Genomic DNA, 142,304 nt, shown 5'->3' with positions numbered 1-142,304 from the left:
CCCCAAGATGTAACCTGAGGTTCCTGGGCAGATGCTGGTGTCTTGCATCCCCCTCTGTGGGTTTGTACACAGCCCTCTCTTCCCCTTCCCCTTCCCCTTCCCCTTCCCCTTCCCCTTCCCCTTCCCCTTCCCCTTCCCCTTCCCCTTCCCCTTCCCCTTCCCCTTCCCCTTCCCCTTCCCCTTCCCCTTCCCCTTCCCCTTCCCCTTCCCCTTCCCCTTCCCCTTCCCCTGATTTGTAACTGGGGATCAATTTTGAGTGCTTCTGCAGCACACAAAAAATTGTTCCTGTGTTTTTTCCAGGCCTGCCTTGTGTGTGTGCACAGGAAGGACAATCCTGCCCTGAAATGCTGATGTATGCCACTATTCCTTTAGGATCTGAGTGCTGCCTTCCCGTCCCCTGCACCCTGAGCCGTGTGCTGAGGCTCAGCTTTGGTGGGAGGTGAGGTGTTCCTGCTGTGTCAGGAGGTTTGGGATGCTCAGGGAGCCCCAACCCCACCCCAGCCACAACAATCTGACACACAAACCTAAAACCAGGCCTGGGGAGGACAGATCTCCTGGTCTCTCTCCCCCAGAGGAGATCAGGACTGGAGAAAAGGAGGATCAGGGAGACTCAGCCCCTACAGCTGCCCCAGGGAAACAATTGACAGGATGAGGAAACTGCCTCAAACTGCTCCAGGGAAGGTTCAGGACATCAGGGGGGATTTCTCCATGGAGGGGGGGGGTCAGGCATTGGAAGGGGCTGCCCACGGAGGTGGTGGAGTTGCTATCCCTCAGTGTGTCCTAGGAATGACTGGACATGGCCCTCAGTGTTGTGGTGACAAGGTAAGGATCTGGATTTGGACTTGGACATCAAATCTTGTTTCCACCATTTAAAATTTTAATTTAATTTAATTTAATAACTTATTAAAAATAATTTAATTTAATTTCCACTTTAATAACTCTGTGATTCTGCTCCTAGTTCTGTTCTCTAGTTGTGAAAGAGTGGTAGCTTCAAATACCAGAGGAAGAAAATCTGGCCTGCACATAAAGAGGCAAAGTTCTGTTACTTGAATGGCAAAAGAAAACACACCCTCATATATCTGAAATAATTTTAAATCTGCATCAAAATGGTAGAAGCCTACATACACAGGGATTTTTAATACTGACATTGGGTTTGTTAATTTTAAGGGCCTTGTTGGCTTTGTTTTGTTTTTTCCCACTGTGCATTCTAAATTTTTATTCTTTTATTGCTGGAACAGAAATTAGCAAGGAATACTTGTAATAGGAGCGTAGCAGAAAGGAAACACATTTTTCCAAAAAGATATAGGGAGCTGCTCTGCAGGAAGGATGAGTAGTTTTATCCTTGCTTTACATCAGCATAGTTCTCCAAATTTAGTTTGTTTTTTGTTTGTTTGTTTGTTTGGTGGGTTCTGTTTGGTTGGTTTTTTGTTTCTGTTGTTTTTTTGTTGTTTTGTTTTGCTTGGGTTGTTTGGGGGTTTTTTTCAGTGTGTGATTTTTTTGGGGGGGGGTTTTGCAGTTTTTTGGGGGCTTTTTTAAATTTTTTTTGTGTTTTTTTTTGTTGGTTTGATGTTTGTTTTTTTGTATTTTTGTTTTGGTTTTTGTTCTGTTTTCAAGGTGTTTTGGTTGTTTCTTTCCCCTCAATATCCTAACTGCTTGAACAGGACAGAACTAGAATGAAAACCACCTATTATTTCTATATCAGCCCTACCTGAAGGTCCAAACCAATGTCACAGTAGCACCAGGATGAACCCTTTCACACCCCTGAGCAAAGAGAAATGTGCTGCTCTGGAGTGGTTTTAATCTAGAGAAGTGTTTCTCAGTCCTGTTAGCCCAGCCTGGGTTAGATTACAGTGACTTACTGGTTTTACTGGTTTCACCATGGCTCAGCTCTCCACGTGTGGACAGAAAGATGTTTTCCACTGAGCTCTGGGGTATAGCACAGAGCTGGAGGAGTGCAAACCTGGACAGCTAATGCAGGTAAAGATTTGGGGATGTATCTGCAATTTCCAGAAGACAAGAAAATATAATACAAAATTTATCCCACTCCCCTTAAATCTTCACTCTTTTCAAGTGTGATTTTGGGTTTCACAGAGTGCATGAAGACCTGAACATAGCAAGGACTCCACAGAGGCTTTAGAGTGAGGTTCCTGGTCCTGCCCCTCAGTGGGAAGGAGAAACCCCATGTTGGCACTTGATTTTTCTATTTGGCACTCCTTGGAAGCTTTTTGGCTTTCTTCTTCACCTAGCCAAAAAGCCACAAATGCAAACCAGGGTGGGCCTCGTGCTGTTGGCCATGGCCAGTGCAAAATGAGAGGTGTGCATGCCTCTGTGGGCTGTGTGGACACCAAAAAACACCCCCTGCTCTGCCTTGAGCCATGCCACTAATCTCTGACTTAAGGGCTTTCTGAGTCGTGGAGGTAAAACCAGGCAATTTTCCTGATCTGGAATGATAATCTTCTTTTCCTCCATGCTCCAAAAAAGCTTGATAGGAATGAAGTGGTGAAAGGGTCACATCTTCTCTCCATGTGAATCGTGAGGAGGAGGGGGTTTAGCCCCACGGGGAGCAGCCCAGTGAAAGAAAGCAGGGCACTTGTCCTGACACAATTTGCTTAGCATCCAGAGGTTTAGAAGGAATCCTGCTGGCCTCAGTGCTGGAGCTGTTTACTGGTTTTAGGCTTTACAGCCTATTATTAACTGTAACAGCAGAGAACACCATCTGTCTGCTCCTGAGCTACTCCATCAGTTTGCGAGATGGGGGTTTTGCTTTTTCCAGGGAAAAGGTGTGATTGTCCTGATTTAGTGAAAGATCTTGGTTTAACGTATCTAAAGCAGAAAATTGAACCCTCAAACATTTTTTTTTTTTCCTTTATGGCCTCTTGATATCCTGGGCCCATCTTCTCTTGACCACTTGCTGCTTTTCCTAATCATTTGCAGGCAATATAGGAAATACAAGAAGAAGACAAATAGGATGAAGACAAAATGGGACTTCAAAGATTTTGGGGCAGATCATTAGCTAACATGTCTAGCTTAATAGGTTGCAGTGGCTGTTTCTTTCCCCTGTCATGTGAACTTTAATTTTCTATCTTTTCTCTCTGCAAGTACTAGGACTAGATCTTTCGTTTCTTTTTTTCTGGGGGGTAGGGATTTTTTTGGTTAAATGAACTGTTGTCTACAGCTGGCTAAACTTGGAGGACCTAGAACCTACCAATAGACACCTGACAAAGGAATGGTAGACTGGATACCCTTGGGACCAGCTTTAAGATAAATATCACAGAAACTTGGAACGTTATGAGCAGGTTTTTCTGGTTTGAGTGACGATGGAGCTTTTGTTTCCTCTGGAAAGGATCCACACTGGAGCAGTCCATGAAGCACAGGAGGAAGACTCCCCTGGGAGAAGTTTGTCTCCCATGGGAGATGCCAAAAGGTGGAGCAGGGTAAGAGTGTGAGGAGAAAGGAGTGGCAATGTGTGATGAAGTGACCACAAGCCCCATTCCCATCCCCCTGTGCCACCTGGCAGGGGAGGAAGGTGTTTTTAGGTTTGTTCCTTTTTCTCATTATATATAATCTGTTTGATTCACAATAAATTGAATTAATTCCCCCAATCCGAGCCTGTTTTGACCATGATGGCAATTTGTGATGAATCTTTCCCTGTCCTTAACTCAATCCACTTTTTGTCACTTCGTTTTCCCCCTTTGCTTGAGGAGGCAGAGTACCAGGGGATATTGGTGGGCTCCTGAGAGCCAGTCAGGGTCAGCCCACCATGGGAGGCTCAAATTTCCAGTGAGTTCTTCTTTCAAGGTCAATGCAATTCTCATGCGCACTGAGGGTCTCTTTTGCCCTGCACCAGGATGAGATAGAGAGGGGAGCAGTTTTACAGCTGAGAATTCAGGCCATTCAAATAATTTGAAAATGACTTGCTGGCTTCCTGAAGAAAAATCCCTGAACCCTTTTCTGCAGGGAAGGTGCTGCCCCTTGGGCATATTTGCTCCCTGCTGTGACTGTCAGCACACTGAACACCGTGCACAGCTGCTGTGCTGTCTCACTACAACCCCAGCCACCAGTGTGTGGTGGTGTTGCTTTTGCAAAAAAGCCAAGAGAAACTTCCACCAGTAAGCAAGCGTGGGTTTTTATCCTTGCAAAATGCAGAGCCAAGCAGCACAACGTTGATTTTTTGCACACACACACACTGCCCCCAGCCCTCTTTTTTTTGCTGGCAGTGATGCTGCTGGATTACTCCCCAGCCCTTGTGTTACACTTGAGGGATTTTCCAACCTCTGCTCAGGCAGCAAGGGTGGATGGTGTCCACTCCCAGCCTCAAAATGGGAGTAAAAATCCCTGAGGAAGTGGAGGAAGGAAGGCTCAGGGGCAGCTGCCACCTCTTCAGGTGACAGTGACACCACCACCACCTGCTCCCTGGTGGCTCCTCTCCAGGGTTTGCACTGTGTGGACCTGAATCCAGCTTATCCTTAATTAACAACAAATTAATTATTTTATACTGCAATAATACTTCACTGTTCCCATAGGGGAGTCAGACTGCAATTCATTACCTTCTTAATGCAGTAAACATGAAAATTAAAAGAGACAGCTGATATTGTAATTATTGTGGGCCTGGATAGATGTCTTATATCTATGAAATATGGGGTTTTTATTTTCCTTGAAGAGTTGAAGAGAACTTAGACTTGTTTTGTAATAGTTAAAGGAAACAGAAATAATCCCTCCACACTCTGCATTGGTATGAATGAGAATTGAACAATCTGTGACTTTCCATAGAAAATAAGATGTTTTACTTTTAAAATTTTTTAAATTTTACTTTAAAAATTTTGAGAATCAAAACCAGATTTGAGCCAGCAAGACTGAGTGTTTTTTTAAAGTGATGTTCTTTTGCCTAAGTTGTTTTCCAGAAAGCAAGCAACAAATAAAGAAACCAACCCTCCAACTTTTTACCTGTATTTGTTCCTCTCTCTATGAAGGCTTTTCACTGGCACTGGAAAGGAATGGATTAGTGCTACTTTTTGGTGGGATTATGATCTATAATGAATTAATAACAGCAAAATAAAGTACTCAGGCTGTGTGCTGAAAAAGGCTATCTGCTCTAATGGTTTAGGGAACTGAAGTTCCTCTAGGGAAAGGTGCCCACGAGGTGTTCAGGCAGCCCTGCAAGGTGGGCTGTGAGACCTCAGAGGCAGCTCCCAGCCCAGCTGGGTCCATGGAGGAAGGGGGATGTGGCTGAAGACTCCCTTGGGTGGAAGTGGTACTTCAGAAAGCTCCATCTGGGGCCTCAGAGGCTTCCCAAGTGGAGGAGCAGCAAGTCCTAACCTGCTGGGGTTTTTCAGAGGGGTGATGCCACCAGGGTGTCTGACTGCTGGTGTGATTCCCTTCCCCTGGGAGAGACAGGTTCATTGTTACTCATGGGCAAGCAGCTCCTGAAATGGCTCTTCAGAGCAAAAAACCAGAGAGACACAAGTCTCCATGCTCCAGAGCTGTCTGGATGAGGTGTGATAGCTGGAATGAGCAAGGGCTGTGAGACAAAAAGCATCGAGGACTTTCTGCTCTTTGGCACTGAAGTGTTACCCCTGCGTTCCAGTCAGGTCTGCCTTTCCACTTTTCCCCTGGATAAGCCTCACTGCTGCCTGCCTGCCTGCTTGGAGAGCTCGTGGAAATAAACCTTGAAGAGGCTTCTCAGGCATTAAGGAGCTATCATGGAAGTCACCAACATTACCCCCATTTGATAGGGCACCGTGCATCAGAGCAGGAAAGCTCGGCGTGATTTTCTGCAGCAGAGGCCTGCCATGAAATGGCAGCAGCTTCTCCAGAGGGACCTCACACATTTCAAACATTATTTTCAAGACAGCAATGGTAAAACCATTTGTGCTGCCGTGTGAGGGAAGCTGCAGGCATTGATGCAGCTGCCACCGCTGTCATGCTGCTGGTGGGTCACTGGTGAATGCCACTGCAATGACGGGGTGGGAAGCTCCAGCACATCCAGCTTGCTGAGTCCTTCCAGTGCTTTGGACACCAATGCATTTTACAGGAGCAGATCTCCACTCAGGGGCATAAAGGCCACTGAATCCCAGATTGTGTGAGTGCAAAATGTTTTTTTAGCTCTCCATGCCCACTGCTCTCCTGCAGTTAGAAGAAAGGGCAAATTCGCTGTGTTTGTGGGAAAAGTGTGTTTATCTGGGTCAAGGAGACCACCACTCATTCAAATCCTACTCTGATTTTTTCGTCCATCCAGCATGAGGGTGGCCACATCCATGGCCCCACTGGCAGAGCACAGAGCTGTGGTGTGTGAGCTGTGAATTCATGGATGAATTAAGGGGTGAGCACCCATCTCCTGGAAACAAAAGAAAGCAGCCTCTGTGAGAACAAAACCAGCAGTGTGCTGGTTTCAGCACAAGGGGTAGGTGTGGGAGGGAAGGGAATACTTGACAATGACCTCAAAGCTCAGCCTAGCAAGTGGTCCTATCCAAATTTTCACATTTCTTGCCATCACCATCACTAAAGGCAGGCAAGTCTCTCAGAAAAGACCTCAGGAGATCATCAAGTCCACTTTCTGAGTGTCCAGGTTATTCCCGGTGAATGTTTTCTTTACCTGCTCCCAAATACATCCCCTGACAGAGGCCCCACCTTCTCTCCCAGTGCCTCATTGCTGCAGCATTGCCCAAGCTTCAACACCACAGCTTGAGCTCATCACCCCTCCATTGTGGAGATTTCCTTTCTTTTTCTACCTCTCCTTCTTAAGTATTTTAAATCTCCTTTCATGTTCATCTTGAATCAGTTCACAGTCTTTCTCCAAGTCTGGCACTTCCCAGACTTCTCACTATTCCCACCATGGACTGGAAATTATTTCCAAAATGAGGCACAGCTGGCATGCAGAGAAGGGAATTGCTCTGGGTCTGCTGAACATGAAAACCCTGTCTGCACACTCACAACCTTACCTTTTCTTCCTTGCTTTTCCCACAGCAGCAAGCTACTGCCACCTCCTCCCTGTTTCCTGTGCCCTTCAGGTGGTGGAAAGCCATCTCCACTGCCTGCCTGGTGCTGGGCTAAAGACAGCTCCACCTCTGCTTCAGCACGTCATGCAAAGCAGGCAAAGGTCTGAAACTCCTGATTTTTGTTTTACTTTTTTTTTTTTTTTTTTTTTTTTTTTTTTTTAAGCCAGGTTAAAAAAGGCACGGATTCTGCTCGGCCTAGCCAGTGAGGAAGCTGGGAGCTGGCTGGTGTTCAGGCCTGCCATCCACAGCAAACAGAGCTGGCGTGGTGGGAGCTTCTTGATCTCCAGGATAACTTCCCCTCAGCATTAACCACACCGATTTATCTAGCAGCTGTGACCAGGGAACAGCTCACGCTCTCCAAGGAGCTCACAGGTGGCTTGGAAAATAAAATTACCCTGGCGTGTCTTTTCTGCCTGCATTTTGGCACTTTCATGGGGCTTCCTGAGGGCTGGTTTGTCAATAGGGGCTGGACACGAGCCCAGGGGTGGCCAGGTGGCCAAGAGGCCGATGGCCCCTGGGCTGTGGCAGCCGTGGGGCGGCAGCAGGAGCAGGGCAGTGCCCGTCCCTGTGCTGCCACTGCTGAGGCCACAGCTCGAGTGCCGTGTCCAGCTCTGGGCCCCTCAGCACAGGGAATTGAGGGGCTGCAGCGTGCCCAGAGAAGGGAACGGAGCTGGGAAGGGGCTGGAGCCCCAGCAGGGGCTGAGGGAGCTGGGAAAGGGGCTCAGCCTGGAGAAAAGGAGGCTCAGGGGGAATTTCTGGCTCTGCACAAGTCCCTGCCAGGAGGGGACAGCCGGGGGGGTCGGGCTCTGCTGCCAGGAACAGGGACAGGAGGAGAGGGAACGGCCTCAGGCTGGGCCAGGGGAGGTTTAGATTGGATGTAAGGAAAAATTTCCTCCCAGAAAGGCCTGTGAAGCATTGGAACTGGCTGTCCAGGGAGGTGATGGAGTCACCATCCCTGGAGGGATTGAGAAGTTGTGTAGATGTGGCACCTGGGGACATGGTTTAGTGTTGGGCTTGGGTTGCTGCTGGGTGAATGGTTGGACTCACTGATCTTAAAATTAAATGATTCCCTGAAATTTCTCATGAATTCACATACCTCCTGAATCTAGTGACTGTTAAGTGAGTCCCTGATACTCCAGGAATTGTAATTAAGTACAAAGGAGTTAGCAAGACAGGAATTTCTCCCAGCTGTTGTCTGCATTGAAAGATGCAATTTGGAAGACATATGTTTCAGTGCAGTGACATTATACACCTTGTTTCTCAGTCTAGACAAGCCTTTAGCATTCCCACCACACCACCAGAAATTCCACATTCTGAGGAGAGGAAAAGCCTCAGAAATCTCCTCACCAAAGGAGTTGCAAAACACACTGCCCATGAAAGAGAGTGCTTCTCCTTCATGGCTCACTCAGCAGAACTTTAATATCTACAGCAGAAACAGCTGCTAAAGAGAGAACGTGAGGTTTAGAAATGAGGGTTGCTGGTGCATGCCTGTCCAGTGACTTGGTTTTGCTGGGTTTTTCTTAACCACAAGCATAAGAATATGCATCACAAAGACAAGAGCACAGAAGGGAGAGAAAGGAGAAGAAAGCTGATTCTTTACTCCTCCTGGGGTACAAAAGGGGCTATTTTGATTCTGCAACCTACTGCAGTGCAGTGTTTTCTTCATCTACATGCAGTTGCTCCTGTGTTTTTGTTGCACTTGTAGTTTGCCAACATTTTTTTTTTTTTGGGGGGGTTTAAGTGGAGGGAAAGGTGTGTTCCTATCCCATGCAGTCAGACACTGTGGAAAATATGATAGTTTACAGCGTGGACCCTCTGCCAGTGGGGGAAAAAATAAAATGACAGCATAAACTCTACATTTTAGTCTTTAAAAAAAAAATAAATGTTTCATGCTGGGCTGCGACTCCTCTCTCAAACCCACTTCAAAGCTCTCACTTTGACAACTTTTGCTAAAGTGACCCATCTTTCCTTAATACAGCTGAATTACCCTGATGCAAGAGGACAGGATGCAAGTACCCTGTGCCTGTGCTGGGCCAGAAGACTTAAGCACAAAGATGAAAACAAACAAAACCCAGCGACAGTACTTCTGTGACAGTAACATCAGAAACCACAAGGCGGCTCAGCGCTCGGCAGCTCCAGGACTTGTGAGGTGAAAAATAAAAATAAAAGTCCCCGGTTTTTAGAGTCGAAAGAAAGGTTGTCAGACAGATGCACACTGATTAAGTCCCAGCACTGAGTAATTAAAAGACTCTCTAGCTAAATAATTCTCGTTTTACAGTGAAAAAAATTATATATATATAAAAGGCAGAGGCAAGAGCTTATCTGTTCCAGATAAGTGCAAGATATCGTTCCAGCAGATTGTTGGTAGACTATCCCACCCACACAGAAATTAGATGGGACACATTTTAATGATGCTATATCCTTTCAGCCGTGCTTTCAAAAAGATTACATTTTTTTTCCACTCCAGAGTTATCTGGTAACTTCTGCCTTATGAAAGTTTAGCTGTGTTGTTAGTTGAACCCCTTTGCTCCCTGCTGTGTGCCATGTACCCACCAGGTCACCCTGACACCAGAGCCCTGTGCTCTGGGTACACGCTGCAGGACTGCTATGACAGCTGAGCCCCTTTGGCAAATATCTACTTTAGGATCCCAAAACAATTTTCTCCTGCTCTTTTCACTAAGCCAAGAATACAGCCTGCTTTAAAACAACAAAATCAAACTCTTCCTCTGGAGTGGATAATTAACTTAATTTATTTATTACTTTATTAGTTTATTATTTATTAATAATTTATTTCTGAATGCTTTAGCAAATTCCCATCTGGCCCCAAGGAAGTACCCACCTCATTTATTGCTTAGTAACAAAGTCCCTGGCAGATCTGCTGGACAGAGCAGAATGGTGAAAACACAAACTACACAGGCAAAGGAACAGATCTGTACTTTGTGGCCATGTCCTGGTCCTGCCTGAATATTTTCATTTCTAGATTCTCACTATTCAAAGGCAAGGTGGAGATCAGTTTTGGGCAACCACAGACCAAAGCAGACCACCTGCTTTGCAGACCTTAGAACAAAAAAAAATATAGAGGATGTGTTAATACAGTTTAAGAGGGGACACGGCAGGTGGAGTGACTTGCCAAACATCACCTACCAGGAAAAGATCATCTTAATTAGAAATAAAGAAGGTAACCCAGTGAAGTAAATTTTTGCCACACTCCTTATCACTCTACTGTACAGTTCAAAGACAAAGCCTATGGTTTTTGTCTTGGTTTTGCCAGTGTCAATCAGCAATTGAAGAAGGAACCCTTGGACATGTCTAAAATCAACAAAATGTCCAACAGCTGTAGAAGATAAACCAAAATCTTTAGAGGAACTTTGTTAGAGACCTGAAAATGAGAACTATTCTGCTACAAACAGAAAGAAATTACTTTGATCCATTAAAACAAGGAAACTGATAAAATTCAGACCATTTCCACAGTGAGACACCAAAGACAAAGGACCAAAGGGTAAGGGTGTCATAATTCTAGTCAGGATCCACTGGGGCACCCTCCTGCAGCAGCTGGCACTCATCATTTGTTGCATGGGGCTTGATGATTGATGTCCTCCCCTCTGGAGGTGCTGGGCAGGCCTCCTGTGAACTCCTGAGCTGCCAGATCTGGCTGTGCAGAGGCAACATGCTGGTTCAGACCAGCCACAGCTGCTTCCAGCACGGGAAAGACACCCATCCCAGCCATCCTGCTGCCAGGGCAAGGAGCCCTTTCCTTGCCAGAGAGGCTGGGGAGAGTCACCTGAGCTCCACGGGCACAGGAGCTGGAGGCTCAGGATGAGACAGGGAGGGGATTGAGCTCTGCCAAGGCATTTCCCAATCGGCCTCAGCTGATGCTGTGCAAGAATTTTGGTGCTCGCCCCACGCTGACCTCTTCTCCCTGTGTGGTCTGTGTGACACACTGCCAGATGCAGCACTGCTGTAGTCCTTAGAGCAGTTCAAGGTTATTAAAAGAAAAAAAGAAAATAAGGGGAAGAAAACCTAGCTCTCTCTTCTGAGAGTGGGATGGTGCCCAACAGATACAATGAAAAGAAATTAAATGGTGCTAATTTGTTGATTGCTTACACTGCCATGAACACGGCAGATTAAATAGCAAATTTATAACCTGACTGCACTCCAGCTGAAAAATCACTGAGTTTGGAAGAGAAAAGCCCCATAAGAGTGCTGCTGTGCTACTTGACTGCTTTTTCAATTGTCATGACCCACCTCCCTGCCTATTTTACAAGACATTTCTTTTCCTTTCCTGCTCCAGGTTTAACAGGTGCCTGGTGCAGGAAAAGGAAATGAGGCAAACATGGAGAAGGACAGAGGCAAAAAGGTGGATGGAAGCAGGGCAAAGGGACACAGAAACATTACTTGAACAATGCTCAGACTTGACATTTGCAGGGTTTAATGTGTGACAAAAGCTCAATGTTGGGAGCAAGGGCAGACCCATGGGCCTCAGAAGGAAGGCAATGTTGTTGTAGGAAGCAGAGAGGAAGAGGCCAGTGTTCTGGCTCTCCTAGTTGCTCATCAGGCTGGAGGAAATAAGATTTCCTCATGTTGAAGGCCAGCAGCAGAGAGGACTTGTTCCTCTGGGCACCAGACCAGCTGCTGAGCAGGCCAGGATGGCTCTTTGAGGGCTGCAGGATAAACAGGCAAAGAGAAAGCCTGGAAACCAGAGATGTTGCACCAACAAGGGCACAGCATCACTTTAAAGCTTCCCTTTCATTTTAAAAATATGATTATGGGCTCCTAACACCGCAGGGAATAAAACCAAAATGTGGAAGGGCCTAAATACAACAAAGGGAGTCTGTTGTGGGAACAGACAGCCTCAAATATGGAAGGAAGCTTTTCAGTGAATGTATGTCCCAGTGGGAGAAGTGGTATGAGCACTACTCTTCCTTATCTGCATCAGCAATTCCAGTGATCAAGTGGGAGGGTGGAGAGGAACTCACAATTTCTGCCAGTAAGGATTTGGCTTGCTTGTGGATGGGACAGGAGGACACCAAAATCAATGACTCTTCAAGACCAAACAGTGTTAATTACATGCATGTGTAGGAAGGTGTTGATAATGGCCCGTAGTAGGAAGCAACTCTGAGTTACCCTGCCTAGAGCAGATTGCTAGAGTTGTGATTTTTCTTTGCTTTTCCTCGCCTTCACCCCAGGATAAAAAAATTGAGCAGCTCCTGCCTCTATTCTGGCTCTTGCTCATTTGCTCCTTCCCCTGCAAGCTGGCTCTGCTGAGCAACCTGCAGCACTGGCGATCCCAAAACCACATTTTGTCTCCTCTCTTCATCCTGTTGCTTACAGGAGTGCCAGGTTCTGGCTGACAGGCTGCTCTGCCTGAGTACTTGTGAAGCAGAGAGGCCGTGCCAAGGAATAGGCAGTATGTCTGAAAACTGAGCACACAGATCAGTGTTTGGCCCTAAATAAGGACATAAAATACATTACAATGTGTGAGTGTTAGAACTGATCCAAGTTTTCACATTCTGAAATCCTGAGGGGAATTGCTAATCTAATTTCAAGGGGGAAGAAAAAGCGGGGGAAACGTGTCCTTGTAAAAAGTTAACAATTTCTATGCACCCTGATTAACACCCTGTGCAGGTGAGGGGTGCTCTGCACAAATCATTCTGGGTCTTGATTAGGAGTAAGTGGTGACTCTGGCATTGGGCTGAGACCAAGGCAAGGCCAGGGGCCGTGTTCTGAGTCACCAGCACTGGGTTTTACAGGCTGCTCTCAGAAGCAGCTGTGGGCAGGAGGGCTGTTTGATCTCCTATGATTTTCCCTACCTGGTATGCTGGCAGCCCTGCAAGACAACATTTTGCTAACCTCTTGGAAGACTTTCAGGAATTTCCACAGGAAATAAACAGGAGGCCAAGCCCTGGAGCTGCTCTGCAGCAAAAAATGACAGAGGGGAGTTTGGAGGATTCACATCTGGAATTCAGGGTAGTGCTGGCAGCACGGGCCTGCAGGGGTGAGGTGGCCTCGTCTGCAGGGCTTTGGGCAAACTGCTTCTCCTGTAAAGGTCTGCGTGCCAGTGCTGTCTCTCAGCAGATACTGATGTGGCCACTGGCCCTGGTCTCAGGTGGTGGCTCTGTGGCCACTCTTAACACACACAGAAAGGCTCTGCTGCAGAGCCCTGTCCTTCCCAGTTAGTCACATTGGATTCATGGGAAGGAAAGAATTCCTGGACTTCTAAACACCACAGCTGATCTGCAAGGAGAGTTACTGAGGAGTTTGCTGCTATCCACCAGCTTGCAATCCCCCCAAAAATGGCAGATCTACAAGCATACTAAGCTGAAGGTATCACTGAGGCAGTGAAGACATCATTATGATAGCCTCACTATAAAAAGTTTCATGGAACTCCACAAAGGGTCCTTTGTCCAAAATTGCTTCACTCAGCTGCTTCCTTTTTACAGCCAAAATAGCATGGCTAGACCTCAGGAGGAGGTGCAGGGTGAGGGGTGAGAATTAATTCTCTTGGAGCACAGGACATATTATCAATGAGTCTCCTACCAAAATAAGCCCAGGACATCCAGCACATGATAACATCTTGGACCTAGTGGGGTGTAAGTTTATCCCAGGATATTTTTTCCAGCCACCAGTGCCTACAAAGATGCAAATGGCTCAGAAAGGGCCCCTGCTCTACCTCTAGGGTGGGAAAGTCCCACTGATGGTTAGCAGCAAAGGCAAATGGAAGCCTGATTTAAGTGGGAGGTGAGACAAAACAAGTGCAGTGGTTTTTTGGTTTTTTTTCCTAACATGCTTTCCATGGTGTAGATTTCATCAGAAGGCTTTGAGCAGCCAAGCTGCAGAGGCTGTAAGAACAGATGGAAGGTATCACTCCTGAGCTGGAAGCTGCCATCTCCCATCAAGCAGCAGTGTCCAGTGCTCTGCTCCTCCTCTGCAGCAGAGTTAGCTAAGAATAAAATTCCCACAAAATCTACAGCAGTTGAGGGAGATGCAGACATTTACACACTGAATGTGGCTCTATCATACATGGCAGACAATCTATTCTAACTCCAGCTTAAGAACTGAATAGCATTTTGTGGAAAAAGTAAACAAGTAGGAATAGCAGAGGGGACAGTTAGGTGATCCTGTGCTGATTCATGAGCACCCATGCTTTCATGACTAAGGGGTCAAGACTCCAGAAATCCGAGGCATGGAGGCTTCAGTTTAGACTTCAAGATACCCCAATAACCAGGGTGTAAAGCACAGGTTGCCATGTGTGAGGTGGGGAAAGAGTGGAGCTCTTACTAAACCAGAGAAAGAGGATGGTGTATGGCACAACATTTGTATTTCCATTCCTCATCACCTTCTGTCTAGAGAAAGACTGTACCAGATTTCTCCTTGTCTTCCAGGAAGAAAAGCATGCAAGAATCACACATGTGATAGCATGGAGCCAACCTGGATAAGGAGCAATTTTCTTGTACTCCATCTTTATCCAGACCTTCAGCTGTCTAAAATAGGACACATCTTTCTTTATGGCAAGCCAAGTGTACTGCATAACAAACCAAAGCCAGTGGCAGTTCTAAAAGGCACATTCCAGTCACATCTGTCATTATCTCAAGCCCTTCGTGCCCCATTTTGGGTGCCAAAAAGGACTGCCAGCGAGTAATTACCACACAGCTTCTTTCTCACTCCCCCATCAGTGCAAAAATGAAAAAAACTCCTGGGCTGAGACAAAGTTTAACAGGAAAAGCAAAAGCTGCACACAAGCAAAGCAAGACAAGGAATTCATTCCCTGCTCCCCTTGGGCAGGCAGGTGCTCAGCCATGCCCAGGAAAGCTGGGCTCCATCACAGGTAGCTCGAGAAGACAAAGGCCACCACTCCAAATGTCACCCTCTTCCTTCTGCCCCAGCTCTGTGTGCTGAGCCCAGTCCCGTGTGGTCTGGGACATCCCTGGGGTCAGCTGGGGTCAGCTGTCCTGGCTGTGTCCCCTCCCAGGTCCTTGTGAGGCCTCACTGTGCAAACACTGAGCTGCCACAACCAGCCCTGAGTTACCATCACTGCCTACAGGTCCAAAGCACGGCCACACTCCTGGTACTGTGCAGGAAATTAACTCTGCTCCAGCCAAAAGCAGCACAAAGTGATTGCCATGCACTGGATATCACAGCTGTGCTCTGCTCCAGCTGCCCTTAAATGTGCTCTTTCTGTGGCATTCTGCAGTAAGTGAAATTGCTCGCATTTTTTTCTGGCATAGGGTACTTAGACCTTGCAATTATCCAGGTAAAAGCATCCAAACAGGCCATGAACACAGAGCATGACAACTTTGGGAACTGGTAGCTTTGGGTTACTGAACTACTAAGTAAATGGAAATTTATCTTGATGCCCTGCCTTGGGAGTTCTGGTGGATGAAGTAGGCATTGTTGTGTTGATTAACACGGCCTTTTGTGTCTCTGAGAATTTCCTCATGGCTGAAAGGACTAAAATCTGATTCCTCTGCAGGAGGCTGCCACCCACGTTATGGGAGCAGATCAGAGCATGTCTCTGCACCTCTGCTGCTCTCTTCTTGCTCAGGGTTTTGTTTTTGTCTGTCAGTAAATGTGCTGGGCAGCGAACAGTGCTGGCTGAGACAAAGGTATGTGCCCCGTCCTGTGCCCCTTTTCACAGAAGCAGAAAACCTTTGGTAGCAGAAGAATGGAGGTGAGCAGCACCTCAACACCTGCCCAGCAAAGATGAAGGTGTCAATTCCAGACAACCATTTTACAAATTAGAGACAAGTGTCAGGCAAGAGTAGTGCAGAGGACCAGAGAAGATGTGGTTGGATTGCCTGGATGTTGCAAGTTAAGCACTGTACTGATGCCCTGGAGACCCAGCTGACTTCCCTCATCGTTGTTTTGTACTTGTACTTGTAAAAAACCAGCTGAATCTTCACCACTGTCTACTGCTCAAGAACCCTTTTGCCCTAAATAGACAGTTTCTGATGCCTGTGAAAAGTTCTGCTGAATGTGTTACTTTGACAAGTATTGTGAAACATGATTTCATTACCAATGGCATGTGGTTAGAAAGAAATACCACACAATCTATCCAGCTTAATCTGCAGACACAGTTTGTCAGACAGATGCAACTACTAGATTTGCAGCTGCAGAAGTGAAACCAGAGTTTGGTCAGTCAGTCACTGAAAGAGCTGTGCTGTGCAGTTAGATCTGCACTTGCTGTACAGTGAACCCAAAATTTCAGTGAATTTACAGCTGCTGCAGAGTATGAAAGACAGCACAGTCCAAATGGGGCAGAACAGGAACAAATACAAGAACACACTTTTCCCCTAGTGCTGTTTTATTAGAAATATTTTATTGTAGAAAAAACTACCTAGCAGACTGAGAAATCAGCAAGATTGAGGTTAGAATTGCCATCAAAACTACCTACTCTCTTTGAAGCCATTCCCCCTTGTCCTCTCACTCCAAGCCCTTGTAAATAGTTTCTCTAAATCTTTCTTATTGGATCCTTCAGACACTGAAAGGGGGTCACCCTGAAGCCTCCTCAAGGTTGAACAAGACCAATTCTCTCAGTCTTTCCTCACAGTGGAGCTGCTCCATCCCTCTGGTCATCCTGGTGGTCTCCTCTGGACTGGCACCAACAGGTTGATGTCCTTCCCGTGCTGGGGAAGAGGAAACCCCAAAGGAAACCTGCACATAGAGAGCAAATTAAGGATGCAAATTAAGGTCAAGAATTCCAGGTGGGAATTCTGGGACAAGTCTTCCTTGGCTGTTCTTCACTGCAGTGACAGGATAGTGCTCTTTGAAAGCACCACTTCCACAGCAGTGCCCTCTCACTGGTTCACCACAGCAGCTCTGTCATCCAGGACTGGGCTTGCCTGCAAGGCTGTTGTGTGTCCCATCCTATTACTCACCTTTGTGCAGCCTGCAGGCTTTGCTTGTTCTCTGCTCAGTCAGAGTGGGATGTTGCTGAGGTCAGACTCCTTATTGCACTGCACTCTGCAATGCAGATACCCCCCAGAGCAGTCCCCACCCCTTGTAGCTCTCAGCACACACACACACACACACATCTGCCTCTATCATCAGGAAAATGAAGCAGCAAAATTACCCCATGGCAAGATCTCCAAGACAGGTTTGAAATGCTGCTGTCAGCCAAGGTATGTGGAGGCATCAACTGAGATCTTTTGCTGTAGCCTGCAGACAGCCTTTGCTGTCATGCTGTAATTTACATCAGTTACCTCTGCCAGTTACTGCTTTATTTTTTCATCAGCCCAAATGTCCTTCATCTGAACAAAAATTACATCCCTAACAACAACATAGCAACATGTCAAAATGGGGGCCTCTTCTGTCTTATGAACTTCTTGATGAATTCCACCTCCACTGGTGAGGATGCTCCAGCATGGAAAACCATCACCAGCCAGTCAGAGAAACCACCATGGTTTATCTATCCAGTTCAGCCTTTCCTGAATATTAAAATCAGATTGCTAGACAAGATCTGAGGCCTCATATGCTATCAGTTTCCATTTTAAAGGAGCACTGAATTTCGTTCTGCTGATTCTTGCCTAGTATATTTAGTAGTGCACACCTTTCTCTTCAGTGCTTTTAGTTAGAATTTGTTAAATTCCAGAGTTTACAAATTTGACACTTGCTAGGTACTCTATAGGTGTAAATCAGATTTTCCACTGCTTCTAGGATATCACAACATGTGAGGATCTGACCTTTTAAGCTGAACATATTTGCTTTTCTAGGTCTGTCTGAATAAAAGCAGATAGATTTTTCTTTCCATTTGGGGAATTCTGCCCTCTCCAAACCATTTCTGAAACCACTCCTGGCACAAACAGGAGTATTTCAGATGGTTAAGATATATCTTTTCCCTAACAGCCAAATTAAGATGTGCTATCTGATGAAATGCAAGGCCTGATGCTTGCTACATGAGAACAATACCTATTTTAAATGCCAATTCATAACATCTTTACTATAAATCACTTGGACAACTGCAGTGTCTTGTTTTTGTTCCCGTATAAAGGTCAAAGTGTCATAGTGAACAGAAGTGCTCTACAAATACTAGGAGCTAATATTCTGCATGACTAAATGCTTGACAGAGAAAACACATCACTTACAGCAGACCTGGGCAGAGCAGCAAAGTTTAAAAAAAAATCCAGGATCAGGCTTTCTGATATGCCTTTCTGAGGAAAGAGTGCCTCAAGGGCAGCAGAAGTGACACAAATGGCTTTTTGCCATCATCTTACACTGTACCTTCCCCACAACTTTATCTCAGACCTCATCTTACCTAAAAAGCATGAAGGTTTATGACACTAAAAGCATGTGTGTTTGTGCCTTAGTGCAGCTTTGAACTCCCAAACACTTGCTGCTCTTTAAAAATAATGGTCATACAAATGACAGAACAAAACAAAACAAAAAGGTCCACTTTTGGTCTCACACTTATTTTAATCTTCACAAAATTCATGGTTCAGAAGAGACACAGGGGAAGCCTAACCAGGATTATTGGGGTGTTTGTTGTTTTATGGCACTATTTGGAAGAGTTTTATCAGGAAGGCTGAACACCAAATTGTATTGCAGACAGCTTCCAAGAGCAACTTTTTGTTTTAAGACCATAAAAGGCAAAAATAAACTGCCTTTTTCTGTGTGATCAAAGACCCAGCATAAAAAAGTGTCAGGAGGACCTTAAATGCCAGTTCCTGTACTCCCAATGTGTGTATCTTGGACTTCTTCCAGTGTGGGAGCAAGATGGACTTTTATTTTTATTTTCCTTTTAAATGGGAGAAAGCTGCCAAAATACATAAGGAGAAGGATTAGAGCCAGTTGCTTTTTGTTGGTTCTTTGGTGGGAACACTGCCAGGCAAAGCCGTATGCTGAATTCCCAGGGAATTTCACTCTCAAAAGCCAGCTTCTGGATTCCCCTCATTTGGGAAGCTCTCCCTGAAAGGGATATTCATATCTAGGAATCAGCTCAATGCAGAATTGTTGTACTGGCAAATTGGCTGCTGTCTATTCAAACGCTGCTCTGCATGGAAGCCTTTGCTGGGGTTATTTTTTCCCCCCGCCCCCCCTCCCCGTTAGGTTGGGATGCCTGGTGAGCTGGGCATGTTTAAAAAGCAGGATTGCAGAGCACCCTGGGTAATCCAAAGTGTGCTCTTACAAAAGCAGGAAGAGACCGTTGCTCCTGGTATCAATAGCTGCTAACACTGACTCTCCAGGGTCACTTGCCAAGGCTGAACAATCGGCCACAAACACATTATTTCTGTCTTCTCAGGGCCTGTGACGGTGTTGCAGCTGTTATCCTATAAAGGGACAGAGGGATGCCTCTTGCTACTCATCCAGCCTGTGCCAAACATCCTCCCTGTCCTGTGCCTCCCCTCTGCTCTGTTGGTTGGTCACATCACTGGGGAAGAAAGGAATATTTCTAAAGGAAGATGCAGCTTCCCAGAATCTTCTTGCTTTCCTACGTAAGCAGAGGAAAAGGATGTGAAAAATCAGACAAAAGATGCAATTCTGAGAACTGTTTTGACATGGCAACGGTTTTGTCAACTTGAAAAAAAATAAAAAAATAATCTGGGCAGGAATCACACTTCTTATTTTTCATGTGTCAAGGAGAGATTTCCTTGAGGCTTTCCAACAAAAGGCTGTTCTGTAGAAAAGCTAGACCCATGATTAAAGCATTAGGCAGGGCATCTAGATTTTTCTTCCTCAGAAGATAATTTTTACATATCTATATATCACTTCATGCCCTTATATTTCACTCTGTAAAATGGGTACAATAACATTTATGTGTTACAAATAAATTCTTGGGCTGTTTTGAGACATTCAGAGGCTATAGTGATAAGGGCAACAACAAAAAGTGCCAAGAAATAGCAGTATATATTACAGATACTGCACAGAAAAACTAAGCAACTTGTCAGACATTTCAGTTGGCTTCAGCAGATAGAAGAGAAAGAAAGCAACAGCATACATCATTGGCCAAGCATGAAAACCACATAATCCACCTTTAACCTACAAACTTCTGTGATTTTGAAATAGATTGTTTCTCTGTTCATTAGTACATTAGTAGAGGCATTATTTATCTTTGCAATAGAGTCCAAATGTCCTTATTACTGCTGAACCCTGATGCTGAAATGTAGCTCTTTTAAAGTTAGCAGCAATCATTTGCAATACAGTAAGCAGATGGAGACCCCATCAGAAATCAATGTCCCATTGTAATAGGTCCTGTGTGTCTAGACAGTCAGAGACAGTCCCAGCCTTTGAAAAGATTACAGGCTGAATAGACAAGAGAAACAAAAAATGTGGAGAAGAAGCCAGCAGACCACAAATGAAGTGTTGTGCTCAGGTTCCCAGTGCTGGTCCCTGGTGAAACAGAGATGAGGATATGCCTGGGGGTGCTGTGGCTGAGAGCCTCACACCCCACCTCCCACTCCGGGCACAGAGTAAGGACTGCTGAAGGGCTCCTGCTGCCAGTGAGAATAACAAGGGAAGAAAGATAACAGGATCATCCAGGGATTCAGCAGCGGAGGAGAGCTGACATGATATTTATCTGCTGTCTGCAGGAGAGAATCATATTTCTTTTGCACAGATGGATGTGCACACAATCAGCTCCCGAAGATGCAAAACAAGGGTTTCTGATTTCCACCCAGGCTTACCTAGTGATTACACTAAAGCCAGAGATAACTGTACCTGCATCTGAATAATTTTAATTAGCAAAAATTAATTAACTGCTCGTACATGGCAGTACCTGTAGGTGGAGTGGACTTGCTTAAGGTTAGTTAAGGTCTACTTAGGATTTATCTTCTGTGAAAACAGTTTATGTGACCTCCAAAATGGCCTGAGAATTTCATCCAAACTTGGCAATTAGTTTCCCCATAAGAACTGTGAAAATCTGTGGATTGATAGTGAAGACAGAAACAGTGATAGTATCTCTCCAGCTGTACAACCTTATGCCACTGGATATTGCAGCTTCCATGCAGACCAACACACTAAGAATTTGGGTTTCTTTTGTTCATTGCATAACTAGTTTGCAAATGCATTTATTGTATCTTACTTTAACAGTCCCTTACACACCTTTCTTCTCTTTAACAGCAATAGTATTGAACAGTGGTTAAATCAGATTGGGCTTTTTTAGTTTATATGCTTTGACTGTGAGGGGTTACTTTTGATAGATACTCTCTTTCCTCTTAGCATCTTATCCTGAAGATTTGATAGAAATCTGAAGTCCAGAAACAGTCCTGTCAAAGCAGCTTCTGAAGCAATAAAAATCAGTATTAATCTGAAAACGTATGTCTTGGGCTTACCTCACTGGTTCAGGACTTTTACAGTGTAATCATCATGAATACACACTGAGAAATCTGTCCTTGGTGACAGAGGGACTGGGGCTGGGTTTTGCTACAGCCCCAGATTTTGGCATGCCCAACTCAGGTGTTTGTTGGGACAGGCTGCTCCCTCTGCATATCCTGCCTGTTCCCACCTCTCCTTCCAGTCTGTCCCAAGCCTCCAGAGAGCCAGAACATTGTTGTGAATTCAGAAACCCAACATTTCTGTGGCTAAACTCCCCCAGTCCCTAAGGATTCCTGCCTGCTGCTGGCCAGGTGTGCACCTCACTACCAGCCCATGCCTTGCACCCAAAGGCTCTACCACTGCTCCTTATGCTCAGGGACTGTTTCCCTGAGGTGGTGAGAACAGAGATGTGATACAGCCCAGGCAGATGCTCCTGGCTGAAGTGCTAGCTTCTCCCCCAGGGCTGGAAACACGGCTGGCTAGACAGGAAGAAGTGGCCTCTTGCCTCACTGAGCCGGTGTGTGCCACCAGACAGTGCCAGCTGGCCTCATCCAGGTCAGAGAGGCACCCAGCATTTTGCCCTGGCTGGAAAAGAGGAGCTTAAGACGAGGGGTTCAAGAGGGAAAAGCAGCCAAAAGCCTCCTGGGGATGCACAGCTGCCAGCTCACTGAGTGTGATGGTGTTGGTGGTGCTGAGCAGCAGGAGCATTCCAGTACAAGGAAAAGCCTGTTGTATTTGGGGCAGTACCTGCACATTGCAGCTGCCAGAAGAGTGTGAATGAGTGACACTATCCTTTTCTTCATTGATCTGAGCACAGAAGGCCTTCAGTGATTCAGTTTTCCTATCAAGAGGACATTGGTCTGATGAATCATTGCTGTCTGTTTGCAACATCAAGGGGATGTAGGAGGTACTGCTTTGCATACGTGTGATTGAATCAATAGCTCACATATACACATCTACATCCAACTACAAAAACCACATCAGTGCTTTTGCTGATCACCCAAAACCCACATTTACTGAAAGCTCTGCCTAACAGATTGTACTATATGGACACTGTGATTTCTTTTCTGAGCAAGACACAGAACTATCGACATCTTTTTGCTGATGTGCTGGTCCAGACTGTAGATTAATTGCCCACAATGTTTCAGTCCAAGACTCAAACAAACTTCTTTCATTTTAATACATTTACAGTTTCAACAGCTGAGTTATGTAATATTAATCAAAACTTGGCATAGACACATTAAAAACAGACTATGCCTTTTTTTTTTGAGTGAGGTGGCAATTTACAACTAGACAACAAATGTCTAGCTTCTGGGAGATGAATCTGGAGAAACAAACTAATTTATTGCAAGAATCTTAGTCATAGATGAAGAATCCATTTTCTTGAGCATATAACTTTCTATTTAAAACTGTTCTTTGATCCAGCTGGGTTACACACTAAAGATGAGTTTTCTTAATTAGGAAAGAAGGTATAGCTCTTACAAGTCCATTTTGCACTTTTCTTATTTGTGTCTGTCTCTGTGCATGCAAAACAACCTGTTAACCACCCTGCTTATAAACTCTGTCTGATACTAGGAACCCTTTATGTTATTCTATTCTACATTGCAAATTCTGTTCTCATTGTTGTGCGTGCCTGTGACCTTTTGCCTTCAGATTCAGCTGAAGTCCTCTGGGAGATGACAGAAAGAAAAAAAAAAAACAACAACTTTAACTTGGCTAGATATAACAGTGGAGAGTCATTAAATCTTGGTGACCAGCTATTCAGTTACAGTCCATTTAATCATAGAGCAGCAAAATAATTGGCAATGGCTCAAGGCAAACTAATTATTCCAATCTGAAACTCGGCAGGGTAACAAGTAAACTGTGGATGAGGTGGTGATAGATTTTGCACATCTGACAAGCCTGATCTGTGAGGCTCCTGACAAGGAGAATAATGACAATCCAGGAAGTGTTCTCTCTTCAGTCATGTCAAAAAATGAGAAAGACTGGGAGCAGAAAAACATCTGCTGGAAGAAGAGGAAAAGACCACTTTCAGGAGCAAAAAAGGGAGAAGGATGGGCTCTTTAAAAGCCTCTAATCTAAACCTTAAGGCTGCATGGCCACAGGGGCACAGAGGCAGGCTAATGTGTAGTTTGCTCTTTCTTCTTTTTATTATATTTTTTCCCCCTCTGTATGTCTTGCATCAGCCAAGAAGTAATTAGGCTTGCTGGCAATCACATGCATCCTGGGAAATCCATGTGGCAAGCTCAGAGAGCTCCTGGACCTGCAGCCTGGGGAAGGGATTAGCTGGAGCATTCTGAGCACCAGTGCTGGGAGGCTGGCCCGTGAAATCACAGCCACCAAGGCTGTGGAGTGTCCATGAGACAGAGCCTGAAATCGAAGCAGTGTTGACTCAGCCCATTGGAACTCAAAAGACATTAGGGTGAGTATTTGCAGGTTAGTGAGGGCACAGCCTCTTCCTCTTCGGGAGGTAACAAAACCACTGCTGTCTGGAGAGGCCCTAAAAGGCCACCTTAGGAAAGTAATTATTCACTCCTGGAAGAACACAGGAGTCAACTGGATGTTGTTCTGGTGCTGGGTGGAAATTCAGATGTGCCTCACCAACTTCAGAAATGAGGAGATCTGCCAAAAGTGTTTGAGAGATAGCTTTGAGGTCAGAATTTCCTGGCATGGACGTACAAAAGTATGCCTCCTTCTTTCTGTATGGTAGCACAAAAGCTTTCCAAAATGCAGACAGGGTGTACAAAAGCTTTCTAAAAAACAACAAAGCAACAAAGTGGAAATTATTCACGTGGGAGCTGTGAAGAAGTTATCACATCTTGCTCTGTAAGGCATAACCTGGTGAGTAACTGCAAATACCAGAACTTGCAACAAAATTCTATCCTTAAGAAGTGTTTTTCCACTGACCCTTAAACAGAAGAGCTAATGACAGAAGCCAAAGCTTAAACATTATAAGCAAATAATTCAGAATAAAAATTTCAGTGTTTTGGGAAATAAAACCTCACTCTCTGCACCTACTCCTGTGATCTTTAGTGGAGGCGGACAGGACTGTCAGACGTGCAAGAAAAAGAGAAATAAAATTTAAACTGAAGAGATGAGCTGTGTACAAATGTTTATTAAAGTCACCACTAGAAATGTACAACAGGTTTGAAATTGGACTACTTGTTTCTCATTCATTGTAATTCTTCTGCAGAAACCAGAAGTGATCATAAAAATTACATAAAAATCCAGATTTGAACAGGACTTCAAACTTCCATGGAAAGCAGTGCCTGAGATTAAGGTCTCAATTCTCTGTCAAACTGTCTCTTTAATATTTTCATCAAGAAAAGTCCACCTCTTTCCTGGCTCCCATGGCTAATTACTCTCATGGTGATTTTTTTCCCCCCCCCGAAACTGGGAAAGGCGTCTATAGATATCCAATTTGTGGAGATGATGCTTAAATGAACTTTCTTCCACATTTGTTTGTCATTGCTTCTCAGCATAGGAACCTGGGGGTTGATCTCACCGTGATGACTGATGTCAGAAAAGGGCACTGAGTACTTCTGTCTTTTCTGTGGTCATTCTTAATTAACCTTCCATCCCCATTCAGCAGCACACCTGCAGCTTTGTCGTGCTTCCACTCTGTAACAGAGCTTTTATTTGCTGTGTTTGACATCATTTCCCAATTTGAGCTCTGGCTGAATTTTTCCCTTGCTAACTACATTACTGCATGCAGGAGCACTGTTTCTATATTTCTTTCTGGTAGTCTCACCTTTTCCATCTCTCTCGAATCTCTCTTTTGCATCCTCCAGTAACTCACTGTTTACAGGATGTTTTGCTATTATGGCTGCTCCTTTTTCTGATGAAGAGTGTAGGCCAATTTTGAAACTGAAAATACTCCAGTGCTCCTGAGCTCCTTTGCTCTCCAAGGGGCACAGAAAGGTCGGTGGCTGGTGCAGCATTGTGCTGTTTTCACAGCAAATACTGAGTTAGCTGGAGGATGGACAGCAGCTTGCATGTGCCTTTTGAGTGAGCTGCTGATAATCAGGTGAAGCTGCTTCTGACAAAGGGGTGGCTTTCTTGCACAAAGGCATGAGAAGAATGCCTGTCTGTCCCGTGCAGGATTTTCTGTGAGTCTGTACACCATTTCTCTGATAAGCTGAGACTGAGAAACAAAGAATCAGAGAGGTGCTTCTGAGAGCTGATAATTCATACCTAAGACAGGCCTAAGGCAAATTTGTGGCTGTGGGTAAGCACTTGAGGCTTCAAAACACGCAGGAGAAAAAGATCCTTTCCACAGACAATTAGGGAGGAATAGGATCATGAACTGAGCTACCTGCTGAAGGAACAGAGAAGGCCTTTTAATTGTCCTTTACTCTGTGCAGCGGGCATAGGGACAATGACAGCTGGCTGAACCTTGCCTCCCAAGCACAGCTACAGTCCTGCTGCACTGCCTCCATGACAAAGAAAGAAGCTGAGGACACCAGTACAAGTGATCCTCACCTCTGTTTGACCCTCCCTCCTGTTTCACCGACTTTGATGATGGCAGAGAAAGAGCCTGCAGATAAAATGTGCTCTCAAACCCAGTTTTTCCTCCTGCCAGCAGAACTGTCAATCTGGGTATTACCACCCTCAATTTCCTAAAAAATTGAACCTGAGTAGATTCATTTGAGCAGGAACAATAACAGCTCTTTGTTATTTGTACTGCAGCAACACTGGAGGTTTGGATGGAGCACTCTGACCATTCTCAGCTGGTGAAACCCATGTCCTAGAAAAGCAGTGAGTGGTAGGCTGAGCAGCTGCCCAGCCTGGGTCACACAGGACTCGGAGCTCTAAGATTTCACACACATCACAGTAAATCCAAGTAGTGAGACCTTACCCAGCAGCCTGAATCAAAACCTGGTTCAGACAGATTCCTCCCACCTGCCATTCCTTCTTTTTGACACCTGCATTTTGTTCTGAGAGCAAACTTTGGCTTCTGGTAGCAGAATACTGAGACATGATCACTTAACCTGCCAGCCCTCAGTAATTCTTCAATATTTAACAAACATAATTTCATACTATGTTTTCTACAGTTGTTACTTTTGTTTATCTCAATGGTGTAGTAGCAATTCAATTATTATGTCTGTTAAGTGAAAATAAAATAAAATCATGGATGCTGAAAACAGGCAGGGAGCACAGAGCCTGTGAGAAACTGAGTCACACAAGGTTCTCACTCTGGCCTGAGAAATCATAAGGAGGGATCCAAACAGTCCTTGGAGAAGGACAACAACCTTTGGTGTTGTTTGGATCCTTGTTGTTTACTTGCAAGAAACAGTCAAGGGGTGTAGGACCCAACTGACCACTGATGGTGATGTGTTAGTTTAATGACCAATGAGAGTTTCACCTCTTGGACCTTCTCAGACTTATCTATAAAAAAAGATTTAGAATAATAAAACTTGCTATCTTAAGCAACCCAGCTAAGACAGTCTGTTTTGTACCTTGCTGTTCCTAACACAGAGCAACATAAAATTAAATATTTGAAGCATCATTCAAGAAGGAGTATTATTTGTCTTCTTGGGAATGTTATGCAAGAATGCAACTATGCAGATATCCATTAAATTAATCTTATTGACAAGTAACGTGTTATTTATTTACTAAGAATGTGGCAAATTCTGTCATATTACATATCTGAAAAAGACTATTATTAACCAGCATGGATAACCTCAGTGAAACAGAGTTAAGAAGAGAGAATTAGAATAGTTTGTAAGAGTATAGTCAATAACAATAGAATTAGAATTAATAGAAGCTGTAATTTTTAATGATATGGAAAACAATCACAGAGGAAGACACCTGGATGTCTCATATAACCTAAAAAAAAAATCTACTACCCAAAACCTAAGTAACACTTCAGGAAATCCTTAACAAATTCCTTTATCACAGAATGCATGCCACTGAGGGATGCAAAAGGTTGTTGATCCAGATGTTGCTGTTTTCCCAGCATCAGTAACTGAATTTATAATGATAAATTGGGAACAGGCAAAAATAACTCATCCAATGTCTGCATATATCTTGAGCAATCCATGATTATGAAAGTCAAGAGAAATCCCAAAGCCAGAAAACGTTAGCTCCTTATCTTATTCAAGGCCAAATGGACTTTACTTTTTAAACTTCTCTTATCTATTCTGTTGTTCATATTAGGGAGGCACAAACAGATATTTGAGTATCGCAAATGATGAGGGATGAGCTACATTTATTTCATCCGTAAATATTTTATTCAGATAAATGGCTCAATACTTTTTTTTTTTTCCCTTAAAGGACTATTTTCTGTATTTCTGAAGAAAAATATTCTACCATACGTAACTTCTGTTTAATTAGGAGAATTAGACTCCCTCCTCATGTGCAATTTAATATTCCTGTCATTTCTTTCAGTATTAAAAAGGTTTTGTTAAAAAGAAGAACAGGAAAAAGCCTTACTAAATTAATACTTTTTCTGTTGTGTTTGCACATATTGCTTCCTAGGAAAGAAACTGGCATGAGACACTTTCTGTGAAGACTAGAGCATGTGGGATTAGACACAGACAATCAGCTGTCTTTTGCCATCCTGGAAATGAAAGAGCAAATGGGTTACACTTTACTTCTCATAAGAACTGAAATTATAATTACAAATTCCTTTCTTCTAACAAAGTATTGAAATCAGAGTCAACTTTGCAACTGAATTAATTAAATTTTATATATTCACAATGGGCTTTTTGTATTAGTTTTTCTAAGACATGTAAGCAGCAGTTTTGCACTGAGTATTCATAAGTTGTTGAATGCTGTACATAAACTGTGAAGTCTAACATCAGGAAGCAATACAATTTAGAAATAATATTACTTTAAGACATTTGATTGACATTTTCTCTTTTACCCAAGTCAGCATTCATAATAACCAAACTTCTGGAGAAGAGATATTATTCTAAAAAATGAACTCGAGAAATCAGACTTAAATGAGAAACAAAATGAATCCTCACTTAAAAGCATTATAAGTCAAATTCTTAAATTTCCTATAAGTACCCTGAAGGAGAAAAGTAAGTTAAGCTTCAGGAGAAAGATCACCAAATTTTAGAAATGTGTACATATACTACTATCAAAAGGTTCTTTTATGTTAACAGCAAGCCAAATGGAAGCCTACTAAAATAATCCTGTTTGCACCAACATGTCGAAGCCAAAAAGAGCCTCAACAGGGTCCGAGAGAGAGGTGACGTTTCTGGAGCTTCGATGCCATCTGCTGTCCGGGTAAAACGAGTGCAGTGATCCCGACATCCCCGCAGCACTTTTCCATTCCCATATGGAAAACTGAGCATGGGCTCTCCCCGCAACTGCCGGCTCCTAACAAGGCGACGGCAGAATTAGAAAGAAAACACCCCCAAAAGCTTCTTGGGGCTGGGCAGCTTTCCAGGGAATGGGAAAAAACGGGATAAAAGAAGGATGTAAAGCAGTAAACTGACACCTAGATTCCATGCAAAGAGGGAACAACTATTTCAAGAAAGAGGGAAGTGGGCACCAACTTCGCAGCTTTTGAAAAAGTTTCTCCACCAAGATTGCTTTCAAGACAGTAACCTCTCTGCTTGGGTCCTAAAGTTAGGACAGGAGTCTATCTTTAAACAAGACTGCTTACACTTCAAAGATGAGAGACATGAGAAGAAGCTACAACAAAACTGCAAGTACAGATGGTCTAGGATTTACATCTTAGCTGTAAACGGCAGGAGATTGACAAAACTCCAGGGATAAAAGATTCCAAAAGACTTTATGTCTTTTGAAGGCCCACAAAAGTGAAATTTCTAGTCTATTTTACCCAACTCCAGATTTCTGCTGCGCAAGTTTTGGACTTTCACACCGACAAATTCTGTGACATTTACAAAGCAGTAAGGTTTCTGTGGCACTCCCACTTCAGAGAGCACAGGCAATGTCACTTGCCAGAGAAAAATGAGGCAGTGCAGTGAGTGAGCAGTAAGATTTGGGAATCTCCTACCTGAAGCAGCAATCAGATACTTGAGAAATGCATGTTGAGGCATGGGTTAATTACTTTTCCCAACACAACAGAGTCAATATGTGCATATTTGAAAAAGCAGCACTTATCATATTACAATTAAATTCTTACTGTAGGGATGAGCAACATTGGCTTTTATAATTGTTTTCCTTGGGGAATGTAGACATGAATCTTCCTGCTAAGCCAATTAATCTCCACTGTGGTCAGGGCTGCAGAGTTTCTGCTCTTTTGCAGAGTCCTTTGCCCTGTCTTTTTCCTCCAGCAAGACAGCAAGAGTGTCTTCTGCAACTCTGGAAATCTATGATGAGATCCCAGAATGCCTGAACCATAGCAACCACCTGCAGCAATCATGCATGTGCTGAATAGCTGGGGCTAATATGACTTGGGCTTCCATGCACAGGACACATCCTCTGCCCTATTCTCAGCAGGCAGAAGAGATTTAATGCATCTTAAGTGCCTTGGGTGGCATGTGCACATGGATAAGCATGTAATTCACACGAGCTCTTGTGCTTCAGCTGGAAACATGAAAGCCCCATCCCTTATAAGAAGCAGCACACTGCTGAGGGTGGCATTTATCTGGGTCCTTTGCCTCTCAATGTGAAGTGCTATTGAACATGGACTAGTACTGCTCCACTGCCAGGTTCTTTCTGTTTTCCCCATTTCTTCTGCTCCTTTTTGTAAGTGTGCACATCTATGGAAATAGGGTCCTTTCAGTCTTTTCTCTTACAGCAACCATGCAACAGCAATGAGCAGAAGAAAGAATAATTCGTAAATCCTGATAACTCCTTTAATTTCTCTCCTCAGTGACAGTTAACTTGGACACCATGACCTCTCCATCAGGTCTCACCAAAGTTTGGTTAAAGTCTGCCTGCTTTGTCTGATCTGATGTTTGCCCTTTATGCTCAACTTGAATTACTTTATGCTTAGTTTTTTAAAAGTTCTTACCTCAAGCAAATTATCCCTTTCAGGCCTCTTGCACTTTTCATGATCTTATTTGTATGTGACAATAGTAGCAGAAATGAAGTGCCACTGTAACAATCAATATTTGTAACCTGACATGCAAGTGAATTCTGCATAAATCCTGAAACAGAATTGCTGTTGTTTGGTCCTCTCCTTCATCTCAGAAAACACCATTTAGCCAAGAAAGTATGAAGACAAACCCAGCAATACTGATCAAATTTGATTTTACCCCTCACTGAACCTGTTTTCTGACAAACAATTAGTGAATGACTGTTACTTCTTGTTCTCACTGGCAGTAATTTAATTTCCTCTTTCATTTTAATTAAAAAAAAAATATATTGTGAAGCTAATTTTCAAGTCATTGCGCTTTGCAGAGTCTGCCCAATGGGAGAGGATTGAGCCACATACAGCTAAAATCAAACCCATTAGCTGATCCTTTACTTCAGGCAGGATTAGCAGGCAGGCCTCTTTACCCCCAGTCAGGCATCCTACCTACTTCTCTGAACCACTACTTAAACCTGCAGCTGGAAACTGCAGAAAAAGAAAAGAAGAAAATATTCAGTTGTGAGTAAAGAGGAAAAACCATGCTACTAAATCCCAAGGAAAACAGCCCTCTGTTTTATTCATATTTGATTTCAGTGGTAACCATGGGAAACCAGAGCCAAACCTGGTACCCTCTTGTGTACTGCAATCCCTGACTCCAGCGCAGACAGAGACACAAGAGCTGCAATGGAAAAGGGCATCTCAGCTAAAGGTGGCTCAGTTAGCACTAGAAAAGGCTTTACTTGAGAGGTTCAGTAGAGATCCAGCCCTAAACATGAAATGGCCAGGTGGACTCGAGAGACTCTGCGGCACTGCTCGGTAACAGCACCCTGGGACATGGCGTTTTGCAGGGACCTGGTGTGTGCAGCCTGAGCACACGAGTCCTGGTGATGCGCTGGGTGCCAGAAAAACACGATGTACTAACTGAGGATGTGACACTGCAGTGGGCAATGCAATATGGACCACGGCTCTGGGCTTTAGGAGAGACAGAAGGCCCCTCTGAGTTAACAGACTGACACTACCTACAAGCTGAACTTTTTCCCCCACCAAGGTTGACAGGTAGAGGGAACAATCTGTTCATCTGTTTTACATTTCAGCCTTTCACAACTCTGTAATTATTCCATCTGCCCTAGCTCAATTGTTTGCTGAACCTTGAAATTTGGCTGGTGAGTAGTGCTCAACTGGAATGTGTACTGCAGCCAACTAAGAGTCTGTGCAGATATATCTTAAAGATAGCACCCAGCACGCTTCTCAGCCACCTAATGAATCAAGGCAGTGCTTCCTGGTGAGCCTGCTGCCCCATTAGCATTCAAGCACTTGCTGTGGCAGTTGTGTCCAAATATCTGTGGATGCCTTCCTAAAAAATGGCATTAAGTACATAAAAGGGAAGTACAGAACAGGGATCTGTGTGTGTGCATCCACTTGGGTGTTACGAGTGTCTAAGCACCATTCAGCACCATTCAGCCCAAGTCATGTGAAGTAATCCAAAACATAAGAATAGTCTTGAGTACCAAGAGCCCTCAAAAAAGCCTGGATATTCTGATGATGCCCTTTGCAGAGATGAAGCATTATCCACATAACTCAAAGTTATCTGACAAATAATTAGCATTACTGGCACAAATGGCGATTAGTGCCATCAAGGTACAGGAGGTGAGGAACTGACTCCAGGAAGAGTAGGAAGAACAGGTGCAGAGAGAGGGTCTTAGTTCAGGAATAAGATGTTAGAGAAATCCTCTGGGGTCTTACTGTGAGTTTCCTTTAATGACAGTGTTGCAAAATGTCCAGAATCTTAAGAGTATTGGCTCAAGGCTTACAGGCACTGTCCATGTGGAAAAAGATGTGCCTCTGAAAACTCTAAGTATATAAATGTAAGTAGCATAGACTCCAAACCCTTTGGCGATAATGGGAAGAATTTCTGTGAGATCAGCAGTTGAAAATTGCTGAAAGACACAGCACAGTCTCTTCCAGAGTGTGTAAATGTGTCTTAAATGTATCAACATGTCACTAAGAAGACAGAGCTGTGAGAAAGTCAAGCGGTTCCACAGTGCAGGTGCAAAGCAAGATCCAGAAGCACAAACCACAGTAGTGACATGCTACGTAGGCTCCAGCTCAAGTTCAAGAAAGATTAAATCAATTCAGAACAATTGCAGAGAATGGCAAATAAAATATTCGTGAGAAAGAAGGCAAGACTACAGAAGTTTGGCATATTTAGTCTCACAAAATGCAAGCCAAGAGTAGTACAATTACTTCACATGAATACAAACAAATGCTGAAAACCTGAGTGGCCGTGCTGGCTCAAGACCAAACAGGTTTAAACCGATCACAAACACATTATACAGGAGACAGGAAGACACTGAGTTTCAGGAGAAGCAGTTTTTGACTCATCATAATTAATTGTGAGAGTCGTGTGGAATACAATACTCTGAACCTAACAATACAAAACCAACAACAAAATCCCCGATTCTATTAAGTTTTAAGGTATTTCTAGGAAATGGGGACTCATATTTGATATGCTGGCCCTGTCTTATATTCCTGCATTCTACATTTGAGATAGAGCACAGTGTGTGGGCACAGAACTACAGCGTTCCTGCGACAGTCTGGTTTCTGGTCCCTAGAATTGCTTCTCCTGGGGGAATTCATCCTCCCTGGCACCTGCAGCAAGGGAAAGGCCATTAGAGCCATCTCTGGAGGATGTCAGAGATAACACAGATGTTAGACATACCAACTGAGATTATGGGATTATGCTAGTATGGATGTGCTACTCAGAAATAAGGAAGAACTAGTCAGGGTATAACTGTAATGATCCAGACACAGGAGAGTTGAAGACCCAGGGTGGGGAGCAGGAAGGGGAATAGCCCTGAACCTCATGACAGAAAGCTGTGGCTTACTCAGGGAAGAGGTAGGTGTGAGGAAACTCCTATGGGAGCCAGCTCTTGTGGGTTTCAAGGGCAAAGGAGTTCATAAGAAAAGTCCATGCTGATGCTCAAGGATAAAACACAACAGATATTTTAGGAGGCTGGCTCGGCTAAAAAGAGAATCATGGCAAAGCAATGCCAAAAAAAAACCCCAAAAATAGCAACAACAACTAAAGAAAAAACCTAAACAACAACAACAAAACAAAAGAAAATATGCATAAGCATATTAGGAGTTATGAGAGGTTATGACAGAGATTATATTATTATTTCTGCTGAGGTGTGAAGAGGTGTAATCAGGAAAACCAAAGCTAAGCCAGGGTTCAAGAAGTGCTTCTGCTGCTATCTGAGAAGTAAATCAGGTAAAGAAATTATGACAAATGGGTTGAGTGGTACATTGATGACCGCCTGCAAATGCAGGCCAAAATTAGGTACTTTGTGCCTTCTTACTCTCAGTTTCCACTGATACTGTTCCCAGGTGTTTTAGCTCAAAGGCAGGGGTGGAGGAATTCCAGAAGTAGAGGAGATTCAGCTTAGGGGTCTCCTAGAAAATCTTACTTTATACAATTCCATTGACCCAAGTGGGACTTGTGTGAAGGGAGTTGAGTGAGGTGGCTGATGGCAGCATGAAGCCACTCTCTGCCATTTTTGAAAGGTTGTGGAGCCTGGGGGAGGTCCCTGACCTGATTTTATGTGCATCTAGAAGGCACATAATGATTTTATGATTCCCAGGGTCACTCTGGCTGGGGCAGACAACGCCAGGCACATGAGGTAAGAAGGTTCATTGGGTAATACCTCGTGACTCCCTGGGAGGCTGCAGTGCAAAGTACCACAGGTTTTCTCCACATCTCAGCACTTCTGGCCAGCCCTCTGGGCTCCCTTGATTTCTTCCACAAGGAGATTTTCACAGAATCTTGGAAAAGTTTGGGTTGGAAGAGACCTCTAAGATAATTTAGTTCCACCCCTCCCCTCCATCCCCAAAAGCAGGGGTGCCATCCACTAGATCAGTAGCTCTGGGCTTGAACACTTCCAGGTACAGGGCAATCACAGCTCCTCTGGTCAAGTCTGTGTCAGGGCCTCACTACCCTCTGAATTAAGGTTTTCCTCCAAATATCTGACCTCTTTCAAGTTAAAATTATTTCCCCTTGTTTTATCACTACCTGTCCTCATAAAAAAAGAAATCTCTCTCCAGGTCTCTTGTAGTCTGTTTAGGTACTGGAAAGTGCTCTAAGGTTTCCTTCTCTTCTCCAGGCTGAACAACCTCAACTCTCTCAGCCTGTCCCTCCTTAGCACAGTTACTCCAGCCTTCTCAGCATCTTTGTGGCCTCCTCTGGACCAGCTCTAGGAGGTCCACATGTTTCCTGTGCTGGGGAATCCAGAGCTGGATGCAGCTCTCCAGGTGGAGTCTCAAGAAGGCAAGGTAGAGGGGAAGAATCCCTTCCCTTGACACGTTTCCCCCATTGCTTTTGGTGCAGCCCAGGGTGTAATTGGCTCTCTGAGCTGACAGACCATACCACTGGCTCATGTCCACCTTTTTTTTTCATCAGAAGAACCCCAAACTCCTTCTCCACAGAGCTGCTCTCAATGAATTCTTCTCCCAGTCTCATGTCTGGGATTGCCCCTGGTGCAGCACCTGGCACTTGGACTTGTTGAACCTCATTGGGTTCTTTGGGCCCCATTCTCAAGCTGGTCCAGGAACCCCTGGCTGGCTCCATCCTTCAGGTGTGTCACTGTACCTGCAGCTTGGTGTCAGCTGCAAACCTGCTCTCCCTGTCCCTGTCACTGATGAAGGCACTGAAGAGCCCCAGTCCCAGGACAAGCCCTGAGGGACACCACTCGTCACAGACTCCAGCTGGACATGGAACCATTGACCACAACAACAATCCACCCAGCCAGTTCCCTATCCACTGAACCCTACACCCTTCAGACACAGGTCTCTCCAAAGGCCTTACAGAAATCCAGGTGGATGGCATTGGTCAGTCTTCCCTTGCTGACCATTGCAGTCACTCCATCACAGAGGGCCACCAGATGGGCAGGGACGTTTTTCCCTTAGTGAAGCTAAGCTGGATATCTTAGAACACCTCCTTGTCCTCCATGTGCCCAGAATTGCTTCCATAAGGATCTGGTCCATGATCTTCCCAGGCACAGAGGTGAGGCTCACTGGTCTGTAGCTCCCTGTGCTATCCTTTCTCCCAGTTATGAAAATAGGAGTGATGCTTCCTTTTTTCCAGGCATCACAGAAGTCCCTTGATTGCCATGACTTTTCAGGTATGATGGAGAGTGGCTTGGCAACATCAGCCAATTCCGTCAGGACTCTGGGATCTCTCTCATTGGGCCCCACGGACTTGTGCCTATTTTCTCTCCCATCCAGGGTGCAGGGAGGTGGTCAAGGGTGATCCCCTCTGCTCAGAACCCACCAAGCTTCACTGAGGTACTGTGTGCTGTTTGGGGTCCCAGGCAGAACTGACAAACCAGAAGGGCTCTTGGAGGGGAGAGCCACTGGAACTGAAATGATCACCCTCATTCAGGGTGATCAGAGAAGGGTCTGTGGGGCTGGTTCAATACAGAACAGAATGGTCTGAGACAGCTCACAGTACACCCTTGTGCCTGTGGGGATGAGATCAAGTGGATGGGGCCAGGGTCTTCCCAGTGAAGGACACATGTCTGTGGGGCTGGTTCAATACAGAACAGAATGGTCTGAGACAGCTCACAGTACACCCTTGTGCCTGTGGGGATGAGATCAAGTGGATGGGGCCAGGGTCTTCCCAGTGAAGGACACATGTCTGTGGGGCTGGTTCAATACAGAACAGAATGGTCTGAGACAGCTCACAGTACACCCTTGTGCCTGTGGGGATGAGATCAAGTGGATGGGGCCAGGGTCTTCCCAGTGAAGGACACCCTTTGGCAGGAGGGCAAGAGACAGTGTCTACAGCAGAAACTAGAGAAGCTCAGCATACAGCTAGAAGGGGAAAAAAATTAGAATAATTATGCACTATAACAGGAGCCAGAGGAGGCTGTGGGGTCTTTGAAGGTTTTCAAATTCTGGCTGGACAAAGCTCTGAGCATCAGGGTCTGAATTCATTCTGGAATCCATTCTTCTCCTCCAAGCAAAAGTTTGGGGCAGAAGCTACCCATATCTGTGCCAACTACAAGGCTTTTATGCTCTGTGACCTAGGAGTTGGTATTGTTTTACACAAGGTTTTATGTACACAGAGTAACTACACATCCAAGTGAATTCCTGTTGAATCCAGAGGGCTCACACTCCCCAGCTGTCAGGTTACACATATGTTAGGAAAGCAATGTACTGTAGCAGCTACATTACTCCACAGCAGATGGCCTGTACAAGCTTGAACACCGTGACAAAAGCTTGAGAGCACAGCGCACTGTTCTCTTTTATCTGGAACTCAGTACAGAAAGCAAAGTGTTGGAAAGTGCATGCTGAAAATCTAGTAATGCAAAAATCCATAGTCAGATCTCTGCAGAAAGATCTGTTTTGGTGTTTAATTCCTTATCCCACACTGGAAAAGACTGCTCTGTGTGTGTGGCTGCCCATCTTAGGCCAAATTTGTTTATATGAGTTTCAACTGCATTTTGATTAAATTAAAATACTTTCAGATAACCACAGTGATGACTGCAATATGATTAATGACTCATACAAAAATAAACTGATCTAATTTACTCATAGTAGGCCCAGCTAGAACTGCAGGATTTGATTCACTATTTTTCAGATAAACATTATTCTTGGAATCGATGTTCCAGATTAATTGCTGACGACTCCTGACGTCATTTTCCTAGAAGCTTTTAATAGAGCACTCAGCAATCCATTCTGCAACTGCTCAGTCCCCTCCTGAAGCTGGGAAGACTCACCCTGTGACAACTGTCAATAGCAATGGGCTGCCCTGGCTGGCTGCAGTATTTGCCATTCTAATGCCTCATGCAATTATTGGCCTGGCTTTGGAATATTCAGATGTCTGGCCTTTCCACAGCAGCTCTGCAGAACCACAGGAGGACAGTGTACAGTTTCCATCTCCCATTTGTCCTTGTTATTACAGGACAGGCAGGGACAAAGAAGCTCAAACAGAGCCTAAATATTAGAATAGCTGGCAAAGAGTCTGCACTCTGAAACACTGTAAAGCCCCCTAGAGCTACAGCAGCCCTTCCTGCTAACAGACACAGACACCAGATAACTGTCTTCAGAGGCATTTGTCAACTCCCAATCAGCTTTATTCCCTTCCCTTTCAGCTGTCTGGCACTCCAAAGAAACCAGTGATTAAATAAGGAAACTTTTCAGGGGTAAAAATATTTTTTCATTTCCAGATAAACTCCCTTGAAGCATACAGAATTCAATACCTCCCTCTCCTAGGTGACAAGTCGTTTCTGCACAACACAGATTTAAAGAGTTTGATTCCAGTGCTCATCAATAGTATGTTCAGGGTAATGACACTGCTGGGATAAGCTTCCAGAGTCACTAGCCATGGCTGCTACATGCCTGGAAGATGACCTCTTCTTGGAAATGCTTGTACAAGAAGCACTATGCAGCCTGGTACTCGACTTCAAGGTCCATTTGGCCTTTCTTGGCAAACCTCATTTCCTGCATTTGCAAAATGACACTGACATGATGGCAAGGGAGCCTATAAACAAACAAACAAAAAGCAAACATCCAAACAGATACACGAAGGGGTTAGATTCCAGCTACAAGCTCAGTGCTGTTGTGAAGCTGGACTATGCTCTAGGAATAGTTCCTGGAGGCAGCACCCATTGCAGACACACCCTGGACTGATATTCCCTTTCCCACACCTTGTCCCTCACTTCCTTAATACATGGTATAAAATAAATTAACAGTGATTTCAAATTAGGAAGTGCATGTACTTACTATAGATACTGCTCCTAAATCTCTGTATAAAGGAAATAAAATAAAGGAAAAGGCTTTGCAACTGAATGGGAGCATTTATTATATGTTTAAGGAAAATTTTCAGATTGGAGTCAGCTGAGAAATCTTTTGTGGGTTTCCCCATACTTGGTACTGATTTTACTGATAGAAAATATCTAGATATTCCTAATACAATTACTACACCCACATAATTAGCATAATAAATATATAAGCCTGTCAGGATGATAGTCTAATGCACTTACCACACTGTTATTTTATAGTGAATTCCAAGTATTCTTGGCAGCTGTCTGAGTGTCAATCAGGCTAAAAAAATTAACAACAGAAAAGCAATCACTCTCAAAATAAAAGACCTCAAATGTGAATCCTGCATAAAAGAAATTTTAGTCCCTTTTATCAATAAAGACTGTATTTCATTTTGATCTCATACTAACTTTCCATCAGTCTGTGCAATAACACTGAAATGTAGGTTCTTCTCTGCAGACTCCAGTGCTAACACCCATGATGTCCAAGGGCTGATGGGAACTCTAATGGGAATTTCCATGCTTCTGAGTGTGCTGCTAAAAATGCACCCAGTGATTTCCTTCATCCAAGGCAATACCACTGCTTCAGAGTGAGATGCCTCCAAGTCTGAAGGATCCAGCCCCTTTTGATGACCTTTATTTTTTCAGACCATGAGACATGCAGACATGAGAGATTACAGATAAATCCAAAGAAAAGCAAGATGCAGACCCTCTTCTTCCTGCAGCTGGTAGCTGCTGAAGTGGTTACAACCACCTTGCTGTGTACAGCCACTGCCTCCACGGTCACTGCCAAATACCTCACTGTCTAATTAGCTGATTAACCTGCACAGGTGCTTTTCACTATCGTGACAAACAGTGTGAAGCTGCTTCAGTGTTAGTCCTGCACAATAAATGAGGATTATTGAGGAAACATGGTAGCAGCTTCACAGTGCAAGTAAACCCTCAAATTATTTCTGTACCAAAAAGAAGTAATGCTGCCAACAGGAGGTAGATAAAGCTCTAGAGTGCATATGGAATAAGATTAAGCATGAATTAATGAATTACTGCAAGCTGGAATGTTAGCAGAGGTCAACCTGCTCCAGAGATGTGCTTGCAGTTAGTTCAGCCTTCACAAAAGGTTCACTGGTGTTCTCAACTAACTTGTGGTACAGAGAAAGCCAGTGGGAGATCTGCATGGAGACACGTGGAACAGCCAATTCAACCAGTCAATTCAATGGAAAATCCCACTCCAATGGCAAATAAACACTACAGCCTAGGCTACCTTGCATTAATTCATTTATATTTCATAAAACAGAAAAAAGCCTGCTTTTGAAGCACTTTTCAGGGATAGGTCACTTATTGTGAAGTAAGTGTGAAATGCTACCTTTCATGAAGGGTAAGGGCATGTTACTGCCTGACAGTGATGGTGCTAACTTCCCTCATCTCTCCATTACCAGCTGTTTGATCCCAAGCCCATCCAGGCTGTGCTGCCCTTCTGGAGCTCTTCTATACATTTACCTGTGTAACAATTCTCCCTAACCACCACCACAAGCTCAAAATCTTGCTCTTCCTTCTATAACTTCTGTTATCCAGACTTACAAGCATCTGCCTGGAGTACTCCCCTCTGCATGCCTCCTCCCAGTTCAACACAGCCAAAATAAATTGTTTTCTACACCTTCAGGCCATTTCTGTCACTGTTGTATTGTGTTTGAGGACCCTGCATCCACCTCAAAGGTGTGAAATAGAATGTGCTGCTTTCTTGCAAGCACCATTTCACTCCTTGCGTCCCTAAACAGTTCTTTGGGGTGAAAGTCACCTTCATATCCTTTATCAGCCCTAGAATCTGGGTAGGACTTGTAAAAATTATGGCAATGATAAAAATGGTCTTGATTGCATGATGATAAATGATAAAGCCTTAATTGCATCCAGGCATCTAAGACAGTGGGATGACCCAGGTAACAAAGAGGGTATGTGTAGTTACTGCATGTTAGAGCAGAAGTTGAACTGACTTACCAAGAGCACTGACTCATGTCTTTGCCTCAGTGGTTGCCAATGAAACCCACAGAAACTTTTCCCAAGATAAGCAGACAAACTGCAGTATCATCCAACAGGGACTTCTTTTGTGGCTGGAGAGGCGGCACACACATAACCCGAGATGACAACACGCAGACATGTGCACACAAACATTGTTACAAAAGGTTCTGTAACAATCAGGGTCCTTGAGCCCACAGGTGTGCTCACAGCTGTGAGCAGGTATGGGTGAAGACCAGTTCCTGGGGAATCATGGACAACCAAAAGGAGCTGAGGAAGGCAAAGCCATGGCAGCACAAAGCTGGAGTGAGTGAGCCAGGGAGATCAAGTTACTTGCAAGCAAGGATACAAAAGTAATCATCATATGCAAAGTAATCATCGTATGCATTTGCCACCAAAACATCTTTCTAAGTCTTTGGCTTCGTTTCACATCTCTCTCAAATCAATCCAAGGTTTTTTGTTTTTTTGTTTTTTTTTTTTTGTTTGCATAGGAGAGGTTTGCATGCTCACTGAGTCAGCATATAAACTGTTGTAAATGAAGTTAGCTAACTGTGATACTCCAATCTGCACACAGGGTGATTACTCAAAATACCTCAGACACAGAATAAATAAAACAAAAACCACCAAGCACTGGCTGTCGCGAAGAAGCACTATGAAACTAAATTATGAGAGGACTCTGGGGGAAAATTCCAACCCTCAATTCTGCAACTGCAAAAAAGAACTGGAGAGCCAAGTCCTGCCAGATTTTATGGAGCTGAATGGGCTGAGCTAGAGGAAATACCAAGAATCTGTTTATTTATTATATTCCCCATACAGTGAGCTGTCATAAGTTCCTGAACCACTCAGAGGGAAAAAACAAATCACAGCTTCTTTTTTTTTCCTCATTCTATTTCAAAATTCAAATAAATGCTCAGAAAAAAAACTTCATCCTTAGCCATTCACAGCCTCTGGAGTTGTTTCCCAGTTATTCTGGGGCTTTTACAAGCAGAGCTGAACAGCCACTGTGCAAATGAACCCTTAGCCCTGGGCAGACCTGCTTCACACACTAACCAGCAAACACAGAAGTCAGAATGAGTAGTTTAACACAATCTGAGCAGAAAAGAGTAGCGAAACTGTCACAACCCCCCAGCATGAGGTACTTTAGTTTGCATGTGAAGCTCAGCACTTACATATCTGGACTGCTGAATAAAAAGTTAAAAAAAAAAATTCCTTTTATCTTCAAAGTATCGACTCAGGTTTGGTATCAGGCAATAGTGAAAGTGAACAAGCAGCATATTTTAAGTTGTAACCACCCAAGCAAAAAATAGCAAGTGATATTTTTTCTCTCTCTCTCATATTTTTTTTTTTTTTTTAATGGCTCTCCACACAGAGCAAGCAAGTTATTCTGTGCTGTCAAGAATGCTGGATTCCTACTAGCAACAGTCAGTGGTTTCTTTTTAGTTGCGAAAGCTGCAGGAGGCTCTGGCTGTCTGGCAGCTCTGTGTCAGAGCATGAGCAGGACACTGGCAGAAGCAGCACCTCCAGCCCTGTGTGTACGTGTAGCACATCTCCATTTCCTCACTTCCACAAGGAAAGGGGTCTCCCACTTTCCTTTTGCCTGGCAATGCCGTCTGCTGGCCATGCCGCTGGGAGGAAATGGTGAGGAAGCCAAGCCTAATGCAAAAAATGAGTTAGAAGATGGTTCTTATTACAGACATTAAGCTGACAATATGGCAGGCTAGAAATTCTCCAGCCATTACACAATACTAGGAAATTTGGAGTTTAACTGCAATTAAGTCAGCCTGACATCAGCACACCTTTTTGCAGAAAGACAGCCCTGGGAGATCCCACACCTGCAGATGGAAGAGGCTAGAAGGAAATGCCACACCTGAGGATGGAAGAGGTTACGAGGTGCAGGGGAAATGGTCTCTTTTACCAACACAGCTGGCTCAAATTTGTATTTATTTGTAGCAGCTTCTCTCCTACATTACCTAAGGAGCACCAGGACAAACACAGGTTAATGCCCATCAAATGTACGCATCAACTACTCAAACACTAAACTACAAACTACTAAACTCACTGTGAGCCAGCAGCGTGCACTCAATGTGCTCACAGCCCAGAAAGCCAAATGAATCCTGGACTGCATCCAAAGCAGCATGGGCAGCAGGTCAAAAGAGGCAATTCCACCTCCCTTCTCCTCTTGTCAGACCCTCACCTGCAGTGTTTTATCCAGCTCTGGGGGGGTCTCAATGTAAGAAGGACATGGAACTGTTGGAGCAAGTAGAGGGGAGACCACCAAGTTCCTCAGGAGCATCTTCCCTGTGAAGTCAGGTTGAGAAAGCTGGGGCTGTTCACCCCAGAGAAGAGAAAGTTCCAGTATCTGAAGGAACCTACAAGGAAGCCAGAAAGGGATGCTTTCTTGGGAACTGTAGAGATAGGACAAGGAGGGATAGGTACAAACTGAAAGAGGGGAGATTTAGGTTGGACATAGGGAAGAAATTCTTTACTGTGAGGATGGTGAGACACTGGAAGAGGTCACCTGGGGAGGTTGTGTGTCGCTCTATTGGGAACGGCAAGAAGAAACACACAGACTCTCCTGCGGAGTCAAACTGGAGAATTTTCTCCCAGTTTTTTGCTTCAGATCTTTTTTATAGACAGATATGTGAAAGTACAGAAAAGAAAAAATCTTATTGGTTAGTAAACTAACACATTACCATCGTCGGTCAGTGGGGTTCACCACCCCTCAACCTTCTCTTGCAGGAAAACAAGAAACTGACAAACAGCACCTGCAAGGCTGTTCTCTATCTCTGAGGATTGTTTTAATTCCTCCCCATGATTTCCCAGGCCACTTTCTCAGGCAAGACTGAGAAAGTTATATGGCCTGCTATTCCACAGGCACTGTGCTCCCTGCTTCACAGTTAACATCCATAGTTGTGGATGCCCCAACCCTGGAAGTGTTCAACGACAGGTTGGATAAGGCAACCTTGAGCAGCCTGGTTTAGTGGGAGGCGTCCCTGCCCATGGCAGAGGGGTTGGAACTTGATGGTCTTTTATGCTCTATGACACCAGCACTGGCAGAACTTAGGTGCTTTAACCCACCTTAGTACATTAGGACACATAAGTGTGTACTAATGAACTTACAAGTAGTGTGTCTGTGCCATTCATTTCAAGGACATTGAGGGGCTGCAGCGTGCCCAGAGAAGGGAACGGAGCTGGGAAGGGGCTGGAGCCCCAGCAGGAGCTGAGGGAGCTGGGAAAGGGGCTCAGCCTGGAGCAAAGGAGGTTCAGGGGGCCCTTCTGGCTCTGCACAAGTCCCTGCCAGGAGGGGACAGCCGGGGGGTCGGGCTCTGCTGCCAGGAACAGGGACAGGAGGAGAGGGAACTGCCTCAGGCTGGGCCAGGGGAGGTTTAGATTGGGTATTAGGAAGAACTTCTTCACAGAAGGGATTGGAATTGGATGGATTGGATTGGAATGGGATGCCCAGGGAGGCTGCCGAGTCACTGCCCCGGAGGCGTTCAAGGAAAGACTGGACGCGTCATTCAGTGCCTCGGCCTCATTGACAAGGTGCTGTCCGCGCACCGTCCGGATAGCCTCAGAGGCCTTTCACCCCTCAACCGCTCCATTCTCTCTCTCTCTCTCTCGATATATACATATTTAGATATATAGAAATTTGTATTTCTGGGTCTCTGCCCGCGCCCCTCCTCCCGCTCTCCCCGCCCTCAGGAGTTTCCGCGCCTGCGCCGTGCCGGGCGCCTCAGACCGCGCATGCGCGTCTCCCCCTCCCGCCGAGCCCGACACCGCCTCCCTCCTCCTCCTCCCTTTCCCGGCCTCTTCCCCGCCACCTCTTCCCGGGAAAGGGACGAGGGCGGCCGGAGCGCGGCACGTAACCGCCGCCATGCAGATCACGCTGAAGACGCTGCAGCAGCAAACCTTCCGCATCGACATCGACCCCGAGGAGACGGTGCGGCCATTCCCCGGCTCCCTCCCCATCCCGCCTCCCCCACCCCCGGGACGCGGCCGTGGAGAGGGATGCGGGGATCTGTGCCCTCGCCCCCGGGGAAAGGGAGGGACGGACCCCTCTGGTGAAGGTGGCCGGAGATTCAGGGAGGGGATGGGGGCACGGGGGTGATGCGGTGTCCTCCCGGGACGATTTTGGGGGGTTGGGGGCCGGGGGGAGGGGGTGAGCTCAGCCGGGGGTGATGAGGGACCCCTTTTCCTCGGGATGCTGGGGTAAGAGTGACTTCCCATCGCCGAAGGAAAGGCTGCCGTGGCCAAACCTTCGGCGGAAGGACTTTTTTCCCCCCTTGTTTTTGAGGAGAACGCCCCGGAGGTGGGAGCGGGAATAGCTCTGAGGTGGAAAGGGGAAATAGCCCGGGAGGTGGGAGAGGGGCTAAAAATCTCACGTAGTCTTGGGAAGGAGAGGAGCGCTATAGGAAAGGAAAGTTTTTTCCTTTCGGGGGGCGGGATGCCGTGGGTTAGCAGTCAGTGGGGCACAGATCGCTGCTGGTTTACAATGGGAGCACTGGGAGAGGGGATATGGTGAGACTGCCTCTCTCCCGGGGTGGGGCTGGGGGTGCAGCAGGAGGAAAACGTGGTGGTCCTTCCCATCCTTCTGTGGATTCCCACAAGGGAAACGCTGGGGGAGTTGTGGGGCTTTTCTGCTAGGGCAGGAGCGTGATCTGGAGAGGGGCTGGTGTTTGCTCCCAGGTGCATCGCTATGTGCCCGGGCAGGTGTGTGCTGTGGAGGTGGGAGAGTGCGAGGAGGGTTTATTGTTTGGCCTCACGGGGCGAGCTGCAGTGATTAATCAGTCTGCACTTAGAAGGGGAGGGAGTGCAGGAGAGACTCTGCTGACCTCGGTGGAGCTGGTGTTGGCGTGTGTGGTGGGGTTCACAGCAGCCTCGTTCCCCTTCCCCGCTGCCTTTGGATGTGTGTAATGATGCTGCGAATGAGGAGACATGTTTTGCTTCCAGGTGAATGTTTTCTTCAGGCACACGGGAGCCCGCTGGAAAATCCTCAGGGAAATGCAGCATTCTGAGATGAGAAGGGCCTTAAGTGAGTTGGCAGGGTTGGAAGTTGCCTTGTCACTTGCCTGAGCAGGGATGGTCGATCTGGTAGCCAAGGCCATACACACTTGTGGCCTTGGTTTGAAAGATCTGGGGAGGCTGGAAGCTTCCCTTTCCAGCAGCCTTTCCTGTGGCAGGTGGGCAGTGAAGCTCTAGGAACTATGGAACTATTATCTGCTCTTATAAAGTCTGTTGGTTTACTCTCTTCCACCTTAAGAAAAATAAAAGATGACAGTTGTATGTTGGACTAAGAGCTCACTTGGGTTATTATTGTGACTGAGAGACATGTCAAATGCCTAGGAGAAACATGGGTCAGAAACCTAGAAATATTTAAACCATAAGTCTTTACTGTTACTGAGAAAACTCTCTTTTTTTTTTTTTTTTTTTTCCCTCTCTTCCTCTCTGCATTCAGTAAAATCCTGGGAAGTAAATTCAAGGAGAGGACCGAAGGAATGTTACCAGTCAAAGCCCTCACCAATTTATGAGACAGCAGAATGCAATGACTACAAGTTGGATTGTGGGAAATGAGACTGCACCCTCTGTTTATAAATGTAGCTGCTACAGTAGTTCAAAATTAAAATACTCCTCATGAGCATAACTTCAGGTTTTGGCCAGGAATGGGTGGTAAGACAAAGGAAATCTGGTAGAATTTGAGGAGAACTTTGTTTTAAAAACAGCAGGATAAAGACCTGATGTTATTAGCTGTAGAGGTGAAAAACCTGTTTAAATTTCTGTGGCACACTTTTTAGAAAATTATGAAGAACTTACTCTTGGAAGTATTAAAAATCATATTGACTTAATAAAGAGAAGTTCAGCTTTGAGCCTTCAGTTACAAACTGAGTCAAAAATCAGAAAACGATTTGAAATATGCTGTGTTGAGGAAGTGCCTCACAAGTGTGTGCTTTCAAGTCCTCAGTCAGATTTTTTCGAATACACAAATTTTAGCTATCTGCACTGGTTTCTTAGATTAATTTCCTGAGATCTTGAAATGTGTTTCATGTAGTTTGGGGAACATTACTTTTAGTCTTTGGACCATGTGTATGTTTCTCAGAGGTAGGCTTGTTTACTTGGATTTCTGCCCTGTGCTGTGACAAGGCCAAAAATCACGTAGTTGCGATAGGTACAGGAAACCTGTTGATCCGAAGTTGGGTTCTGTTTCTGTAAAATTGCTTTCATGCTCCTTTTCTCCCCTTACTCTCAGTACCAAATTAATCTGGAGAGACTCGATGTTACTGTGCAAGGTAGCATTCTGACAATATTTGATGCTTGTAGCTGAGAGCTGTTGTTGATAAGAAGGTTTAAACCAACCTCCAATGAGAATTTGAAGCAACACACATCCTAATAACTAACTAGCCTTGCTGCTTAGCTTTTTGCACAAGCAACTGGTGGGGGTTTTTTCCTATTAAATCACACAGGTGAGTTTTAAACTTTCCTTCAATAGTGTGACTCTAGTTTTGGTTTGGTTGTGTTTTAAAACATTAGCAAACTTGAGTATTTTGAGTGAATAAAAACTGTACTTGAAGCTATCTTGCTTGACAAAGCACTGGGTGAAGCCTGTCAGGTACTCTTGACTGACGAAAGAAGATGAAAAGATTTAGCCTCAGGGCCTATTATTGGGGAAAGCCCGTTATCAAATGAAATTTTCGCAAGCCTGGCTGTTTTTCCTGAAGTATTGTGATGTACCCATCAAGCTCCACACAGGGGTGCATATACCTATTGTGGCCATTCTGGTCTTCTGAGCGGGGCCACGCAGGGCTTGAGCGCTCAGACTTAACCAGGGTAAATGAAAGCATGTATCAATCTGCACAAGCTGCTGCTTCTTTTTGTTGGCTCTCTGTGAGAAAGTAAATACGTGAAACATTGTGTTAGGAAGGAATAACAAGCGCTGTCTGACACTGATGCAGGCCTGTGTAGCCACATCTCTTGTCTGAAGTGACAGTGCTGACACTGTAAGCTTCTAAATGTAGCATTTCTGTTGTAGTTATCACTATCTAGATGCTAAGCAGGGTTTTAGAAGTCTTCAACAAACATTCTTAACTCTGAAAGTGAAACACTGGGCAAAAGTTAAGTCTGTCCTGTTCTGTTTTCAGCTCCCCCTGTGCTGTTAGCCCAAAAACCTGGTTGTCAAAATGCAGAGAAGTGCAGGGAATATTCAGGATGTCAGCAGTCTTTTGGCCGCAGTCTCTATGTCACATAATATGGGCTTTCACATTTCACCGTTCCACCACAGCACTTGAACACCCAGGAAAAGCCAGCTTGTTTAACACCATGTCAGCAGAACACTTAGTTGTGGAAGTTTGAGCTTCTGCTGTGTTCTGGTGTGTCCATAGTGTGTGTGTGCTTTATTTAAATGTGTTTATGGAGATTTCTGGATGCTAATGTTACTGTGTCAGAATAATTGATTTTGTAACAGTTCTGGAAGAATCAGAGACTATTGATGAGGGAAATGGTGCGAGCTGACTCCAGGGCTTGTAACTTGTGAGTGAGTATGAATGTACTCTTGATAACCTCCTTCCTACATGTGTTTCAGTGCAGATTAATCTTACAGCAGTTGTGGGTAATAGGATTGTTTTTGTATTTTCCTGAGAGTTTATCATTTTAGTGCTTAGAGGAAAAGTGCTCAGTTCAAAATCCAGAAATACCCTTCTAGGTTAAAGATGTTTTTCTGTTTCAGGTCTTGGCATTTTTCTATAATTGCTCTTTGGGTTGTACAATAAGTATTTTTCTCCACTTCTGGAGAATTGTTTTGTTGTTCTTGCCTCTCTTTAGGATTTTATTGTTATTGGGGGGGGTGTGTGTGCTTGCAGAGGAGGAGGAGGTGTGAATTTGAAGGACTTGCACTTGCTACTTGTGGTTTGATATGTGACTCTGCAAAATTGTAACTTCAGAGATAACTAGAGTAAGAGTAGCTACATTTTTCTTTCATTGTTTTCATGCTTTCTTCATAGACTGTAGCATTTTTGGAGTTATGGTCTGTTACAATTCATATTTGTTTAGTTAAGTCTCTAGAGGCTTTTTGCTACTGCTTTTCTTTGGTGTGTAGTCCTTTTCTGTTTCCTGGTTAGAGTTAGGATTTTCAAGCAAGGAAGTAGTTCTGATTCTTGGCTGAAGAAGGCTAGGTTTTCACACGTTCAGGAATATTTTCCTGACATTCTAGGGAGTGTTTTAAATAGAATTTCCAAAGAAATTTGGGTAGGATGACATATTTTTTAAAAAAAATTAAAAATGGAAAGGATAAGATAGCATAAATTACTTAATACAACTAAAATTATTTTATTCGTATTGGAATATGTTTTTATATGTTGTCCATTTTTCAAATGCCATGGCTGTGCCCATAATTTTTCAACTATTTTATAGAGAATCTTCTTATCCAATTTAGCTGTCAGCAAATAAAAGTTAGCTTTGTACTTTTAATAATTTGGCAGTATTATGTGCTGTATTCCTCAAAATCTAAACTGTCTTGGGCCACCATTCCCAAGGTTGCCAGAACACTGAGAAGTTAAACACAGAGATTGTACACATATATCTAAATATTATTAATGAATATATCTAGATATAGAGATTGTACACACTTAAGGATGGTTCTATATATATTAAGGTCTGTTTTGCAGGTATGACTGGAAAACAAAGGTATCTGTCCTTGATATGGATAACAACAGGCTGGAAGGTGTTCCCTTTGAAGGTTGGTGAAAGTGGAGAGTACATTTTAATTAAAAAGAATTGATATGAGCAGATAATCCAGCTACTGTCTGGAGTCCCATTGCTGCCCTTGTGCATAAATGGCTGTGTTTGCTGACAAACCTTTCGAAAATATATATTATTTTTAATTCCTGAAACACAGAAAAGGGTATCTTTAGGTGTGAGATAGGGGGGTGTAAAGTTAGAGCCCCCTGGCAATGTTTTCTCTCGCCAAGGTTTGTGCCTTTGGTCAAGGTTCCTGTGGGTGGAGTGGACTCGGTGAAACAAATCTCTCAATTTCACAGGATGTGGTGATGTGCAGCCTGTCTTACCTAGAGCCTGTAAGGATAACTGTCCTCTGCATGCTGCCCTGCAGGGAGCACCAAAGGAACGGGAAAAGGAGAGGGAAGGGCTTGCTGTGGCTGTGAGCACACAGAGTGTTGGCTACACACTGACTCTGGTTCTCCTTCTCTTTGTCTTTCCCTGTGTTTTGAGGCAACCCTCCAACTGGCAGGTCAGCTTGCAGTGTTGCAGAAGGGTTTTTTAAGTGTCTTTTTAGAATTGATCAAAGTGGCCTGTCGGTCTTCTTCATACTCAAATAGCTGTGTCACTTTTATACTTGTAAATGGGTTTGTGGGGAATGTGCCTGTTGTGAAAATTGTCTGCCCAAAGCTACAGGAGGATTTTTTGTCCTAATCAACGAGACCATGCAAGAGTCACCACTCAGAGTGTTAGCTTCCTTCCTAAAACAAGCCTTTGTGGCTTCACAGGCAGGAATGTCCATCTTGCTGCTTTTCTTCAAGCTGCAGATAGCTGAAAGCTCTGCTTTAGGTTGAAATTTGTGTTCCTGTGTTAGTTAGTATAAAACTGCATGAATGCAGCTCTTTTAGTCACCTTTTTGCATCAGAAAACTGGCCTCAGTGTCTCCTCTTTCTGACAGGGCTTAGATCAATTTTGAAATGCAGGGCAGAAGTGTGTGGAGGCCTGGAGGCCAGCTTTGAGATCAGAAATTATTTCTGTTGATATCTGGTCAGTGCATAACAACTACTAGACTTAAAAATTTCATTTGTGTGTAGATGAGCTCAATTTTGTGGAGGAAATTAGAAAGGTAGAGGTAATTGCAGAGAAAGTAAATGTCAGGGCTAAATTTGGATTTTTACCTTGACAATTCCAGACTGTTTTTCTTCAGAAGAGGATGCTTCTTTCTTTGTATGCACACTTCAACAACAGTAAATACAGCAAGTAAATAAAGGAGGTTATGAATGCTTTATCCTGTCTGTTTTTAAATGCTGGAGTAATTCTAGATGCCTTGTTTATTTGAGTACAACTGGGTTTTTTTTTCCAGGCACTTACTGAGATTGTAAACCTGGCTGGGTTAACAAGGCTCTTCCTCTCCTGTGGTTCTTCCCAATTACTGTATCTGTTATGCCTTTGAGGCCTGAAGTAGGGCAGTGATCTGTTCATGTAACCACCATGATTGCCTTCTGACTGAATATGAGTGTCCTGTTTAGAAAGATAATATAAGGGAACACTGTGAATGGAGTTTCGTGCCAGAAAAGCCTGCTTTTCTAATTTGTAGAAAGAAGTAGCTGGAACCAAATGCATTCTTACCAGTAAAAGTACTGTAAAGCATTGATTTATGAGCTTAGTAGTTTCTTATCCTCTGTGTGTTTTCAGTAGTAGGCACAATATTTGTCATTAATCAGTTGCTGATCATGGAGTTTGATTAAGGGTAGTAAAACCTGTTGCACTGGTCAGTTTGTTGCTTCATTAGCAGGTTTATTGTCTGATACAGCTGCATTGTCCTCGCCTGACTTTGAGCAGTGTGTATATGGCAGTATAACATGTGGTAAATATTTTTGCAAGGGCAATGGGAGGTGAAAATTCAGGAATATCAAAGCTAAATTCTAAACAAGTTTTCAGACTGTGATGCCCTCTCTCAGGGAGGAGGAAAAGAGCAAAGCCCTTTGGAGTAAAAGCTTTTGTCCATGTCTAGCTATGACTTTTCCCAAAGTCTGGAAGAAACCTGTTAGCCTTCTACAGAAAAATATGAAGAGTGACAGAGAATTATAAGGTAGATTTAAAGAAAAAAAAAACCCTATGTGCAGCATTTATTCTCAAAGAGAAGTAGTTCAGCAGTTGGTAGGTTGGTAGTGAGGGTCTCTCAGACTTGGTCTTGGGATGCATCTCTGCACAGTCCTTTAATTGATTTGATTAGAATTGGAGTAAAAATGAACAGAAGCACGATGACATTGACAAACACGAAGTTTGACATTAGTGCCTGGCTGCCTGTTTGAGGGTCAGACTTTGGTAAGTGGCTCTCGAGTGAGCAGCATTGATTGATTGGAGTTGGGTTCATTAAAAGGTGAAGCCCTGAAGATCACAGATCCTGAAACGTCCAGGGAGAGTAGTGATGCTACTCTGCTTCAGATGTGCTCTCCACCTGTTCCCAAGGGCAATGAATTTCTGCCTTTGGAAAGAGATGCCCGGAGCCTCTGGAAAACTGACTCTGACATGAAACTAAAGAGACCTGCTTAGCTTAGCTCACAAGTTCTGGTAAAATTGTGTAAATGTCTTATGCTAGTAAGCACCAAGGGATGTGGGAATGCTACTCATGCTTGAATTACAACATCAACATAAGAAAAAAATCAGTATTAGTAGTCTGGGAATTAACTTGTGGGGGAAACTACGAGAAGACTTCCAATATCAGAGTAAACTTTGTAGCAGCCTCTTAGTAGAAGTAGCAAACATCTGTGGGTACATCAGATTCCTGATGAGGGTTGTGGGGTGGAAGGTGTGCTTGTGGCTTGATGTCTACAGAAGAGATCCTCTCCCATTTTGTATTCAGTTTCACCCAGCATCTCAAGAAATTCAGCAATTTGTCTTGCCTGTGTAATTATCCATTAAAACCATTGAAAGTACCCTGTTCACATTTTCATTAGGATTTATGAAATGAGGCTTTGAATAAACTGATGATTTTTGCCTCTTCTGTGTTAGCATTTATATGAGGTAGGAGAAACGAAAACTGGTGTGTGGGAGGGAAGAGGGGGAGAGTGTTTGATCCATGGGAACCTCTTCCCTGGACAGAACCCAGTGTGCCCTGCTGGCTTAGCTGGCAAAAAGTGACTGCAAGGAACAACTGCGAAACTCAGCACTGGTGATTTCATGAAACCCATTTTTAGATGCCTGTCTGGGATGCAGCTGATGACTGGTGTTTCTTTGGAAGACCTCAGTTTTTTCAGTTAGGAGTTGATTTGCTCTAGCTCTTTATTAAACAGATTGCATGGCATATAGTCTCAAGGACATTGCCTTCAGTTTCTGAGGGAGTCTAAATTCATAGGGGACAGAAAAAAGTCATCTTGACTTGTAAGTGTGTTGTTTCTGAATCTTTAAGGTAAAGTGTTTGTAGATGAATTGATGCTCATTTTTAAAGGTATTGCCATGAAGTACAGGCTCTGTTTATTGTGCAGTGAAATTTTATTAAGGGCAGAGGAAAAATGGGATTTGGTGAGGACTGAAATACATTTTGAACCCTAATCAGGTTGAATAAAGCTAGGAAGCCTGAAGGTTTGGCTTATGGATCTGTATTTATGAGAAAAATAAATCATAACCTATGGATGATTTCTCAGTTTGACAGATCAATGTGCTGGGTGTGCTTCCCCAAAATTAATTTTCACTTAATAACCAATGGTGGTGCTGAAGTCTAGGTTCTCAGCAACCTAATTTGCTAGAGGCAAAGTTTAGGATGTTGCTTTTTTCAGTTCACTGCACCAGCAGCTGGAAGATGCAGCTGTCTTTTCTGAAAAGCATTGAGAAGGCTTCTCCCTGTCTCTCTCTCTCTCTCTCTCTCTCTCTCTTTCTTTGTTTTTTTAATTCTTCCTTGAAAATGGAACATCTATGGTTTAAATCTAAATGAAGGTGGATCAGACTACTGTCTGACCTACAGGTTGTTGCACCATCATGCATTTTCTTCTCTCAGCAGAATTATGAAGGCATACCTCACTATGCTTTCAGTCACTCCAGTTAAAACTACAAGAGGAAATTCTATGCCACTGGAATGTTACTGCTAAAATTGATGTATCTGATCTTATCTATTCCTTTTCTTTTTATTCTGAAAAATAAGTATTGTATCCTCTGCAAATGATGTGTTTTTGGCCTCTTAGGCTAGGCAGTGATGAAAGCCAGAATAGGCAAGGGCTTTTTATTTTAGCCTGAGTGTTTCTTGAACTTGTCTCTAATAGGAGAATGATGAAGTCTGCAGCTGGCTACATTTTCTTCCAGGTTCAAGCTCTAGTAGTTAAGAGTTGGTTTAAGTCCTTTTGTTTGTTCCTTTGAATAGCTGTGATGCAATCAGTTCATTGTATTCATTAGAGATATGACAGATTCCCTTATCTAAATTACTATCCTTTATAAAGCAGTTAAGCAATGCTCTGAAATGCTCTTGAATCGAATCTGGAAATTATTTGACTATTTGGTGCATTTTCAGTTTTAAAGGAGCAACTTGAATAACATTACAGAATTTTTAATTTGTAATTCAGAGCCCATGGTGTGTTACTGTCAGTCACCATAATATATCTGGTATCTTTGGATGGTAAGAGTTCACAGTAGAGTGAATGTCCATTTAAATGTGAGACCTGTATAAATGATATTTCCTTTGCAAATGGCTGAGCATAGATAGCAAAATAGTGTAAATTGGCTCAGTTACGTTAAGCTTAAATTTCTTTTAGAATTTTGTAAGCTGTCAGCCAGAGAACTTGAAGTCATTTGTGTTCCAATTTAGGATGTAATCTGTTCTTAAACTGATTGATGCATGTGGCAAGAATACAGGCAGAAAATAAAGACCAGCACTGAAAATTTTAACTGCCTGTTTTCCTCCGGATTTCCAGTTTTTCCAAGAATTAAGAAGTTAAAGGTGGCCTCTGTATGGGCAAGCTCTAGCCAAAGATTGTTCTTTAGGGAAAAAACTTGTAGTTTATGTTCAGGAACCACCATGGATCTGTAACCTCATGGTGTTATTTGCATTGATAGCTACTTCATTGAGTCAATAAATGCCAAACTCCTTCACGTGGATCCAGCTACTGCATAGTAATTAGTATAACTCTTTATTCTGTCCTTACCTAGACCACCACAATAATAAAAATTATGCCAGTATTAGTATGCAGAGAGGGTTTTTGGATTGTGGAAGGGGACTGTACAGCTGAAGCACAGTCACTTCAATGTCCAACAAGGATGAAACTGCCTGTGGCTGCCACGTTAGTTCTCCTAGGTGTAACCCTGTGGAACATGGGGCTGCCTGCTCTTGGTGGTCCTCAGCACATGGAAGATGTGAACCTGTTGGAGCTGGTCCAGAGGAGGCCATGGAGATGTTCAGAAAGTGGAGCACCTCTCCTGTGGAGACATGCTGAGAGAGATGGGGTTGTTCAGGCTGGAAAAGAGAGACCTTGGAGAACCTCCCAGTGCCAAATGTGGGCTTATAAGAAAGATGGGGACAGACTTTTTAGCAGGCCTGTTAAGAGTAGATGTAAGCAAGGGATTTTGTACACTGAGGATGGTGAAACACTGGAACAGATTCCCAAAAAAGGTTTTTTTTTTCGTTTCCTTTGGCCCCATGGTGTAAATGGAAGTTTGCCTACATCTGGAGATGAATGCCACCTGCCAGAGGGATGAAAGCATAGTCCTGTTTATTGCAGACTTATGGAAGGGGGAACATTTTGGGAGGTTTTGGAAGAAGGCAGTGCCTCAGGTCACTTGCAGTACATCAGTCACAGCACAGTAATAATAAGGGGAAATCGTACACACAGGTGGTCAGCAAAGGCCAATTAATTGTTGGATCCTCCTACAGTAAATATCTTAACTCCTTTCCATGGATCCAATTATTGTGTAATAAATCAACATGTGTGTTCAGTGTGTCCTGACCTAGACTTTTAGCTGTTCAAACATGAATGTTTGAGATAACACATCTTGGTTTTGTTCCTTGTGGGAATAAGACTGTTGTCTGGAATAAAACAATAGAAAATGAAGAAGACAAAGCAGCTATTGGAAGCTAGTACCTTGATTGATGCAGTGGACATGAAACAAATTTTAATTTTCTCCCACAAAATAGATTATACATGTTAGTGGCATTGGAATACTTGTTACAAATCTATGACAAACATAGTAACTGGGTATAAAAGAAGTAGCCTCCAGTCATTATCTTTGATTGGTAAAAATGCATAAGTGTAGGAATACATAAGGAGAGTATTAAAAAGTAGACATTTGGAAACATAACAGGCTTTTACCATCATTCAAGGGATTAATTTGCTCTAGTGTATGCAGGACTTTAAATGAAGTTATGTGAAGTATTAGTATAATATATATTTAAGTTTAGGAAAAAAATCCTTGGTGGCTTCTCTGTGGTGAAGGAGATTGTTCAGTAGCAACGTGAGTGACTTCCATCCTTAAAATTGGGGAGGAATTAACAAGCTATATTTTTAATTTTCAAGAAAATATGCTTTAAAAATAAACATAAGTCCAAAGATAGGACAGATTGTTGTAAAGTAAGTGCATGAGAATGATGATGCTTTCAGCAAATTCCTGTCAAATTTGACTGTCCTCAGAACTCAGGGGTGGCAGGGAGCTGCTCTTCGTTTTGCTGTGGGAAAGCAACTGCCTGGTTGGAGACTAATTCCAAAGCATTTGGCAGGTGCTGGGATGGCATGTATGATACAAAATACCAAAATCATCCTTTCTTCATCTGCTGGGGAAAAAGACCTGGCTCCCTATTTTAGTTTAGTTCCATAGAGGGATGCAATATGTTGCGTTCTATATCCTTGCAGAGTTTTATGAAAAAGGTTTTTTGAATATTTAGGAAAAAAAAAAACAAACCAGCAAACCCTTTAGAAGGTGGTGTTAGCTTGTAGTAATAAGCTCATAACAGACTGGTTGTCTTTGTTCTGTGTATACAGGGAGAGTCTGCAAGAAAGCAAGAAGAATTGACTGTTTGTGCAGGCAGTTTGTCTTAAAACATGACAGCAGATGTGAATGCTTTTACAGGAGCTTGCTTTACCTCCTCAGAACAGGATTATGGAGACTTTCTGGAGAGCTGGGGGCATTCTTACACATGACAACTAGCAGTGCCACTTGAGCTACTGGTGCTGTAAAAGTGTTGGAAGATGCATCAGTGGTCCATGCAAGCAAGTAAATGTGTAGGCTTAGAATTGCTGTGTGGAGCTCCAGAAACTGTGGTGGAGGGGGAGGAGTTGGAAAGTGTTTATGTAAGATAAGCCTCTGAACATTTTGCACAAGGCTTTGCATATGGGGGCTTCAAGGTTGAATGTCATGGTGATCTTAGCAAAAAAATCCCAGGCATTCCCTGAAAAGTGGTTATGATGATGAAAACCTTCAGCTGTTTATAGCAGGTGTACCTTCTGCATTCCGGGAAAGAACAGGGCAAATGGGTCAAGAGATGAAAACAATTTTTAATTTACTTTTTCGCTGTGTTGTACACTCATACTAATAACTTCTCATGGAAAAAAATAATTACCTAATTTGATTCAGCCCAGGAGACTATTTGTGAAAGGGACATGTTGCTCTGCAAAGTGGTTACAGTGACATACTCAGAAGACTGATAAACTTGACATAATCAAGACATGATTGAAACTACTCTTCACTATTTAAAACTTAAAGTATACTTAATTAGGTTTGTGCTGTGAACTTTGTTTTCATTAAGACTGTTTTTGTGCTTTAGGTGAAGGCACTGAAAGAGAAGATTGAATCAGAAAGGGGGAAAGATGCCTTTCCAGTAGCTGGCCAAAAACTAATTTATGCAGGTAATGGATATTCTGAAGGTAACTTATCTGAACTTGCCTTATTTTATTGTTGTTGTTTGACTTGGATGTGAATGTTCAGTCTTCTAAGAATTCTAAGAACTGAAGTACAGGCAGGATAAGAGCCCCCACAAATGCGAAAACAAACTCAAGGTTGAACGGAACTCTTCATTTTGAACTGGAATTTTTTAGGTTTTAATACATGTGTGTCTGTCAACTTTGGTCTTATAACAGGATGACTTGGGGGTAAACTGGGTGAAGAAGAAATAGCTTTTGTTATAAGAATTCAGGATTTAAGCAGGTAAAAGCTGCTGTTCTGCTTAATTCTTTTCTTGTTCAGTTTATGCTGTGTATAGCTGAAGCATTGCTGTATATACCTCAGAGAATTAAAAAAGAGATTATTTCTTTAGGATTAACAGAAGAAACCCACCACCAAATCCTTGCTCTACAAAGGTACTTTCAGTACTTTAAAGCTCTGTCACTAGAAATGTGTATTATGTACAAGCAAAAAGCAGGCTAGTGTCAGTTAAAAACATGAAATTAACTTTATTTGAGCTTTATTTTACTTCCCTTATTCATTCTGGTGCAAATACAGAAATCCATTTTTTTGTTCTTCATGTCAGAACTTTGGTCCTATTCCAGTACTCCCTCTAGTGTTTTTTTTCCCCTCTAAAACTGAGCTTGAAAGAGGTTTTCGTGGACTTTTTACTTTTGTTATGTACTGCTTTGTAACAAGTATTGTCTTTTTCGCTTGTAATGAATAAAGCCAGTGTTAACAGTGGAGAGATGCTAATGGGAGAGAAGTTGTGAGTCTCTGTTTGTACATCAGACTGTGTCTGATATCAGGCTTTATCTCCCTGGTGCTTCAGTGGGGGGAGTGCACATCAGGAACATGAAGGTGGAAATCTCATGCATAACCAAGGAATGTGAACCAGGCAGAAGGCTTTGTGCAATGTGTGTAACTGCATGGCACTCTTAATATTGTGTTTCTGTGATTGCAAAAATCAAAGATTGCATAAGATTCTGTGACATGACTTGAATGTTTTTTGAAGCCAGAATGCATCTGCAGTATTGAATAATCCTACAAGCAGTAGGAAATATAGGGAATAAGATTGAGAATATAATCTTATCCAAAGACGGATTCTGTCTTTTTCTCTTTTTCTTGGACAAGAGATACGAGGGTATATGATTACATTTTTACTTTTATTAAAATGAGCTTTAGAATTTTCATGGTTTGTTAAAGCAAAGTGATACCCCCAGCTGGCTTTGATTAGAGAGGCAGATCCATTGTGTTGACATCTGTATTAGGGTGAGGTCTAGAAACCCTGAGTGTGGTGTGCTCTGAGAAGACAGGATGTCTGTATATATCCTTCCATAAAGTATATATTTTATATATTACATACACATTTATTAAAGCCTTCCCCAAAGTGCCTATAAAAAGTTGTGAGTAAATCCATGTAGGTTCTGAGTCAGATGCTACAGGTATTGCTATTACTGCCCTACATGTATTACTTCCTTAAATGTTTGACCTGCAGGACTGGTGGAACCAGTCTTTTGTGTTCTGAGTGCCATAAAGTGTCTGTGTTGCTTTATTTCCTTGCAATCCTCAGGATAAGGATGTGTCATTCTAGTTGCAGTCCACTGGAGAGGTTGTGAAATGGAAGCAGTCTGTGGCACATCTTCAGAAAATTAATCAGTTTAAATTGTAAAATACTCCCTGAAAATTCTAACAATCAGTGCTATAAAATTCACTGAAGTACAGACCTGATTTTCTGATTTGTGGCTCTACCTCTAAGTCAGTTTATTCTAAGAAAAGGCAAAAAGTATATGGCTTATAGTGTTCCTAAGTTCTTTCAGAAGTGTTGCAAATCTATTTCACAGTACCATGTCTGCTTATGAAACATCAAAAGTCATAGTATAAAAAATGTTTCTGGGTTTGCCTGTTAGCTTTTTCATACTTCTGTCAAGATGGCAAGTTCTGGAATGATTCTAGCTCTTTCTAATGTTTTAGTCTTGCAAATCGTTGAAGTTGCAAGGTCACACACTTGTTATTGCAGGTAATGCTCTTATCTGAGGAGCAAATGGAAGATAAGTGGAAAGGAGTTTCCCTTTGTGTGTAAGCAGGCATAATACAATACAGACATATTTGGTTAAGCTTTTTGTGTGTTAACACCTCTCCTCTGTATTACATGTGTCTTTGTTAAGGATCCAGTGAAGCTTTTCAGATTTAATGCTTTTTGTTTTAAATGGTTTTAAAGCCTCTTCAGCACTTAGGGCAGCAGCCCTCAAGCTATCCACTACTCTGCACTCACATGAGGAAAATTGTAGCTCTACTGCCAAAGCATAATGGCTAAACTTCTTCTTCTTGGGTTGTTTCATGTTTAAAAATTTGCATAAAACATGTTTTTTATGTGGAAATCCCAAGATCATCTATTGATTCGCTAAATAACTTCTTAATTTCTGCCTGTTTAATTTCCCAGGTAAAATCCTTAATGATGAAACTGCTCTTAAAGAATACAAGATAGATGAGAAGAACTTTGTTGTGGTTATGGTGACAAAAGTGAGTAATTGCTTCTTTTGAATAGGAAACTTCATTAATTTAATTCTGTTTTTTCTTGTGATGTGTGATTGTATATGGCCATCCTTAAAACCAGTGGGATTTCATCATATGCAAGTTCAGGTCCTGTACAAAGCTTGTATGAATAGATAAAAAATACTGCTTCACAGTCTTGGTTTGCCTAGGCTGATTTTTGCTGCTGCTCTGTGCTGAATGTTTGTATCAAATAAAAAAACTGTTAATGGCTGATTTTACTGTTTATTCTTTCTTCTCTCTCTCTGTTTTGGTTTTTTTTTCCTTTTATTATTAAAAGGAAGAAGGCAGCCTAGGTAGTTTGTTGTTAAATCCTCTGTATGGAACTGTTCCAGCCTTGCCATGTTGCTTTTCATAGTTCATGGCTTTTTCTTCTTTCAGACCTAACAGCATAAACCAGTAGAGACAGGATACATCTGGCAGTAAACAAACCTATGGGTTTTGAAAGACTGCAAGGGCAATTTATAGGGAATGGCTGTGACACGTGTTTGAAGTATTTCTTCTCTGAACCACTTGTCAGGCTGCTTCCAGGAATCAAGCCACTGATTTTCCAGGCATTCCAGACCATTGCCATCTGAATAAAACTGGCTTCGTCTGTGCTTTGGAATATGACATTTATTTTGAAGCTGGAGTTCTTCCTCCTGAAAAATAAAACATATATTCCGTTGCCCTTTATTTCTATCTGGTAATATTAAACATAATTAAATGTGGGCTTTTTTAAAGATAACTGTTGTTATCTTTTATCTTTTTTAAAGATAACTGTTGTTGTTTTCCGAATGAACAGCTTTCTAGTCTGTGGTTTGCCACAGAGGCATTTATCAGTACAAGAAAACATGTACAGATGATATGTCAGAGTCCAGTTTTTCATTTTGTTGATAGCAGAAGACTCCAGAGAAGTGGTGCAATTGCCAGTCCTGGAAGTATTCAATAAATGTGTGGCTGTGGCACCTGGGAACAAGTTTAGTGGTGGATGTGTCAGTGCTGAGTTAGATTTAATCTTTTTAGAGGTTTCCTCAACAATTCTGTGATTCTAAATGCAGATCTCCATGAAGAACTGCAAAATTCAGTAGATTCTGATAATAAAGGACCTGTAGTTTCAGTATTTCTTCAGTCTTAAAATCTTTTTGTTAGTCTTGGAGCTCAGTTGCCCTTTCCTGATTCTATTGTGGATAAGACATGCCCAGTCATGTAGGCACAGACTGCTAACTTTGTCTGATGCTCTGACGTTGCATTAAGGGTTTAGGAATCCAGCAGAAAATAACCCCCCTTGCATTCCAACTGTGTCAGTGTTTTTCTTTGAGTGCTTAAAATGTTATTTGCTGTGCCTGTCATGTTGGAAGGTATTCATTCTTAAGCTTACCTCTCCTTGCAGACAAAAGGAGGAAGTAAATGTTTTCTTCTTCAAGCAGGCAATGTCTGAAAGTGGTACACACCTTGAATAAGTAGTTTTGTTAAAGTTCAGCTATTTCTCTTGGAAATGAAAAGATTGGGGTCAACTTTGTCAGCCCTTGGGGCTATTTCTGTGTGGAATTAATATTGTATCCAAGAAAAATTCAAGTTTCCATTAGAGATGTGAACGTTATTTCACTGTTGCATACAAGTATTATTCACTCTAAATATTCTGCTGTAAATTTGGTAGTCCTTCATTCTGCTGTATCCTTGGTGCTTGCTTCAGAACTGAAGTATTTGAGATGTTATTTTAGTGCTCTGAATGCAAATACTGCATAACTAAAACGTGTTGCAGGTGAAGTTTAATTTTTTTTTTTTTTGCATCTTGTTTTTCAGCAAACAGCATTCATAATGAAATGTGATTTCTCTCTTAATCACTTTTTTTCCAGATCTGAGTGGTGGGGAAAGCTTATGCAGTTCTGCAGAGATTTTTTTGGCAGCTCATTTGGTTTCGTCTAGAAAAATGTGCTTTTGTAAAATACAGGATTGTTATCATATTTAGAATATTGTGGTCTGTAAATATTTAGATCTTTGCATTTCACTTTATCCTCACAATGTGAGCTCTCAGGTTTCTAAGTGCTTCACTGATGCTCTTAGTTGCTTGTTTGAACACAGTGAAGGGTGTTAGAGGTTTAACGTCTTGCACCACGTTAATGTTGTGCTTGATGCAGAGGCACCAATATCAAACACAAATGGTCTTAACAGAACTTAGTGGGTTGCCTGTAGAGAGCCATGGATTTATGAGCTTTGTGCTGTGCCTGAAGTCTGTTGTCCTCCTGTAGCCCAAAGCAGCAGCTGGAGCAACTCAGCCGTCAAATGCCACTTCCACTGTTGGCTCAACAACTGCAGCTCCCACAGCAGTTGCTGCACCAATCCCTGTTCCTGCTCCTGTGCCAGCTCCTGTCCCTCCACCACCAGCACCAGATGCAGTGGCTTGTGAGCCTGCACCTGTGAGTGCCCCGATAGAGGAGAAGCCAGAAGAAAAACCACCTGAGGCACCAGCTGCTATCAGTCCATCATCAATTGACAGGTATGAATAAGCCTCCAAGAATGGATTCCTGTTTCTGTTGCTTCTAGTTTTGATTTTAAGTTTTCACTACAGCTTTATCCAATCACACTCTCCAGTCTACGTAATTTTTCTTCATTCTTAACTGGAATTTCAGTCTCTGACTCAAATATAACATTACTTGAGTTGTAAGAATGGACAACTACTCCTTTCTTATGCCTTCTTCCATGGGAAGTGTGGTTTAGGGAACAAACTTGTGGAGGGGAGAGTTAGAAGACACAAGACTTGAGCTCCTGTTACACATTTCAGAGTTGCTATCCTGCAAGTTTCTTTTCAGACTGAGGATATTCACCTGCAGTGGGGAATCTACTGCTCACAAAGCCCTTGAAATCCTAAGAGGAATGTGTCCTGTCCTGCTCACAACCCTCTGATTGTGCTTTGGGTCATGTTGGTCAGATTCAAGCCATAAATTCCTTATTGCTGTACGAGTCCCTTAATTTCTGGAGAGCTTTTTCTTCCAAAATGTAGGATATGGTGACTTAAAGCTACAGGGTTGTTGCTTATTTTTTTCTGAATGTTCCTTGGCCCATCTGCAGGTAATTGTGGGACCTAGGAAAATTTTTCACCTTGATTTTCTACAGTTGAGAAAATCAGGTGGAACTTTGAAGTTTCATCCCTATTGTATGCTGTTGCAATTTTTTGCTTAAGTACTGTATGGGATTAAAATGTTGTTAACTGGAATCTAATGGCCCCTTATGTAAGTGCTACATAACATCAAATCTCCATTTTTCATACTCTGGGTTTTAATTAACTGTGTGTTATTTCTGGGAATACTGGTGTACATAGTATTTTTTTAAGTGATTGTTTTTAAACACCATCAAATACTGATTTGGTCATAATGAAGCAAAACTTGTAATTGCCTAATGTCTTGGAAAAACTCATCACTAATTTCTTGCACTAAATACACAAATTGATGATTTAATTTTGCAATTCTGAGAAATTAGTATCTCTTAGAAATGGAATGCAAATGAAGTTTCATTTAGTAGTCAAATTAACTTAGTTGTTAAAAAATACTAATGAATGGGGTTTTTTCTTATTTTTTTTCCTTGCTCAGTTTGTCCAGTAGGTTCAAAGATCAATCTTTCTTACTGAAACAGTGTTTTTCATGTTTTTCATGTACAGATTGCAGTTTTGCAAAACAGCAGTAAGGGAGCCTCAGTGTACACACTTAACAGGGAGGAACAAAATAATTTAACATATAGATTAATGTTAACACCTACCTTGATTTCAGTGAGTACTGTTTGCTTCTGATTTGCTTTGGAAGTTAAATTACTGAGGCAAGATTTATTGACCCAAGGCCAGGCCAACTGGCGTCCTGCTTTGCCTTTGATCTTTTTTTGATTGTAAATCTTAACTACTGACAGATACTAGTGAAGCATTCTTGTTGGAACAAATTATTTCTTGCATAGATCTTACAGAGATCTCTGTAAGTGCCTTGTTGGATTTTTAGTGGCGTCTTCTGAAAACATTCAGATCAATCCGATGATCTTTCACTTGCTGGTAGGAGTTGCCAGCTCTGGTAGCCTGATTAATGTGAGGCTCCTGCAGCTCCATGTCCTCAAGTCTGTCACATTATCAAGACTGAACATGTATTCCCAAAATATACACACAAGATGTATATAGCTATAAATATATGTCTGGCTGATTAGGTCAGCTCAGGCAGGGAAAATCCCAGCACTCATGCAGGATACATCAGCCACATCCTGTTCCCTTCTGGCTATTCAGGGCAAAGCCCACTGCTGCAAACTGAATATGTACAAAACAGAAATGAAAAATAAGAATTTCTGTTTTGATAGCTGGCCCCTTAGACTCTGCCAAGTTTTTGGTACGAAGGTATGGGGACCTGAGCCCTGCAACCCTGTTCCAGGCCCTGATTCCCATTGCCTTCACATGCACACACACACATACACACACACACCCACACACACACACACACACACACAAAGGGCTCACACAGGAACTGACTGCAGTCCTTGGCCTTCAGACTTTCACAGTGTCTGGTCTCAGCAGTTGCTGGCTCCACAGGTGTCTGGATCCCCCTAACTCACAATTCCCTGTCTCTGTGAACACTTGGAATTCCACATACACATGTGTGTGTAGAATAGAGACACACACACACACACACACACCCCCTGCATTATGAAAAATTTTAAGAAGTAGAATTTAATGAAAAGACAGGATGGATGGATGGTGACATGCAGAGCATGGCCAGGCAAGTGTTTCTTATATATGACTGGCCTTTCTTATCCTCTTTTTGCTCTCTTGACCTGTGCTTTTCTTCTGCATGGTGCCTTAAGCTTTCCTTTCCCTGCCTTTGGTTCTTCCTCTAGATTTCCCCCCAAACACTTTTTCCTGGCACCCCACACTGAGTTGTACCACTCTGTAGGCTGTAATGCCCTTGAAGGAGTCCTGTTGACCCACCCCAGGTGCCATCCCAAGACCAAGGGGCTGATAATTTAATTTTGCAGCCCTGGGAATGGGGCTGGTATTCCTCTGCCTAGTGCTGTGCCTCTGTGTTCCTTGCTGTTCAAGGAGGTGAGCCTTTAATCCTGTAATTTAACAACTTTGATAACTTGAGATGGAGTAATTGCAAATGTTAGCAGTTTATATTTCTGGGAAAGTAGTATACAGAGATTTTAATAAGTGCTTGCCACCTACCTCCTTGGGTCTTCATTGAGGTCAAACTGGTGACTGTGGGGAAGCAGTTAGTGAGACTGCTGTGTGCTTTTAAAAATCCACCTTGTTCTCCCACCCTTTAAAGCATTCAAGCAAGCAGATGGCTAATCCCTGAGCAGATGGGCAAGAGCCAAACTTCTGGGGGGTAGCGGGGGAAGGTTGGCCTTGTGTTAAAAATGCTAGCATTGTAAGTTTGTAAAATCTATTCTCACTGTAGGACCAAAAGAGAGCTCTTTGGAAAGCTTTGTTGGTTTTTCAGAAACAAAAGGTGCTATTAGAGTTACAGCTGCTGCTGTTTAAAAAAAAAAAACAAAACAGGAAGTTTTTCAAAGTTTTGTAATTACCATTGCACTTGTCTTCATCTTACAGTACAACAGGTGATACATCTCGATCAAATCTTTTTGAGGATGCTATAAGTGCACTTGGTAAGTGGAGAGTTTTTTTAATGTAGACATTATTTTGGTGCAGCAGAAACACGATGGATTAGCAGATGTTGACATTTTCTTCTGTATCTGTCATTGCTAAAGTTACAATCAAATTGCTCTTCTCTAAGAACTGAACTTGATATCTTGGAACCAGCTTCAAGAGCTACTTTACTGAACAATATTTCCCTTTACATATTCTTACTGTGTAAAAGGAAGATCCTTGCACTCCTGCTTTTTTCCCCCATTTGCTTTAATTTCTCTCAAACTGTTCACTTTGAAGTAGCTTGAATAGAAGATTAGATCTAAATATGTGTGTGCTTTTCACTTTTGCACCACAGATTGCAGGGCTGATAAAATGGCTGCCTTTATTATTCACTTGTTCCAGCTTTAAAAGTACTTGCTTTTTGACACATTGAGATTAGATAAATTCACCAGATCTGCTGCTGTCTGGGCTGAGAAATGAATGCCTCCATGTATTTACAGTCAACTTACTTTTATTTTGACAATTTAAATAATATTTGTTTCTCAGTGGAATAGACAGAATAAAGACAACAGGAAGGTCTGCCACTCACTTATGCTGATTTGGGGAGCTAGAAAATTATTAGACAAACCCACAGCTCCTTACTCCTGATGAAATTTTTGGGTTGTTTTGGAGTGTAACAAATTCAGGTACAGAAATAAGGAGGAGGTGGGGTTTTTAATTTGTCTTTTGTCTTTAAATATGAGGCTGCAATTTGGTACAAAGAGTAAAACCAAGTTAAGACTTTCACTTAAATTTTTGTGTGGATATATTGGAGGTAGGTGCTGTGATTAAGCAGCTCAGGGTGATTTAGAAGCAGCAGTAACATTTTACATGAATTAGTGGTAGCAACTTGATTTAGTCTCTCCAGCTGCAGCTTAGATCTTAGGTGTGACATACTGTTTTAAATTGTATCATCCAAAATAGCTGATAGATACTGATAGCAGGAGACAAAAACTAAACAAAAACAAAACTAAAGTGGCTGAAGTGAAGGTGCTTCCTTAACTATTCATAATATCTCAGTGGCCAAGATGAGGTCATCACCAACACAAGTGTTTAACAGTGTTATCAGCAAGTTGATTGAAGCTGGTGATCTTGATTCAAATCTCTTCAAAATTGGGGAAAAAAAACCCAAAATATTTCAAGAACATTACCTCACCATCTATTTTATATGAGAGTTCTTTGGTTGGTGTCTGATGGAGTAAAGCTATCAGACAAACCTGACATGTTTGGAAATAAGAGGTATTGAGTGTGATTTAAGTGTTGTCAGCCAAAAATTTTTAAGGGCAATAGATATGAACTCTGTGGTTCTTTTCCTTTAAAAACTGTCCTGAAAGGCATTTGCTTGCACAAATTGATGAAGTATGTTTTCACATTCTAAGTTGGATCCTATACATATTCTAGCTGTTGCTTCTCAATTACACTGTCTGAAATTAATTGACTTTGCTTTGAAAACAGGGATTGGTTTCTATGATTTGCTGTTGTTTTCAGTTACATGCTGAAAAGTGATGTGGCTTTGTGTATTATGTGAGGATCTGCACGTCTTGCAGTCCTTGTGCAACCACATCTTTCACAGGAAGAGCCTAAGATTTCTTGAGGCATAGGATGAGAATTACTGTGGGGAGTATGATGCACTGGATTTGAGCATTAATCCAGCTTTAAAATGTTATTTGAAAGACAAAAGCAAAGAGCAGAATCAATTCAACATTGACCTCAAACATTTCCACTAGCACTAGGGACAGAGAGGCCTGACTCTGTATGATGACATTGCTGGTGTGCAACTTCTGAATTGTTATTCTTGATCTCGTTCCTGCACACTTTGTGAAGCAGGCTGCATGGAGTACATGCACTTACATTTTCAGTAATTCTGTTTTCCTCCTTTGGCTTTTAATTATGCCTTAGGTAGCAGCCTGTGCAGAGCAAGCCAGCCTTTTTGCACCTTTTTCCTGTATCAAATCTCATACTGTTCCAGTCTCTACCTTATTTGCTTATAGCAAAATATAAGCAAAAAATACAAGCCATAATAAGCAAGAATATATTTGCTTATATTGAAAAAGCAATACTCATTGCTTATACTGAAAAAGCAATGTTCAAGTAGTAACTAATTACATTTACAGGTGTTTTGTCTGCTTGGTTACTTTCTTAGGAGTGGTAAGGGTAAACTAGTGGGGTGTAAGGAAGAATGTGAGCAGAAGTAATAAAATCATTGTGTTGGGACAATTATTGGCTTGGCTTTTTTTTGCTCCCCTGAAGATACAAATAGAAGTATGTATCTTTAGAGCAAGGTTTGGTGATTTTTTTATTTCACATCTGAAAAAATGTAGGCAGATGATCTTGTAGGTCTGTATGAAGACATGAAGAGCTTATTTCTTAAACTCAGGTAGGCACTATTACTTTGAAGCCCAAATAATAAATACTCAAATTAGTCAAGGCTTTTAAATCCTTTATTTCTGGATAATGCACAAGTACCCTTGGGCTAGGGCTGTTTTATTGTTTGTTCTTGAGTATACTGCCCTAAGTCATACACCTACTGATTATTTAGAAGCACATGTTAAAAAACAGGCAGTGGGGTTGTATTAATGCTGGCTTGAGTTAAACACCTTCTCCCTAAGGGAATAAAACATAATGTTTTCTTTGGCTCTTTTAATTATGACTTACTTCCCTTAGCAGAGTAGCTCTTGTATTTGTTTCCTCTGTTTTTTAAAAAAATATTATTATTAATCAGTTGGTTTTTTATGACAACTGTTAATTATTTAACTTTCTTGTCACTAACTTGATATTTGCAGAGTCAGTCAGTAGTAGGATTTCACTGAGATCAGGAATCCCTTAATCCAAGGAAGAAGGTATTTTAATGCCTAGGTTTGTTTGCATTTTTTTTTGTCCTCCAGGAAGATAACCTTGAAGACTTGCCCAATTGCAATGTATAATAGAATAGTTATCTTTTTTTTTTTTTTCTTTTTTTTTTTTTTAAATTTATATGCTTGCTGCCTGCTTTTGAGGCAGGAAAATTAAATGGATTATGAAAAGAGATAATAGTCTTCCTTACAGTTACATTAGTGAACAGTTGCCCTTAAGTTGCTCCATATACAATGTATGTACCTTTTGTCTTGATTGATGCAGGTGTGGGACAGTTTTCATCTCTTTTTGCTGTAAGAGGTGGGGGATTTGATGGCATGGATGTCTTGTCCAATGTTAAATTGAGTAAGATAAGAATTAAATGGGATAACTTGGTTTCCTGAACCCCCCACTGAGGTCTTGGATGATGTTCCTAGATAGAACTTCTAAGTCTTCTACGTGATTTGAGTTGGTCCACCTTAAATTGAGTTATTTTGATCATCATCACCGTCACATAGTGATATATAGCAATATATAATATATAATAATCACTAATTGTCATCTGTCTAACAACAGCATAGCAGAAAGTCTTTATTTGGAAAATCCTCAGTGGCTAATAATTTGATAGGCAGATTTCAAATGAATACATTTCCAAATGTAAGCTGCAGGAGACTTCTCTTGATTACATCAGGAATTGAATATTAGCTGTGAGGATGCCCTTGACCTTAAATGAAAACATTGAAGAGAGAACATTATTTCAGTTACAAGTACAGAAGTATCACAAGTACTGCTTTTGTCAGTAGAGGTTTGAATTTTCTTCATTACCTTCCACTATTTCCAATCAAATTCATAATGAAACCACTGAATATTTTTGGAATTAAAGCCACAGAACCATGGCATGTTTAATATGAAGTACTCTTCGCAATGAATGACTGAAATTCAGGTAGAAATTACACTTACCCTTATTTTTTTTTTTTTTGCGTGTGATTATTTTCATCTTATTCCCTTAAAATGGTGTTCCTGTGACTTCTAGTGACTGGACAGTCCTATGAGAACATGGTGACTGAGATCATGTCCATGGGCTACGAGCGGGAGCAGGTGATTGCAGCACTGAGGGCCAGCTACAACAATCCTGACAGAGCGGTGGAATACCTTCTGATGGTGAGCACTTAGCTTACTGCACCTTCTTTTTTTCAGTTTTGGTTTCCCATGTAGTGCCTTTCACTTTGATTTTGGTGTTATTTTGGACATGACTCAGTCACTCAGAGTGACATTTGCCATCTGGAAAGATGGGATCAAAGTTTTGACAGACGTGCTGTGTTACAGAAAACACTGAATAATCCCTAACCACTTCTACCACTTCTTTGCTTTCATTTTTTGTTGATTGATGTGGATATGTCTGTAAAGTATGTCCAATTACAGTGATAGCTTTAACTGCCAATGGTTGGCTCAGTGGTTTTGTTACCTTTGTGACAGCATTAGTTGATTAGTTATACTTTTGTATCTATATTGTTACCCTTAGGTTCCAGTACACTGTTTTTGCTAATAATGCACAGTGTTCTTAATATACTTTCCAAGCAGAAAGTTTTGAGAGGTTTTTTTTTTTTAAACTGTTCTTAACTGGTGTTTTCATTTCAGCAGTGTTTTAGAGAAGAAACAATTTTCATTTGATAAATAAAGCTTGAAGGGTTAAACAAACTTCACTGGCATGAGAGGAAATGGAAGAGTAATTTCACTTTAATGAAAACCCTATGTGTTGTTTTAGGGACTTTTTGGATCGTTTATTGTGGTATACCCTAATCTGACAGGTGAATTGTAACCACCATAGAATGAATCTGTCTGATTTTGTTGCTTAATCAGTATTTCCAGTACATTTAATTTTCACTCTGGCATACCATTTTTTCCCTGATGGGGTTTTTCCTTTTAGCAGATCTGAACTTTATTAAAATCTGGCATCCAGATATCTTGACCTAATCCTTGCAAAATACATGTGTATTGAATTTCTGATTGATTGATAAGAAATCTGATATCTTTACCCTCTAGTTATAAAACTTCAATTTTGTTAATGAAGTTTTCCTTCAGTAGTTACAGCTACAAGTCCCTGGCATGCTTCCTAGTTACATTTATGTTCCCAAATGTACAAAACTTGGTAATCTTCAAATTTTCAAGTGACAACAAATGTTTTGAGTACAATAATGTGAAAAGTTCAATTTCCAACTAGCACTAGGCCAAGCAAAGGTGAATGCAAAAGCTCTCAATTCTGTCATAAATCTGAAAGTTCAGACATTTGTTATCCATGTTGTAAAAATGTTGGGTTTACTGTTCATCTAGTCTGTAAATACACTATGAGTTCAGTGCCTCCCCTAAGTGTGGGGTCTGCTGTGTGTGTGGCAGCATGCAATTCTTGTGCACTCAGCTTCTGTCATTTCCCTCCTCTAGCTTATTTCTGTTCAGGAACTCCAGAAGAGAGATAGAATATCCCTGTGAAGGAGCTGCATGTCACATCTGCCAAGTGCTTTGACTGCTAGGAGCAGTTAATTTCTAGTCCTTCAGTAGGTCCTGTATATAAAATGGGTCCTTCTGTTATGTAAGATGTCCTTCTATGTTTTGTGTTATCCTTCACTGGAAATACCTTTTATTTTTTCTTCCTCTTCTTCCTGCTGGGAAAGGGAGTAGGGAGGAATGGTCTTGCTCTTGGAGATCATATTAGATGGCAGACTTTTTGCTGTCCTTCTAGAAGAATCCTCTTGCTGTAAGTCATCTTTATAACTGTTCTGGATCTTCTGTGGTCTGAAGATGTTCCTTACTTTCCTGCTGCATTAGAAAAAGGTTCTTTTTAGTCACTATTCATCTGTTCTGTTGATGACACTGTTCTTTGACCCTCTCTCTACATTACTTGCCTACAGACTATCACCAGCACTATCTTTTATATAATCTGCAGATTAAGATTAAGACATTTGAGATCTGTAGCAACACTGTCCAGGTTTAAAGAACTTGGGTACAGCAAGGATAAGATTATTATCTCTTTAATTAAAGACAACCCCTGAAGTTTCTACTTGTTTTCCATGGTTCAGATGGCAAGCTCTTCAGTTTTCATGGTTTGGTCATTGAGGATTATAGATGTAATCCTGCGGTTGTAGAAGGGGTTGCAAAAGATGATCTTTATTTTTCTATGCCCCAGACTCATCTTCGGTGGCATTTACATTCAGATCTCTCTTTCAGCCAAGGGTTTCCTAACCTCTAGTTAGGAAGGAGTTTTGTCATCTCTTCAATAACCAGCCTCTTAGTTTGGATATTTTTTGGGAGCATTTTTTTAGAGTGAGTGTAGTAAAATACTGAACACCATTCCTAGAGAGATGGTCAATGTCCTGTGCCTGTCAGTGTTTCAGAGGCATTTGGACAATGCCCTTTACAGGTTTTAACTTTTTGGTCAGCCATGAGTTGGTCAGTCAGTAGGACTTAGATGATCCTTGTAAGTACCTCCCAACTGGAACTACTTTGTTCTGTATTCTGTGCAGAAGTTGGACCTGATGTAATTATTGCCCTGCAGAGAGCACTGTCAGCCAAAATCCACTGTACTGCTCAGTTAAACAGTAAACAATTGTTTCATCCACCATAAGGCAAGAGCAAAAGAAAAAAGTGGCCTTTTTTTGCTGTCCAAGCAGTGTTTGCATTCAGAGTGGCTTGTGCTGTGTGGTTTAATACCATGTTTTATTTTGTTGTGTAGCTGTGTGAACAAGGTCCACACGCCTCACTGGCATTGTCTGATAACAGCTGCACACAGTCTCCATTATTTGGAGAGTGATAATTCAAGCTTGTCTTCGGAAGTTAAGATGATGTTCAAGACGACAAATAATTTCTAAGTAAATTGTTTGAGCTGGTTTACACAGTCCTTCCATTCAAGAGCAAACTTGAAAGTTTAAATAAGCACATGCTGTTTGATCTGGACACAGATTGCAGTGATGACGTACGCCTGTGAATAGGTGAAATCAACTAGTAATTTCATAAGATTAACCCAAGTTGTCACATTATACTTGGATTGCCAGAAATTACTGATTTGATGGAAAAGGTATTTAATCAGTGCTCTGTAAGCCACTGATAAGGGAGAGTTTCCTCAGAATTACACCATTAATGGAATCCTCCTCCCCCTCAGTGGAGGGAGGGATGTGTAGCAAGCTTACTGAGCTGTGTGAAGGTAATGAAGTGTGTGACAGGGAAATCTTGCATTTATTCCCCTGAGTGGCTTAAATATGTACTTGATGACCAGGTGATTTATACCTTGATGTGCTTCTTAATAAACAAGGTAAGGCAAAGAGCATTGCTTGGAGCACTGTCCAATTCTCCCTTTCTAGATGTGTCCTTTATATTAGCTGTATATTTGTCCTTTTTGTTCAGGTGTAATGATGAATATACCATGTGAAGATCATGTTACAGCAGGACTTTTAATCTACATTACCTACCAGTGATTTTTATGGTAGGCTTGACAAACCTCTTCACTGACTGGTTACCCTGTAGTTCTATAATATTTCCACCCACCCAGTTCCTTACGTTTTGTGGTTCCCCAGCACAAGGCTGACCCTTATTTGGGTAACTTGTCTGGGCTGTTCCAAGGGGGTTTGTTGTAATATTCTTTGTGTCTCTCCCAGGAGTAAGCTTGCAGGCTTCAGACAGGCAGATTGAAAGGACAGACTTGGTGCAGGAGTTCAGTGGCAGCAAGGAAGGCAGGGTTAGGGTAGGAAGCTTGAGGGATTTCCATGCAGGAGAAAAGTGGTAGAGTGAGGTATCATGGTTGTGTAACCCAGCTTCTAGTTTATTATAGTATTGTGTTTTAGCTTTGTGCATTTCAGCCATCTGAGCTGTCAGTTCCTATATAAAGTTGCTTGTACATAGAAAATAAAAGGCAAGTTAACTTTTTTTTTCTTTTTTAAACTGCTAAAGCTGGGTGACATACAGACCTTTTCACCTTTAAAATACAGTAAATTACAGCTTTTCACTGGGGAAAGGGGTCCCAAGAGCTGTGTTCTTGTATCTCTTCTCGTTCCTTGCCAGTTGTATGGAATTGTTAATCTTAAGTTAGCATTTTGTGCTGTAATTTGTTGTTGTAATGTCACTTTTGCACAACAATATAACATAGTGTAATGGTATTTAGTTTAACTTTTTTACTCGTATCAAATATATTTAAACAGGATTCAAAGCAAGTACTTTTTATAAGGCAAAGGGTGTTTTAAAGTGATGCAGGGCATGCTTTGCTGCCTCTTTATACAAACCACACATTTTTCCTGCCAGAAAATAAAATCAAACTTTTTCATGGTGTTCTCTGTCAGTTATAAAAGCATAACTCACAGGATCTTGCCTTATGTTTGCAGTGAAAGCATTAAGGGTTTTTTTTTTCCCCTCCGTTTTGAAAGCCAAATAACTGCATGCAGTTGAAACATATCTGTTAGCATTCTGTGGGTAATGATGTGAACTGTGGCTTTAGGGTATACCTGGAGATAATCAGGCTGTGGCTGACCCCCCTCAACCACCAAGCACTGGTGCATCTCAGTCTTCAGCAGTGGCAGCAGCAGTAGCAACTATACCCACGACTACTAGCTCACTAGGAGGTAAGAAAGGCTGTATTTGAGAAGATGTGATGAATAATGTGCACTTAATCAATCTCTTTTTTCAGTCAGTTTTAAGTTCCAGGTGCTCTTGAGCTGTTCAGAGGGAATTGGATAAGAGCTGTTAACATGGAAAGTCCAGGTGTGGTGCTTTCTTGGGACAAGTAGCTTGTTCTGTGTCACACGCAAAGCTTTCCATAAATGCAGTGAGCTTGCACAAGTTCTTTAGTCCAGTATTCTGGATTCTTAAGTGCAAGACCACAATGTGGGGAGGGGTTGTGTTTACTCTGGGTTTCCACTCTCTGACTGACTGGGCACTGCCCACTATGACTATATTAATATATTTGCCACATAGAAGCTGGCACATCGAGGGAGAAACCTGAAATTAGGCCATGAAGTGTAGCACTGGAGAGACCTATAAATGACCTAGGACTCCTCACTCAGCACTGCAGCACTTTGACAGTGGTTGGTGCCTGCTGAAGAGAAGGGTATTTATCATGTATTTATCTCCTTCTTAAAGGGAGATAGACAAACACATGAAAGGAGCCTAATGAAGCGGTAGGAAAGGTCTGTTTTAGGCTGTGGTAGAAATGGTGCTCAAGATACAAGAGACAAGACAGTCAAGATTTGGGTAGATGTGTCTGACTGAGATTAACCAGAGATGAGACATCCAGAGTAAAGTGTTTGAGATAAGGACAAGGCTGTTGGATCTTAAAAGAAGACTGGGTGGAAAGGAAATGCATTGTTTAACCTTAGAATAAGGAAGTTTTGCTTAAAATAGAGTGAAGAAGCAAATTATTCTATTCTTCAGTGAGTGGTGTATTATCCACTTTCATGTCCTTTTTCTATTTACAATTACAGTGCAGGTATGCATTTTAAGATTCTCAGTAACTTTTTAAAAAACATGTTATTTCTCTGGTCTTTTTTTCAGGACATCCACTTGAGTTTTTACGAAATCAGCCTCAGTTCCAGCAGATGAGACAAATTATCCAGCAAAATCCTTCTCTGTTGCCAGCATTGCTACAGCAGATTGGACGGGAAAACCCCCAACTACTGCAGGTGGATCTTAAAACAAGAAAACAACGCTTACTAATTCTGATGTAGGAGAGTCATGTGTTGATGTTGTCTGGGATGATGTGTTACTAGCAGTTACAACATTCTATTGCTGGCTTTTCAGCATTGTTGCTGCATAAAAATATAATACATTGTTGCTGTATATATCTTATTATTAGATATAAATTTGATATATGAGGTGAAGAGGGGGTGAGGAGGCGGAAAGGATCACTGCATTTGAATTGAAACATAAAAATTGCATTTGTTCTGGTTACATTTAACAGGTATTTTCTGTGCACTTTTTACGCATCCCTTTGACTTCTTAATTCTCTGAAAACAAATATTTTTGCATGTCTGTTACTTAAATGTATGTGTTTCTTTTACTGTTCTGTGCATCACAGCAAATAAGCCAGCACCAGGAACATTTTATTCATATGTTGAATGAGCCAGTTCTAGAGTCTCGCCAAGGTTTAAGTGGCAGTGATGATGGTGCCAGCACTGGAGGAATAGGAGATGCTGGGAATGCTCATATGAACTACATTCAAGTAACACCTCAGGAGAAAGAAGCTATAGAAAGGGTGAGCCTTTCTTCTTTGAAATTGTCTTTCTTCTTTCAAATTCCTGTTGCTGTTGGGTGTTGACTCCAGTGCATGTCTAAGACAAACTTTGTTTAGCTCAGTAGTTCTGCATCATATTTGGTATTTTCATAGTTGGCATTTCATAGCTGTTGTAGCCTTGTTTCAAATTATATCTCTTCTTGTTTTATAGCAGTTGAGTCTAAAATATCTGAAATCCGTCGTACTGAGAAGAGGCAGAGCATTTTAAGTGATCAGAGACCATCCTGTGATAATTGAGATATTGGAATGGGTTTCGCTCAGGAATTATTCAGGAAGTAATTCCTCTTACTTCTGCAAAAAGTAGAAGGAAGTAGCAGAAGCCTCAGCCAGTACTGTTCTAGGTCATGCCATGACAGGTTTGCAGGTACAAAGATCTGGCTGCTTAAGCACTGTTTGCAAAGTACTCAGAAAGTAAAAACACTCATAGTTAAGTAGATTAGTTGAAGTCAAAACCCAGTTATTTGTCTGTCCATGACAATTAGTTAATTATTGTTTTCTAAAAGTACTGGTAAGCATGAAAATATACTCAGAGGTGGTGTATTACATTCATAAATACTGTGTAACTGACTAAATATGGATTTACATAGATGGCAGTGCCTCTGAGGTTTTTCTCAGGACAAATTGCAAGACTTTTGTTCTACTGTGGTAGTGGTTTGGCACCCCAAAGACAATGTTTTTTAATCTGGCAAAACAAAAGTTTATGTAAAAATCATTAGAATATACCTATTTGTATATAGGTGTCAGCTCTCTACATCTTGAGGAAATTGGCAATTATTAAAATTAGTCTTATAAAATTATTTGTCCATGTACTTTTCCACATGTCATCTCTAATCTGTCGTATTTCCTTTTAAAGCCATTTAATGCAGTAGAGCTTCATTACCTCTACAACCTATTCTAAAACCCAGCAAAGATCCTAACACGCTTCTTTCTCTTTCCATGAAAGACAAACATCAAAATTCAAGTGTCTTAGTATTGCCAGCTGATGCCTTCATGCTGTTTGTGAGACTGAAATATAAAATCTAAGGATGGCTGGTGAGGGATAATAGGACACAGTTTTTTTCTCACAGTTATTTGAACTGCCCCATACATGAAGTGCCTTGGAGGTGCTGTGAGGATTTTAAGAAAATCTCCAAATAGTGGAGTGTACTTGCCTTTGGCTAAAACGAGAATTCATTTGCTGAGTGCCCCTAAGTGCTGGCTAAACCCTTGGCACAGTAATAAGTTCTTCTCTGGTGTTCTCAAGCCCTGTTGTCACTGTATTCCAGACATTAATTAATTCTTTGACTTCTGAAAACCAGATTGCTCTCAGCTTACTTCTCTTGGCTGCAGCATGTAGCTAATTTTTTAAGATAAACAACTGAAAATATGGCTTAATGTGATGTGCTGGACAAGATCACAGGCTGGGAGCTTTTGTGCCAGGCAATTTTTTGTTAAAAGTGCTTTAAAGCTTTATATAATTGTTTAAAATGAGCTTGTTTGAAGTTCTGTTTTATTTTTTGGTTTTTTTTTTCTGCAGCAGTGCAATGTACCGTTACTTCTTGACAATATTATGACCCAGGTCTCTTTTAGACTTGCTGTGTCACTAAAGAAGTGACAAGTTTTTATGATGCTTCATTAGACTTAATCCAATCATATTTTAAAGTGAGGATCCTCTTTACTAGAGGCAGAGGCAGCACCTCATTTTTTACTTGCTAAAGTCTTCCTTGAAGTAGGCAGCAATAATATTTTCAAGAAGGCAGTAGTTGCTTAAGTGACATCTCAAGACACTAGACATACAAAGAAGCCTGACACGCAAAATGTACTTCCTAAATATGTTTCTTTTCTTCAGTTAAAGGCATTAGGATTTCCTGAAGGACTTGTGATACAGGCATATTTCGCTTGTGAGAAGAATGAAAACCTGGCTGCCAACTTTCTTCTACAGCAGAACTTCGACGAAGACTGAGAGAATTTTCTATTTCACACCTCACACCAGTGCATTACACTAACTCTGTTCACTGGATTGTCTAGGATATTTGGGCTTATATTCATTATGCTTTGGTGTATGGCAAATAGGGGGTGGGTGGAAGGGAGAACATAGGAAACAAAGCAAAGAAAGCAACCAGTCTTAAATGTCTGTTTCTAAATTAGCAGAAAATCGCACAGTGTAAAAAAAAAACAACCATATATATATATACAACCAAAAAATCAGCTTCTGCAGATAATTAGTTCCTTCTATAACCTGTAGGTTAACTTTTTCTAGGTTTAAACTCTTACTGTACTAGTTCCAGAAATGTAGTGTAATGCACTGCTTCATGTTCCTTTCCACTTAGTATTGACAATGGAAGTAGCCTGTGCTACGTAGATTTTACAGTCTGTATTTCATGGCAACACTGGATAGCAGCTTTGTGAAATCTAAAAATCTGAGCAAATGTAATCCTGAATGCCAAAATAGGGGTATTCAGGTTTTTTCTTCAGCTGTGTTAAAGTAGTGCAAGAAACACACTATTTTTGTCTAATGCTGAATTAGAACAGTGTTGGCTTTTTACTTTTTTTCCATTGAAAACCCACTGCAGTTAAAAGTGTCCTGATTATTGCAAAACACCACCCCCTCCTTTGTCCCCCTGAAATGATCTGAGAAACTATATACATACAGAAAAAAAATTATTATCCTGTTTACATATTTTCTCTTTGGGAAAAAAAAAAAATATAGATATCTAATTACTGTTCTCTTAATGTTATCTTGCAGTAAAAGTTTTAAAAGCAATAGATTGCATGTTTGGTTTTGTTATATGCACTCTAGTGAATTGAATATTCTTTTTCTGCCAGCAAACAAAATGCAAGCTTCATTTTTGTCTGCTGCAATGAGACTTTATCAAATCAAATTTCACCTTCCCAACTTTGTTGAACCAGCTTTTATAGTACAGCTCTAAGTGTTCTGTTGCTCTTGAGTAGATTGTAGTGTTCAAGCTATTTCTGTTAAGTAAGGACTTTTGGGGATTTATTCACTTTATAAGGAAGAGAAGTTCAAAACTTGAGATATCAAGGAAACTATCAATTTATTCCAATGTAAAATAAAAAAAAAAAAATTGACACTCGAAACTTTCTATGGAAAATAAACTCTGGTTACAGAGTTTTGAATCTTACTTCTTTGTTTCTACTTACCATTTATTTTGTTTAGTCATCATAAAATGTTAACAATGTTTTTTTTTTTAATACATGTTTATTTTTAGAGGTAATTTTGCCCATCATTGCAATACTAGGAATAAAAACAAATGTAAATTTAATCTAAAGCTGTTCTGTGCAACGTTACCTGAACATAACATGGGGATAGTTTGATTTTTCTACTGTTGTAGTCCAATTACCTGGATTACAAACTTACCTCTACAGTAACCAGGAAAAAATATTATTAGTGGTACAGCCCTGAACTCCTGTACAACTAATGAGATTAATGATTTTAGTGATTTAGTGGTACAACTAAAAAATTATTTTCTGCTGAGTTTGTCTATCAGTGGATTAACTACTTAACTACTACTTAAGCTCAAAGTACAAGTCAAGTGTCTTGAAAAAAAGAGCTAAAAAGACTGAAACATTCGTATTTCGTTTCTTCATTGATTGGCCATAGTCTGTAAAAATATTATCTGCACAAAACAAATGCATTAAAGCCTTCTACTTTTTTTTTTTTTCTATTCTTATACATCTGTGATATTTTTCCAGATAGTGTGTATTTTAATTATTCAGATTCTATTCTTTTAAAATTTCTTAGGTGTATATTGTCTAAGTGATCAGTAGCACAACCCAAATCTATCAGTAGGAGATGTGATACTGCTAAATAGGAAATAAGTCTTTCATAATGTTTTCATTAGAGAAGTTAACATTAATACCTGAATCAGCTAGTGGACTTCATCTAAATAGGATTCTCAGTTTATCTGTGAACTGGGAGAGATGGATTTTGATTTAACACTGCCCACAGAAAGGGGCTGTTTGTTATCTGTAAAAGGACTAGCTGTCAGGTACGTGAAAAACACCAAATTGCTACAAGGACTTCTTGAATGTACTTTTACTACATAGCTAATACCTAACTAAGACAAAAGCTTTTGGTTTGTGGGAGTCTTCTGTACTGATCAAACTGCTATGAGAAATAACCATTCCTTCTCTAGGAGGGTGGAGAGTAAAGCAAGAATGTCTGGGTGTTTCAGTCCACTCCCTCCAATTTTGATTTTGAAATGTTTACTTATTATAAATGTATTTGAATTAAAGTCTGTTGAGCTTGTTCTTTGTAAAAAAAAAAAACCACAAACAACAAAACAAAAGCCAAAAAAAAAAAAAAAAAAAAAAAGCTAGTAGCTTTGTTCATTTGTAACTTTGTACGCTGAGTGACTGAGGGATTTATGGCTGCTGTGTTTGAAGCCTTACTAGTCATGCTGTTCCCGTTTTTTCCAGCAGTGAAACAGTGTTTTTGTGACTTCTGATGAACAACAGGTGTCTGACTTACATGCTAGCAAAAACTGTTACCTGTCCAATAGCGGGATACTTGCCAGGGAGAATCGTGTCTCTCTTTGTAGTAGCTGCCAAAAGGGAAGAATACATGGAATTCATGTGGTGTTGAGGAGGTGTGACCTGAGCAAGCTGCCTAGGTGTGTTGTGCCTCGTTTTCTACCAAGTACTACCGGGAGTTGTCTGCACAGAGTGCTCCTCAGCTTCTCTGCTGCAGATCTCTTAGGGATTTGGGGATCAGTTTCCTCAGGGCTTTCTGAACAGTAGCTGAGAAAATAAAGTATTTCTTCCTAAGTTTTGGTACTGTAGTCCTTACCTTTGTTGTAAAACTTCTGAATATCTGCTTAGACAAAAGCTATTTATGATGCACTTTTAATTGGGATTAAAAAGTTACTCTGAAGTCATATTAATTCTGTAGTTGTCTGTTCTTAAGTCCTCTCTACAGCTGCATTTTAATGCTGTGGTTCATTTACCTCGTCCAGAGATGCCTGATGAATCCAGCTAAAACCCAAGCAATTTGACTGATCAAATGCCCTGTTCTTACCCCACTAACTAAAAAAATAAAAAGTTCTGTTTCTGACAGAACTTTTTGGGAATGCGAGATAATCACTCCTGAAGTCAGACTGTGACTCTGATTTTGGAGTGCTGGGATGAGCTTCACTTCAAGAACATTCATGAATGAATCAGGCAGAGACACAAAGCCAAGTCCTCAAATAATGTATGCAGATCTGTCACCTGTAGTTTCATTGGATATTTCATTTGGTTTTAAGAGTTTTGAAGGCAGCCACACCTTTTTTTTTTTCCCTGATTTCTCTTAAATCCAGCTCTGTGCACAAAACTAAGCTAGAATTTCTGCACTCAAAAATACTCTCCTGTTTAATGGAAACAATAAAGGTGGGAGTGGGGAGAACATCTTTGTCAGTAAAGCTTTTAGTTCTTCTTCCCTGCCTGGTTTGGGATGCCAACACTGTTCAACACACCATCCTTTGAAAGCATTATTCTAACACAGGTATAACCACAACTACGTGGTTATGAAGCCACAATTTACAAAATTTTGTGTATTCACTAAACTATTCAGAAAAGCAGGTTTATTCCACCAGTAATTAGGTGATGTATGGGAAAAATTTAAGTATTCAGTTACCACAAAATACATGACTGATCAGTGCTGCTGATGCCTGTATCTGCAGACTGTAGCTGATACTGCTAATTGTCAAGTGCCAGTTCTGTATTGATACATTTCTTCATAGAATATAAGACCTGTGAGGAGAGGAAAAGGTTGTGAAACTTCTTGGGTTTCTGTGTGGACTCAATTTCTTTCCTCCTGTGCAAGAGAAATAAATGTTAAAGACAGACAATTTAACTCCAGTTCTACTCAAAGCACATTTTCATGAAGACACCAGCATCTATGGCATTTTCTGTCCAAACTGCAATGAAACTAATAAAGACAAATACATGCTCTTCAATAATGGTGGTAGTCTGGAATAACTAATAGTGGTACTCTGAAGATCTTCCCTCCACTCCATCCCTTTGCTTTGGCATTTTCCTTTGTGAGCTCTTACAAAGCATTATCTGCTGTGTGCTTCCATTTGCTGGAAGTCTAGTGCTAAAAACAGTCCTTTAGATTTTGTGTCGTGTGTGCCTCATGCAGTTATGCCTCAGAGACCAGGAATGCAAAGTGTCTTTCAAAATAGGTATCTCTCTATTTTTATATGCTCCACACATAAACGTGAATACTCGCCGGTGCTGAGGCCAAGGAGCAACATCCTTGAAATTCTTGTTGCCTGAGATAAGAGATTTTAGATGTGATAGACTAGGAGTAACCAGATACACCAGCAGGCAGCTGTTTGACATCCCAGGGGAAGGGTTGGTTGCTGTCCTTGTAATGTGAAACATTTGACTCTAAATGTGCAGCAGCCAAAGATGAAAAAAACAAGGCAGTGTCTCCCACGTGGCTGTGTGGCTAAGCCTGTAGAATTGTACAAAGTCTCGTCAAAGTCAGACATGTATTTTTAATCATATCTTTGAATTAAGCTCGTTTCTTCCCACTCCCTTGTTTTTACTCTAAATCTCTTTTTTTTTCCCCACTTTCTGTTCATTATTGAAGAAAGCATGCCAGCTGCAAAGGGTGCACTACCAGCTTCTGTTGGAGGATGGAAGAATGGGATTTCAGAATAGGAAAAGGGGCAGGAAATAGTCTTCAGGGTGGGATATGAAGCAGGATGATAAAAGTGATGAACCCCTGGGGCAGATATCTCCCTAGGGAGGTTGAGGTGAGGTGTCTGGAGCTGGAATTGGTGGTTTGAAAAGAAATGCATGGCAGGGTTACAAGAGTAAGGAAGGAATGGAGCGGCAGGGCCAAATGGGGAGTCAGAATGAGCAAACCTTTGGCGGGACTCTAGATGTATAACTAAGAGATGGATGGAGCATTTGGGAACAGAACTAGTATTTATCCATGAGGACACTCCAAAGACAAAGAAATTACTTGTTTTCTTTTAGCTTGCCCAGTAGCTTTTTGTGTAGTGCTGTGCTTCTAAAACCAGTTCTGAGGGAGATGATGACGAGGTTACAAAAGGAGGGCAGTAAAAAGAGACAGAAAGAGACAAACAAAAGTTTGTACCTTGGCATATTCCATACAGACACGGTACAGCACTCTGGGGTGGTCTGACTGCACTGAGGTCCTCCTGCCTAAAGGTGGAGAGGAAAAAAAAGTAACTTGATTTTTATTTCCATGAGTCTCTGTGTTGCTTGAATTGAGATGATCTGCCCAAAAGCACGCATTTCACGTTAACAAACATGCTGCTTGCTTCCCCTGTCTCCATGTTAAAATACCAAATTCCCTTTGGCAAAGGGCAGGATTGTGCAGGACACTCTTGGAGCAATGCTGGAGAGTCCATTTGGGCAACTGTTTCAGATGGGATTGTGCTTTTCGAGCATGAATGTAATTTGTGATCCATGAGTGTTCTAAAATCTAAACTGTGACCTGTGGAAAGCTGAAAAAAACCTGGGAACATTCAATTTGGGAGAGCAGCAGGGCTAAGATGAGAAGCTACTGGAATATATTAAATATGACTGTAAATCAAGAAAGCTGTAATTTTTTTTTTCAGCTGCAGTAAGAAATTGTTGCTAAATCTGTACATAGCCGTATTTTTCACATTTCACAGAATTTGCAGTAAGTGGCTCTCTGGTACACAAACAGAAAGGAGGCAGAATACACAAAAAACCCCAATTTCCTAAGTCTAGTTGGTGTGTTGCCTATGTCGCCTTCAAAACCTGTGGCAAATGGTCATTCCATTTTTGGCAAACACTCTGTTTGCCCTGCACAAGGGTGATTTTGCTCCCAGGCAGGGGCAGCAGGATGGAGAGCTGAAATTAACCCTTTGTTGTGGCCACCTGTGGGAGAGGCTTGTAAATTCATCCACTGCTCTTGGCAGGAGGGAGCCTTGTGATCCCAGTTTAGAATTCCCTTTGCTCCAGGGTTGTTTGGAAATGACCTGTTGCTTTCCAGGTGGATCAGAATGTCACTTGTGAGTCCTGCCCTGCTTAAAGGCAAGGGTAGCTGGGAGCTAAGAGCGCAGGTGAGGAGAACAGGGAGGATCCCTGATGAAAAGGGGCAAGGCAGAAGCCAGTTTTTTGGGAAGAGTCATGTTATTTAAGCCTTCTGGTGCAAAATGAGGCTGGGAAGTGAAGCCATGCATTTGATTCACATGATCAGGTCTGTCAGGTGGCAGACACAAACAGGAGTTTTTAGAGAAAACACCCTGTTGGAAGGGAGGGTGGCAAAAAAATAGGTTTGCCTAGTGGGGCTGCATCTGGTACAGAATTCTGCCATTTTTATATTTTATTTTGAAAGTGAAGCCACTGATGCTGCAATTTTGTTTCCTTGCTGAGCAGCTGAAGGTTGTGGTGTCTTTAGAGCGCTGTGTTAATCCCTAATAAGCCTTATCATGCCCTAATAATACCCTCTGAATGCCTCAGATGTAAGTGATTAGGCCCGTGCTTACACAAATAGGTGTCTCAGTGGTAAGATGTTATTTGCATGATTGTGGTTTGTAGGTGGAGAAGCTGCAATCCTGTCATCAAATTACTCATTCCAGCTGAAAAAAAACATTCCCTCTGTGTGGCTGTCACATCATCATCATCATCATAGCTTGCATGGAACAAGGGACTGGATTTTTGCCCCTTTTCTCCCTGGGGGTTTTGCTTTAAGGTGAGTGTGCTGGGACAGAGATGATTTTTCTCACTGTAAGAAAACACCAGTAGGAGGATGTAGTTTGGATTTGTGCTGTAAACAGTGTTTGATAACACAGGGATGTTTTAGTTATTGCTGAGCAGTGTTTGCACAACAAGGCCTTTCTCTGCTCCTCTCACCACCCTGGCTGAGGGTGCTCAAGGATTTGGGAGGGAACACAGCCAGGACAGCTGATCCCAACTGACTCAAGGAATATTCCAGAGCCTGTGATATCCTGGCCAGTGTAGGAAGTGATGGGAATACAAAGGAAGGGCAAGGGACAAACACATTCAAGGGGTCATCGTTATTCAGGTGGAAATACAGGTTGCTAAGTTTTAATCCTGCTTTCCCTTCACTTCTGACCCCAGCCACAGTGTTGGTTGTCCTCCTGTTTAACACTCAGATTTTGTAATCAGGAATTGAGGTGCACTGGGGAGGTGGAGAATGAGCAGCTCAGTTGTCAAATTAAATTAGCATTTAGACAAGTGTAGGCAGAGGTCACACAGAGCTGACCAGGCTGGCTGGCAAGGTAACTGGGAAAAAGTGTGGGGGGGAAAGTGATTCATTCTGCATTTGGGGAAAGAGAAGGGGAAATGCCACTCTGGGGAGTTGTGTAGTGCTGAAATCCCAGGTTTGAGAGTCCTAACAATGCACCAGTGAGGTGTCTGGAGAAGGGAGATACCTGAGGAAACCCTGAGGGTTTTATAGATATACCAAAATATACGTAGCTGGCAATATTTAGGGTTGGGAAATTCAGGAATTTCAACTCAAATCTGTGTCACTTCTCTCCTGCAGACTTTGAGTGTGCCAGAATCTCGATGGAGGACTGCAATCCCAAATCTGAATATGTAAATCTGAGGGCAAATAACACCTCAGAGAGCTGGGTATTGGGGTGGGAAAGGCAGTCATGTGAGTTTGGTCCTGTGCTTGCTCACTAGTCTGCTCATCAGATATGAGCAGTTCAAACAGTGTTAAGGACTAGTAATTTCACTTTGAAAAAAATCATGATTGTGAAGGGGGCAGGATGAAGGTTTTAGAAAGACTTCCCATTCTGGTGTTTTGTAGAACTAAACATATCCTTATTTGCAACCTCTGTTCTAAGATTTTCTGATCTATTCTTTCTAAGTTTGCAGGTTTAAATGAGCTGGGAAGAAACTTTCCATGTTTTGTGACTTTATTTTGTTTGGGGGGGATTTGGGGCTTTTTTGGGAGAATTTTTTATTGTTTGGGTATTTTTTGTTTGTGGGGTAGCTTTTTTTTTTTGTTTTTCTGGGGGAGGGTTTGATTGTTTGTTTTTAATGTTTACGGTGATAACTGATTTTACTGTTTTGGCAAGGAAAATACATTACCTTTTCAAATTTAAATTTCCTTTTGCTGAGCAGAGGCACTAGGTATCTAGATGTTATTTGATATATTTTCTATTTTTCTCCACATATGTGCATGGGGCCAGGAGGAATAAAAATTATGAGGGTAGATTTTTAATTTTTTTTTATTTTTTTCCCTCTTTGGTTTCCAGTGCTAAGTACCCAGGCAGAGTTTCTGTGAAGCTGAAAGTCTTGGCTGTATCCCTTGTGCCCATGCCAACAAATCTGAAAGCTTGAATGTAGCAAGTTAATGCTTCTGGTCTTGTGCACAAACATTCATCTGGCCTGTTCTGAATATCCTGGTTTTGCTGTTCATGTACAGGACAGCTGTTTATTGTGGGCATGGAAAGCTGGTGGTTCTTGACCCCTGTGACAGCTTAGAGCATGTGGAATCTGTAGGCTTGGAGTTTGGACCACTGGAAAGGAAGGGAGCAGAGAGACTTTGGTTAAAAAGGCAGGTTTTGAGCCACTTGGAGACAAACCAGAGGCAGCTAAAACTCTGTTGTGCTCCTTCAATACCTTCCATTTACAAGTTTGTAAAGCTTGAGCTCTCCCTCAGTGCCATTGTTACTAATTCCATTTTTTCCTCACTTTTTGATTTTTTTTTATTTTTTTTTGAGATGTCCCAATTCTGTTTGTCCCACCTCGTGGTCCTGCCTGCAGGCCCTGTGCAGATCACAGGGTATGAATCAGCAAGAGGTGGCACATTAAACTCTGGAAACAGGCCCTCAGGAACTGGAGCATCGTGTCCTCTGCTGTCAGCAAGTGCCTGTGAAGGTTCCTAACAGAGTTTGTGTCATCTTGTCCCTTTTGTGCTTGAAGGACAATGTTCTGTAAGAGTTATTAGCTGTGGCTTTAGATGGAGTGGAAAGGTTGTGTGGCTTTGACCATCATCTGTGAACCACAAAGAGGTGGAATCTGATGGGCTTTTCATATGGGCAGCCTTGACTTCATGCTCAGCTTGGCAGGGGGGGATGTGCTGTTCACACAGAGTTTTTTCAGGTTTCAGTGGTGTCTAAGCTTTCCTGAGTAACAGAGGACATCATTATTTATATCATGAAATAAGATTGGAGGCACATATTGGAGCAGGTTTTACTGTCTCCATCTTTGGAGGTTTCCAAGTCCAGCCTGGTTGAAGCCCTGAGTGTTCTGATATAATCCTGTAGCTCACCCAGAATGACTGAAGATCTCCAGAGGTCTCTGGCTGATCCAGGCTCTCAAAATTAATTATTTTTGTCATGCAGCTTTACCATTCCAGTGGGGATTTATGTTCTGTGAAAGCTTAGCATCAATTTCCATATCCTGCCCTTCCTTTTGTTTTTTTTTTTCCTCTTTTTGAAGTGTAGAAGCTGCCCAAACACCATTTGAATACTGAATTCTGCCACCTTCTCTTCATATTTTAAGCAGACCCATAGAAATTAACAAAGCAAGCTTGTCTGACATTGTTAGTTCTTTAAAAATCCATCAGACAAATTAAATTAGGCCTACATTATTTTTTTTCCTTAGGTTCTGATAGGAAAATGAAAGAATTTGCAGAATCAGGAAGAGTTAGCTGACTTATCCAATGATAAATAGGAAAGAAGGGTTTTCTGAGCTGGCATATAAAATAAATGCTCTGGATTATTTACTGTGAAAATTTCTGACGTCCTTTATTGTTGTGGAAGCAGCTGCCCATTTGTTTATTTCAAAAACATTGCTTTCACAGTGGGCTAACTTCCTCCCCTCACCCCTCCAGCTAAAACCATCTATTAGTGTTTCTGAAAAATTTTCAAGAGGCAAAAGTCCTCCCCCCTAAAAAAAATACCCTAATTGCATGGTTTTGGGTTTGGGGTTTTTTTTTCCCTCTTTTTCTTTACTTTAACATTATCCAGATGAATAAGAACATGGGTTTTTAAAAGTGTAAACTGAATAGAAAATGTGACTGGAAAGCCATTATTTTTCTCATATCAACCATATAGCTCAGGGATCCTGTTCAATCTTCCAGGGTTGGGAAGAAGTGAGTAGAATAAATCATAAAAACCAAACAGATTTCAGTGACCTGGACTCCCAGGCTTGCCTTGAAGAGAAAACCAGCAGAGCCCCTTGGGTGAGTTGTTAGAGAAATCTCACAGTGAGCTCCCTGCAGGCTGTGACAGGGAGCACCTGAAAAACCACGTGCTGAAATCATCCTGCTGGGAGAAGCAGGGAAATCTCTTTTTTCAGAGTGTGTTGGATGTGGAACAAAGCAGATGCACAAGCTTTCTCCTCCTTGTCTTCTGCTTGGGGTTGGTTGCGTGCTACCTGCTATTTCCTTTCACTCTGGAACAGCTGTGATGGATCAGCAGGATGGGTTCATCTACTTTGCTGGGATAAATTTGTTGGGGCACCCAAGTTCAGCTATTAACATGGGTGATTAAGAGGGAAGTTGCACCCTGGCATTTCTAAACAAGAGCTGATTTTCTTGGTTATGAAGTTTTATCTTTGGGTGGAAGTTAGCAAGAGGTGGAAATCTCTCCTACTACTTTTAACAGCTGGTACTGAAGATTTAGCAACAAAATTAGTTTTTCACCAGTAACAAATGTGCACTGACTATTTCTGTCACATCTTCTCAGGCTTTTATGCTTTAGAACTTGCACATTCCAGCTGTCTGAAATGAAAAACGAGGCTCCCCTTATCCTCAGCCAGTCTGTCACACCACAAGGTGTAAAGCAGTCGTGTTTATCAAGACTTTTAGGAGCCAGAAGGTCAAAGCTGCCTTTCATCCATGAGAATGATGCATTTAGCTTCTTGGGACATGCTTGCTAAAATATCCCCCTGACCCTTCAAGGCAGAGCTGCTTTGGTCTCCACGCCACTAAAGCACTTTGTTCATTGATAAATGACAACAAGGAATGTCCACGTGGAAGCTTCTCTGAGGATTTGCCACCTTGCAGTGCCTGAGCAATTAAGAGCAGGGGTGGGAATTCCCATTCTGGGGTGGCAGGGCAGGCCACAGCACCACATGAGGTACCCATAACTCTGACCTCAAAGGACACCCTCACCACCAGCCCTGAAGCGAGCAATTATTCCTTTTTAGCTGAGAGGAAACTGAGGGGGGGGAAAGGAGCGTGTGCCCCTCAGTCCTGTCTCCCTTCTAATGGGAGACAGGGCTGTCTCAAGCCTGCACAGCCCTGAGCTCATTTCAGAGTGCTAAAAGGGTCTCGACAAACCAGTGAGAGTGAGCAGCGCTGGATATGGAAAGAAATATTCTGGCCAAGAGGGCACTTTGCTCCGCTCCCGAATGGAGGCCTGCATTTCAAGTGCCTGCTTGCCCACTGTCTGCCCAAAGCTGAGCCTGAGACGCCTGAAAATAACCTGAGAGGCTGAAAATTAACTTGCTTGCTTTTTAGACTTTTGTACAACATAATGCAGCGGCTTGTTTCCATGGTGCCTGTTTTCTCTACCGCTCTCCGATTGTATGGGCAAATTAAAAACCTTGGCTCTGCTTTCTTTTCTTCCATCCTGGACCCAGTGTTGAAGATCACCTTTGAAGCAATCACTCTGATAATAAATGGAGTCTCCATGGTGACTTGCAGGTATAAGTGATGTCATGAGGCAAAGAAGGATGTTTTTCTCAAGCTCACTGCTCAAAATAACCCAGGTGCCTCCCAAATCTCCCAAAATCTGTCTCATCACGCTCTAGCCTTGAAAAGGAAAGTGGTGCCTACGTAGAAATGGGGCTATGATTCACATCAGCTGGTCCAAGACAGTGTAAAGGACATTGTTACCTCAGGCCTCCTCTCGTCCCTGCAAGTCTCCTGTGATCACAATGGAAATCTTGTTCCCAGGATGAACAATCTGTTCTTCCAGCTGAAGGAGGAACCATTACCTGCGTGGCACTGGCCAAAGTGGGGCTTTTGGTCACACACCTCAGCCTGAATGTGGGGTTTGAGCAGTTTGTTTCATGCAAAGCTGGAGGGCTTTCAGTGCCCAAAGGACAGCAGAGTCTTCGTGGGGATCTTGGTGAGGGTTTGGTTTCTTCAGGAAGTTTTCAGTTCTCTGCAAAACTTTTTTTTGCTAGATGAAATTTTGAATTTTGGGCAGCTGGGCCATTTGTCATTGGCAAATAGAGATAAAATTGTAGATAGGAATTGGCTTTATGGGGGTTTTGACTGACAGCTCCTGCCAGTAAGTCCCCTGAGTGACAGAAATAATAAAAGCCTGGTTTAGGTGCGGGTTTGTGGCTCTTAGTGTACACTGAGCCCTCACAGAACTTTTCCCTATGTTGAGATGCTTATAAAACTTTTTCTTTCCCCTCCTGTGAATTTTCTTTGATTTCCAACTGCACATGGAGGAGTCTGCAGGACAGCCTGCTTCTCTTCAGCATGATGGATCTGTCTTTGGCTGCTTAACCTCCCAGGGATCCCAAACCTCTGTCCCAGTTAAATCTGCTGAACAGGTTTGGGGAGGTGGCTAAAGAGATCTGAGTGACCACAACACACCTCAGTTTATCATTGCCATTGATACAACTTCTTAGGAAACAAGGTTCTCTTCAAAAACTTGGAGGAAAACCTCAAACCCTTGGAATTAAGCTCTAAATCCCCAGTGGTATCTGTTCCCTGTGCGTTATTTTGGACACCTTCCTCCACACTGAATGCCAGAGCCCATCCAAGATTTAGAATAGCCATTACTGAACTGTTCTTTTATTTGCTGATGGATATCTCAGCTGCTGTAGTTTTCCCAAGTGCCTTTCCAAACAGGCCTTTCCTAAGAGGATCCTGATTATTTTTAAAGTTTTAAAGACACAGTGGCCCTCATGCCAAAGCAGGGAGTAATCTGTACTGAATAATTGCATTTCAGATTTTTAAAATTTGTAAATTTTTTTTTTTTTTTAAAAAATCCAGGTTTCCCTAAAGAGGGCTTAAAGGAAGGGCTGGAAAAGGGATTTTCCTCAAGGGCATGGAGGGACAGGATAAGGAGGAATGGGTTTAAGGTGAAGCAGGGCAGGTTCAGGAGGAACTGAAACAAAGACAATGAGCCTTGCACTTCTCTTGGACACCTCTTTCCAAAGCCAGTGCCCTGTAAGGAAGCCTGAGAGTAAATAAGACTCAATCACTGTTCAGAGTGCTGAGGGCTGACAAAAGGAGACAATAATTTTCCTTTGGCTGTAGAAAAACAAATGATATTGAGAGGGCCAGAGCATCTGCCGATGTAAATTACCAGAGTTTTACTGGTCATGGGGTTCATGTCCCATTAACCCAGCTGGGAATGTGTCCCTGGGAGATAGTTTAATGATTTACACCATCAACATGGAGGCAGATGAAAAAGCAACATTAAAAAAGCAATATGCTTAGGTCAATGTGTGGGCCATTGAAGGCCTACATTAAAAAAAAAAGAAAAAAAAAATAATTAGGAGAAGCTTTTACTTTGTTGCTAGCTTGGAAATGGGTTTTTCTAGCCGTGTGATCTTATGGTCAGGTGGCCTTTTTAAACCTGGGGCTTTTTTGTTTGTAATTACTGGCTTTACAGATGAAATAAAGTTAAAAATAGCACGAACTAGTGCCCTGCTCCTGCAAATGCTCAAGTGTCCTTATGAGTAGGGCCTTGGAGTTCAAAGGGGTCTAAGGTCCTTACGTAAGCAATGTGAAATGCAGAATTTATGTGTTTCAATTCTCTCTTTTCCTGAATTGTTTCCTCCTGCTGCAACTTGGGGTGCTTCGTTTTGAAAACCAGACCAAGGACATCTGGAAATTCCTAGGCTAATCTAATTAACTGCTAATAAACAGCTTTTTTTTTTTTTTTTTTTTTTTTTTTCTCCCCGTCCCCCACCTTCCCATTCTCCTCCCTCCTTCCGTCCATACAGTAGATTTCTTTGCTTTTTTTAAAAAAATTAAATAAATAAATAAAAAATATTCATTTAATTTTATTTTTCTGTTTGTGAAAGGCTGACATGAACTTCTGGCCAGGTGACAGGTATCAAGTCACAGATGTGACAGGCGTGGTTTTGCTCATCCTCTCGTAGGTGTGTCACCCAAAACGTGGGGGTAAGTGAAACTCCCTAACGCTATTTTTTGGGAGCTGGCATTCCCCTATCCCAGCCTGGGGAGCATGAGGGAATAGCTCCACCTAGGTGCACACAGCTTCCCAAACTTCCCGCTTTCTTACCAACTTCGGGCAAACAAATTACCATTCACTGGTTCTAAATGACATTTTTCTCCTCATTAATTAGTGTTCTCTCTTCTGCTGGTTATTGTTTTCTCGTTTCTCATGCTAACTTGTCCACATTTTTCTGTCTTTTCATTATCTGTCTTTCACAGGCAGGGAGTTTCCAGCATATGTTGAATTGCCTTTGATAGTCTTTTCTTTATTTTCTGGTCACTCCAGCATGTCCTTTGAGGGCTATAAATTCTGGATTCCAGGTGTCCAGGGTTTAGCTCCCCCAGGCCTTCTTCACTGAAGCCTATCAGGGTTAGTTTAGTAAAACTTAAAAAGTTTTGGTGGTCTCATGAAGTCCCTCTAAAAACAACAATCCGTGAGAAAAAAGCTACGTTCTGCCTAAAGTGGAAGATTCCACTGCTTAGCTGCTGGTGGATAAAAACAGGATTAAGTGCAACAATTAATTAAAACTTAATTCAAACTGCTAATGAGAAAAAAAATTAATTAGGGGTGCAATGTCATCCCCAAACAGGTGCAGGGGACATCAGAGGCTGCGAGGGGCAGCGTGTGTCCCCACAGCTGGGGTGGACAGGGGGAAACTCTCTCAGTTTCTCCTCACTGATGCTCCAGCCCAGCTCTGTGGGGCTGAGCTGGGGCAGTGCAGGGACGAGGGGTCAGGGGAATTGTGCCCTGGGCTGGCAGCTGACCAAACCTGTCCGGGCTGGGCTTGTTTGTACAGCTTCAGTCGCTGCTGTGCTCTGTATTCAGAAGACCAACACGGCTCTAGGGGTAGGTTCGTGTGACCCAGCCAAGGCACGTTACAGCTTGGCTGATTCAGCCCAATTAGTCCTGAATATCAAAAAGCAGCAGATTCCAGCAAAGCTGTTGTGAGAGGGGAGTTGCTTCCACTGCTTCCTACTGAAGTTTTGTGTGTGGCTTTGTGTGCTGTGCTGGGGGGGGGGGGGGCAGCGTTCTGCTTTCTGAGCCAGATTAGAAATCCTGTTGTTGCCCCCTCCTTCTGCAGTGGGCCCCTCTTTCTGTCTGCTTCTGACACTTTCCAGGCCTCCCTGCAGGTTTGCATCCATGCCTCCTGCTTCACAGAGGTACACAGCAAACAAGTCCTTCATCTGACTGCCATTTAGCTTAATGAGAATCTTTCCTCTCGCTTCAATGGCAGCTGGAGCACGTCTTTCATCTTTCCTTCTCGGAAACTGGTTGGTCAAGGTCCCTTTTTGTTCTTCTTGTGCTGGCCTTTGTCCCCATCATCTCTGAGCACTTCAGTCAGGCAGTAGATTGCTCTGTCTTGTTCTGGTACTCTTATTCTCTTTTGGGGAATAATAGAGTCTGGAGTGTTCTGCATGTCCCCATCTTTAACTGAGGCTAAGTGGCAAAGATGAAAGGACAGATTTTCAAGATGTGGATGAGAGTCTGCTGCAGTTTTTCAAAGACATTTAGAAGCTTCAGAAACCACCACTTGTTTCCTGTTCCTTTAAGGCCCATAACTGTCCTGAGAAAACCCAGCATTAAATGGGTCAGAAAAGGTCACAGGGGAGATGCAGAGGGGGCTGGAGAAGCTTCCACATCTGCCTCTGAAAGTTCCCTCTTTTAAAACCTGGACACCTCCCAGCCTTGGGCTTCACCCCACAGTGGCTCTAAAGGCAGAGTGCCACCAGGGAAGGATCCTACCTGGAAAAGCCACTCTCCTGAAGCACCTGATGGTGGGAGTGGGCTGATTTCAGCCTTCAAAGGCTTCCCTGCCTTTCCTTAGTCACCATTTTTCACAATCTAAGGGTCCAGGAACTAAGGACTTCTAAACAAAGTAGTATTTCCAAGGCCCAAAACATCACCAGGTGGGCAGTGTGGGACTGGCTTAAGGTTTCAGAGGCAAAGAGCAACTCAGGGACTTGTTCCTTTGATACAGGGATGTGACAGAGGCAGAGAAAACAGAACCAACCAAACCACAACACATCTGCAAACTACTGCCTTGTTGACACAACACAGCTCAATTTCAACCCAGAAAATTGTCTGCTTTTCTGGCTGCTCTGAGGTGATCAGATATGCACACTACGGCAATTAGTTCTGCCAGCAATTATTTCTGCCTCCAAAAAACGCAGTCCTTCATTAAGACCTGGCCCAAGATGTCAGAACCCCACAGTTAACCTGGAATCTTTGAAGTCTTTGGATGTTGAAAGTCTAACAGTAATAATGTGTAAACACACAAATGCTTCCCTAGGATGTCACAACCACATGAAGGGCAGACTGAAGCGTGTTGGTGAGGCTGCAAGAAGCAGCAGGACAAAAGTTTGAAGATTCTGACTGCACATCTTTGTAATAAACATCATTATTTTAATAGAAATGATGTGCCTTTGACTGATTTTTTTTTTTTTCCCCCCAGTTACTCTGGCACACATTCGTGGCACTTGGTAGAGTGACTGAGTCACTCAGATTACAGAGCAGGACTGGTGTTCCCTGGGGTGGGCATGTGACTGGTCATTTAATGATACCCTTTGTATTAAAGTGTTGCTGAATGACTGCTTGAAAGGTTCACAAAATTATATCCCTACCACCTTGGCTGACAGGTAGGAAGAGATCATTAAAATAAACTCTGCAATATGGCAATGACCAGGCTTGGCTCCACAAACTGCTGTCTTATGGAAGAGATTGAAATTAAAAAAAAAAAACAGACAACAACCCAGGAACTGCCATTGCTCAAAGAAAGTTTGTGGCTCATAAAGCAAAGGACATTTTGAGCAAACACAGTATCAAGAGGAACACTGCCATTCTGAAGATCTTTTCCAGCTGACAATTAATTATTGCTGAGCCTTAACAAAGCCGTCTGCAGAAGGTGTATATGATGAAGGCCCTTCATCAAATGACACTGATGTGGCACTGGCACAAGGGAAAAAGGTAAAGTTTTGAGCTTTCCCAAAAGAAACAATTGGAAGCTACCAGTCAGACACCCCCAGGTTCTGCTAGGTGGCAAATTTACTGCTTAACAGCCCTCTAAGATGGGGACAGTAAGGTTGTTATACAGAGCTGAGACCAAAATGATGCTTAATGAGCTGTGGGGAGCAGCTGTGGTGTGATGTCCTTTCCATGTGCTCCTTGTTTGTTGACTTTGATGGACAGGGGAGCAGAGGAGTGGGAAAGGAGAGCGGGGTCCTAATGCCAGATAACCCACTCTTTCCAGGACAAAAGTCAAGAGCAGAAAAGGGGTTTTGATCCAGAAAGGTTCTTCCTGAATTTTCTCCTGCAAGAGCCCAGAGACAGAGGGAACAAAGCATGCACATGGAGATGGTTTTGACTGCTCTCTCCTGTGGCTTGTGCAACACCACACAGATGCTCCAGGCTGGAGCAGCTGTGCTATGGACACAGGCTGAGAGAGGTGGGGCTGTTCAGCTGGGGAAAAGAGGGCACCAGGGAGATCTTAGAGCCCCTTCCAGGGCCTAAATGGGTTCCAAGAGAGCTGGAGAGGAATTGTTTTTACAAGGGCCTGGAGGGACAGGATGGGACAGGGTGGGGGATGGCTTTGAACTGAGAGAAGGCAGGTTTAGATCAGATATTAGGAGTCAGTTATTCCCTGTGAGGGTGGGGAGGCCCTGGATCCCTGGAAGTGTCCAAGATCAGGCTGGACAGGGCTTGGAGCAACCTGGGATAGTGGAAGGTGCCCTTGCCCATGGCTGGGGGTGGAATGGGATCATCTTTAAGGTCTCTTCCAACCCAAACCATTCCGTGATTCACACATACATCAGGTGCAGAAGTTGGATGGTATCAGTGCTTACCTTCACCACTCGTTTCCTGTGTATTTTGGGGCCTTTCTAGAACAAGGACTGATGTTGTTGTGTTTCTGAGCCTGGGGTGAAATCCTTTAAAGTGGAAAGCTGTGCTATTTTAATTTTGTTGTGTGGGTGAGATATAATCCTCAGAAGAATGAATAGTCCTGTGCCTACTGCCCAATGGCCATTAAAGTCTCCAAACAATTGCAAAGCCAGGTGGTGCTGAATAAAAAATGAAATCTGTGAGGTGTTTCCAGAGCTGAGCCAGTGAAACATTTCCAGGCAGCCTGAGATTTATTTTTTTTTTCTGCTGTGCAGCAGAGGGGGTTGGACTTTATGGCACCATGAAAATACCCTGACCACAGATACACAGACTTCTGTGACTTGTTTGCTGGGGAGAGGTTTCTGGGGAAATGGAGCTTCCTATGGAAGTCTGAAGGGTTTTTTTTAAAAAAAAAAATTTGTTTCTTTTATATATTTTTTTTCTTTTTATCCAGAAAAGAGGCATCCTACATGCATTAATTTACAGTTTGTAGCTGGGGTTACAATTTAGAACACACAATGGGAAAGTGGACAGCATTTTGCAATGAGAGGGCGAAGTCTGTAAATAAGAATTTAGTGGGCCATATTTTCACTATGGAGCAGAAATTTAGAAAATTGTTTGGATGAACTTTACCAGGAGGCACCAGACACACACTTCTGGAAAATGTTAAGCCACATGTATGCAGCTTCCTGAAAATCATGTATCACATTTGAAAATGTAGGATTAGGGCTTCAGGATCCCCAGGCCCACACAGCAGTCCTGCCACATACAGAACTGGAAATCAGAGAAACTGATCAGCATTACAATAACAGACTTTTTGCTCTCCTGCCAAGAATTTTAGGCTGAGTAAAGGTATTACCTTTCTCAAGAAGATAAATTATGGCATGTACCATGAATGAAGGTACTTGATTTTTGAGATTTAGACATGGGATCCTTGCTGGCAGTACTTGTAATTTATTGCAGAAGTCAAACATCCCATTTACTGTGTCCATGCCAACCTGCCTTGACAAAGGGAGGTAATTTCTTCCTCTTCATATGTATAAGTAGTCTGTGGAGTTTTTTTAACTTCTCAAAGTATAAAGAAAGCATATTTATTCTCAGCACCAAGTCCTGGCTGGTGTTAATTTCATCTGTGCTTATCTGAACTCGAGCACTAAATGCTTGTTAAATAATTGGAAGGCATAAATGGAAAGAAAAGAAAAAAAAAATTGTGTTGTTTATTCAGAATTCTGGGGTAAAATAGGCTGGTATCTTTAGATGACAACATACAAATCATATGAATTGCCCAGTTTTGCCTGCTAGCCACTTCAGCAGCTGTCCCTGTTGGCAGGCATGAGATGTTTTATGGCATCTGATGCCTCTTTCATGTGCCAGTGTCTGGGCTGAGCTGTGTCTCAGCCACAGTGGCTCCTCTTCTCCCCCTGCACCCTTTTCCCACAGCTTTCCTGTAACTCCCAAACCCTCTCTGCTCATCTCCCTTTGTCTCTTGAGCTCCTTGGAGTGTGGATTAGCTGTGAGGAGTGACCAGGCAGGACCCCACACTGACTTACGCCCTCTGCCCATTTTTCAGCTCCACAAAAACACGTTTCATCACCTTGTGACCATCAGCCAGTTTCTTCAGCCCATCCCCTAAAGCTGACCCGTGCTGCTCAGGTTTTCCTACCCTACAGCCTGTGAGCCATGCCCTGGGTTTGCCTGTGGAGCCCTGATACCTGGTGCAGATAGCGGGCAGTCAAACCAAGCAGCGCCGCGGCGCGGATCCTGTCTGGGGGTGTTGGTAAAACAGACCCACACATTTCTCATGATCTCATCAGCAGCTGCAGAACCTGGAGGACCTGCCACCTCCCAGGGAGAGTGTTTATTCACATCACGTCTTCCCCCTCTGAAAATTACATGATGAGAGCTCTTGCAGCAGGCTGTGCGGTGAAAACACCTTGGAAAATTCGAGTGCGTCAAGACAGAGCAGCAGCCTTATTGAAATAAAATGTTTGTTTCATGAGGTGTGCTGACTGGTTTTAATTTCACCAGTTTAGGCCCAGACATCACTGTTGCTTCACCCACTGAAGGAGGCACTGCTCTGGAGAATTCCAGGAAAGGAGTTTTCCACCTTTGTAACTCCTTTCGAGCAGAAATATCCCCACACCAGGCGCTTCCCTTCTGCTGCGGATGCCCCTGGATCAGCTACAGCTGACTGGGGGAGGACATCCCATTGTCCATCCACCTCCTTGGCTGGCACAGCCCTGCCCCTGCATGAGAAGGGCCTTGGCAGTCCCAAATTCTGCCTGTGGAATGTGTAGGATTACCAATGGCAGGCTCTTGGAGGCGTTCCCCAGCGTGCCTGGCTGTGGGGTTGTCTGTCTCTGCCTCTGTGTGCGTGTGTGCAGGGTCACAGGAGGTGCAAAACCCTGCTTAATTCTGTCAGTGCTGCCACATCTGAAATCCACAGAGGAAACAGACCCCGGGCTCCTCTGCTGCAAGCCTTGCGCTGCTTTTTTGTGCTGCTTTGTTTCCCAGTTTCCTTCAGCTGTAATTTTGCCTCGCCAGCTCCAGTGTAGGGGAAAGAAAAGCTGGAATGTGACTCATAGCTAGCGTTTGGTGAACCCCTTTGGCAGTCCTGTGAGATATCTACACATGACACACATCAATTAGCCAAACTACAGAGAAAGGAGTCTGCATAAGGTAAATGAGCGCTTTTTACAGACTTCCTTTAACTCATAATGACCCCATCAAGGAGAAGGTGATGTAAAATACATAATTAAGGCCAAAGGTAGGTGGTGATACCCAGGGACTTCCAGTATCTCCTTTGTGACTGCTTGCAGAGATCAGCATCTGGCAGCACCCTGGGACAGATTCTCCCAGGACCTCAGCTGTTTGGAAAACCAAAGCACTGATTTAGATGCAAAGTTGCTTTTGAAACTGGTTCCCAAAGGAAATCAGGGACCAGGCAGTCCCTTTCTGGCTGTCTCTGTCCTTGAGGGCTCACCCCTGGATAATTCCTGAATCCATTTGCTACCACACAGGTGACCCAGCAGCAAACAGCCCCGCAGCGTGTGAACTCTGGCTTTTCACACAGCAAGGTGGAGGGGCTGGTGAAACAGTCCCTTAACCCCTGGAGAGTGAATCAACACTCCTGGTGTGAATCAGCTGCTGTTTGCTCAACCCCAGGGGTGAGGGAGTGTGAAAAAGGGAGTGGTGTCACCTATGCCTTATCGGGGCTACCCTAAAAGCAGAGGCCAGGCAAAATCAAGGGAATAAAAAGTGGTTATATTTATTGAAGGGCCTTCAGGTACCTTTAGGGCAGACAAAGCCCCCAGGGGCTACACCCAAAATGGATGACAGGTCATGGGTTTTCATACTTTTATAAGTTTGGTCCATTTGCATATTGGAGGGGGGTGGTTAATCTCCCAATTCCAGTTTAGGGTAATAAAGTCATTTACCCCAAGTTTGCTGCCCCCAACTCCCTTTTGTTTGTGTTTCTGGGACCTGAAGCAGTGGGGTGTCCCTGATTCCCAGCCCTGGAGAGGAATTGCTGTGTCTGACCAAAATGGGGAAGCAGCATCCAACACTGTATGTGGAGCTTAGAGTCACACATTAAAGAATCACAGGATTACAAATATATGGAAAATATAAAAGCTAAAATCCTAAGGCATGGTCACAGCAAAAGGGACCAGGAGGCAGGGAAGGAATCATTCAGGTCAGCTCAGTCCACACCACTGGTCTCATTTGTGGTCCAAGGCTGGTGGAGGCTTTAACATCCTCAGTGGTGAGGAGATTCTAAATAAAACAGCAGCCCAAAAGGATAAAGGGATATCTGTGGGACCTTTACATCTTCTCCTATAAAATCAGATGTGGACACTCATAAAGAAGTAAAATGAGGTGTATCATTAGGGTATAATGCAATTGTAAAAAAACAATCTTTTAAGTTAACAATTAACAATTTTCATTTTTTTAAGGATCATTGTTGGAGTAGGAATTTTGTGTTCTTGTGCATTCACTGTGTCATTACTATGTTGATAGTTTTTAGATTTTGTAAAACTTTTTGATATTTTTTTTAAATCATAAATACTGGGGTGTTCTATGGGTTTGTAGAAGAAATTATATTTTTTAGATTTAATTGTTTTTTGATTAATTTTTGTAGTTTTTTTAGCGATTTTTTGTTTGTTTTGGTTTGATTTTTTTTTTAATGTGAGCTTAAGTTTTGGTTGTACATCAGTGGCCCCTTTTAGAAATTTGTTGTCAAAATCAGTTTTTATTACGACAACAGATGTGGACACTCGTGCTCTGACACTGGATCTGCACTGGGAGGAGCAAGAGCGACTGTATGGCATGGGTCAAACTTCTTACAAGTCCTGCTCCCTTCAATGAATTCCTGCTCTCAAGTTTCACTGAGCACATGTGCAGTTAGAGGATATATTTTAAACTGAATACACCTCTGAATACATCCCATATCTTTGTTACAGTAAGCAAGAATTTGGCCAAAGCTGTAAAAATACAAAATAAACTTTTTTTGCGCCCCCCACTTTGAATATACAAAAGATGAAATTGAAGTGGCCTGGGTTCTGGTACTCATGTGGCTTCTGATGTGTTTGCTGGTAAAGAGTCTGGTAATCCCCAGGGAGGGTCTTGCCATAATAAATACAATAAAAATAGCATTGTTCTACATATTTTGCCATAAAAGAGCATTTTCCAACCTTGTATTTCTACCTGCTCTCACAAACCCTGTCTTTCCACACCCATGCCGGGTTGAGTACCCTTTACCTGATGTTTTTTTCTGGCTGTGGGATGTGGCAATGGCAGCAGAAAGGTTTCCCTGATGGAATCCCAAACCTTGCAAGTGGTCTCCTCATCCAAAGCACTGATACCCTTTGTGTGAGACATGAATAAATGAAAATGAAATGCCACAGCAGCCAGCTGTGTGCTTTCACGGCTGTAACAGCTGGGAGCATAATCCAGGAGCTCGGTGCTGGTGGCAGCTGTGCCACTGCTGTGAGGGACCTGAATCCCTTCATGCACGTGTGACAGGCTGAATTCCTCACAGACAGAGAGCAGTGAAATAATTCTGTTTTTTTCAACGCCAACAAAAAAATTCTACTTCAGATGAGCTTCACATACTAGGATGATTTGAAGAATAGGTGCCCAAGTTCAGACTGCTCAGGGGGACATCTCATTGCAGAGGGTGTGGGGACAGAACTTGGAGAAAAGGAGGCTCAGGGGGACCTTCTGGCTCTGCACAAGTCCCTGCCAGGAGGGGACAGCCGGGGGGGATTTGGGATGTTATCCCAGGGAACAGGGGCAGGAGGAGAGGGAACGGCCTCAGGCTGGGCCAGAGGAGGCCCAGGGTGGACATCAGCAGGAATTTCCCCATGGAAAGGGTTGTTAAACACTGGAAAGGGCTGCCCAGGGAGGTTGTGGCGTCCCCACCCCTGGAGGTGTCCAAGGGCTGCCTGGATGTGGCACTCAGTGCTCTGGGCTGGTGACAAGGTGGTGACAGTCACAGGCCGTGAGCTCCATGGTCTCGGAGGCCTTTTCCACTCTGCACGACTCTGTGGTGCTTTGCTCAGCCGTGCATCATCAAAGGCAGTGCTGAGGCACAAAATTAGAGAAGAATTCTCACTGTTTCCTTCACCAGTGAGGTGACAGCACCACCAACATGTTGGGACCTCCCAGCTTCCCCTCAAACCTGCCACATGTAGCCTCTGAATGTCTGGGGCAGGCACCGGCATCACCCTGGGCTGCCATGGAGACTCTCTGTGCCTTTCAGCACTCTTCACACCTGGCACAAAAGGGAAATAAACCCCAAAAAGGCTGTGACGAGGATCCGGGTGGGAATGGAGTGCTGCCATCCTGAGGGCAGAGCTCCTCCTGAGCCTTCCTTGAAGGGACAATGTCCTGCACAGCTCCAGACTGTGTGGCACTCTCTAGGCATGCCAGCCTCCCTCTCCTGGGGTGCATCTGCAACAAAAAACACATTACACGGAGTGGAGGCCCAGCTGGAAGGTAAACTTAAAAAAATGAGGCAAGAGAGAGGATGTGCTTCCAATAGGGATCACCCTTCCACCGAATTTAGATGGAGGGCCCACAGATCTTCTGGCCCCGATCTTCATAACCAGCTATTTTGCAGCAGCTGCTGTGCTGAGATCAATAACCAGTTTTAAAACGTGCTCTCGTTCTTTCCTTGCGTCCAGAGACGGTGACTCTGCCTCCCTCTGCTGTTGGCGACAGGGTCACTGCCCTTCCCTTTAAAAGGCAGCCCTTAATCCCAGTTTGAAAGTGTCTTCTTCCAGCTTTCAGCTCCTGTTAGCTCCTCCTAAACCTTGCTCTGCAAGGTGTTCAACACTGCAGCACGCCCTCCTCTTTAAAATGCATCCTTTCTGCATTCTGCTCTAGTGCAGATACCCAAAGACTCTAAATGAGCAAATTTGGGTTTCAGAGAAGTCTCAATATAGCAGCATATGCCTTTTTTTTTGAAGCAGATGGTGTTGGTCACAGTGGAAGAAAGCACATGGGGAATAACATGTGCTTTTGGGCTGATTTATTCTTGTGTGCTGGGTTGGATTTTTCCCAATCACTGCCTTACAATGTAATTAATTAGTACATTTTTCTATCTTGGCGTCCTGGCTGTAGAACTGGATTCAGTGGTTTTGTCTCAAATTACACAGGAATGCTGTGACTTTTCAGGGACATCCTTGAGTGTCAAGTGAGGATGTCAACCTTAAGTGACATCCTTTGCCCCTTTTTCTCCATATTTCCAAAGATGTGGCGTAAAATCCTGTGGATTGCCAGACCAGCCGCAAGAACCCTGAAGTGCTTTGTAAAATGGCCCTTGAAATGGCCACTGTGCAGTGTGAAATGCCTGGCTTGGCTTTCCTCAGATTTGTGTGGCCCTGGCTGCCACACCATGTGCCTGTCCTGAGCTGCTGTGACCCCACTGTGACTCCAGCAGCACCATGGAGCTCGTGTTGGGCACTTGGAGAATGGGTCTGGTTTCTGTCTGGCCTTCTAGGAATGTGCTGTCCATGAGAGTCTCTCCATCTTTGTGTCCTGCACTGCAAAAAGCCAGCCTGGACTTCTCCTAAGAAAGCTTAGGTTTGTGCTGGCTCTTGCATTTGTGTTGTCCCATGTCCTGCTGTCTCTGCTGAGTATTTTGGTGGTTGTTCCCTCTTGAAGACTGCCTACCCTTTGCAATCATTGTATGGGTCCAATTTCTGTGGGGAGCTCATGCAAATCTGTGAGAAATTGTGACTTCCAATGGTCTGCTCACAAACAGGTTCTCAGATATCTCCCAGTGGGCTGAGGCTTGGGAAAACCAGCTTGGGCCATTTTGTTCTGCTGCAGTGGGGTGTCTTGAACCACCTGCACCCCAGAGAAGATATAGGCAGCACCTCTGTTTTAATTCTGGCCATGGGAAGAGCTGATGGCTTTACAGGAGTTCTGCTTTAGGCCACAGCTGCTCTCCAAGTGCCCTGGGAGAGGTGAGTTTAAAGAAAAAACAAGGTATAGGCCCTGTGACAAATCTCTGCTGGGCCAGGGGGGGAATAGGAAATTAATCAGCCCTGCTGGCTGAGCATCCTTCCTCAGGGCTTGCACGATCCTGACATCCAGGGAGGATGGAAGGGGTGACCCTGGTGCAGAACTTGCTCTAAGCTCCCACTGCAGCCCACAGGCTGGAGGGGTGGGTGCCCCAAGCCTTGGAAACTCAAGGTTTTATCCTAAATAAATAGAAACAGTTCAAGAAAGCAAATAAGAAACAGGTCCTTCTCCCCTTCCACACATGTTTTAGAAGACAGGTCAGAAGTGTGGCATGCCACTATGAAGATGAAAAGAAGTGAGCATCATTTTCATGCATTTCTGCATAGGCTTCCTTGACTGGAGACTGATATGTGTGAGGATTTCACCAGCATATGAATAACAACAGGACAGTGACAAAGAACAGCCGGCCAGCAGGGCTCTTTGCTCACCGCTAGATTTCCATTTGTGTTTTTACTCACACTCTGCATTGCTCCAGTGTTGGAGTCAGAGGCACAGAGTGTGTGCCCTTAGCTCTGATACCTGGCTCTGACATCCCAGAAAGCACTGAATTTCATATAACACCATGGAAACAACTGTTAAAGTTAAATAGAAAAAACAGGGGTACGAGTGCGTAAGTTAGAGGATTTTCTTATGTCGCTGGGTGGAAAAGCTAAAATTTAAAGTTTAAGCTAGTTCAGAAAACAAGAGGCAAGATGGAAGATTTAGGGTGTTGTCTCTTCTTCCTTCTTCTTTCTTCTTCATGTTCTTCTTCTAGAGATTTTTGGGTGGTAGTAAGTGACTGGATTAAGAATGCCACAGTGCAGCACACAGGTGTTGGGTCATTGGGTCACTAAGAAAAATAATTTACTTGGCATTTGTTAATTGGATAAATAGACATATAAAAGGCCTTGAAGAAGATCTTTGTTGGCCATTTTGCACCTTTCTATCTTAGTGTACGTAGCTCCTTGTACCTTGTATGCATGTAATGCAGATAAGAGAAGAATAAACAACCAAGTCTGAACAAGAGAAAACTGCCCCTCTCTCATCAGTCTCAGTCCAAGGGGGAAAAAGAACCCAGTCACAAGTGAACCATCAGGACATCCCAGAGCACATCAGCTCTGCTGCTCATGCTGGTCTAAGACCCATCTGTCAGCCCTTCCATGAGGGCAGCACCAGAAGCCCCAGCTCACATGGTCACCTGATATATTTTGCTGTGAAAAACTCAGCTTTTTTTTTTGTTCAGAGATCCTGGATACAGACTTCAGGTACGTCTGATGAAGCAGTGGGTCTGGTTTTTTTTGTTGTGCCCTCCCCAAATGCTAAATAACATGCTGGACCACGCTCAAACACTAAGCAAAAAGGAGCCATCTGGGAGGTACCCAGTTTCACAGCCAAAGGTGGACCTTTACTGAATCAAATTCCAGGATGTAGAACCTTCAGGATCAAATCTAGAACCAAAAAGTTTGCAGCACACTTTGAAAACCTTCCCAGCTCACATAAGGTGAGACACAAACCTCCTGGCAAATGTGGATATTCAAGTTTTCTAATCAGGGCTCCCACACTGATAACTTTTGGTTTTGATTTGGCTGTGATCTGGAGAGAAAAGTTTCTCTTTCAGCTCTGGGGTGGCTTGCACATTTCCAAGAGAGGATTATAAAGCATTTTGGTTGTTTAAATAAAGAGGGGGCAGGAATGTTTGTGCTTGGGGTCTGCCTGGCTGGTATAAACAAAGTGAATTGCATAGAAGCGGAGACTTCTGTTGGCAACAGGAACCTGTTATGACATTTTTCATTTTTAGAAAGTGTAAATCTCCTCAGTGTTTGAAGCAAAGTGATGGGAACAACCAGATAACCCTGAGGGGAGAAATGACCAGGCTGAGTCACTGCTGCACAGCTGTTTTTTACCTTTCTAAGAAAAGCAGGGGCCAGAAGCTGGGAGACAATGCATTCTTAGATGTCTCTCTCCTGGATGTCTAGTCATCAGCTAGTCACAACTCTAATGAGAAATCAGGCTCTCTTGTCCAGGGGCTGAGAAGATGAAGCCATCATTCTGCACATAAAATTACCTCTAGATTGATGGTGATTTATTCCTTGCACTGACACATAAAAGCTATTGATTCAAATGGCATTGGATTCAGGAATTTTGTTTGCTTCATCTCCCAGAAGCACCTCTTAAGAAGCAAATGTAAGATTCGCTGCCCTTTCCCACCCACCCTCTGACTCAGGGGGCTCTTTCACACTCCAGAGAAAGATTTCCAAGAAGAGGTGAAACTTCCAGGGTATTTTGGCTCAGCAGCTCCTCCTGGCACGCTTTTTGCCAAATTAATTTGCAGATCTCACCAGGGTCTTGGCGAGCCTGCCCAGATCAGGCGTGTCCAAATTACACACAGCAGCATCCAAAACAGGCCACCCCTCCTGGAATGGGGCTTGGGGGCACTGACATCACACTGGCACCATTCCACTGGAGGCAGGCTGGCACTGATTTTCCTTGATTAACAGCCCTCCTGTGGTTTTCCTACAGAAATCTCCGCTGCAGCAGGCATGAGGCAGTGATTTGGTGCGAGACCTTTGCTCCAGGGCATATTGTGCATTAGACTAACAGTTCTTTTCTAGAAGTGCTATTGGATCAGTGAATAGGACATGCACAAGAAAGCTCATCCCTTCTTGGCTGGCAGGTCCATTTTCTTGAAATAGCAGGTGTGCCTTGGAACAGCCACATTTCCAGCTGGGCTGCTGCTCTGAGCCTAGCTGCGGGCTGACCATGCCATCCTTGTCTTTTTGCAGCTGTTGGAACCTCATCCACAGGTTATCACACTCTGGTGATAAGGTGCACTTTGCCTCCAAGAGAGGGAGGGGTTCCCCAAGCAGTGGGTGAGGTGACATACCCATGACCCTGGGTGCCTGCAGAGCAAACTTAGTAGCCTTCTTGCCACTGAGTCTGTGTTTTAGCTCAGCCAGCAAGAGAAAAACAAATTTGGATGCTTTCTGCTCATTAATTCTCCTGTGTAATTGTGACAGGCAGTGGCTAAGGCTTCTCAGAAACCTCAATGCACAAGGAGATTTCAGCAGTGCCTCTCCTTCAGGCTGTGCAGGCAATCCCGAGCTGTGGGGCAGCCCCCTGTGACGGGACAAGGAACTCCCATTCTGTGCCAGAATCACAACCCTCCATGGCCTTGCCTTTAGTTAAAAGTGCTGCAAGAAGGTCTCATTGGAACATCATCTTTGTTTGACAGTGGGGGGTGATGAGTAGGGTTGATAGCCCATGAGAAGCTTCTGTGATGTCTGGACCAAAATGGGATAGCCCCTGATGCACACAGGCTGGAAAACTGGATGCTGCACAACCCAGGGCTGTCAGCATCTGAGGGGCTGTAACAGCATCTGCAGTCCTCTCTCTTTGCAGCTTTAACTCTGACAAAACCCGTGTGGAACAACACTCGAACAAGTCAGTGCTCTGCTCAGAGGAAATGTGATGGACCAGCACCTCCTGGTGCAAAGGCACTGCCCTGCAGGCAAGAGCAAACAAGTGGCTGGGCTGAACAAGGAATTTCACCTTGAAAACAGAGTTCTGCAAAGAGGAATCTGATTTTCATAAGACTGCTGTTGGGCTACTTTGTCTTGCACTTTTTTCATGGCTGGTTCTTATATTCTGTGGAAATCCCAGGCTTCTCAAACTGAATTTGTACATTTATAGGTCAGCAAATAAGAAACACCCCAAACAAACAAACAAAGGAAGCACCTCAAAACAATATTATATAAAAAAAAAAAAATCCCTAGGTTGTATTTGGTAGTGCATTTAAACATAGAGAGCAGGAGACATGTGGCACAGGTGGTGTGGGGAGCAGATAAAGTCTTGCTGGAGCAGAAGAATGAGCAGCAAATGTAAATGTTTCAATTGCAGCTCTTGCAGTCAGGCATGTGCACTTCCAGCTGCTTTTCCACCAGCCCTCTGAAGGTGGTAGTGTTCCCTTCTCCAAGCTTGCAGCTTCAAATGAGAAAGTTTAAATGCCTTCTTGCTGTAGGGACCGGGAAGAGATGAGCAGGTAGGAGGAAAGAAAACCAACAGAGGGCAGGAAATAATCAAGAGAGAATCAACAACCCTTGCAGAAGCCACTCTGTGATGTGCTGGTGAGCTGAAACATGTCCTGCTCATGCCAGGGGAGAAGGATCTCCACTGTGCAGTGCTGAGGCCTCCTTCTCCCAGGGTATTCAGTCAATTGCCACTTTTTGGAGCAAAGTGAGGGAGACCCACAAAGATTCACAGGACACTGGCTGTTGCTCCAAGGAGGGGTGCAGAAGAGAAGATCCTTTTGCTCGGGTCTGCTCATGTCCCAGGGAGGGCAAACTGAAAAATAAACATGCAGTACAAATGTGTTTAGAGCATTGGCACTAATTCTCATTGTGGTGATGCACACAGGGAGCAAAACACTGTGTTCTGTGGAGGGAACTGGGAATGCATTCTGCTTCATTCAGCAGTTGTAAATGACAGGTCTTGTTCAGAATAATCTCTGCTGGATCCTCTAGCATCCCACCAGCTCAGAGGCACAAACCTGCAGTCAGGGGTTCTGCAAGCTGCCCTGTCCATTTAGCATAATGATTGTAAATTGCATTAAAAAGGAAAGAAAATAAAAGAGAGAAGACTCTACTGGCAAGCCTTTAGGTAGGCAAGGAATTAAAGGAATTAGTGAATCAAAGGTACAAGTTCATAGCAGACCAGCACACAAACTTGGCTTCTGAACTCTCAGGTTTGTGCATATCCCTCCTCACAGAGGAGGAAGAGTTTCTGTGAGCTGGTGATAGCCTGTGTTCAGTATTTTGTTGAAAAACATCCTTGAAGGCCATTTCCTATGTTGTGGAAACCAGTCTGTGGTGTGCATGGCAGGAAGGACCATACCCAAGATCTGGGATAACTTCTTGTAAGACAGTGAGGCACAGGACAGCTGAAACCCTTAAATTCCTGTGCACTGGTTTGTATCTGGGACTAGAAAGAGGATCAAGCCTATGCTGTGGGCAGGAGCCTCCATGGCTGAGGAATGTCTGGATACTCGTGTTTTATGCTAATATTTGCAGAAAAATTGTTTGGTAGAGGGAGACTTCTCCAGACCTGAATCCTTCACGCACACAGAATTTTCTTTAAACCTTTCCCTGTGTGGTGCAGCACATGAAGTCACTCCTGATGCTTCAGGAGCAAGCCTGAACATCCTGGTCCCTACTAGCAGCTGGTCAGGGATGTGGTGTGACAGCACCATCCCTTCAATCACACAGTTCTGTGGATGCTGAGACAGCAAATAAAGCTGGGCTGAGATCACTTACCTTTTGTTTTGGAAGAGGCACCAGGGCAGGGTAAAAACCCCAAGTATCTCAATGCTAAAGTGCTTCAGGCTGCTGCAGACAGGGAAAAAGTGGCCAGAGACACTTGGGAAAGCCTTGTCTTTGCAATGAGATGTGGGCTTAAGAGAGTTTTCTGGCTGGGGTGGTGTTTCCACTCCTACTTTTTCACCACTGAAGGATGGCAGTCTGTGAAAAGACAGAAAACTTTGTGAGGACAGAATACGCTTTATTAGCAATACTCACTTGTAATCTTTATTAAAAGAAGACAAAACCTGAAATTTAGCTGGAAGTAGCTTCTAAGGGTAAGTCTAAGACAATGCCAGGTACAAAAAAGTTTTCATGTCTTTGCTCACCAGCTCAACCATTGATCTGAAAGCAATTGAAACCAAACAAAGCCTTGTGATGCTGGCCTCTGAGTGTCTCCAGGAAGCAGCTTGAGATGGAGACACAAATTTGACTTAATCACATGCAGAAAACAAAGAAGCAGAAATTACGGCATCACTGGAGTCACTGAGGTATTTTGAGCTACCTTCTTAAAGTCTTAATAAAAGATGGATAAACAGGTTCCAAAAATATGTGAAACCACCACACCTAAACCCTGGCCCATTCCTAGCATTAAAAAGTTAAATTAAACTAAATGTTTTCAAAGGCTTTGAAATGTTTGGTGGTTATTTATATGATGGCCATGCCTTCAAGCCTAGACAAAAATCGAGGTCCCACTGACCATGCACAGCTCTTGCCACTGAAAACAGTCAGGGCTGTGCTTCCAAAAATGCCAGCTTGGTGCATGTTTTAGAGCTGGGATTCTGGGACACTGACAGACTCCTTCCCCCATACCTTTCTTCCTTTTCCCCACACCAACAATTTCTTTTTAAATGCATTTTCCCTGAACACACTTCCAGGCCTGTGGTGGAGCAGCAGGAGAGGAGCAGTGTCAGGTCCTAGCTTTCGGTTTTTTGTTCTGCTGTAGCTGTGGCACAGCTTTAACCCAAAAGGACACTCTGGGTTCTCAGGAGCACCCCTGGTCATGGATAAAAATGGGTAATTCCTCCAGAGGCTGCAAGACCTCTGGCCTGTTCACAAAATGCAGGGTATTGTCACACCCCCAACTCCTGCAAACCAGGCCTGATTTTTTTTCCTGTGCTCCTCAGAGTACACTGGGGCTGGAAGAAGAGTTTGTCACCAAGTACTGTGCATGTTTTCAGCTTGTGTGGCTCTGACACCTGCTTGTTGTGGGGTGCCTGTGAACTGCCAGGCTTTGCTGTCACGATCACCTATAAAACATTGTCATCTGTGGGGGAAGGAGCAGCAGCTGATGGAATTCCAGGCTGCACCCCTCTGTGAGGCACTCGAGCAGCGATCTGTGGAGCAGGGAATGTTGTTTGCTGTTTCTCCTGCCCTGTCACAGCTGGCAGGGTCTGGCAGCTGCAGGAGCCTGGCCCTGGCATCTCTGTCATCCCACAGCTCACAGACTCCGAGTTTTCTGAGCCCTCACACATCACCTCCCTGTCTGACTCCCCATGAAGATAACCCTCAAACCACATTAAACAATTAGCACAGGGAAAGGGAAATTTTGTGCCAAAGCCCAGAAGTTTTCTGGATGAAACAAGACTAAAATAAAATGACTGATTAGATTCTCTTTATCCACTCGAATGTGGGGGCAAAGGTTACTTTGCCACAAGTGTTTATCTTGCTGGTTATGATTCAGCTGGCCAACTGTTGCTGTATGACCAGAACAAATTTACCCTCACAACTAGAGAAGCATTAAGCACCATTTTATCAGTCAGATGTCTAAAAATCATGTTTGCTGTTCTAATGCACATCTCCAGTATGGAGGGCTGCTGAACTGATTGGACTGTTTGCTTTCTGCTTCCCCAATGGGCTTTTCAACTTCCCCTTCAGAAGAGCTAAACAAACTACTTGACACATTTAAGGCTGAAATAAAAACCTGGTGTGGAGGGCGAGTAGTTTGATCAATGTCCTGGAGGGCTCCGGTTGTGCTCGCTGTCTGTGACCGTCAGGCTGGAGCCGTGCAAATGTACCTGAGGTTTAAATAACCCAGATCTCACTGAGGCTGTCTTTGGTTACTGCTTTGCATATTCAGGCTGTAAGTGAAGGCAGCTCAGGAGTCACTGGTGTGTGCCTGGTCGAGCCAAACCACCACTGGCACATCCACTCTCCGGGCAAGGAGAGGACCTGGAGCTGGAGGAGGGACCTGCAGATGCCTTTCCATCTATCCATGCTCACAGCAGGCTCTGCCCTGGCCAACATCAGCCCTGGCACAGGCAGCCTGGTGTGTCAGCAGGAGCCAGGGTCTATTTTCATTTCAAACAGTCCCCGGAATAAATAAATAAAACCTTAAAAGAAAATGTCATCAGAAACCATCCTGAAACAGATAGTGAAAAGTTTTCTTCCTGATGCATGCAAAGTCAATTAGCGTGTTACTAAATACATGCTGGGAGACATCATCATAATAGGAACAATCGGTGCCATTTGAATAACCAAATATACTTTTATGCCATATTTGTTTACCTTGTAGAGAGCATCCGCGATATGCATGTAAATGCCGGAGCCTATTTCTTGCTAAGCACAGTAATCCCTCCTGCCCTCAGCCCTCGCTGTGGTTCCTTGTTTGTACCTGTCAAGGGCTGCTGGGACTTAGAGCTGTTGGTTTAAGCAAATGCACAGCCCTTCGCCAACAGGAATATCCTGTTCAGGGCAGCGCTCTGAGGAGCCAGTTATATAAACTTAGCTGTATGCTGCCACAGCAGGACGTTTCCCGAAAAAAAACGGAGAGGCAGGAGACCTTCACTGGGAACCTCACCCCTAACCTAGGCAGAAACACTGATTTTTCTCCATTAGCATGGGCTGTGAATGGTTTATTTCCCGTTAAGATTGGAGGACTTACCAGCCTCTCACTCAGTGCAGAGAGGCTGGTAAGGTGTGAAAATATCTGAGTGCAAGTGAAGGCAGACCAACACAAGGCCTCCAACAAGTCTGGTTCTTGCTCAAGCTGCAGTTTATCAGGGGAACAGGTCAGCACGGCCCCATAATTACACTCAGTCCTACGACAAACAGACTTCAGCCATGGCATGCAAAGCGAGTGGGAATAGGGAAGTGATCTTTGTTCCTCTTCTAGGTGTAGGAAGCTGAAATGCAGGTAACTTCTGGCACTATTTCATCAAGGTGCTTAAGCCTGCATTTAATTTTTAAGCTCTGAAATGCGTGGGTGGGAGCTGGCTCCACCAAGTCAAAGGCAAAACTCACATGAAGTGGGATTTTGCCTTCTCTGACTATGAAAGTGTTTCAGGAGGGAAATAGCTTGCCTCAGGTCACACTGGGAGTCTGTGGCAGAGCTGGGAACTGACGCCAGCTCTCTGGAGTCCCAAACTAGTGCCTTAACCTGTTTTTAACTTACTGCACGCTTCCTCCCAAAACACCATTGAGCATTCTTAGATACACCAGATACCCTGGCACGACTGTAAGCCCGTCACTTGTTTTGGCCAGCTTTGGAGGGTGAGATGAAATATGCAGCTTTCATTTCATCTTCTGAGTGATGTTTGAATATGACACAAACAAACAAACACAAACACACACAAACCAGCTGAGCTGGGTGCGTGCTCGCAGAGGACTGCGGGGTGTGATGTACAGCACTGCAGAGCCACCGTGCTGCTGTACCAGCCAACCATGCAGCTTTTGACAAGACCCTGTTTTATTTAGGCAGTCTGATGCTGCACTGAGCCTCTTTCCTAGGTTTCCAAAGCTGCAAGGCACGCCTGTGCCGGGATGGTTCAGAGATTTCCTTCAGCACCACCAGCTCCATATAGCCAGCTCCACACATCGATTTATTTACTCGGGTTGATCCTGACTTAAACCGATGCTGCCAGCCTAAACTCCCGGCAAATCTGCCCCTGAAGAAACAGGCGGTGGTCAGCGGGGCTGCCCTGGCAATGGTGCCGATATTCGCTGAGCATTTTGGCAAGGGCAGCGGAGCTCCCTCCGGGCTGGAGCTGGGGCTGAACAGGAGCCCTCGTCTCCCCAGGAAAACCCCGGGACCGGCAATCCTCAGGGTGGCACTAGAAAACAATTAATCACGGCTGCACAGGACCAGCTGCTGCCGCTGCTGCAAGCAGCCCGACGAGCTCCTCCTGTGCCTTCCTTGGTAGGAAGACTTGAAGGGTGAAGCCTGCACCTACACCAAAACCCGCTTAACCCCTCTGGAATACCCTCAGTATTTGTCATCCAGACAGAGATGGATGTTTCCTGATCTGTTAATGGTCTTGGCAAAAGGCTTTTCATCCAGCCTCCAAGCACCAGCGAGAGATACCCTCCTGACTCCTCCTTTCACGTTCCAGCAGCAAAACCTCACCTTGTTTGCCTTCTGCAAAGCACTAGAATTAAAAAGTTAGGGAAAAAAAAAAACCCAAACCCAAGGCACGGCCCAATATGACTCAAACATCTGGAAACATGATTATTCTCTGTATTCAATTAGTACTGGTGTTCTTTGCTCCTGAAAATCAGCATAAGGGTTTTCCCACCTAAGAAAAAAGGCAATAGTCTTATTTGTTGCTGGAGGCTCAAGCAAGCCAAATTCTGCTCATGTGGCCATGATAAACCAGGGACAGCTGTGTCCTTGTAAAGTCTGATTCAGCCAGGCCATGAAACACATGAACACTGAATACCTGAGAGGTGATGAACAAACCTGTGTTAGGTGTGCGCCTGCCAAAAACAGAATGCAAGGAGGTACACCAACACAGCCAGAGGTTTTCACAAGTGATCGAGGATGCAACAAGGCATATGCAGGTATGAGGGCAGCTGGTTGCTGTCCCTCTGAGAACCAAGGCTCTGAAAGATCATCCTCAGGCAATAAATGAGTGCACCTTTTTCATGGGTTTTTGTTTGTTTGTTTGGGGTTTTTTTTGTGTTTTTTTGTTGTTGTGTTTTTTGGTTTATTTTTCTGAATTGGGCAAAACAAACTACTGTCAAAGAGAGAAGGGACAGATTATTTTCCTCCAATGTATTCATGTTGTCACTTGCCATGGGACACAGACCACCAGACACCTTACAAATTCCTACTTAAGAGGTGAATCAGTCAGTCAGTTCTGGGTGGGCAGTTGACTCCTCTGCTGGAGTCTCTGAGAGTCAACTCTTATTAAAAAATATTAAATTATTAAAAATATTTATTATTTTTTGTGTATTTTATTTTTTCATGTGTATATTTATTTATACATTATTAAAAATGTTTATTTTTAAACATTATCTCCTGTTCATCTGAGTGTGAGTATGGCCTGACAAGTCCTGCCATGCCAGGCATCACTGGCCGGTCACTCAGCTGAGCCAGGGAACATCTGCAGGACCATCACCAGGGCTGGTGCACAGCCAGTTCAGACCTGTTTGTGTTTTTATAAGAAAGCAGAGTTTTCCCTCACTGTGTGCTGTGGAAGGCCATCCAGGCTGGCCTGCTGAATTCAGACAGAACTGACTGTTCTCATTCAGACTTCTGCTCCAACTTCCCATGCAAAACTGTCCTCGAGACATTGTCAGCTTGTCCTCACACAGCAGCCCTGCAGGACACCCATGACAATTGCACCAGACACCAGAAGGACATTTCACTGTGAAACACTCCACAGAAGTGAAGGTTAAAGTCAAATTCCTTTAGAGGAAGGGGCACAAGCCAGACATGGAGGGGAGGTAGCCAGTGCCAGCTCATGCTGCTGCTGGCTCCTCAGAAAGATCCAGCCTCTCCCAGCACTTGTTGCTTCTCCTCCTGCAAACTTCAGGCTAAAGAGAAGAGCTGATCTTACAGGAGCCCCTTCCACACAGATGAAACTCTTTTTCCTATTTTTTATTGTAAGAGGGCTTTGAATTTTCCCATTTAGGGTCAGTGTGTGGGTGTGTTGGTGCCCTTTCAGCCCAGGTGGTGCCTGGAATTAGAATGCCTCTGGAACCCCCAAAAGATGTCAAATCCAAAGATCCCAAAAGAGCCACTGGACTACAATGACCCCACACTCCAGGGCAACAGGTGTGTGAGGGTACAGCCTGACCAGGAATCTATTTTCCTACTCAGATGTACATGGAAACATGACAGCATTGCAAAATTAGTGTTTAATTGCGAGGCACAAATCCCTTCTAAAAGCAGAGTTAAACTTCCCCGCCAAGAACATATGTGTTTTCTATAGATTTAATTACATGATGCAGGAAAGGAAAGATTTGCCCAGATACTGTGGAGATGAGTGCCATAGAAATGCCCATAAATAAATAAAAACACAGAGGAAACCCAGACATCTTCAACAGAGTTTGAGGGGGAACCCTCCTATTCCCAGAAACCCAAACAAGCCCAAAGAATCAAAAAAGCCCTGCCTGGCATTTTCTACTCACTCCCTCATTTTAAAGAAAGAAGAGATCACCCACCACCTCCTTTTGACATAGGACCCAGAGCTTATTTGGGCTCACTCAAGCCAAAAGTCACAAGGTGGGCACATCTTTATTTGCATTTCCCAGTGTCTCCTTCCTGCTGCTTCTCATCACCTGCTCATCACCTGAGAACATTTTTGTGCATACTAAATAATAAGCATCGCTGGGAACCTCGTGAACTTCTATGTTATTTGAATTCAGAGGAAAAAAATTTTAAAAATGAGCTTTCACACACCTCCCAGGTTGAAAACCCTGACCACGTTATACATTTTCTTCATTGCAATAAAGGAAACAAGATAAGGCCCTATGGGGCCTGAATAGTGATGTGTGGCTTGCTTGTTCATTGCATCCCACAGATGTGAAGAGCACTTGCCAAGCTGCTGAGTGAGGCCCCCTTGGTCTCCTGGTTTCTGATTCCTTTTCTCTGCTTTTTGAGTCTTTCATCTCAATTTCTCTGTTCATTCGCAAAGCGTTTCGTCATTTCACTCCCATCACCGGGCTCCAAGGACTGGATCTTAATGAACAGGACCCAGATGTAAAGTGAGAGCCCCATCTCCCAAAAAAAATGATCAGCTTGGCTCCACAGCAAAATTTCAAATTCCCTTGCAATAAACTGGTAATGTTAAATGGTGTCATTGCAGGCACAGTGTGGGGGAGAGAGGGAGGAAGAGAAGAAAGGAGGGCAAGGTTGGACTCAGGGATCTTAAAGGTCTTTTCCAAGCTTAATGATTCTGTGAAAGGGGAGGGGGGGAGGGGGGGAGGGGGGGAGGGAGGGAGGGAGGGAGGGAGGGAGGGAGGGAGGAAGGAAGGAAGGAAGGAAGGAAGGAAGGAAGGAAGGAAGGAAGGAAGGAAGGAAGGAAGGAAGGAAGGAAGGAAGGAAGGAAGGAAGGAAGGAAGGAAGGAAGGAAGGAAGGAAGGAAGGAAGGAAGGAAGGAAGGAAGGAAGGAAGGAAGGAAGGAAGGAAGGAAGGAAGGAAGGAAGGAAGGAAGGAAGGAAGGAAGGAAGGAAGGAAGGAAGGAAGGAAGGAAGGAAGGAAGGAAGGAAGGAAGGAAGGAAGGAAGGAAGGAAGGAAGGAAGCTGAGCAGACCTACCACACTTTCACACTTTAAAGTATCATCAGCTGTTGCCTGAAACAGCTCTGAGTTTGAGACACTTGTATGTAAAGGGGGAGGAAATCAGAGCAGCTGTTACTCCATCAAGCACTGACGAGCCATTTTAGGTGCCTGTAAATTTTCCTCCTACCAACCTCTCCTCTTTCCACATCCCTGTCCTGGCAGCTGTGCAGGCAGTGGCAGAGTGGACCCTGTGTGCCTTCAAGTGCTGGCTGTTGGTCCTGCCTGGGAAAAGAGAGTCACAGCATTTATCCTGGAAGTCAGGATATGTCAGCCTGCTATCACCTTGCTCGCAGTAGCCAGGCAGTGCAAAGCTACAGGCAAGGAAAGACTGAACAAATCTGAGCTGAAAAAATGCTGAGTGACTTCCCTGTGCTTCTTTCCCTGAGGAAATTCATGCACCAAGTTTTATATGTGATATGCATCTGCAGAGGAAGAGATTTCTGTCTTGTGCTTCTGTGCTGCCTAGTGAGATGTTGTTCATGGACAGTCAGTATTTATTTCAATTACTAACTTGGACAGAGTTATTAAATGTAAACTGTGGCACCTTATGTTTAGCACAAAACAAAATGCTGGGAGAAGCCAGTTAGAGAAAACCTCTGACTTAACACAGTGGTTTGGCCAATGTTTAAATCATTTCTTTGCTCTGTATTCTCCCATACCTCCCTTCCCCCTGCCTCCCTTCCCCCCTCCTTTGCCTTGTTCACACACAGCTTCCAGTGCTGGACCCTGAAGATTCGGATCTTAAACTTTTTCAAAGTGTTACCTATTTATATATAATGCTTTGGATTTGCTTATGCAGTTCATTTGCATAGCCCAAAATCAGCATAAACCCTAACCTCATCTCACCAAGGGGATTTACCTGCAACCAAATGAATTTGGTTTGTTAATGAAGTAGTCAGATTCCCAGACAGCCCTGATACACCTTGATCACTTCTTAGAAAGAGAATTCTCTCACCTGGAATGAATTTCAGTACCCAGTACAAACGGACACTGCATTTTTGACACTTGCTGTTCAAGACCTAGGACACAACAACAGGGAAAGACATGCAGAAACAGGGTTTTGAAGGTGTACTCAAAGACAAAATCCTGGAGTTAGATTTGAGCCAATAAACATTTCTGTGGTCAGTTTCCCTCTCCATGTAACAGTAAACATAACAGTAGCAAATATACAAACCCCACAATTATTAATAATGTCTCAGTAATAAGGGTGTACAAATAAATAATGAGTTATTCCAACCTGTGTGGATGTTTAGGTACATGAGCTGGAAAACACTTTGGCAAACAGTGTACTCATGAATCTCTGCAAGATGTAACAAAAAAAACCGTGAAAAGTTGGGGTTTTTTTTCTGTTTTAAATAAAATTTGAAGAAACACCCATCCTTAAAAAAAATGGGGATTGATGGGTAGGGACTTCTCAGGTGTCCTGGAAATAAAAAAAAACAACAAACCAGTAAACCAAAACATCATGTAAATATAGACTGAAATATCATATTATGCTAAATATCCTGGCATTCTTCCAGTCTACAGTAGACAAGATTAACTCATCCATATGTAAAAATCTCATATTTACTTTCATTTCACAAATTCATTAAAAAAACACAACCAAAGTCAAATCCTTCCAGCCTTTGGTAGTACACAATGAATTCAAGACTGAGTTAGAGATAGGGTTTAGATATTTTCCTTCTCTTCAGTGTGTAGGAAGGGGGGAAACAGCAGGAATCTTGAAGGCAGCAGCCTCAGAGACTACAGAAAATAAACACTTTTTTTCTTCTCCCCCCGCCACCTATATTTTTAAGGTAGTTCATAATTAATCATGGAACTCCTTACCACAAGGTCCCTCATAAGCCAGAAGCTCAGGAAGGCACCAAAAAGGATCAAATATTTATTGAGAAAGTGGAATCTGCAGAGCTACAGCATAAAATAAACACAGGTTGGAAAGGCATCTCCTCATGCTCCTGGGCTTGAAGAAACCTGTAATCATCAGAGCTCCCTGGAAAGGAGCCTTTTCCAGGGAGAGTGAAGTGGGATCACCCCAGAGACACCCATCACAGGGCCACTTGTGACTTTAAGCACCATTTCTGGCCAGTGGCTGGGAAGAAACACCCATGACCAGACAAAAGTGGCCACTGCCCTGCCCTGTGCTCCTCTGCTCCTCCTCTGCACCAGTTACAAGTTGGTCTCTTTGCATAGGAAGCCTTGGCAGTGAGTTTTACATTGTGAACACGGGAACCTTGTCAAATCAAAAGCTGTTCAGGAGGTGTTTGCAGAAGGAAGGTAGTCAAACATCTTGTACAGGTGACAGCAGCATTGTAATATTCTCTAACGCTGCAGAGAGCACAAACAGTAACTGGGGAGGCAGGAAGGCTGAAAGTGGTGAAGTTGCTCTGCTTTCCACTGGAAAGCATTTCGATATTTTGAAACAAAAATAATAGTCTACTGCACAGCCAGCAAATTGAGCCATCCCATGTCAGCCAGGGGAGTCTGTTGCTGAAAGGGTGTGATGTGGGAACTGAGAATGGACAGCCAAGCCTTGTACATCCCAGTACAATGACAAATGTATCCCTTTGGGCAGCCCCCTTACATTGCCAACAACATTACTGAATCAGTATGTTTTGAGCCTAAACACAGGATAAAACCTCATCCAGAGCTTGCAGAGTAAATTCCAACCTGCTTCAGTAATTGCCATCAGTGTTGCCCCTAGTATTTTATCAACATACTAATTCACAATATTAATTTTTATCAGAGAAGAGAAACGTAACAACAATGGGTGCTAAGCCCCCACAGAGGAAGACTAGATGACATTTGGACAACAAACAGTGCTGACACCATGGCTCCCTCCCAGAAACCTGGTGTGTGAAATCAGACTCATGCAGGAGCCTCAAGGAGCAGTTTTCCACACATAAGAAAGGCCCTCTCTGCAGAATTTCTTCTTCAGGAAGCACAAGGTGGACTCAGTGGCAAAAGTCTAGGGAGTCAGGTTTTCCCATGTGGCGACTCCAGGTCTGGTTCCTCAGGACAGCAAAATCAGAGAACTTCCCATGCCTTTCCAGGGCTGCAAGGGCAAAGAACACCCAGGACTCTGCTCCTGCCATCCTTGCAGGGCTCCACAGGGCTCTGTCCTCAGCCCTGTGCTCCTCAACATCTTCAAAGATGGCCTGGACACAGGACTGGAAGAGACCTGCAGAGAGACATTGACAAATGAGAGGCTGGGCAGTCATCAACTGTATGGAGCTTAATGGGGGAAAGTGCTGGATTCTCCACCTGGGATGGTCCTGGGGGTCCTGGTGGATGGCCAGCTGGACATGAGCCATCAGTGTCCTGGAGCAAGGAGGGACATCCCTGTCCTGGGGCACCGGGCCCAGCAGGGCCGGCCCGGCCAGGGAGGGATTGTCCTGCTCTGCTCTGGGCTGGGGCGGCCTCACCTGGAATGGTGAGTGCAGTTCTGGGCCTGACAGAATAAAAATGACATGAAACCGTCAGAGATGTGCAAAGGAGGGCCATGGGGATGGAGAAGGGCCTGGAGGGGCCGCGTGAGGAGCAGCTGAGGGCACTTGGTCTCTTGAGATGGAGGAGAGTGAGGGGAGACCTCACTGCAGTTCTGCAGCTTCCTGCTGAGGGGAAGAGGAGGGACAGGCACTGATCTCTGCTCTGTGACCAGGGACAGGGCCCAGGGAACGGCCTGAAGCTGTGTCAGAGAGGTTTAGGTTGGATATTAGGAAGGATCTTCCCCCAGAGGGTGTTTGGGCACTGGAACAGGCTCCCCAGGGACGGGGCACAGCCCCAAGGCTGACAGAGTTCAAGAAGCATTTGGACAATGCTTTTGTGCACATGGTAGGATTCAGGGATGGTTCTGTGCAGGGCCAGGAGTTGGACTTGATGATCCTTGAGGGTCTCTTTCAATTCAGCTTATTCTGTGATTCTGTGATTTCTGTGACACTGAGACATGCACAAACAGACTCTGAGCACCATCAAGGAAGCTCCCAGTAAATGAACCCCTGTGTGCTGGTGGTGTGGCATTTCCTGTCAGATCTTTCCTAACTGCTGTGGCAGTAGTGGGGTAAATCATTCTGGATAACTGTGGGATACCTGTTCTTAAAATTAAAGGCCTTAAACCAAATAACATAGGGAAGCTGGGTTATTTTGTTGAATAAAGCCTGAAAGTTTAACAGTGGAGAACTTGAATGGCAAGATTTAAGCAGGCCCTAGCTTGTGCTTGATAAACAAGCACGCTGTACCCAAAGCAAAACCATGCAAAACTTTTCAGGGTTGTAGCAAGATGGCTGCGGTGATAGCAGCACATGATTACCCTTCTGCTCACCCAGGTTTCACAGTGAAAGCAGCTTGGCGTGTTCTGTGTTCCCTAAAACTTTTTCTTCTTAATTAGCAAGTCATGAGGTTGACCCCAAGCTAGCCAGGTCTGTGTGAAAATCACCATCTCAGTTACAAAAGAAGTCGCAGCTCCAAGAGTACGGAAAACATTACTGAAGGGAAAAGGTGCAGCTGCCTAATGCCTCTTGTGAGTAGCTATTAGGGCCGCCTGTCTCCTGTAAAACTCTGGGAACGCATGCTCTAAATATAGAATAAACATTAATAAAGCACAAGCCACTTTTCCCCCCTCCTGTCTTTCACACCATTAAGGTTCTAGCCTTGAGGGCCCACAGGTATGCATCCAAAGGTGAAAAAGAGACTAACAGATACCCATATGCATCCAGGGTGGAGAACAAGGCTGCAGAAACACCACCACCGCCCACTTCCACGCCGCAGAGGCAATTTCTGCGCTCGGTGGCAATGCCTTCAGCAGTAATGAAAATGTTCCCCTGGTAAAGTCACGGCAAGAGCGAAGGGCAGACGAAACGTGAGTCATCCAGGTGTACGGCAGACAGGGGAATGTGGGTGTGTTACCCTGTGGCTCCAAGCCAATGTGACCTCAATTAAATTTCGGTGAATGATGGGCCTTCCCCTCTTTTAAGTACACACTCGTCTTTCTTGGTGTCCACAAATATATCTGCTGAGCTTAAATACAGCTGTTTAATCTGGGGAGCTCTCCTTGCAAGCCTCAGTCAACGCATGGCGGCGCCGGTGGTGGTGGTGCTCCTCTTCCTCTCCGTATCAGTTTTGCTCACCATACCTTGAGTTTGCTTCCTCCTACCAGCTCTTCTACCACATCCAGACTCCTGCCCAAGTCCTACAGTGTAAGCACTGCTCTGTCTGTCTGTCCCCAGCTTGCAAACCTCCTTCTGCCTTAGAGCACGCGACCCAGTTGCACTCAGGGGAGCAAAGCCCAGGGACAGACAGAGGTTAATTTGGTAAATCTTACACTCAAATGCCGTTAAAAGTGCCTGCCAGGGACTCCAGTGAAAGCAGGCTAGCTCCAACATCCAGCAGACTCCCATAGGAAACCTGTGTAAACTAATTCTGTCGAACCGTTAGCACTCGGGGTGATTAACCGCAGCAGCCTCTGATCTTCCCTTATTAAAGAGAAGGAGAATGAAATTCACTGATTCATATCAGCTTAATATAAATCCTTGTGAGATTTGCAGTTGAGTTCAGCTGTGGCAGGATCTGGTAACCACCACGAGGGATAAGAAAACTCTCTTTCAAGTACCCCTCCGTGTGACAGGGGATGTCTGAGGCCACTTGTGCTGGGTCACAGTCACACCTGGACTCCCAGGCCATGGTGTGCAGCAGACAAGTGCACAGCAGCTGCAGCTCTGAGAAGATTTTTCACTCTGGTGCCACTTTTGAATACTTGGCACTCGGCAGTCAGGCATGTGCCATCTTGTTTTAAGCAGCTCCATCTATACATGCTAAGCGTGCTCCAGAGAGATTTGGGCTAGGGGTGAGCAGGATTAAGGACGGCTGTAGTTTGACTGCAGAGATAACTCCCTGCCGCAAGAGAATTTACCTCCAGTAGCTGAAATACTGCTCTGGGGCAGCTCTGGAGGTGCTCACCCCATGTCAGAGAGGCCACCCCTAATAACCTCATACCCTGACTTTTAGATGCCCCAGCAAAGCAGCACATGAGTACAGCTTTAGCAACGCTAAACAAATCTTGTTTTTCAAGACATACTTACAAGACTTCTTGTTGTTTTACATATGTTTTTATGAGATACGCTTTTTGATACATGTGTTGTTTCACTGCATCCATGTGCAATCCGGCACTTAAGTGCAGCTCCAGGATCCCAGACAAAATGAAACAGGTGGCAAACACAACATGCTCTTTCCAGCTCTATTTAGCAGAGCACTGCTCATTTCAGTACTACCCCCAGAGACCTCCTTAAGAGTAAGGACTGCCTCTCACAGGTTTCATGCTGTATGGCAAAAAGTGAGCAGTTGGCTCCTGTCCCAAAAAAAGTATAGGAGCAGCAATTTGGAAATGGTTAAAGACATAGCAGCATTTTCTTTTAAATACAAAGTTTCAGTCTTGTCCCTTTCAGTCTGGAAATTTATACAAGAGGACAGCTTGGTGAGGATCAGGGAAATAAATGAGAATTAAAAAAAATAAAATGGAATAAGGAGCAATGCCCTGTTTCAAGAATGCCATTGTTCATGCAAGTAGGAACCTAGGGTCCATAAAAACATCAAGCAGAAACTGAAGCTGGCGGAAGAGGATAATGCCTTACTAAGTGCTATAGTGTCTTACAAAATTCTCAGGGGTGCATAATGACACTACACTGGAAAAGCAAAAGAAACCAGTTTCTCAGATGAAATCTTCAGATTCCAGTAGTCACAGATGTGCCAGAACATAGACCTTGCACGTATGTAAGAGGTTTTGAATGGCAGCCATACAAAGGAGATCCTACACCTACTAAGCATGCCCTGGTGTTATCGGACGGGACAATAACATTTCAGGCCCTCAGCACACACCAGCTTCGGTGCTGACCTTGGGTCTCTCATCCAGAACTCACAGGCAGAGCAACAGAGGAGGTAAAAAATTGCCTGGTTTAATTGTAAAAAGTTTTCACATGGAAAAAACTTTAGATAAAGGGTGACTCATAACTTTAATTTAGCTTTAAATACTTGCTATTTGCAAACCAAACAAGACATTCCTTACTCCCTGTGTTGCCTATAAAGCAAATCAACAAAGATAGCTTTCAGTTGAACAAAGCATGCCTAGGCGATAAGGGGTGAGAAGTATTTTCTGCATCGTTATATTACTTATAAAAGCTGAGAAATGGCACCAGTCTCCACAAAAACACCACATCAAAATGTGAGTTTTAGTAGCATTCCAAAGGCACACTTGGACATAAAAATTTGATACTGCCATTTTTGTTTTAACTATCACAAAGACACTAAAGCCCCTTGCCTGCTGTTTTTTCCCCTCGGCTTTAGTGGGCACTGCATACACCCAAATTCCTAGCTGACAGACTCTTCAAATCAGCTGAAGAGGAATTGCTTCTTCCCTTTTAATGAAGAGTAGTGAGAAAAACAGGTCCTATTCAGCCAGTGCTAATGTGGAAATCATCTGTTTGCTACACATTCTGTAAGCAGCTGGAACAATGAGGTCCCGGAGGAGAAGCACCACGAGGCTGGCGATGACCCGGGGCGGGCTCGCCGCCTCCAGAGCTGCGGCGCGGCACGCGCTGCTGGAGGGACGCCGGGGACCTCGCAGAAACACATCCTCAGCCCATGCATGGTCAGCTTTCCCCAGCTACATCTGCATTCCTGCAGGAATCCTGGCTCTTCGCTGAGTGACTGGATTCCCAGGTCAGAGCAGGTTTCAAAAGAAAGCTCCGTGCGGGTGATGGTTACGCGGCGTTTTGTGTATGCGCCCTTTATTCTCTGAGCCAGGTTTAATTTTTTGCTCGACATTACTCTGGGTTTTGCTTTGCTCACTCTAAAGTGGTTACACTGGCTTGCCTAAGAAATCCAAGGCAATGATGATGGGAATCCTCCACTGCTGAAAAGACTGCTAAAATCAAAAATAAAAAATTTCTAGGGTTTGTTACCATCACACGCACAAGGTCTTATGTCCTCAATAGAAGTATGTCCTCCAAAAAATAATTTGAGTTACTTTAAAAATGGTAAATTACAGTTCCACCCACACAGGTGAGATAAGTGGTAACTCGACATCCAGAGCAAGAACTTTCCATACAGCTTTTTCCCCAAAAAGAGATGTTACACCAGCACTACACTTACACAATCCTCTCTTTCGGAGTATTGAGACTGCAAGTGTTTGCCACCACCCCCATCCCTGCCTTGGTAAACTCGACCACCAACAAATACCTAACAAACTTTCTTTGGCCATGTCCATACACAGGAAAAAAAATAGAGCAACCATTCAGATAAAATATTATAGGTTTATTTAAAACTTATTTTCACCTTGAATATGCAAAATACAAATTCCAACAAAATGTTCATTATTACTTCGTAGTTTACAAATATACAAAATAGAAGTTTGCTTAAATTTATATTACATATTTATTATGTAAAGAACTATATAGAAAACATTTGTTCTGCTTAAGGCATATTTGGGAATAAACCATTGTACAAACTATTGCACATCGAAACCACAGTGCATTACAGACTGTCTGCATAAAGTCATTTTCTTAATAAAAAAGATAAACCAGGGTTATTCACCTGATTTAGGTCATAATTGGCAATCGGAAGATAAAAAATAGTTCCTTGTCAGATATGCAGCAGTTTGAGAACTTTGGCTTCCTGGTTTTGGTACCTCTAGAACCAACAGTCACTAAGCACCATGAAATAGGCTTTTAAAATATAATTCTGTACCTGAATTTTTCCTCCTCTTCTAACATTGTAATGGCTTTTAGAAGGAAAAAAAAAAAAAAAAAGAAAGTACAAGATGACATGTACATCTAATATTGCATTGAAAGGAAATTAAGGGAATGTCATTTCCCCGTGTAATATCCCCACCCTCCGAACTACATACAGTCTGTTTAACCCTGATATCCGTGACTTCCAGTCACTCCTTGGCATTCTGTAGTCCAGAAATAATTCAAGTTGGATTTACAAATGGAATGATAGAAGATCCAGTCATTGACCCCAATGTCTTTGGTTCTCTTAAGTGTTTAACTATAAAAAAAAAAAAAAAAAAAAGAAAGTTGCAATGTCCATATGCAGTTATCCCTCTTTTCCACTCTTTGGAAGACTTCACCTCGATTATCTGTAGTGCTTAAAATGAGTTCTCCCCGTCTTGTGGAAGACAGTCCTTGTGCTGTAAATACTGAATCTCTGTGGCAGTTGGGGGAAAGATCCACAGCTTTCCCAAATCAGAAGTGCCTCTTCATGTGTAAGGCGAGGTGGTCCGACCTGGAGAACGCTCTGTCGCAGCGCTGGCACTGGAAAGGGCGGTGGCCTGTGTGTTTTCTGTAGTGACGAGTGAGTTCATCGGATCGGGCAAACTTCCACCCGCAGCCTTCCCAGTCACAGTGATAAGGCTTCTCACCTGTAGAAAAAAACACAGAGAGTGAAACAAACCCGTTAGGATTTTTGGGTTTTTTGGTTTTTTTTTATGGCTACCACTTGCAGCACCTTCTTTCAAGCAGTTGTCCTACATAAGAGAAAGGGTGGTCAAACTTCACGAAGCAGTTACAAACAACAAAGAGTAAAAGAGCAAGGCTTTTTAAGATGTACAGATGCAAAAGATGTGCTATGAAATGCTGGTGTCACTTAAATCTTCACTAAAATGCTTTTTTTCACTGCCTTGCACATAAGACTTCAGAGCACCTGAGCGTGTATTTTTGCTGGTGCTGTTACACAATCAAATAGCAACCAGAAATAGCTCAGCAGACAATGTATTTAGATAATTGTAGGTCTCAAGAATTTGAAAACAGCCGGAAACTGTTTTCATTAGCTCAGCCTGATTAAGGACTCAGTCTTACTAGTGCCTTCATTATACAAAAACCACTGTTGATGGCAAGATGAGCTTCCCCAACAATTACAAACTCCCTGTTCTACACATCCTGGGGATGGTGCTGACTGGCTTGGGGCAGATGTTCATTGATCACTTTCCTGTTTTTTTTTCTCCCTGCTGCTTACCTGAAGATGTAGCCTGACTACTGCAGAGCCAGGATATTTTCCCTTTCCCATCTCCTCTTCAGGAGAAAGTTTTGGATCAGGTTCAGGTTGAACCCAGGGATTCAAATTATGCAAATTCCCAGGTAATTTAGTCACTGTTACGGAATGCCCAGGCTGGCGAAACCCGTGTGCTGTACCTGCTTTCACAAGCTCAGTTACTGCAACTCTGCACTCAGCTGCAAGGTTGAAGTTTGAGACTGGGCTCAGATACACACTTTGGGCAGATTTTATCCCTATTCTAGCAGTGGACAATCGACAGTTAAACTCTGCTGGTGCAGGGGGAGATGTCCAACAGGCAGGCAAGGCACCCCATGAGCTGCCAGCTCATCTGAAAGCCCAGTCTCTTCAGGGAATCTATTTTGCTTTCCCCAAAAAGGGAGCAACAGCTTGCAGAGGTGCACAACATTTTGTCCTACAGCCAGCCAAGAGAAGGGTGCGTGTTCGAAGCACTTAACCACCAGCAAAGAAAGCAGTTACCTTCGACAGAGGTCTGCTGCCTTCTCTGAAGTGGGCAAACACAATCCAGAACAACAAATCCCAGTTGGCTTCAAACTACCTGGTAATTAGCTAGCCACATAGCAAGAGAGAAGTAACAAACTCTGACTTGGCAAGAAACCCACCCGCTCCCACATCTGAGTCACTCCGAACCATTAAGCAAAACGTCAAGCCAATAAGCAAAGACTGTAAAGGACTTCACGTAGCCAAGGGGGGAGGAAAAAAAAAAGCCCAGAAACCCAGCATGGAAAGGTCTTGTTGCTTTTAACCCTCCTCCCGTGCTCACACCCTTCCACTGTCTGAGGAGGTCACCCCGTGCGCCCCTCAGTCCCCCGACCCCGGCACTGGGGCTAACCTGTGTGGGTTCTCAGATGCGCCTTGAGATGAGAGCTTTTGGTGTAGGTTTTGCCGCAGCCCGCATAGTCACAGGTGTGTGTGGCCGTTCTTTTCCTAGGCCATGACCGGCGTCCCCTCTTGGGCTTGGTCTCCTCAGGCAGGCAGCTCCCCGGCGGCATCAGCTCTAGGGGCGGACAGGGAGGAGTGAGCACGGCCAGCGCCCAAGCGGGGACATCCGCTGCCCCAGCACGGCGGGGACTCACCTTGGTACTGCAGCGCGCCGGGAGAGAGCTGCTCGGGCAGGAAGGTGGGGTAGCCCGGAGCCGGGGGGTAGCCCGGGGGCAGCGGCGGGTGGCCCAGCCCCGGCGTGGCAGGGAGACAGTCTCTGCCGCCCAGCATCTCCTCGGGCCCCAGCGAAGGCGTACTCCGGGCGGGCAGCGGGCGGCTGCCCAGGGCGAAGTCGTGCTGGGGAGCTCCTCGGGGGCTGCTCCCGTGCGGCGGCGGCGGGGCCAGGGTGCAGGGCGGCGCGCCCTCCTGCTTGATTTTGGGGCACATCCGCGGCAGGGAGGTGTAGGGCGCGCCGGGGCCGTCGGCGCCGGGCGGCGGGGCGGCGGGGCCGCTCTTGGGGCTAAGCCCTGGGTGGCTGTAGTCGCCCACCGCCTTCACCACGAACTTGCCCTGCAGGCTGCCCAGGGCCGGCAGCGCGGCCGGCGCTGGCAGGTACACCGCGTCCAGGTCTGGCCGCATCAGCTCGGCCACGAAACCTCCCGAGGGGGACACGTCGGTGATGTCGGCCAGGTTGAAGGGCGCGGCGGAGCCGGCGGCGGGCGCCCCGTCGCAGCTGCCGCCGCCGCCGTAGAGGAGACCGGCGGGCTCGGGCCGGGGCAGCGGGTAGGCGAAGGGCCCGGCGGGACAGGGGCTGGCGGTGGGGGCCGGGGTGGCGGCGGGGGCCACCACCACGGCGGCGGCGGCGGGCTCCTGGTGCATGAGCGAGTTGGAGAGGATGAAGTCGAAATCCAGCAGCTCATTGAACTCCTCGGCGTCACGGCGGGGACCTAGAGCCCCGGCGCCTTCCAGCTCCGACGGCGGCGTCTCCACCGGCCGCGCCGACAGCGCCGGCGGCGGCCGCTTCAGCTGCGACAGCTCCTCCCGCCAGCGCTGCGGGGACATTGGCACGGCTCAGCCCCGGCCGCACGGCGCCGCGCCCGCCCCGACGGCCCCCGCCCCGCCCGGCCCCGTCCCGTCCCGTCCGGCCCCGTCCGTGCCGCGGCGCCGATACTCACGTTGCCGGGGCCCGCGGGCCGCGCCGCTTTCTCGCGGCCCGCGGCGCCCGCCGCGAAGGTGGCGATGGAGGGAAGGAGCGTGCCGCTGAGCGCCATCTCGCACTCGCCGGGGGGCTGCCTGCGGTGGGGAGACACAGCGGGGTCAGCCGGCGGCCGGGCAGGGAGGGCACGCAGGGAGGGAAGGCGGCAGCCGCCCCCGGCACCCACCGCATCCGTGCCGGGGCGTCCCGCCGAGCCGCCGCCGCCGCCGTGGTCCCGAGCGCCGCCGCGGAGCGGAGGGAGGGGAGGCGGCACGGACGCGCCGTCCAGCCGCTCGGAGCCGGCGCAGCGCCGCCGCCGGGGCGGTGCCGCGGGAGCGCCCTGCTGCTTCTTCTGCTTCTTCTTCTTCTTCTGCTGCTGCTGCTGCTTCTTCTTCTTCTTGTTGGGCGCTGCGCGGAGCGGGGCGCGGGGCGCTAGCGGCGCCGCGGGGATGAGGAGGAGGAGGAGGAGAAGGCGGCGGCCGCCGCCCGGCAACGCGGCTCCGGCACCGGCAGGGCGGCGGCGCGAGGCGTTTCCCGAGGAGCCGCGGCCATGTGGGGAGCCGGGCAGGACGGACGGGGCGCGGTGGTGCCAGTGGGGAAAGGAGGGATGGATGGAAGGAGGGATGCGCCGGGCGCGCTCCGCCGCCGCCGCCGCCGCGCCCCGCTCGGCACTGCGCGGTCCTGTCGCCGCCGCTCCCTCTTATCACCTCACTTGGCGGGCGCGCCGCCCCCGCCGCCATGGCGACGGCGACAACAAACGGACATGTGGGGAACACGGGGGGGGGAACGGGGCGGGACGGGCCCGGGGAGCGCGGAGAAAGAGCGGGGGCTCCGCCCCGTGAGGCGGACGCGGGCGGTGACGCGGGGGGCGGGACGCGGGGACACACGCGCCGGGGATGCCCGCACGCCGCGGGGGCTCCCGCACCGGCGGCGGGCTGGGAACTCCCGTCGGGAATGGTCGGAGGTGGAAGGCCGCTCTGCCTCTCCTCCTTCCCCCTGGCTTTGCATTTTCTTACTGCATTTCGTTCTCTTTAGTTTGTTGTTTTTTTTTTCTTTAAATTTTTCTTTAAACTTTTTTTTTTTATTTGTATCTTCCCTACTTTCTCTTTTCCCTTTTTTATTTTTCTTTATTTTATTTTTCGGGTTTTGGGTTTTTTTGTTTTTTTGTTGGTTTTTTTTCCCCCTCTTTTTGTTCATTTTCCGAACCGCCCCGACGGCGCGGTCCCTTCACACAGCCCGTGCCAGCACTGGGTTATTCGCGGCTCCTCCATCACCGGGACCCAGCGGCCGGGGGAGCCCTCACTCGGGTGGGTGCCAGGCTGGAAACAGTCCGTAAAATAAAATAAAATAATAGAAAAAAAAATAAAATTAAATTAAAAAAAAATTTAAAAGAAAGAAATTAAAGACAATAAAAAAATTACAGAACAATCCCCAAATTTAGCGCAGTGCCGCGGGGAGCCGTAAGAACGGCCCGGGCTCCTCCAGAGGGCAATGGCGAGCCGGGGCCGGGCAGCCCCGACGGGCCGTGTCCCGGTGCTCCCCGACGGGCTCCGTCCTGCCCGCCGTGTCCCGGCTCCCCCGGCGCCGTCCCCATCGGTGCAGCGGGGTCCCCGCTGTCCCCCGGCCGCTCTCCAGAACTGGTCGGGCCGGAGGGGTGAAGTCCCAGCTCTGCGTGATTTGCAAACATGAGCCTGAGTAACTTACGATGACTAAATTAAACCCTAAAATAATAATAAAATGCCGGGCTTTAGTCTGCCGAACCGGTTTTACCGGTTTTGTGTTATGAATGTTAATTATTAATAACTTTGGCACTAAAAAGCAGAGCGTTGTTTTGTTTTTTTGGGGATTTTTTTTTTTATTTTTTTTATTTTTTTTATTTTTTTGCTCAAAGTCCGTGTCTTGGCAGAGGATGTACCAGGATCCTCAGGTACAAAAAGCGTGGGGTGATGAAGGCTGGTGAAATATAGGACGATGACCAAAAAGGGGAGGGAGGAACCTTCCCCATTTGGAGGGGCAGGGCTGGGGGTCTGCACAGCCTCCTCGGAGCACGTCCCAGCTGTGACTCCCATCCAGGTCCCGTGCTCTAAGATTCTCTGAAAAACACTCTGAGCATCCAAACTGAATGCAAACTGTTTCAGGACAAAACCTCCCTTCTAGCTTAGTCTCAGGAGAAAGCCCCTGATGTGGAGGTGTGCAGCTCCCTGAACATTTTTTCCCCATCAGTTATTTTTCTTTTGTTTGCTCTCACTGTAGATTTGTTAATTTACAGATCTCCCGAGCAATGCGGCATTTTCCTGGTCCAAATTTCAAATTCAGGATCATTTGAGGGCAACATCAAAATTAAAATCACATCCATTATTAGAAATAGGAGAACAAGAATGCTTCAGAAGCAGATAAGTGATCTGATATCTTTGAAATAAATGCCAGAACTTCACGGGTTCCAGGAAAAGAATTTGAATATTGCAGACTGAAATAAAACAGGTTTGCTTTCACAATCTTTCATTAAAATAGATTTGATTGCCATGTTTCTGGATAATTCAGGCAGATACGTGTGAGGTATGTGTAAATTTCATGTTAAAAAGATGTGGCCCACTTTCATCATGATTTTCAGTTGTGTAAATGTTGGCATTTAAAAAAATGGATGTTTGAAGGCACTGGTAAGTCAAATGACACCTGCATTTGAACATCCCACATAAAAGATGATCACATTTTTTTTTTTCAATAATGAAGCAAACTACTGATTTCCTCCCTTAAATGATAAGGACTGAGATTTAATGGTCCCGAGTGTGGAAATTAAAAGCATTAAGTTTACAGCTGTTCACAACTAATGCTTTCCCAGCCTACATAACAACCTAAATGCTCTTTTCTTAGCACAGATTTATTTTAACACGCCTTCTGTCTCCGGCTGACCATTTCTCCCAAGTCTCAGTTTGCTCCGAATTTCCCAATTTTCTCTAAAACTTTCCTTCCACTAACTCAGAACACAGCATGTTTCTGTGCTGTTCAAAGCTGACTTTGGGGATTGCCTAACTCAGATAGAGAATTGCACAGAATTTGTGTCCCTCTTGCCTTGGGATGTACAATGACATTTTTCCAGATGATGCTGTGCTGGGACAGAAAGGAGTCTGCTGCAGCCCTCGCTGTGCCAGACAGCTGTGGCCTCTCTGTGTTTCCCTCCCTCCCCAGGTGGAAGGAGGAGGTTTCTTCCACATTTACCACATCTCACTGTGGGAGTGGGGTTGCCCTAGACTTGCTGCTGGTGCTGCTCACCCATTTTGGCAGAAGAATTATTACCTGATGCAGACAACTCGTATCGGTGGCCAAAGTGTGGAGCAGAGTAAAAATGACCCAGTGAAAGGCCTTAGTGTCCAGCCTGAGTCAGTGCTAAACTGGTCACCTGTGTGTATAAACCACAAAAGGCAGAAAGAAGCTAAGGAAGAACACAGGTTTCTGGAGCAGAGACAGTCCTCAGGAAATGGCATCACACATTGAAAAACATTAAGAACATCAACAAGAAGAAAAAACAGTTGAGCCGATTGTGCCTGAAACAAAGACCAATCTGTTTATCTTGATATGTTTATTTTAAAGCTTAAGTTTGGAACTTGATTTTCAACAAACTGCTTCTCAGGAACCTCAGTGTGCAGCTTATCCCCTTTGATTTGGTTGTCTGTAGGAGCAGCTGATGGCAAGAATGCAGACTTTGGGAAAGATTGAGTCACGGTGTCATTAGGGTTAGACAATGAGATGCTTCCCTGACGTTTTTGGGATTGCAGTGAGGTGTCCCTGCAGCAGGCTGCAGCAGCCTGGCTGCAGGGCCAGGAGCTGCCAGGGCCCCTGCTCCAGTCCTGGCACAACATAATGAAAGGAGAACTGGGAACAAACCCATGATGCTGGGTTACATCCAATAAAATCCCTGTTGCTGATTCATCAAAAGCTGCAATTCCATAATCCTTGGTGCTGTGCTGCATTTTACCCTGGCAATGTTGCCAGAGACCAGGTGAAATTCGAGGAGATGCAGCACCTGGAGGGTTTCTCTTGTCCCCATCCCACCCAAATCAGCTGCACTGCAGCCAGGAGAGAGGAAAGGTGTGAGAGCTGACACATACACCTGCTGTGCAAGGTGTGCTCTGGAGAGGGGCATGCAGAGACGAGGATTCATCCTTCTCCCACAGGATCTCTGCTCACTAAAGAGGATGAGACAGTCCAGAGCCATGGCCATCAAATTGTCTCCAAGGGACATGTGTCCTTGGGGATCTGATTTTTGCCATGGATTGTATATTCCTCACCAAGTGCAACTGAGCTCAAGCTTTATTTATCTGTTCCTGCACGGGTTGCTTTGTTTTTGTTAAACAGAAATGAACCCCTGCTCAGCTGGCAGTTATACTTGTAGATGATTAGTACAGTGCAAAGGGCACAGCTCTGAAGATTGTGAGCAGTTCCAGGCAGGTTTCAAGCAGCAGCAAGTGCATACGTACACAGATGGCACATGCACACTTAGGGTCATAAATGTTCATGCTGAGAATGTCAGCAGTGCCCGTGGCCAGACTTGTTCTCACCTGCCTTTTGAAAGCCCAGCCATATCTTGTTGATAGCTATTTTACTTTTCTAGGAGGTGTTTAAAAGACACGTGGATGTGGGACATGGTTTAGTGGTGGGCTTGGCAGTGATGAGCTGAGAGGTCAGGTTGTGATTCCCACTGAATTTCCCCCAGGGTGATAACTCCTGTCTGAGATTCCAGAGGTGCTGATTCCCCCATCCAGCACCATCCACACAACCTCACCTGGCAGAGGCAACCACTGCCCTCACACAATTTAGCACCACCCAGGATCACTTGCATGCAGCAATTTTCTGCTTTCAAACAATCCAAGGGCTGTTGAATTCCTCTGAGAGGCAGAAATACCTTGAGTCTTTCATGGAAAGCAAAGAGCTTTTCTTTCTTTTCTTTTCTTTTTTCTTTTCTTTTCTCTTTTCTTTTCTTTTCTTTTCTTTTCTTTTCTTTTCTTTTCTTTTCTTTTCTTTTCTTTTCTTTTCTTTTCTTTTCTTTTCTTTTCTTTTCTCTTCTCTTCTCTTCTCTTCTCTTCTCTTCTCTTCTCTTCTCTTCTCTTCTCTTCTCTTCTCTTCTCTTCTCTTCTCTTCTCTTCTCTTCTCTTCTCTTCTCTTCTCTTCTCTTCTCTTCTCTTCTCTTCTCTTCTCTTCTCTTCCCTCTTTTCTCTTTTTTTTTTTTTTTTTTCTTCTTTTTCTCAATCATAGTCATCCTTGCTTTGAAAGGTTAGCCCCATCTGTCATTGTTTCTAATGGGTTTGCCCCATCTTTGAATTTAGATGTTCCCCAAACTCTAACAATGACTTAAGTGAGTGGCTCCCACAGTGGAACTGGTGCAAACAACAGCTCCACAATAAGCATCCGTTTCAAAGTCCTGCATGTAATGTGGGGGCACTTGCACACAGCGAGGAGGATGAATTCTTGTTTATTTGTTTGTGATTTTTGGTTTGTTTTTGTTTTTGGTTTTTTTTTGTTTTGTTTTGTTTTATGCATGAGGCAGATGCATTTTTGCAGACCCAATGGAGGAGTCACAGAAAACAGAGAAAACATGAGAAATTAAAAGATAATAAAGATAATAAAAATAGCTAAGCAGATCATCCCCACTGATGGGTGATAGGTTTGGTATATGCTAGAAAAATGCAGGGAAATGTATCTGTGAGAAGACCAAGTTGCTTTGTGGAGCAGCTTCTTCTGAAGAAGAAGCCAGGAACTTGGATTACTATTAATTCACCTTTCTGCATCCTTCTTTGGGACAAGATTCTCTCATTATTATCTCTGTGGCATATTTAAGGCATTGCTGTCCAGTAGCCTCTGGAACTTCTAATTAATCTGTGTCTCTTGATGAGTCACTCTTGGATGATCCCCTCAATAGCTGTGGAAAAACTATGCAGAAGAGATCTTCCCCATCCTCCCTGTCCCAGGCCCTTCTTTCTCAGTGTTCCTCACCTTTTAAATAGTAATCTTTAACTAATTATCCATTTCTGTTGATAAAAATGAAGCACTTTTGTTGGAGAATGGCTTTCTTCTCGAGGCCATAGCTCCTTGGAAGGCCTGCACTACCCTGACTTTGAGCTAGCATAAGTCTTTGGCAAAATATTGTATCAAAGAAATGAAGAAGACTAATTGTTAATAAGACAATGAAGAATAAGAATTTAGGATGAGAAATCTGCTAAATGTATCTTGTGAATGTATCTTATGAAGTTTGTCAGGATGTGAATTCTGAAGAATGTATCCTATAGAACTGCTAAATGTATCTTGATAAGTTTTACTAAAAAGTATCTTATAGAGCTCAGGTGTTATGAGCTGGACCAATAGAAATGTAGAAATTAACAGAATTAAATTAATCATGAAAAATAGCAATTATCCAATCATAGTAGAATATAGATCACATGTTACCTTTTCAAAATACTATAAAAATGTAGGTAAGATTGTAATAAATTTGAAACAAGCAGCTAACTCAGATTGAGTCGTCTCATGATTCCCAAACCCATCTCCTACACACTTTACTAGAGATTTGGCTTCCCAGAGTATTCCCAAGCAGTGGCAGCATAAAATCAGTTCTCCCCTCTCTTGTTTGCCTAATCCTGAAATGGAGTGATGTAGTTAATGGAGCTATGTCCTCACTCATTTAATTTTTATTGTGGTTGCTGGAGCTGATAGGAGCAGGGAGACTTTGGCACACTTGCTCTCATGTTCAGTGTTTCTTCTCCATGTAGAAAGCCTGACATTTTTCTGCTAGGGAAGTTCTAATGCTGCAGAAATTCAGATTCCAACACCCACCAAGGAAAAGTTGGCTGTCATTGCTTGAGGATTTTTTCAAACCTTTCTCCCTGGATAAGATTCGAATTTCTTTTTTTTGATTAAAAGTGGTGCTTCTAAGGAATGCAATCTCAATTGGTAACATGCTTCCTAAAGAAGAACTAAGGTGCCAGATAGGAGAAAAATAAAAAAATACAGGAGATAGCTGCTTCTTATGTGTAATGCATTTGAATTTGCATAGGAGTGCTTAGCAGCAAAGTGCTCCTGAGTTTAACCAGGAGTATTTGCAATTAGATTTGTGCTAATGAGCTAGGTAATCACAGGACATTAAACACCTCTGCCATCTTTCAGTGGTTCCTCCCACTCAGCCTTGTGGATAAATTGACCTGGACAGCTGATTCACCCAAGATGTCTTCCTAAACTATTTGCTATGCTGAATTCAAGAACATCTGTTGCTTCCCTGCACCAGCATCCAGCAGAGGAAATGATTAGATAAATATTCCCCTCATTTGAACAGGAGTAAAGAGATTATAGGAGAACACTGGGAGAAAGGACCAGCTCTGCCTTGCTCTGAGAGTAAATACCAGGCTTTCCACATTGTTTCCATAAATGCCTCCAGCTTTGCTCCAATGTTAATGGGCCAGCAGGAGCCCATTACTCTATGATAACAGTCCTTTGCTCTCTTAATGAGAGCAATGTGGCAACCGCTCTCAGATTTTTGACACAGGCACTGCACAGTGATGGCATTGCCGAAGAACAGTTATGGGGGCTCCCTTCCTTCCAGAGAAGCTTTGCCATGGACAGCTGGTGGCACAAAAAAGTCTCTGCCCTGGGGGACACCTCACCACAGGTGCCCTGCACCAGCAGAAGAATTTAAGTTGCCCTTCCTTGCTGAGTGTGAGATTCACTGCACACTTTACTTCTGCCATCAAGCAGATTGCGCTTGCAGGGCCCTGAGAAGGGGACAAGAAGTGCCATAGGAAATCAGTAATGAGAAAACATGGGGAAATTAATAATGGTGCATTCTGAGCAGGGTTTGAATAGCACACAGTAATTGAGGCCCGGGGCCACACTCTGCACAATGAGGAAGAAACAAAATAAGGAATAGCTGCTCATTAGGCTCCAGATTCATCCAGTCTAAATTCCACCTAAGCCTTTGTGCCAAGTGCTTCCTACTGGCAGGCGCTGGGCCTTCGGGGATGCCGAGTCAATGAGAAGCCCTAGGTGGAATTTAGTGCAGGGATAAATCTGTCTGACACCAAGCAACACCTACCTTGAGCAATCCATCAGTGACGCAGAGCTTCTCTGGAGAGTAGCTTGTGACCTTGCAGTGCGAGAACGGGGCCAAGAGACGGCGGCATGGGCAACTTAACTTCTGGCACATCCAGTTTGTTAACACACAAATGTTGTGTGCCTGGTTTTGCAACATTAATTTTTTCACAACTCTTTTTTTTTTTTTTAATTTTTTTTTTTTTTTTTTAATGGTGGGCGGGACACCATCCATTTGTGGAGAAATCATGCAGCTGAACTTAAAAAAGAAGTATTTGTTTCTGAGCTCCTTTAAAGTCTCCTCGAGTAAATTAGCTAGGATCATTGTAGCATAGATTTGGGACTTAAAAGAACCAATGCAGCCAAGGCTAGGAATGAAATGTGCAAGTAATTAAGATAGAGTACTTACACCAGTTAATAATTTTGGATGCTGGCATCTCATGAGTGAAGACATGCTCATTGTGAGATGAATCCATGATTTTTACCCTCAGAAGACTGATTGCCAAGGCATGTTTCTATCAATAAAATCTACTTTGCTTTACGAATCCATTGTCTTACACAATAGGCAGCAGTGACTCAGTGGAGGACACCTAGCTTACCCACAGAATTAGGAGTGTAGATCTGCCTCCAGAGGGAGGGAGAGAGGAAGAGTGAGCCTAGAAATCTATTTGAGGCACTGAATCACCTCTGTGAGGGTGAGCTTTTGGTGGACTGAGGCTGGGGAAGAAGAGTTTGGGTGGATGTTTCCCATAAAGGATCTGGCCAGCGCTGCAGGATTTGGCACAACACTGGCAGCTCTGGCCTTCAGTACCAGTTGTGATTTTTAAGGTTAAACAAGGTTTTGTTGTGACTGAAAGCTTCTCAGCCAGACAAGTAGCACCTTCTTTACACCCAAATTCACGTGTGTGTAGCTGTGGCTACACATTTCATTGTCTAAAATGGTGCTGGTCCTGCTCTGCATTATATTGTAACTTTGGTGATCAAAAAGGGTATGTAAGTCCTGTGGCTCCTCCTTTAAATCTCACATTTTTGTCACAGAAAAATAATGAGACCCTAAGTCTCCCACTCTGCTTTGGTCATGAACCAGGGAAATATTATGATTTAACTGTAAAGGAAAGGAGGATATCTCTTTAATTTTCTGGAGTTTTAATTCACTTGGTGAGGTACTAGCAAGATTCATCATCTGGATGTGAGGGCTATGAATATTCAAATCATATTTCCTTCTTGTAAGGTGGAGAAATGGCTGGCTGCCACCTTTTAAAAGGGCATGAGGTACTGATAGGCAGAGATCTCTTGGAAGTTACTGCATGTGGTGTATTTGAAATTACAGACAGAAGAGTTTCCCTTAATCCCAGACCCAAATTGCAGAAACCTTGTCATTGCATGTCTGTTCCTTGCAATATTTTATCATTGCACACCTGTTCATTGAGATATCTGCAGCTTCTGTGTGAGTTCTTTTTCTACAGGTTATTCATGTCTCTGAGCCTCCTATTCATTGCCTCTCTTTTACTTTTGTTTTTTTTTACTGTTTTGACTCTCCCAGGTTGTCCCTGGTCTATATTTCCTTTCGTATCAGTCCCCACCCCCCACCATTCCTCTCCCCTCCATTTTCTTCAATTTTCTCTTCTTTAGGTAGCTAAACATAGAATCACAGGATCATGGAATGGTTTGGGTTGGACAGGACCTTAAAGATCATCTTGTTCCAACCACCCTGCCATGGGCAAGGGACTTCTTCCACTTGACCTGATTGCCCAGAGCTCCATCCTGCCTGGCCTTATCTGTCTGAAAATAAACCATTTCTATTTGAAAAAAATAGCTCTTCCCCTCCCATATCTCAGAGCTCTCATAATTTGGGTGAAAGGAGCCTCCTCCACTGCCTGGTGAAGCCTTGGGACAGGCAGACCCCCAGCTGCCAAGTAATGCTACCTGGATTCACTCACATTTCCTTTTGGGAGAAGACTGGCCTGACTGTCAGCCATCAGAGATTAGGAAAAGAGTGGTGCCCAAGTTTTTGGAAGCCAGGAGAAGTTTTACAGGATGACTGTCGAGACAAACCCCATGTGTTTCAGGTGTCCAGAAGGCTGCACATGAAGCTTCTCAAGAGCAGCCTGGAGTGCTGGTACGTGGACAGTTGTCCTCTTGGTTATGGTGGGAAAACAGGCAATAAGACTGCAGAATAAAAGGTTTTCATCAGGGTGAAATAGCTCCCTCCCCATCCCAGTTCTTGGGTCTGCTTTGCAGTGACTCAAAAGCTGTGGGTTGCTTGAATGTCCACTAGCCTAAGAGAGGACATGACAAAGAGCTGTCTCCAGACAGTGATTCTGAACTTTTCCTGACTCAGTTTCCTTCTCTTGCTGTATTATATCCTTTGCATCATTCCACCCCACTCCTGGGTGCTGGTATTGACAGCCCCTGGCTGCTGCAGGTGTTTATCACCCCAATTTTTTACTGCCCATCCTCCTGCTCCTCCTGCTCTGTCTCTGCCTATCACCACTGGCTGCTCACCTCTCTCCTGAGCACTTACATTTCACAGGAGGTTTTCTCAGCCATCTGTGACTCCCTTCTGCACAGTTCTTGCAGGTGTGGAGGACACCTGCCTAGCTTTTGTGTCCCACAGTGTTATCCAGTGAAAGCAGGACCCTGAAGGACAAACATTTAATTCCATGTCCAGATGTTTAACAGCAGTCAAGATCGCAGTGTTCTGGAAGCACCTGGAGCAGCAGTTCACAGTATTTCGTGGAAAACTTAAATACTGTGAACAAAATATTGAAATTTTCATATTTAAGTTAAGAGCTCAGCTAATAATCTTGTTTGGGAATGGAGGACGATCTTTAGCTCCAGAATTATGTTGTGCTAGGTGTGGTATTGTGAGGAAAAGAAGCAATCTTTTATTGTTGTAAGAAAGTGATTGAATGGCACTGCCTGGAGCAATTTTAAGGGTAGAGTAAAACAGACAGTGATGAACATATTAGCTGTGATGTGAATAAGTACTTATTTTTTTCTGAAATTCTGGAGAAAAGGAAAATTAGCAGCCTGTCATGCAGCAGTCAAGTCACAGTGTTGAACCTGTGAGTCAGAGTCATCTCCATGTTAATACTCAATGGAGCAAGCACAGACCTATGACTTCACTCCAGGAATCAGCCACTTGTGGAGGGCAGCAAATACTCAGGTAGTTGCCAAATTCCAGCAGAGGCAGGGAAAAGCTAAAAAAATTGGTTGTAAAGAAGGTCCTGCTTCTTTTTTTCTTGTGCAGGCTTATCAATATCCTATCTCACAGCCTTACTATTTTTTTTCTTTTTTTTTCTTTATTTTTTTCTTTTTTAAAATTTTCTTGGAGCTATGCAGGGAATCCACAGGAAATGAATTGAGCTAAAGGCATGGAATAGTAATGTGATGTTGCTTTGCCTAGTGGAACTTTGGCTGAGATAGTCTGAATTTGGTGAAGCTGAGCTGATTAGTAAGAGTTGTTGAGGTCTGGTGCCACTGGCTTCAGTGGTGGTGCTATTTTCTCTTTTTCTTTTCTGAGAAAAGGCCAGTGAAAAGCTGGAGACGAGAAGTTGCTCTTCCATTCCTGCATCCTGCAGGAATCCTGTGGAAACCTTTCCCCTGTTCTTTGACAGTTTTCCCTCCTTCACAGATTGGTTTCACAGCTTCTCTTCAAAAAGAATGAAGCTCATGGTGCTTTCCTTCCACAACTTTCCTACAACCTGCCAGAGTGACACAGCAGGGAGAAAAACATCCGTGATGGTCCCCTACACAATTTCCTAATGTTTATCAGAGACTTGTAGTAATACAAGTCTGTATTTACAAGCATGTAAAATAAATTACATTAGAGGTGTTAAGTTTCAAGGAAACCCAAGTGGGCTTTACAGTACAGTTTCTAGGTCTTGACTAGCAGATGGTGTTAGAGTCTGGTTCATGTGTGTGATCTTGGTAAAAAGCAAGAAACAAGAGTTGAAGGTGAATGGCCATGAGGTCTGGAGAAAGAGAAGGCTGAGCTGGGCTCTGTGCTTGGCTTCCTGCAAGGTGCCTGTGCCTGGCAATCCCTCCCTCTGACAAGGAGCTCTTGGTGACTGAGGTACCTCCCAGCCCTACCAGGGTCTCTGTGGGTATCAGTTGTGTATCCCCAGAAGGCTGCAGGACATTTTCTGATTGCTCAGTGTTGGAAACAGGCTGGGGCTCTAAGTCCTGCTCAGCAGCATCCAAAGCCACAGGTTGTGTCCTGGGTTGCCTTGAAATGGCTGAGATGGAGTTTCTAGCACATTGCAGTGCAGGTGGCCAAAGAGATGGTCTTTTTTTCTTCCACCAAGCATTTTGCTACACCATCTTTTCCCCTCCTTGTTCTCTTAAAGCAATGAACCCAAAAGCTTTGCTCTGGATATTTGGTGTCAGAGAAAGCGATTCACTCCCTTCCCAATCTCTGAGTGTTCCACAGTTACATCTGAAGTATTGGTCACTGAGATATTATTTTAACCCAGGATAACAATTTGGGATAACTGGCACAGCATAAGACCATCCTGTTTGTTTGTTTGGCTAAATTTACCTTTTCAAGACATTCATAAGAAAGCTGTTAGCAGGATGAAGGCCCTTTACTTGATGAAGAGGAAACACCATACAATTCTGATAATGTTACAGGGACAGATAGTTCAGGCCTACTTAAATATACTTCCCTGGCAAGGCATATATAGCCTTTTCTGAGAACTGGTCAGCATGCCAAGTTTCAGTTATTAAATATGAGTTTGGATTGTTCAAGGATGAAAGAAAGTAATACATTTTCTTGGCATGTGAGTACATCAGAAACATCCATGCTAAATGTAATAATACATGAAACAGAGGGAGAGAAATGAGCCTGCAGGAAAAAAAAAAATTTACTTCCCTCACTTGAAGAAAAAACACAGCGAGTTCCGGATTCAGAAAGTACTTCCAAGTTGGTTAACAATTAAAACCAGTAGAAACTCTAACTCTGTGTGAAAGGTCTGTGCTATTTTTAACTGTGCCATAAATAGGCTGGTGTAGGATGTGGTTAGCAAGGCCAGAACCCTATTTAAATGAGGGTTTTCTGGGCAGCTGGAGTGGTGTTTCTTACTGAATCAGAGCCGCTTTTCAGCTCGCACGTTGGTGGTTCCACATTCAGGTGTTGGCAAAAGAAACAAGGACAGCATGAGCCTTTTTTCCCCTTGAGTAGCCAGAGACCTGCCCCAGCCTGAGGAGCCTTGAAAGCAGCCTCTGGACACCTGCCCTCTGCTTCATGTCTCTGCTTTTTTTCCCCAAAACTTTGACAGCAACCCATGAGTGTAGATCAGCCCCATCAGCAAGAGCCCAGCAGGACCAGCCCCAGACCCACCACAGCAGCAAGAAAGGCAGCTCAAACAATTTGCTGCTCTGGAATTCTCACTTCCTTGTGTTTACTTGCTGTGCCTTTGTTTTCCAGTCAGGAAATTCTGTTTTCAAGACCTTTCGTGCCCATTTGTGCATTTGTGTTCTGATCATGTGCAGAATGTAGTTCCAAGTGCAGTTTGTGTCTTGGAAGCCCATGGTAAGTCACAGTAGCTACCAAACAAGACCCCCACAAGTCTCCTCTGATCCAATTTCTCCACCATTTTTTGTGATTTCTTTACCTCCCATGAAATGGGATTGATGCAGAGGGCTGTGGGTAGAAGAGGTGGGGATTTTCTGACTCTTCTTGTTCAGCTTGGTTGTGGCTGGGTGTTTGTCTCAGGCAGACACGCAGATCAGTTGTGAGTCCATGGTTTTGACAGTGCAGCTCACACAGGCTTCACCCAGAGGTTACCTCTGCCAAAAGACAAATGCCTGGGGCTGTTTCTGCCTTCTTGTGGACACCTGCCCTTGGTGTGGCTGCCAGTGTGTGGGCAGCAGAGCTGTTAAGGACTGACCTCAGCACCACGGGCGACACGTGTCCCTCGACCCCAGGATGTGGATATGGCACTTCTGGTTACGGAGTTGTTATTTTGGCTTCTGCACCTGGCTTTCCTTCTCATGGTAAGGCACGAGGGGTGGGTTGTGAGGCTGTTCTTGCCCTGCCACACAGCCTGGAGGCAGCTGGGGCTGTGCCTGTGGGCCGGGGAGCTGTTTAGACACGGACGCCGTGTCACTGCTGAACGCGAAGTCACTCTGGGTGGCTTCGCCTTTGTGGCTGCCCATGTCCTGGGGAGCTGGAGGAGCTGGTTGTGATTTCCTTCAGAAGGCAAAAGCACAACCTAAAGGAGCAGGAGTGCAGTGCTGAGGTGGGAAATTGGTTGTTTTCCTCCCTTAGCCATAAACCTTCGCAAATGCCAGCCAGACAGTTTCTAGTGTTACTGGATTTGCCCTGCTAGACGTGAGTGTCCTGCTGTTTGGCACAGCAATGTTCCTGTCTGGTATCTAGTGAACCATCATTAAAAAACAAAGAGTAATGGTTTGGTGAAAGTGCAGAGTCGATAGTGCTGAGTAATGTATTTGCATACTGGCATATGCTCTATGAAAGTAAATAAGATTATGTCAAACTCATCTGGAAGAGAGTTAATTTAACATCCTGGCTAAAGTTATGCAACCAGAGGGAGGCGGGGGTGCAGGGGGGTGGATGTAATAGACTGGCTGATGAAGCCTGGGGACAAAATGTCCTAGTGGAAATTGTATGTAGCACAAAAGAATGTAACATAAGAAAGAACTCAGCAGAAGAGCACTGATTCCAGGCTGCTTATATGCACACACAACATTTTTGCTGTTAGCTTTAGGAAAGCATGGGATGGACGGGAGAAGGGGGAAAAAATAAAA

The 142,304-nt window shown here is 43.8% G+C and overlaps 2 protein-coding genes and 5 long non-coding RNA genes across 16 annotated transcripts; 2 read left to right on the top strand and 5 right to left on the bottom strand.

Annotated features, from left to right (window-relative positions):
* Positions 1-35,309: 35,309 nt before the first annotated feature.
* Positions 35,310-38,823, bottom strand: LOC147648003 (uncharacterized). Its single transcript, XR_015280012.1, has 4 exons — positions 38,767-38,823; positions 38,469-38,594; positions 38,280-38,340; positions 35,310-37,777 (listed from the first exon to the last, which is right to left on the bottom strand). It is a non-coding gene; the product is annotated as an uncharacterized LOC147648003 (long non-coding RNA).
* A 2,013-nt stretch (positions 38,824-40,836) lies between these two features.
* On the bottom strand, positions 40,837-41,976 carry LOC111941883 (uncharacterized). The gene is made up of 2 exons (XR_002870328.2): positions 41,864-41,976; positions 40,837-41,720 (listed from the first exon to the last, which is right to left on the bottom strand). It is a non-coding gene; the product is annotated as an uncharacterized LOC111941883 (long non-coding RNA).
* A 1,756-nt stretch (positions 41,977-43,732) lies between these two features.
* RAD23B (RAD23 nucleotide excision repair protein B) lies at positions 43,733-77,666 on the top strand. Of its 10 annotated transcripts, XM_086866639.1 has the most exons (14): positions 43,834-44,007; positions 45,018-45,099; positions 45,523-47,588; positions 48,722-48,792; positions 55,733-55,964; positions 56,515-56,596; positions 59,074-59,153; positions 61,415-61,662; positions 64,744-64,799; positions 68,687-68,814; positions 73,133-73,256; positions 74,185-74,312; positions 74,708-74,884; positions 76,752-77,666. In XM_086866639.1, the coding sequence occupies exons 7-14, from the start codon at positions 59,142-59,144 to the stop codon at positions 76,863-76,865; spliced, it is 987 nt and encodes a 328-aa protein (XP_086722765.1). In that variant the 5' UTR covers positions 43,834-44,007; positions 45,018-45,099; positions 45,523-47,588; positions 48,722-48,792; positions 55,733-55,964; positions 56,515-56,596; positions 59,074-59,141; the 3' UTR covers positions 76,866-77,666. The 10 variants fall into 10 exon arrangements, with proteins under 10 accessions (XP_086722763.1, XP_086722766.1, XP_086722756.1 ...); XM_086866631.1 differs by lacking the exon at positions 55,733-55,964 and having other exon boundaries at positions 43,803-44,007; positions 45,523-45,734; XM_086866634.1 differs by lacking the exon at positions 55,733-55,964 and having other exon boundaries at positions 43,803-44,007.
* Positions 77,667-83,427: 5,761 nt separating this feature from the next.
* On the top strand, positions 83,428-93,457 carry LOC147648002 (uncharacterized). The gene is made up of 3 exons (XR_015280013.1): positions 83,428-83,603; positions 90,890-90,989; positions 93,023-93,457. It is a non-coding gene; the product is annotated as an uncharacterized LOC147648002 (long non-coding RNA).
* Positions 93,458-106,183: 12,726 nt separating this feature from the next.
* Positions 106,184-107,942, bottom strand: LOC147648001 (uncharacterized). The gene is made up of 2 exons (XR_015280918.1): positions 107,739-107,942; positions 106,184-106,770 (listed from the first exon to the last, which is right to left on the bottom strand). It is a non-coding gene; the product is annotated as an uncharacterized LOC147648001 (long non-coding RNA).
* A 7,474-nt stretch (positions 107,943-115,416) lies between these two features.
* Positions 115,417-119,273, bottom strand: LOC147648000 (uncharacterized). The gene is made up of 3 exons (XR_015280917.1): positions 118,547-119,273; positions 116,241-118,463; positions 115,417-115,507 (listed from the first exon to the last, which is right to left on the bottom strand). It is a non-coding gene; the product is annotated as an uncharacterized LOC147648000 (long non-coding RNA).
* Positions 119,274-123,571: 4,298 nt separating this feature from the next.
* On the bottom strand, positions 123,572-128,129 carry KLF4 (KLF transcription factor 4). The gene is made up of 5 exons (XM_086868259.1): positions 127,648-128,129; positions 127,441-127,558; positions 126,421-127,315; positions 126,177-126,341; positions 123,572-124,694 (listed from the first exon to the last, which is right to left on the bottom strand). Exons 1-5 carry the CDS (start codon positions 127,650-127,652, stop codon positions 124,519-124,521), a joined length of 1,359 nt encoding a protein of 452 aa, XP_086724385.1. The 5' UTR covers positions 127,653-128,129; the 3' UTR covers positions 123,572-124,518.
* Positions 128,130-142,304: the final 14,175 nt, after the last annotated feature.

The sequence above is a fragment of the Cyanistes caeruleus genome, chromosome Z, assembly GCF_971803275.1.
Source record: "Cyanistes caeruleus chromosome Z, bCyaCae1.hap1.1, whole genome shotgun sequence".
NCBI lineage: Eukaryota > Metazoa > Chordata > Aves > Passeriformes > Paridae > Cyanistes > Cyanistes caeruleus.
Note: the sequence above shows the minus strand (reverse complement) of the source record. Positions and strands in the feature narration are given on the sequence as shown.

Bases quoted from the DNA above. Each gene is read 5' to 3' on its own strand.
- KLF4 (XM_086868259.1), bottom strand. The intron at 126,342-126,420 runs GTGAGTCCCCGC...GTCCGCCCCTAG, and splicing joins CGGCGCGCTGCAGTACCAAG to AGCTGATGCCGCCGGGGAGC. The intron at 124,695-126,176 runs GTTAGCCCCAGT...TTTTTTCTACAG, and splicing joins GCATCTGAGAACCCACACAG to GTGAGAAGCCTTATCACTGT.
- RAD23B (XM_086866630.1), top strand. From the start codon at position 43,812: ATGCGCGTCTCCCCCTCCCGCCGAGCCCGACACCGCCTCCCTCCTCCT. The intron at 73,257-74,184 runs GTAAGAAAGGCT...TCTTTTTTTCAG, and splicing joins GACTACTAGCTCACTAGGAG to GACATCCACTTGAGTTTTTA. The intron at 74,885-76,751 runs GTGAGCCTTTCT...TCTTTTCTTCAG, and splicing joins AGAAAGAAGCTATAGAAAGG to TTAAAGGCATTAGGATTTCC.